This window comes from Melozone crissalis, unplaced genomic scaffold, assembly GCF_028551555.1.
Source record: "Melozone crissalis strain CALT ecotype California unplaced genomic scaffold, PUWL_Pcris_2 ptg000009l_1, whole genome shotgun sequence".
NCBI classification, from domain to species: Eukaryota; Metazoa; Chordata; class Aves; order Passeriformes; family Passerellidae; genus Melozone; species Melozone crissalis.
In genome coordinates, this window is record NW_026535787.1 from 3,116,137 (window position 1) to 3,259,285 (window position 143,149).

The window sequence follows — 143,149 nt, forward strand, 5'->3', positions numbered from 1 at the left end:
TCCAGTTTGTACACCATCATTAGGTATATAAACATCACATCCTTAGCACAGAGAAGAAAAAAGTCTTCAGGAATGAACACCAACATCATTATTAATAAGAAACATCTCATTTTCAAATTATAACTCTACATATGGCATTTTGTAAGGTCTTGTGCAAACCCTCTGCCTCATCATCTCCCTCTGCAAGCTGTAGCTAAGTGCAAGAATTAATTATGTGACCCGTGGGTAGTGAAAAATGGAAGCCAAAACCTTCCATTCATTTCATACCTACATAAAAGCATTGTTCTGATTTGCACCATTTCCAGTGAAAGGAGGATGGATGGTATTTGGAAGAATTGCATCAAGGCAAAATATTGTATTTGGCATTTAAATTCAGAATTGATAGCAGTTTCAGAAATGTCTGATCCTGACAGTCAATGCCAAGGGCTACATTTTTTTCTATTCTGTAATACTTCTCAATAATTGCTCCAAGACTCATACAGAGAGAACAGTGCACAGCAAAGGCTGTTACTAATTCTTTGATCAAAATCAGATGATTTGCCTTTCTGATTTTTCAGAGGTTCCAAGCTGTTCTTGCTTTGGTTTTTGCTGTAAGAATTCTTGATGCAATGTACAACATACATGTTTGCCCCAGCTCCTGAGGCTTGTACATCTGTGAGCAACAAAAATCAAAGTGCAGTAAATTTCCTGAGGATTAATGCCTGGCTGGGAGGGGATGAAGGTCAGCAGCACAGCCAAGGATCATTAACCCAAACTGGTCATTAATCTCAAAAAATATTTCATTCCAAGGTCAGTATTGTTATTTTAAGCTGGAAATGAAAAAACCCATGGCTGTAGGAATTTTTATTTGATAGGTTTCATGGTAATATCTAGCATATTAAAAAAATAATTTGACTTGGGAGATTATTTATATTATAATATAAATAATATATTTATTATATAAATAATATAAATAATATAATATAAATAATACATTAATTAATCAGACCACCAGCCTATCTCCAGTGATTGATTAGTTTTGCTTTCTTTAACATATGTAACGTCAGAAAAGATTTATAACAATTTTTTTTTCCATGTGTAATTGCTGTGAGCCTAATAAAGAGTGACCTGATTTGTGCATCTATTTACAGGTTTCTATTCCCTTCCCAAATTCTAACTCCTACATGTTTCAAAAGGCTGTTGTTTGCACAGTGAGGATACTAGAGATTTACTCCCTTTAGAAGCAGTACTTCACCTTAGCACTCCCTTTCCTGAAATAAGTCCCAAACACCCCCTAGACACTGGCAGCCCTGTGTTTAGGCACCAAAGATGCCAAGGAGCTCAAATATCCCCCAAATATTCTGGCATATTCCAAAGTACCACTGATACAGGTGACAGCTAATGAAAACATTTACAGACTCAGCAAAAGGGGGAAAAAATGCAATTCATCTTACACAATCTGAGAAATCTTTCTAAAACAAAGAGCATTTTTTCCTTGTTTTCTTTGCTTGTTTTGTGTTCCTGCTAGGAAACTTCTCCCCGTGAGGTGCTCCTCAACTTCTCATCTTTTGTAATTTAAATACCTCTTGGTGGGGATTTGCTGCTGAAAGGGACAAAAATCTTGGAGTTCAGCTCTCCAAGTTTACACACAGGAGATGCAGATCCCCAGAGCTTTGTCTCAACTCACCACCACATCACAAAATATTTTCCAACTTTTCTTACAAACTTGAGTCCCACACTGAGAGACCAAAGTGAGGGAGAAGGAGGGACAAGGAACCATCACAGCAATTTTCCTGAGGTCAGCCTTTGGAGCATGGCTCACCAACCAGGCACCTTGAAAGTTTTAATTCTAAATCACCTCATTCATTCCTCCTGACATATGTTATGTCTCTACTTGTAACATATTTTTAGTATTTCCTTTAAAATATATTACCAGGTATGAGTGTGAAGAACAGACAACTTAAGGAGGTTGTTGTTACTGGACAAAGGCTCTGTTTGGGTGTAGTCCAATGAAAATGTTACAAGCCAAAAATAAAAAAAGTTTCACAAATCTCACATTCTGATTGTAGATCAGGCTAACTCAGCCAGGAATATGTTAATCTTCTTAATATATGTTAATCTGAAGATTAACATATATTCTCATTATATATTCAGTTTCTTCTTTTAGTCATGCTTTTTTGTGTATTTTCTTTTACTCTTCCTTTTAAAAAGCTAAGAAAAGTAATTAAACTCTTGATATACAGTTATGGAAAGCCAGAGAAAACATGGCCTCTCATTCATAGTCCCTTGCACTCAGATTGTGTTGGTGGCACTTTGCTCCTGTCTTGTACTGCCATAAAATCCCTCATCCCTCCCAAATTTTGCTATTCTAGTTTTGACTGAACGACGTATGATTTCCAAATGTAATTATGAAGAACATTTCAAGGGTTATTTTGAAGCAAAAACTCTTTTTAAGACCTCTTTATACTAAAATACAGACAGGAAAACCTTTATTGTCTTTAATTTTTTGAGTTCCCAAGAATTCACTCATAGTTTCAATTTCTTCCTTTCATATGATGTAGTTTTTATCATTCACTATTTTAAAAGTTCCAATCACATTTTATTTTTATTCTTCCCTTTTCTCCCATCCTAATCTATTCACCAGAAAGTCCAAGTCTTTTCCTGGCTTCAACAGCTTTTCCTCTCCCATTAATGAGCTTCTTTACAAAACCAGGACACAAAAATATATTAAAAATATATACATCATCAGGTAACATATATTACATTAAATACCATTTAAAAAATTGCCATTATAAATAGCTGTACGCTTATCTATATCTCATCATCAATACATATGATAATACAATAATATCTCAAATTTTATTTCCTCTCCTTCTAACCTAAGGTATGTTTACGGTATCTCAAACACATTTTTGCTGATTTTCCATGATGCTGATTTATTTTTGATTGATGACAATATATTTATCCTGAAATGTATGAGGACAACTATAACTGTGTTTTCTAGATTTTCTATCTTCTGTTTATGGACGCTAGAGTGATTATACCTCTAATGAAGCCAATAAAAATATAAATTAAAATAGGTAAAGACCTGGTGGGGTGCATTTAAATCCACTCAGATGCCTATGATGAGACAAAATTGGTGTTAATTATTGCTTTCTCTAGCACTGAATAATTGAAATAACCAACTGACTGTGGTGTTGCTGCTTCTCTGTACAGGCCTGAATAGGACTTAATTTCTTGTGAGTTCCTGGGGAAATCAGACATCATTCCTACTCACTGAAGGAGGAAATGTTGGTAACCAGGTATAAAAGAAAACTCCACCACAACTTTGCTGCTTTAGGTGCTGTGGCTTAATATGCAAATGAAAACCAAAGGACATTGGTGACTTAAAAACACCAATTCCATTTTTGCCATTAGCAGCAGGTTTTCCCCAGGTTTCTGGCCTAAATCCAGTTAAAACAACTATATAGGACTACTTACTAAACATTCCCTTTCTGCTCAGTTGATTGTGGCATTATTCACTTTCTCTCCTGAAGTGCTGAGATACTTCTATGCACTGTTAAAAATTCCCTGCCTTTCCCCTGAGGCAGCTGCATTTCAGCATTGGAGTGATGTAATAATTCCTTCAAGAGCTTGCAATTGGTTTTTAAAGCCTAATATGCACTCCAGGACCTTTTCAGGAGGGGTTGTAAACAAGCATCCAGCATTCCTGCTCTCTAATATGTCATCCCTGGACCATTCCTTAGCAGGTCTAAAAATCCCACAGCCGTGCCATGATGTACTGCAGAATGAGGTAAGGGCAAGGACTTTCATCAGTCAGGAGGGAGGCAGGGAAGTGATAAGAGATTTGAGCTGTTCACCTTAGAAATACAACAGAACTGTGTGTAAACCTCATTTGACTCATTTGACAGTATCTGTGGAGATTGTGGAGTTTTATTGGAGGATAAACCCCAAGGTTTGTTGTTTGGTAGGTTTGGGAACTCAGGTATGATTAGAAAGGGTCACTGGGAGAAGTGACACTTGGAAAAAGAAGTGAATTATCCAGAGACTAGAAATGAGTGACACCCAAATGGTTTTCACATCAACAGCAGCAGTAGCTCTTCACTTAATAGCCAGGAAGGCAGTAAAAAGATGATATTAGTTTGGCCTTGGTTAAGTGATGACCATGTTATTCAAGGATGCCAAGGTCAGAAAGGGATGAAAGCATTTGACTGAGCTAAGAGATGGAATGAACAAGAGCAGGAATAGTCTTCAATGATATTGGCTAAACAACCACCTCAAGCATGTGATAGTGTCAAAAAGAAATAGGATAAAAGACTGATTACTGAAAAAGCTGTGTCTTAGAAGCCAAAATACATAATGTAAAAAAAGAATGATTAAAATTTGAAGTGTTTGAGGCCAGGTTGGACAGAGCTTGGAGTTACCTGGTCTAATGGAAGATGTCCCTGTCCTTGGCGGGGCATTGGAATGAGATGATCTTTAAATTCCCTTCTAACCAAAAGAGTTTTAAGATTCTATATTTCTATTGAAGATATTAAATACTAGAGCAAAAAAGCTTTGGATGTGTTCCAGAGGACAAGAAGGAAAACAGCAGGACCTCTGTACCACTGAAATGGGATAACAATTAAAAATAACAGCTGAGTGATGATTTTGGCCATGTGGCAGAGGCAGGACACCTTGCTACATTACTGCAGTGTCTGTCTCCATTTTTAAACACCAAAAATTAATCTGCCTAGGCTCCCATACATCTTGAGATGTGATGTTATGTGGAAAATCATGAACTAAGCTGGAATTGGCAGCAGGAGCATGAAGTGAACAAGAAACTGAATATAAGTTAGTAACATACTATAATGAAAAGAAATAGTGACAAATTCAGTCACTACTGGCGACTCCTGAAATTTCAGTCCTGGGGCTGATTGTGCTTAGTGTTTTCATCAGAACCCTTGGCAACACCGTTATGACAACAAGAAATCAGGAGACATCAATTTCAAATGAAATTATCAGAATGTGAGCAACAGGCATGCAGAAAGGGAACTATTAAAATCAATAAAATGCTACAGAATTCTCACCTTATGGTCAGTTATTTGGAAATTATTGAGAAAAACATAGGAAAACCAGATGATCATAAAAGGCAAAAAAACATTTCTGCAAAGCAAGTGCAACCATGAGCCTGGCATGTACCAGGAAAGTTCCACAAGAGATAATGAAGCATGTAAATTATGCAAAGCATCCGTAAGGTATTAACTGTAATATTTGTGCCAGTCACATTCAGGGTGAAGTCAGACTTAAATCCACATGCAGAAAGTCTAGAAGTGTGGTAAGAGAAATGAAAATAATGTCTTGTGACAGGAAAATTTTAAGAGCATGTTTTATTTAGTCAAGCAGAACAAGGGTTGATGAAAACTTCTCTTTGCCTACAAATCCACCAAGAAAAACTGTGAAAAGAATTGCTTAAGTTTACATACTTGCCAGAAGACTGAGTGTAACACCTATCCCCTCTGTATTTATGCCAGGATCTACAAGGTTTCTAATTATTAGAGCACTAAAGTGATATCTTTTGATTAGAAGTACTGATGGCAAGAAAATGATCTACTTTTAGGGAGACACTTGCTCAGTTGAAGAAATAAATTATGAGGTTTCTTCCAGCCTTCCCTTAGCAGTTCTGCTCTTTGTAGTTATCCTGATGGCTCTACTTCCTCAAATGCAGCAAAACAGGAGAATTCCCAGGTCCAGCACAGGCCTAGGTCTCTTCCAGAAGATGCATCTGTGAAATGTTTGAGAACTTTAGAGAGGAAGACTTTGAGGGCAGACAGGAAATCATGGGTTAAGGATTCTGTATGAGAGGCATGGCACTGAATTCCAGATGGGATGGAGCCATACAGCTTAGTGTAAACAAATGGTTATGATTCCTGTCAAGATCAATTTTTCATCTCCATAAAGCCCAGTTTAATAACATGGCACAGGCACCGCTGAAAAACGGGAATATCAGCTTTCCAACAATTTCCCAAAATTGAAAGAGAATCTGTTTTGGCAAAAACAGTACAGTTATCTACCAAGAAAAACATTTTAGCTAGGTAGTTATGTAAGCAGTAAAAATAAATGTTTTATAAAATGCACCCACAAGGACTTAGAAGTATTAAAAAAAGCCCCCAATAATAATTAACTAGATTTCATGAAGTATGAAACAGCCAAAAATAATAAGCAGTACAGCTGAAGGAGGTGAAGTCATTTCTCCTACTGCATTCTAAAGCTTGACCACCTGGAGAGATTAAAAAAAATATATCCAAAGAATTAATTTTCCTAATATGGGCACAGTGCAAAATTCTGTCTCTTAACATGACTTCATTTGGCCAAAGGAATGGAATTTTATGGAAGCTTAATATGTTTTACAAGTGCTTGTTTCTCTGGAACAGCAGCAAATCTTTGGAAAGGCAGACGAAATGAAGGAGCATCTACTACATTTCCTTTGGAGCCAAGAAAAGCTGGTATTGTCTCCTGAAGAGAAAGTAACACTTTAAATTAAAAGGTAATATTTGTACAAGATCAGGTCCATGAATAAATTTACTCTGGAAACTGAAATTTTCTGAACTTCTGAGTTTCTACAATTGCTTTTTTTAGATAGTGGATCAAGAAGCCTATTTGAAGATAAAGCTTGGTGGTTTCATTTCCATGACAGGACAAAAACAAACCTTGAGTCAAAACTTGATCTTTGGATGTGCGAATATTAATCTCTGGATATCTGATTGCACTGACTTTGTTAACATCACTTTTTTCCTTCACTGACCTAGAGAGTCACCTCACTCAGGATTTAAGTGTTCAGGGCATTGATAATCCAACAGAGACATTTAATGGGAATTAGAATCTGTTCAGCTCTTTCTCCTGCTTTTGATCAGAATGAATTTGGTCTCATGGAGAAAAATCATTAATCTGATCTGGGGCCTGAAATTTTTCCTCAATCTTTAATTATTGCCTCCAGCTCTGGGGTCTCAGCACGGGAAAGAGCTGGAGCTGTTTGAAAGAGTCCAGAGAAGGAATCAGGATGATCAGAGGGAAGGAGTAGCTCTGCTGGGAGGAAAGCCTGAAAGAACTGGAATTGTTCAGCCTGGAAAAGAAAAGGCTTCAGGATGATCTAATTGCAGCCTTCTAGTCACTTAAGGGAGCCTGCAAGGAAGATGGAGAGAGAATATTAACAAGGAGCTGCAGTGACAGCGCAGTGAGGAACGTCTTCAGATGGATAGAGAGTAGCTTTAGAGTGAATATTAGGAAGGAATTATTTTTCTGGGTGAGGATGCTGAGGCTGTGGCACAGGGTGCCCAGAGGAGCTGTGGCTGCCTCTGGATCCCTGGCAGTGTCCAAGACCAGGCTGGATGGGGCTTGGAGCCACCTGGGACAGTGGAAGGTGTCTGACCATGGCACGGATGGAATGAGATGAGCTTAAGGGTCCCTCCCAACCCAAATCAATCTGTGTTTCTGCGACTCTGAAGTTCAGATGCTTGGTACACAAGGATGCTGTCTAGTGTTGCTGGCTAAGAATCACAGAAGTATTAGAAAACAGAGCTTTTATTATTAGAAAACAGAGGTATTTTGGATATCAATATCAGGGTTTCCCTAGTGCGTCTCAGAAACTTCCTCAGCAGCTCTTTCCTTCGGGTTTGTGCTGACTCCCTGTGGTCGTTCTGGTGATGGAAACACCACTTGTGAAGCGAACACCGAAATCAGGAGCAGGAGCAGCACCGCCCCTCCCTCTCCACCCGCAGGGGCACCGGCGGCGGGGATCGCACATAAAACACACCGAGGGTGTTCAGTGTTGGACAGACGCCATCAGATGCCACCGCACCGCTGCAACTTCGCGTCGAGCACATCCGAGCGTCACCCAGCGATGCTGCGGAGGTGCGGCCGCGTCCCGCCCCGTTCCTGCCCCCGTCCCGCCCCTTCCCCCGGATGCGGGCCGGGATGGCGCTGCCCACCCCGCGCTACGAGCACCTGGGCCCGCGAGGGCCCTTTCGGGACGTGTACGAGCCGGCCGAGGACACCTTCCTGCTGCTCGATGCGCTGGAGCGGGACGCGAACAGCCTGCGGGAGGCTCGGTGCGGCAGGGCGGGCACGGGAGCCGGGAGGGGAGAGCTGAGGGGGGATTGCTGGCACAGTGGCCATGAGAGAGCTCCAGAGGGGCTGCGGAGATGGGGAAGGGCCGGGAGGGATGATCTGGGGGGGATTGCTGGCACGGGGGTGTTAAAGCCATTGGAGAGCTCCAGAGGGGCTGCGGAGATGGAGAACAGGCTGAGGGTGCTTGGCTTCCTCAGCCCGGAGAAGAGGAAACCTCGTCGCTGTCTGCAGCTTTCTCATGAGAGGAGCCAGCGCTGGTCCTGCTCTGTGCGAGCTGAGGGAATGGCCTGAAGCTGTGTCGGGAAGGGTTAGGGTGGATATCAGGAAAAGGTTCTTCTCCCAGAGGCTGGTGGGGCACTGGACAAAGCTCCCCAGGGAATGGTGACAGCAGCATCCTGACAGAGCTCAGAGAGTCTTTGGACAGGGATGCACAGGGTGGGGTTGTTGGGGTGTCTGTGCAGGGCCAGGGGTTGAATTGGATGATCCTTGGGGGTCCCTTCCAGCTCAGGATATTCTGTGATTCTGTGCTTCAACATGTTTGGGAGGACACTGTGTTCTATAATGCTGTCTTGACCAATCTGGTATCTCTTACAAACTAAAGTCATCCAGAGTGTTCTCTCTTCAGAGTCGAGATCTGCCTTGAAATAGGATCCGGGTCTGGTGTGGTTTCAACATTTGTGGCTTCTTCTATCCTCGGACCCAGTGCACTGTACATGTAAGTATAACAGCACCTAAACTGTTGCATGCAATAATAAAGGATGCCTAGCCCAGAATGCTTAGCCCTCTCATGCATATTTATCATTTTTACATTTTAGAAACTATTCTTTTCTCAATTCTACAGATACATAAATCAAAGCAAAGAGAGCCTGTTGAGCATTTCTGAGCTTACAGTGCAGTGTGAATTATTTACTTCAGGTTCTGTAACAAATGAGTAGTGCTGTGACTAGAAATCCATTTTCCCATTTCTTAGACAAATTGTTAAGCCTACTCTTGTGTTTTCTGGGTTTAATCCTTGTGGGTCCCTTTTAACTTGGAATATTCTGTGATTCTACAAACTAGCTTGTGGTTCATAAGGTTAAACTTCCAGGTACAGTAGCCTATAACTTACGCTTTGTAATATTTCCCTTTTAGATGCACAGATATCAACCCCATGGCAGCTTACTGTACCCAGGAGACAGCTCTGCTGAACAATGTTCACCTGCAGCCTGTCGTCACTGACTTGGTAAGAGAGAGGTTTCAAGAGTTTCTTTCATGGTTTCTGTAATTTTTTTAATACTTATTGGAGATCATGGAGTCACACAATAGTTTGGGTTGGAAGGGACGTCTGGACATCACCCACTGCCAAAAAAACCCCAACCAACTACTCAAGCTATAAAATTCAAAATTAAGCTCTAAGAATTCATTGTATTAATTAAATAAATCTGTAGATTTAGTTTGGAAAGTGCTGCATGAGGAATTCTATAGTGGCCTGACATTATCATAGCCCTTTGTCTAAAGTTATGCAGTTCTTGGTTCTCAACCTTTTCTGATTTAATTAGAACTTGTGTCTGTTGTTACCTTTAGTTTCTTAAAAAATTGATATGGAGCAAAGCTAATTTTTCTCTTTAACCCTTTTATACGTTTATAAAAGAGGATGTCAGTAGGCCACAATAAATGGGATTTAAAATGGCTGAACAACTGAACTATGTAACCGTATTTTTACAAAATATTTGCACTCTTCATGTTCCCAAAAAAATCCACACACAATCATCAACTTCACCTACAGGTCAAAGGATTATCCCCAAGATTAAATGGGAAGGTTGATCTGCTGCTGTTTAACCCACCATATGTGGTAACACCTTCTGAAGAGGTAGGAGAATATTGAAATACACATTAAAAAGAGTATTGCTACAGTCTGTTGTTGTGACAGTTCTGATAATCTGTTTTATGACAATCTTTGCTTTCCTTCTTCCTAGGTGAAAAGCCAAGGAATAGAGGCATCCTGGGCTGGGGGCAAACAGGGCAGAGAAGTCATGGATAGAGTTTTCCCATTAGTACCAGACCTGCTTTCACCAGGAGGATTATTCTACTTGGTCACAATTAAAGAAAATAATCCAGGTGAGCACTGTCCTTGGACATTCTAATGGGCCTAACCGGGGTTAATATGGTATAAATCAAAATGTTGATCACAGCTAGACCAAAAATGCAAGCAAATGTATCAAAACTAAGAACTCCCCAAGCTAGTTTGGAAAGTGAAAGTGTGTGGGACCCCAGCAGCTCTGCAGGATTTCAGTTCCAAGTCTGAAAGGTGGATTAATTAAGTCTGAATTAATTAATGATGCCAGGCTTATTCTTTCTTATGGAAGAGAATAGTGGTGTTAACTGAGAAGGCTTAGTGGGAAATGTGATGTCTTTCATTTTACAGGTATAGAGAAAATATTTGGAATTGTTCCTTCTGATCTAATGCTTGATGGCCACAAGTTATCATGTAATGTCAAGATTATTCTTCACACCTGATTTATTAGGCAGCTTTTGTGAGAAGGCGTTACAAATTTCACTTTGTCCTGCAGTTCATACAGAATTCTAGCAAAACACTAAACTTCAGTTTGTAAGTTGTGAGTTTGGTTGGAGATTATTTTGCATAAAACTTTTTGCCTGAAAGAGTAGGAGGACAGAGTTTATAAACTTTGCTTTACAGCTTGGCAGATATTTTAGAATTATCTTCTATAACCAATTTCAACTCATTTGTAAACACTGCACTTTCCATTGCAGATGAAATTCTGGAAACAATGAAGAGAAGTGGCTTAAAAGGCACACGAGTGCTTTCCAGGCAAGCAGGACAAGAGATGCTGACAATCCTCAGATTTAGGAAATCTTGATGACTTCTCTTCACCTGCCAGGTAGTAGGCATGAAGAAAATTGAGCACAGAGTTGTCAGTTGGTAAACACTGAAGTGAATGCAATCTGCCCTTTGTTAATGGCAGGAACTTACTCATACAAGCAAAAGATCAAGAAAGAAACTAACCCAAAAACTGAGCTAGGGAACAAAATATCAATGGGTGATAATGATCTGATATCCTCTGACATAACCAATGCCACACACCAGAGAGTCTCACTTCTACAAGCCATGCACACATATCAATTTTAATTTGTAGTCTTCAGTTGCCATTGGTCAGAACCAGGATCATTTGACACCATCAGCATTCACCACAAACTGCAAGTTTACAAGCAGCAGTATTAAGGTATCCTTCTGTTGGCTTAAAAAGTTCTTTCCTCTCCCAGGATCAGCGTTCTCAGCACGGATCACTTTGGTCTTGACTAAGGACCAGAGGCCTCCACGTCCTTCTGACCTTCAGAGAAGAAGAAAGAGCCTGGTTAAAATACACAGATGCTCAGAGTTCAGCACAAAAGCATTTGGAGGAAGTTTGCATCAGTGCACAGATGGAAATATAGTGGCACTTTATACAATGCAAAATGTGAGGGCAGAGTTAGGAGTTGTTTCACTTGTTCTTTCATAGCTGTCAAATATTTTTACTACTCAGGGTACTGAACTTCTCATCTCTTCCAACACATGTTCCAGCAGCAGATAAGGAGGATTCTCCAATTCTTCAATCCCTTGTTATGAGCACAACAGTTCTGCAACTCATTAGACACCTTCCCTCAGCTTCAGAGGTGGCTTCTCAAGGAATGATGGAAAATTTTATTTTAGCAATTGTATGTATTTATATTGCCATTGGGAATTTTTTTGAGGAATACAATTTTGCAAATAGAAATTGAATTTTAGTCCTTTTCACTTTTTCCCTCCCATTTTAAAGAAACACTAATGCAGATTTTCTGGAGGATTTTCTGGGGCTCTCATTGTTTTGTCTGTGGATACAAGCTTAAATAAGTTGGCTTCAACTCCCAGCTTACTTTTGAGCAAAATAAAAACCAAACGAGTTTAGAAGGGGTAAGATGGAAGTGCATAAAAGAAAAAATCCCATCATGGTTCTGTAGAGACTGACTTGCAAGAGTTTTATGTAATGCTCCTATAAATATTATTTTGATATTTGTAGTGATCTGGGTCATTTTAGCAGTGCTTTATCACAGGAGGGTACTGGGCACAGTGTAGTCCTCACATCAGTCCAAATTAGCACAGCCTCTTACTCAAAAACTTTTAGAGTTGAAAGTGGGATGATAATGAAATGTGGTTAAGCAAAAGAATTGCAGATACACTGTCAAATTAAGGATAATTTGACTGCAGACTGGACCTAGAGCTTGTAGGATTTCCAGATTGCAAGCTCAGGGTTGAATGCTACCAAAACCTTTGGCCATGGTTCAAAAGTACTTTGTCCTCAGGTGCTGGAGTTGTTATCTGGCCAGTTACTGAATATTTCTCAGTTATTGTCATTATCATCCTCTTCAGTTAAATTAGGAGGCTCTGCTATGGTAGTAAAATAAGACTCATTATCTGCAGGGTGCACTGAGCACTGCTTTGGTTTCTGTTCTCCACCTGTACTGTTTAATAGCTACAGACAGGTTTAATTATGAGGCCACATCTTAGTGTAAATTTAATAATTGCTCTGAGCCAGCGTTACCTGAGGAATCTACAGGATTATCCTTTTTATCAACATGACTGGAGAAACCTTTATTGTCTGGGCATTGGAAAGAGAAGGTGATCCTGAGAGTCTATAAAACATCTCCCCTTCTCTGGCTCCTGTCTCCCCTCACAGAGTAATGAACAAAGCTGCAGGGGTTTTTTTTGTTTTTTGAAAGGTGTTCCTGCACATGAGGTTTTGTTTTTACAAGAAGCAAGATAGCAGAGAAGAAGGATACAAAGCTGGATTTTAAACTTCTTCAGTGCTTCTGCATGACTTAAATTCAATATCAATCCATTAAGAAGTTGAAAAAATTCACTCTTCACACAATAGTCTGCACTGTAAGGGATGATTGTTTCTGCTGTTTGTTCTCAGGATCTTCATAAGGACAAGTAATTTGGATTTTGTGTGTTCCTTTCTCAGCATGTCTTTAAGATTTTTTTTCCCTAAGTATTTTTAAGGCATTGAAGCACTTACCTGAACCTTCCCAAAAACTTTTGCCCATGCAGAGTTTCTTCATAAAGTTAGAACCAAATTGAAAGCAAACAGGAATTTTGTATATAGCAATTGTCACCTCTGCTTATGATGGAAATGCTTACCAAAGTCTAAATTATCAAGTTTTTTTTTCCAGAATAATATTTTGGAAAAAATAATGGAACAACTTTCTGAAATGTTATGTTTGGATTTCTTTTTTCTGTCGAAAATTTTGTGTTCGGATGGAGTGAGTGATCAGGAGAATCCTACTGGTGCAGGATGAGGAGCTGAAAAAGCCTGACAAAAGCTCCAATCCAGCCTAAATGGGAAATATTTATGGAAGGGAACACCTTGAGTGTAACTGCACACACAGCAGGGCTCCTCTTGAGGCAAACCACTTCTACCACAAATTGCATTTTTGTGCACTGAAGACACCTGGTGTCTGCATCCACAGCCAGCTCTGACAGAAAAATTGTTTATTCAGGGAAGTTTTTCTCTTGTGGAGACCTAATTACCCCCTTGAGCCATTCTATTTTTATGATATTATTAAGATACAAACGAGATATTTTCAATCTCCAAATGGTAATTTAGATTTTTAAATTTTGTTTTTTAACTCAGTCCATGGATTTGAGATACTGCAAGAGTATAGTTTTGCTTTAAAAGCATGTTTCAAGGTATAGTAAATGCTAAATAAATATAAAATAAGTATTTGCAAGGTAAGGAATGAGAGTCCTAATCCTAAACTATAATTAGGAAAGGGAAATGGTAGAAAAAGATGTCACCATATGAGCATTGTCTGTAATAACTCTGTAACTTCTTTGTTGAATCCTAAGAGACATCAGGTATTTAAAAACCCTCAGTGCAATTGAATTCAAAGAACCTCTTCCATTTAAACACAACTAGAACAGTTCTCTGTATTAGATATTATTTTGGAGGAAAAGGCTCCAAAAACATGGGGTGAATTTCAGACCTGAGGATTGCTATAAATAGAAACTGTACCTGATTCAGTCTCCTTTGTCAGGGCTGTTGCTACTTGGCTGAAGGCAAGTGAAAAGAACAACCCAACCATAATCTATGCAATGTTCTTTCTGTCCTACCTCAGTTTTTCTTCTGACAAGAAGAAAAAGACCAAAGTTCTATTTTGGGGCTGCATTTTTCCTGTTTGCAGGAAACCACAGAGTGAGACACAGCGTTCTGAAAGTGGGCTGCAGGAAGTCTGCTGAAAATTACCTTTTAAAACTGTGTGAAGGAGGTTTTAGTGCCTTAAAGGAGCAGCCATGTTCCAGTGTCCCATCAGCTCCTTGCCTGTCACTGGTGGTCTCAGAGCTCAGGATTTGCTGCTGCACCAGCCAAGGTAGCCCCTGCAGTTTTACTCCTGTAATTCCCTGTTAGAGCAGGGGTCAGCTCCTTCATTTTGATGCAAGTCCTCCACAACATGAGATTCTTTGCATCTCCCCACTTTTCCCTCAGCAGTTTCAGTTTCAGGAGGTGAGCTGAGCCTTGTTAAACCAAAGCACACATCTTGAGCCAGGTTCTGTATTGTAGGCCCAGCTTGGGTGCTCTCAGGACGGGGCTCCGTTAATTCTGTCCAGAGCTGGTTAAAGCTCCACTTGGGGGATTTTTGTCTGTAAAACAATTCCCTAAGTGCAGCCATGGGTATTGTAGCTGTTGGATTTGTCTTGGAGTAATGACAGGCTTCAGAAATAAGGGGAGGGAGGAAGCAATTTCAAGCTAATTATAGAAGAATTGAGGTGAGAAAATGTCAGTTACTGCAGTGAAATTCAATGCTGAATTGGAGCTATTTTGTACACTGGAGGACAGATTAAAAAAACACTTGAGGCAAACCAATACACAAACCCCTCCCAAAAACCTCTCAAGTCCCTAAATACTTTTCTGTCCACTCTGAACAGAAGTACTGAACAGTACTTTCACCTGAGCTGCAGTAGCTCTCTGTAGTCCAACTCTCATCCTGCACTTTGTGCTTCAACCTGAGATGTGCTTGTGGATATGAAAGAGGTGGCTGCACAAGGCACAAATTCCAAACCCCTTGTAAAAAAAGTGGTGGGATGAGGAAAAGAAAAAAAAAGCAGAACTGTCAGAGATTCTCCTCCAGCCTATGCAAATAACAAATGTCAGACCCAATTATCAATATCACTGTGGCCTGAAAGCTGTGTGCACTTGATCCTGCTGCATCCTGGATATGGATTGATCTGCCTTGATTCAGTTAAAAAGGTAAAATGTCACCATCAGAATTTAGCATGGCCTAATTACTGAACTTTAAATATTTGCTTCACCTGGTTCTGCATCAGCTTCTACAGAAACCCTGACTGATACATTGATTTTGCAAGTGTGCATGTGCTGTTTCATACACAAATTGTCCACACAAGAAAATTTTACAAAGGGTATGTTTATTTCTATTCTGCTTTTCCATTTCACAACAAAAAGCACTTGATCTTAATGTGCTGTGACCTGGAAATGACTGAAAATGAGAAAATTATGGTTCATAAATTCATCAGTCAAGAGGTTGCCTGAATTTATCGTTGATCCATCCTCAGATGTCAAAGACAGGTCAGAATTCAGAAAAAAGAAATGTGTAAACAACCAAACCCACACTTGATGATAATTTTTGATGGGTTGATGTTATTTGCTCAATTTTCATGAAGTCTCCAAGGGAGAGAAATCAAACTGTGACCTTTTTGGATTCTTCCACATTGCAGAAGCCCTTCCTGCAAACATCTGAGGCCTTGGGTAGCTGCAAGATCCTGTACTACAAATGGTTTACTGCAGTGTCAAAATGTACAAAAATCATTCCACCTGGTATTCACTTGGAGCAGAAGGCATCAGTAGGGAATTTCTGTCACCATGAAGAAAATCTGGAGTGACAGGAAGCAGAGGTTCTGTATAACCAGTCCTGAAACAGTGTCATTGCACAGGTAAATCAACCAAATCCTTCAATATCTGATGTTACCTTAGGCTACAGCAGCAGCTCCTTAAATTTTCCTGTCCCCATCCATTTTTGTGTCTTATATTACACCACTCTATGGGAACTACCACAAGTTCTTAATCCAGTTGATTGGTAAAATAAGAGATTATGCATAAATTCTATAAAAAAAGGAATACCTTTATTTTTTTCAAAGAGACTGTTTTTTCATTACCAAGTGAAAACTTTACAATGTAAAGTATTTCTCTTCAGTATTGTTTTAATATAAAAACTTAAATCACTTACTCTGGTCTTACTGTTCCTACAGGAAGTCTTGTGGCACTGCAGGACCCGGGTTTCTTCAGCCTCACTCTAGTATCTAATCATAAGTTCATGACTTATTTTTTTAAATAAAACCATTTCTGTGGCCACTCACCATCAACAAAACATCCCTACCACCAAAACAAAAATAAAGCATCTTCATCAGACCAAAAGAGACTAAACTCTAACAGCACTATTACAGTGAGAAACTTTGTTAAAATAAAAATATTTTGAAAGTTAGACACGACTTTAAAATTGTACAAAGACAACAAGCACTCAAATTACACAGAGTAAGTAGCAGTGAGTACAATGTGAACGCAACAACAGTAAGCCTTGCCTCTTTTTGTATGTAAATATAAATAGAGATTATCCTTGCCAAACTTCCAGCTTTTGTTTTTCTTTTTTCCTGAAAATCAGCTCATTATGCTGCAAAAGCTAAGAGGGAGCATCTCACTCTTCAGTTCAACAGAATTGCTAAAAGGGGCTCTGGCTAAAACCAGCCTGTCTATCATGAGAATATCCCATGCTGTGCAGTACAAGTTTCTCTCTCCACTGAAAAACGATTCCCTTTTATTATGCTGTATGCTTCACCTTCCCGTGGGACCAGCCAAATTACAGGCTTCAAAATGATTAAAACTTCTGAAGCTTGCTCCTGTTTTTTCAGGAACATACAAGCTGAAACTATCATGGTGTGTCCATGTAAGGAGTCACACAACAGAGAATGCTCCTGTTTGTATTTTACTCTTTGCAACTTTGGTTTCAAAAACAGCACTTGGGAGTAATTTCAGCTAACTTGGCTAAATTAGTTTTGAAGTATTGGTCAGAGAAGAAAATATTTATTGTAATTTTTTTTCGCTTACATTTAGAGTTCAAATATATTCCTAAAACCACATGGCAGAAAGTATCCCTTAGAGCTTGTCCCTACATTGGGATGTAAAGTGAAAAGCTGACACTGTTACCATCCTCCCTTTACTTCTGAAAGTTTTCTTTACAGGAAATACATTCTTGCACAAGAAATTAATCCCCCATGGAGACTGTTCAAACAACTCCATCACAGCCTCAAAACTAGGATTTCGTTATTCCTTAGGTTTAGATAGATGAGAAAACTTCTCCTGTAAATCTACCCTAAGATGAACAGCAGTTAAAATAAAGTTATGTTTTATCCATCTGCAGCCATACTGGCAAAATTATGTTCTGAATTAGAGTGTTTGCAGGACTCTGTTTCATGACAGAATGCAATCACCTACTCATATTTTTTCTAAAAATGCCTTGATTATGTGGGTTATGTTCATGATTTTAAACTTATTCATTCTTTCTAGATTACCTGGAAGTGCTTTATTTTTCATAGCTTTACTCTATTATTAATGTTTGTTGCAATGGATCAACATCGTGATTTTCAAAAAAGCTTGAAAGCTTATTGTGGCTTTATTTTTAAATGAAAATATCCTATTATTAGGACAGCAGTGTCCTTCAAATTGAGTCCATTACAATTGCCAATTGCTTCATTTTTATGTAAAACTGTAAATTTGAAAGCAACTTGATTTTTTTTCTTCTTTTTTTTCCAGTTATGCAGGAACCTATTTAATGTTCCCATGAAGCTTTCAAAATGTCTGTCAGTCTGTCAGTCAAGGGAAGAACACACAGCATCTAATCCTATATGAAATTGTTATGGGGTGTAGCCTGGAAAATCCCATGGTAGCAAAACTGAGTGAACTAGCTCAAATTCTTTTTGCCCATCCCAATTCTCTAGCTGCTTTTCTTTTCTCAATATCCCATTATTCTCCATTGGCTTCAATTCTAAGATAGCATTGCTGAGGTTTCAATAAACATTAAAAGTTAAAGCAAGGATGTTGTTTCACTGTAAGGAAACAGTGAGAAAATACTTTCAGTTCTTGTCAGGACAGAAAAGGCTATTGGCAGTTTACCTTTCACTTGGCTTCAGAAGATTTATTAAACAGTTCTAGCCCAAAGCAGTTAAGGATTTTAAGGTAAACCCAAGCTTGTGCAATAAAAAATGATATTTAGGAAGGCATATCCTGATCTCTAGGATTAGATTAAAAAGTTGATACTGTTATTTCTGCCTGAAGTCCTAGACCAGCAGCGGGTTGAGCACCCCTGGATTGATGCACATGGGTAGAAAACCTTCTGCTTTTTAGCTTTGTGCATCTATTCCAGCAGGTTTCATAGCAGGACATGAAACACAAGTGCATTTCTGCAGACTAATAGCACAAAAAAATAGTTGTTACTAAGTACCAAAGTCTCTCAGCCCAGCAAAGGAGACTGCTCTGGATACAGGTGGGAAATAGCTCTAAACCCAAAATAATCTGGTTATTTTGTCTCTTTTCAGCAATTCTTGGTATCACTGTAAATAAACTGCTGTGAAACTCTGCTGGGGAAGGAAGCTGGACAACTGGCTCCGCCCTCAGGAGTTAAAGCATCCTTATGCCATTGTACCCATGGAGAGGGAGGATTCCTGTGCCTCCAGGAGATGCAGGCACCTGTCTGAACCCAGAGCATCTCCAGGAGATCTAGAGCAGGCAGAGGTCAGTTGCATTCCAGCACTTTGCACAGTACTCCCTCATTTTATTCCAAACCTTTATGGAACATTTGTGTTAGTGAACTATTTGGCATCATCATTTGGAATAGCTTAGTAACTATTAACTAGATTTTGGAGAGAGTAACATGATTTAAATTCTTCAATTTCCCATTTTGCTTTCTGCCAGTGCAATAGATGTGGCTGTGGCACAGAGTAAGAAATACAAGTCTGAAATTCCCTTATGAGTTCAAAGTGTATCTGCCTTCCTACTTGTGTTTACAAGTACTGAAGAACCTTTGCAGTAACTGTTTTATTTTAATCACTTCACCTCCCTTGACTGAAAGGCTGATGATAAGGCCAGATGTGTAAAGGACCTTCAGGGAAAGATGGAGCAGCCTCTTCTGTGCACACTGAAAAAACTTCCCAACTCCTCAGTTTAGTGCCTCTGCCATCCCCAATTTAGATTTAGTTTAGTCCTGCTAGTAGGAAAAAGGCAGTAATCTCTGCTAAGAACTTGGTCCAGCATAAGTTTCACTTGACAGCAGCTGCACTGCAAACCACACTCAGTTACTGGTTTGTCTACTCAGCTTTCAAATATTGGCACTGAAGTGGAAGGGGGCATGTGAAACCAAGACAAAGGAACGGTGATGTTAGAAAAGCAGACATGGCAAACCTGCAGAACTCCCAGCCTTATGAGAATAGTGGAGTTCAGAGGTCAGTACAAGACACTGGCTGGTTAAGCTGGATAATGAATACATCCACAGTTGCACCAAACAGCATAAGAGAGAGTTCTAGAAGAAAAATGTTTCCTGTTTCAAAACATAAACCAAGCTTGAATAGAAAGTTGCAATAGTCCTCCCCCAACAGAGCAGTGATACTTTAACTAACCATCCTAGAGCTTCTTGCATTTCAAAGGTGCAGCCCCTCTTCTTGGTCACTCAGGGACAGGATACTGGACACAGCAATCCACTGCCACGAGCAGCAATCCCTACCACACCGTCTTCTTGGATGCGCTGTGAGCTGGGGTCCTCCATTCAAGTGCCTTTTTCTCAGCCTCAGTTACAGCTGGACTGAACAGAGATCAGGTGTATGCCAGGGATGCTCCCTACATTCCTCATGAGCTCTACATCGGCGTAGCTCCCAAGTCCACAGCAGGGTTAGCAACAATCTGTGGCACACCGCTAAGGTCAGGAGTAGATTGTCAATTTCTACAAGAATACAAAATAGCTTGTAAAATCAATATGTAACACTGTATATATGCATGAATATAAAAATAAACCACACCATCAATATGTAAAACTTCACAACAAGGATGAAAACTGTTCTCTTCTCAACGGTCTTCAGTGTTGATGAGCTGGTTCTCATTGTCATAGCCATCAGGCAGATAGGCTTTCCTTAGCTGCTCCGACTTGGGTATGGAGCTGCCGTTCTTAACGTAGCGGGACAGGAAGGCCCGCACGGAGGGGTGGTCGGCCTTCTCCAGGGGGATGTTGGCCTCCAGGCACATTTTCACAAAGTCCTGGATCACGCTGCTTTTCTCTGTCTGGGCAGCGCTGTTGCACTGCAGGGAGGCGGTCAGAGTCCTTTGCTTCTTCCTGACGTTCTGCTCCTCGAACTCCGCCTTCCTCTTGGTGTGCGTTTTGGACTTGAGGTGGTCGTTGATGGCGGACTTGCGGACGTGGTTGAGCACCACGTTGCAGGAGGTGCAGAAGAGCTTCCCCCCGTCCTCGTGCAGCTCGCTGCCGAACTCCGTCACGCGGTCCTGGGGCGTCACGTACAGCGCGGTCTTGGAGCGGTTCCGCGACGGCGCCGACTTCACCCCGAACCGCTCCATGGCAAAGCTGGGGAACAAACCAGAGTTCATTCAGTGTGCAGCCTGCTGACACCTGAAATGTCATTAGCTACCTGTCAGACATGTTTGTGACACTGCTAGTGAAAGGATTTTCATCTGCAAGTCCTGTTAAATGGGAGAATGAAGTTCCTTCACTTCCACTCTTTTTTGGTTTTGTTTTTAGATTTATGATGAGGAGTGGGTTTTGTTATTTGGGTTACTGTAGGGGGATAGAATATAAGAAAATAAAGATAGTGTAGAAAGTAATCTTACCCCTAAGGAGTTGCAGCTGGGCCAATTATCAGAGATTAGGACCAGGCCTGACTTCAGCAGGCCACAGCTGTAAGCAATGAGAAGAAGAGTGCTATAAAAGAATGGGGTGGGGCACTGTGAGGGGGGCTGGAGTGTGTTGGCTGCTGTGTGAAGAAGAGTCAGTGCTCTGAGAGCTGCCCAGGATGAAACACCAAGCAGGTATGATACTTTTGTGATAAGGAGACAACAGTATGGGACCCCTGCAATAAGATGACAACAGATTACTCTCAGAGACTATCTGTACTTTTGGTATAAGATTTTATTAATGTGGTGAGAACTTTTTTCTATTTGTTTTTTTTAATAGTATGTATTGTGAATCTGTTGAGATTGTGGTGGATATATAGATATGTAGTTATAGGGTATTAGAATGTAGTTATGGAAAGTAGTTTTAAATAACTGTTTGAAGTTATCCTTACACCACTAATATTGTGGTGATTCAACAGAACTCTCAAAATCCAATCTGGTATTCAGTTAAAATAAACACTTTTGGGGTTTCATGAAGACCCTTTTTTACCCTTTACACATTAGGACAAAGGGTACTTTCTTCTTAGCATTTTCAACATATTTGATAATCTCTTAATTATGCTGAGTTGATGCTTTCTGTGTATTTTTTCCATATCAAGCAAGAAAATTATTACTGTCGCTTGTAGAAGTAAGTAAACCTCAACAAAAAAATCCCAAACCAAAGCTTTGCCAGCACTTGTTTGGAAGCAGCCCAGGTTTTTAAACCACAGCTCTTAGATTAAACCTGGAGCTTAGAGCAAATAATTTTGTCACTGCTGGAACAGCCTGATGGGAACATAGGTTTGCATCTATTGCAATGCAAAATAAGAAATTGTATTTTCAAAGAGGTTTAGCATCACTCTAAACTAGACCATGTCACCAAAGCCGGCAATAACCCAGTAAAGTGCTTTGAAATTACAAGGACCTGTGTCCTTTTGTTGTTGAGGTATGGAGTTTTCAAAGTCAAGGTGAAGTCAAGTAACAGCTTTGTTCAGCTTTGAGGTTTTCTGAGAAAAATTAACGGTCACCGCATTAGCTACCCATTTCCTTAACATAACCCCTAAAAGGCAACAATGTTTCTTTCAACTCTCCTGGTACCTCCAAATGTACTTCTCTGTACTTGTTTTCTTTTGTTACCCAGTTTGTTGTAGCAATATTAAAAAAAAAGGTTGTATAGAGTTTCTGCTGTCCAGAATGGGTTTTGCCTGTCCTGGAACTAAAGGAATAGAGAATTCTGTCTGCAACACTGCCTTTTTTTCTTAAGCCATTGCTACAAGAAGAGATTACAAGCTTCTGCAAAAAAAGGGAACAAAGATCTTGGTATTAGCTGCTCTCCTCGTGAATTTTGTTTGCTCTCATTGTGGCTTTGCAGATCCGTAAATCTCAGACTGATACAATGGTAAACAATCTTTATCCAGCATCAATGTGATCTTCTTCTTTTTGTTGCTTTATATATGAGCTTCCTAAACCATTTGCTGAAATCAAGCAGAAAACAAATCCTAACCCAACACAAACTTGTTGCTTTGGCTTCTGAAAAGCCAAAAAAACTTCCCCCACCAAACCAGATATTTGTAGTCCCACTGCTGCAAAATCTCTGGGGATTCTGAGAGCAGCAGAACATAGGATTTTTGGTAGGCCTAGTTTGGGGGGGGATATCAAGTTTTGGCGTGTTTCCTTGCAGAGTGCTGCTGCCTCCGCCCTCGGGGTGCCCACGGATCCGCTCTCCGGGACGCTCCGGGGTCCGGGCTGTGGCCGCTGTCACCGCACCGGAGCCGCGGGGAGAGGAGCACAGCGAGCCTTGATCTCCAAGCGCGGGGCGGGTTCCGCCCGGGGACGGGGACCGTCACTCGGTGCGTTCGTCCCCCGGGCTGCCGGCGCCGTGTGAAACGCGCGGAGCCCGGCCCGGCACAGCCCAGGCCCCGCGGCTGCGGCCCTTCCCCGCAGCGCGGGTGTTTCCCGGGCGGCCCCGCAGCCTCCTCCCCACGCGCGGACCCACCGGCCCCGTGCCGGGCGCCATTACCCGCAGCGGCCGCGCCGCCCGCCCGGGGCCGCCCCGGGGCTGCTCCGCCGCCGCCGCTCCGCGCTGGGCCCCGCCGGGCCGGGCCGGACGCGCCGCTCCGCCGCAGCCGCACGGCCCCGCCCACCCCGCCGGAAGTCACTCGCTGATTGGCTCGCCGCGGAGATGGGCAAGGTTTGGGCCCAATTACGAATGGGAAACGGGCATGAGAGCGCTGATAGAGGCGTGCGCCGGCCAATCAGAGCGCGGGCGGCGAAGCTCAGCGGACGGGCATCGGGCGGGCGGCTGCGGAGGGGGGCGTAACAGGCGGGGGGAGCAGCCAGTGGAAAGGCGGCACTGGAGTAACGACGAGACTTTTCCACCAATCGCAGCGCGCTTCTGTGAAGGGGCGGAGCCAGAGGTAAGCTGCGCTTTGATTGGCAGGTAAGGCAGACCAATGGGAGTGCGGCACGGCGGGGGCGTGGCCGGACGCCTGGCGGCGCGGCGGGGGCGGCTCTTCCGGCGGGGCGGGGGCGCTCGGTACGCGCGGGGCGGCGGGGCCGCCATGGCGGAAGACGAGAGCGACCAGGAGTCGGAGCGGCTCAGCGAGGAGCTGGAGGCGCTGGCGGCGCCGGGGCTCCTGGCCGGGCTGCCCGCTCTGCTTCGCAGCCAGTACTACTGCCGCCGCTTCTGCCAGGTGAGCGCTGCGGCGCGGGGGCAGCGCCGGGTCAGCGGGGAGGGAGCCGGGCCGAGGAGCGGGTGCGGGGCGCGGCCCGGGGGAGCGGGCCCGGGCCGGGCGGGCGGGGAGGCTCCCGGGGTCGGGGAGGGAAGGCGAGGCGGGTCCCGGGGCGGGAGCGGGCAGGGAGAGCCAGGGGCGGCTGCGGTACACGCGTGGTGCTGCCGGTGCTGCGGGCAAGACGCTCCCGGTGGCCTCGCCTGCGTGGCCGAGAGGCGAGAAGGGCCTCGGGAACAGTTCTCGTCTCGCTGACCGGATTAGACCAGGGTGTTCTATGATTTTTTGGGTTTTGTCCATAGAAAAGCAGCGTTTTGTCGATGCGGGCCCGGGGTTCTTGTGCTCCTCGCAAGCCCTTTAGGGGTGCCTTGCGAAGTGACAAGCACCAACAGGTTGCTGCTCCTGGTTGCTTTCATCAGCAGGTGTGGATGGAGCATTAGTTGCCTTTGGTGTACTCCAGCCGCGCCACTTGCTGCTGCCCAAGACACAGCCCAGAGGTTATTTTATGCAGAACTGCTTCATTTTATCAACTTTTTGACTTATCTCACCTCTACAGTTGTCTTCTGCCATCTGCGAAAGTGTGATGCCATGTTGTTACTTTGTTCCTGTTTCATCGTTCAGTGAAACACGCTGTTTGAAATATAATTTACTGTTATACGTGCTTACAATAATACCAGGGGGCATTCTACTCAAGTCCATGGGTTGCTTTTTTGGGGCTGTTTATCTTTTCGTGTTTTCTTCTGTATTATAATCTCTCAAGAATTGCGGAGCCAGTAAAAGGAGAAGCAAATGTTTTTGGAAGTCTGGCATTTTCTACGACTGTAAGGAATGACAACCATATTTGATTATGTTGGCTGGTTGGAAAGACCTTTACTTTTGCTTGACCTTGGGGGTTTTATCTTAGTTTCTTCTCTCTGTGCTTACTGTATGTTGAGCTCATTGTGTTGAGGAAGTCCAGACAAGTTGATAGCATCATGTACTAATGCCAGTTCCAGGACAAAGTATGAATTAGTAGGAAACAGAAGAGGACGAGAGCAGAAGAATTTGCCTTTGAAAGATTTGTATCACAAGTGTTTTATGTGTTATATATCTTGTGTTGATTTATGCAGATTTTTGTGTGTAGGGAGATTGCTAAACTCTCTCCCCTACTTTGAGTTGATGAGCTCTCCAGAAAAGCAGCCAATGTTCTGAGTATGTCAAGGGCTCTGCTCCTTTTCTCTTAAACTTCCTTTTCAACAGTGCATAGTTCGAATAATCCTGATGAGAGTAAGTTAATATATTAAGTTTGTCCCCAGGGTTTCTTTTTTTTTTTGCTTGTTTTGTGTAAATTTGGCCTGGTGTGAACAGCAGTTATGTGCTCAAGGTAATCAGTGTTTTGTTTAAACATGTTTTTTAGTAATGGGGTTTTCTGCTGATTTAACTACACAAACACAAGATCCCAAGGGGTGTGATGGTGTGAAAAGCCTGTAGCTGTATGACATTCATGGATTGACAACAAATGAAGTTGTATGTGCTCCACATGAGCTCATTTTTCCTCCTGGGATTGACACTGTGTAACTATACACGTAACATATGTTTGTACTTTCCTATCCAGATCTCCTGGAGGATGTATTTGGCTGCTGTGCAGACTGAGCCTTCCCACCTCACCCCACTTTGCACTGCTAACACAGTTTTTCTTGTCTTTATACTCATTTGGCCCTTCTCAAGGTCCTGGTTTGCCTCCTGTGCCCCTGGTTTTGTGCCCTAAGTGGAACTGCAGTTGTAGAAGTAGTTGCTTAGTGATGGCGCGGTGAGTTTGGACTCCACAAAAGAAACATTGTGATTTTCAGAATAACAACCTATCAAAACACTTGGCTGTGCTTCAGACATGGTGCTGGAGCTTGCTGTCACCTGAAAATAATTCTGTTTAGATTGCTTGTAGTTAAGCTGATGAAGTCTGAGCATCTCTCTGTAAGAACTACAGGATAAATGAGGCAAAGGGTATGTAAAGCTTTTTTTAGTGTGTAGGTATGTTTTCTGTACACAAAATATCCTATTTATCTTTAAGAGAGTGGCTTAGAGCTTGAAATGCATTGGTGTGCACATCTTGCATCCTTAAGTGATGTTAGAAAGGTAAAAAACCTGCTGTGTACAGCCAGATTCAGTTCTCTGGAGTCCTGGAGTATTTTAACTCAACTTGAGTTTTGGATTGATTAAGTGCCAGTTAAAGAAGATGAGGTGTCAGGATTATGAGAGCATTTTCCGTAAGTGTACGGATAATGACAATTTAGTGATCCAAGATGCAGCTGGAATGTGGCATCTTGAAGCCCATTTGTAGTTTTGGGATCTGGGTCTTGTAGGTGTTTGTGGTCATAGAGAGTCATTACAGCCTGAGTCTTTCAAAGCAAAATGGAGTAAAATGTTTTCTTGGAATGCTCTTTGAGATTGATGACATGGGCGAAGCAGAAATCAAGCTTTTTGTGGCTGGAAGGGAAAAAAGGCAGTTGGAAGATGAGTCAAGTGCCCAGCTTATGCATCTCACCAGCTGTTTCTGTGTTACTTTCTCCAATTTGCTGATGTGGCTTTTCTTATTTGTGGAGTTCCAGGCCCACTTGGATGTTGGGAAAAGCAAATCTGCTGTTCCCAGCTTTGGCAGGCAACAGAACAACGCATCTGTAACTACTTTGTAAGTTCAAGACATTTGAAAGGTGGTACCTAGAAGAAACTCCCTCAGCCTAAGTGTTTAGAAGAGTTTGAGCTTGTGTTTGTATGCAGGATTTGAATTTTTTTCAGGAGGTTTCTCAGGAACTGTAGCCATTGAGAGGTTCCTGTGAGACAGAAATACAAGTGATGAAGGGCAGTAAAAACAGACTAGATGGGGACTTTTTTGGTATGAGGTTTAAGGGAATACTTTTATAGTTAGATGGATGACTTTCCAATTTTGTATGGCTTAAAAACAAACTTGAATGGTGAGCTGGGAAATGGATGTAGCTTCCTTCATTGCAATGGAAGTGAGTACAGTTTTATTAACTAGAAAAAGAAATTAACTTCTTTTTTGAGATTTCAAGTTGCTTGCAGCATTTCTCAGGGCTGCATAACTGGACTAGATGTTTTATGTTGTTGGTACTGCCTGGAATAAACACCAGGTGAGTTCATCTCAAGTAACTGTGGGGGGTAAACACTCCTTGATCTCTTCTTCCTGTGGCATCAGCTTACAGCCTTCCAGCATGATCCCCCTCCTGAAAGAAAGATTACCTCCTTTGCTTACATTAATTGGTGGAAAAACAATTCTTGGGCTTATAAGATAAAGTAGTAAAATATAGTAACACACCAGAGAAGATAGTGTTTTCCTGGATTTATTTTAGCAGGTAAAAAAAGGCAGGGAGGGGTCTGTGACTCAGCTGTTGTTCATCGTGCTTTGTGGTGATGGAAGTAAAAAAATATACAACTTTAGATGTTTGTTCTTCTGACTTTGGGGTTAATGTTGTTTCACAATTTTTGTGCCTAAATTTCGAAGTATTTGTTTTTGTCTCTTACTCTGGAGTTGGGATCAATAGTGGTTAAGTTGTTTTTATATTAAAAAACAAAACCAAAACAAGGGCAGAGAAAACCTTCCCAAACCTTTAGGTTCTGTCAGACTTGTGTTTTGGGCCTTTGGGATCCATATTTGATCTACATACGCCATTTTAAGGCTTAGCTACAGAAGTCTTGCTCACATCAATACTAGCAGTGAAAAGTGATTTCTTCAACATCCTTGAAGCTTATGTCTCTGAAGAACACAATCTGTAATTTTGCACCACTTATTTGCTCATGTAGTAATTTGTGATGTTGTTGTTTTGGGGTTTTTGTACCTTCCTGAACAAATACGCTTTTTCCTTGTTAATGGCTCAAATTTTAAGACTGCTGTTGTAAGTAATTTTTTACTTTTTCATGTTTTTGGATGTTGATATTGTTTGTGACATGACAGCTTGCAAAGGGCCTATCATGCATTTCAGTAGCAAAATTTCAAAGTGTACGGTGAGTACTGGAAACTATTTAAATTTAAAATTTACAATGTCGTGGTGTTTTTTACACGTGGGACTGGTGGACACCACTGTGTTCAGTTTAGTTGTTGGTAGTTTAGTATTGTGCTGCTTGAGTTTCAAACGAATTAATGTTTAAAAGGAAATCCACGTGGTTTTTAGTGCTGAGCTGAGTGTCCAGCTGTGGTGAGGATTTACCAGTGTGTGCACAAGGGCGTCCTTGGCCTGGGTTTGGTGGTGTCGCTCCTTCCTCTGACACTTGATGGGAAGGCTGATAAGGGTCTGTCATGCAAAGCTGGGCTTTGGTGGGTGAAGTGCACTTGGCTCCTCAGTCAGTCCATGAGATTTCACAATAGCAGTTGATTTGCAAGCTCTTTATCTGAAGATTGACTCCTCCAGGCTTCTAGTTCTTCAGTGCTCTTGTCATTAACATCATAAAATCTTTTCTTATTCACATACTCGGGGTGATTCTCATCAGCTTTTGTGCCTGCTGTCCTTTCAGCTTTACCCTGGGAAATGATCTCCCTGTTTTACAAGTAGGATTAAGGAGTTACTCTTTTCCAAACGGAACATTTGTACATTTGTGCAATACATTGTAGGCTTTTCCTGATCTTTGTAACATCTTTTTACTTCTCTGAAACTTTCTTCTTTGATTCTTTCGAACTTTTAGGTATTGCTGCTTCTTCAGGTTTTAATGCCTTTTCATGAAGTAAAGCTTTTGCATGGAAAGAAGCTTGTTATTTTTCCTCGGAAAAAATGATCAGGATTATAACCTAAAAAGGAGTTGCACGTTTTTATACCTAAAGGGAAGATCTCCAGTGAGTGATGCTTCAGTTTGACGCCTTTGCTACGTGGGCTTGTTCGAGTTAGAAAAGGCACGCGTGGTGCAGGAGCTAATACAAAACTCCAGATATCTTGTCCTTTTGTTTAGATGGGGAAAAGTAATTGTACTTCTTCACTGATACACCTAATAAACTGAATTTTACTGGTTGCGTGTGGATGGGGATGTGAGCATTTTTGTGTTTACAAGATTGGCAGTTCTCCCTTTCACATGTGAGCAAAACAATTCCTCTCATTAGTTGACTTTTTCATCTGGGGGGGTGAGGTGCTAATCAAAAGGTAAGGAGGAATATTTCTACTTTTGAGTATGTGCATTTATCTCTCAGCCATAAATCACTGCTCCACTCAGTCCAAACTGCTTTTCTAGAGTTAATGTATAGTTTTCACTGTTGTGCAAGTGACAGAATATAAACATGTGACTTTTTGGCTGGGCTAAATGTGATGGACATATGGGTAGCCAATCTTGGGAATTGTCCTTGCCTGAAGCTGGCTGAGGAGAGGGATGAGTTTTTGGTGATTAAGAGTAGGGAGAAAGCATTTAGCTTTAAGGGTAGTAACTTGTCTCATGGATGCATCATGCTGTTGCTGGGTGATGGTGTTTTCTTTTGCCAGAAGTGTGATTATGTTTGGTTACTCATTATATAATATCCACATGTGAATTTCAGTGAAGGCATTGCTTATATATTTTAGTATAAAGCCATTTTCAACTTGTACATGTCAAGTAATATTTCATATTATCCTAAAATCATAAGGCTTTTCCTACTCTCTATTTGTATGGTAAAATCCTTATTTGTAAGGACATGGTTGGCTTGTTTGTATTTGGAAACAAAACGAAATGCTCTTCATCCACTAAGCAGGTTCAAAAGACAGTTAAAAAGCTGTGATGTTTCCAGGAAGAGTAAATGGAGTATTACTCAAGTTCTAGAGCTGAACTTTGGTATCTGAGCTGCTCTGGTATTTCTGCTGATCAGGCAGCTGTGGTGAGTGCTTTTAATTAAGAATTTTAATTTTCAGGCAACTTTAGTTTTTCTAAGCTTGCCCTTTTTGGGTTTGTCCTCTCATGTGACAACCCTTATGTATATTTATTGTAGTGAATGACAACCATTACATTTGCCAAGGAGCTTTCTATGTCTGAAAACTATGAAGAGAGAAACTCACAGAATTGTTGTGGGTTTAATCCTGTGTTGACTTTACTGTTGAATCTCACAAGAAACTATGGGAGTAACTTTGCTTGAAATTCTAGTAATGATCAACTTTTAAAATTGGTGGGATTTTTAGTTTCTTTTTTTTTTCTTGTACGGAGGAATAGGAAAAGCTGTAAAAAACCTTCCAGCCTAGCACTGCATAAAACATTTGGGGTTTGTGTCCTGTGTATTTGCAAATCTAATTATTTGCAATGCTGTTTCTCTTAAGTCTTTGAAATACAGCCAAATAACTTTATATGTGCATATTTAAGCACTTAAAATATATGTATAGAATTAATCAGTCATAACATAATTTTATATGGGCATATTTAATGACTTATAATATATGTGTATGATTAATCAGTTAAAACATAAAATTCCAAGAAAAGCTGTGGTTTCACTGCTACAGTCCAGGTTTTTACTTAGTACCTTGTTATTTTTGGGGTTAGCTCTCTTAGCTGTGTGCTCAGAAGTTTCTGATGAGTCTGGTGTTGATTTTTTTAAGGGGACACATCTGAGTCTTGGATTTTCCTCTAAGTTACTAAAACCTGTTAAAGGAGGGGAAGCAGTGTGTTGGTGTGGGGGAAAGATGGAGCTGAATGGGGGATTTGGTGTCAGGAAGGTGCTTCAGCCTCCTTTTAGTGCCTTTATCTGCTCTGAATGAGAGAGGGAAAGCAAAAAGGCCCAGTCCCTTTATGGTTCTTGGCAATGCCAGGTACAGACAGACTGAGGGGTGATGCTTTAAGGATATTAGAAATTGCACGCTAACAGACTTTGTAAGCACCTGCTGCAGAAAGTCACATTAAAAAGGGTTCCTTTCCTTCTGGTTTTCTGTGTATTGAACAAGGCCACTGTGCTTTGACAATGTTATGTTCTTTTTTTTTTTTTTTGGTTGATTTCACTGTATTGAAATTGGTGTGCTTTTTCAGAATGTACTGATAAACTTTTACTTATGTTCTACTTTGCAGTCCTCGTTCAAAGTATGGTATCTTGAGTATTCAGTACAAAAGAAGAGCTTGGTTTCTATTACAGGAAAAGTTATTCCATGAGAACTTAAAAACAGACCTTGAAGTACACAGTATTCCCTGCCCCTCTTTCTGTATAGAATGTGTGTGAAGTCTGGTTTGGAATTTTTTGTTTTATACCTGGCTTAGCTTTTTGTCCACACATGCACTCCCCACACCCCATCTCTTTCCGATTGTCGCAAGTCTGCTGAGAATTGACCAGTTAGAGTTCTTTTTTCCTGTGGTTGATAAATTCAGGTTTTCAGGTTATCTACATTCAGGAATAGTTTGCTATTTGTGTTTTTCCTGAGCAGTTTGGGATGGGGGGGCTGTTTCTGTGACTCTGTTCTGGTACATTTGAGCTGCAGACCAACTGCCAGGCCAAGGTGGTGTTGCTGCTGTGTTCCTTTCTCTGCTGGCTCTGATGTTTGTGTGGCAGAGGAGCTGGTGCAGACTGGGACTGATGGCTTTTTTTGGGGAGAGGCTGTTCCCTGCCCAGTAATTCCTAATTGAGCTTACAGTGGGCTCAGATGAGTGCTGGTGGTGAAGGATGTACAGTAGGGCACAAAATGTTGCTTTATTGCTTGAACTAATTTATGAGTTCGTCTATACTGTGCCCATCAGCTGCAGGCATTGTGAGACATCCTGGTGGGAAGTGATGCTTTATTTCCACCTTTGTTTGACCTTTTGGAGGCTCACACTTCTAAAGGATGTTTTTTGTTTCTGTCTACTTTGTTTTTCTAAGGCTTTTGTGGTTTTCTATAAAAGGGACTTGGCTAAAAGTATTTCAGGGAACTTTTCATAGATCTGTGAGGCAGGACTATCTAAAAAAAAAAGTTAAGTCTTCTGAAGAGGAAGAGTATTTATGTACAAGTCTGCTAATTTTTCTTCAATTGGCTTAGGTATTTGCTGCATTAAGCTAACAGTTTTTCGAACAGATTACTAAAATAAGTTTGGAAAACTTAAAATCTACATACAAGTATGGGTCCATCTCAGCTGCTATTGCCTTAAGTCCATCCTAGGTCTAAACAAAGCTAAATTTACTCATTTCATCAGATAAGGAAGAGGGGCTGGAATGTTTGTGACTCTGCTGACATAAAGGCTGGAAGAGTGCAGGCTACTCTTTCCCCTCTTGGAAAGTTGTTAGATAGAACGTCTGGATGTTGTTACAGACTCGCTAATTTGCATCCCCTTGCAAAATAAAAGCTTGTGTTTAAATGCAGGGTGCAATATCTACTGTGGCACAGCATAAGAAGAAAGTATTTCCTGTCTTATCCTCTGAAAAGGGTAGCTGAAGGTCCCTTGTGGTATTCCTTTCATGATCTGGGTCATAAACCAGACAACAGCCACGTTTTGTAGGTTCCAAACTGCTCCTGAGGGAGAAGGTGGGAAGCTAAAGCAGGTACAGTGTACATTGCTGCTTCTGTCTGCCCAAGGAGAATGTCTTGGATGATAATGTGCATTTCCATGGTTTTGCCCAGGTTGTTGAAGACTATGCTGGGAGGTGGCAGGTGCCTCTGCCTCAGCTGCAGGTGCTGCAGACGGCACTGTGCTGCTTCACGTCTGCCTGCGTGTCCTTCCCAGCCGAGTGTGAGCACGTGCAGTATGTACTGAGTAGCCTTGCTTTGTGAGTACTTCTTCTTTTTTGTTATTCCTTCCTTTACCATAGCACAGCAAAAGGGTTGCAGATCCTCAGAGCTCCCCAGAGGGGTTTTACAGGTGGTGTAGGTACACAGAACCAAAAATTGCTTATTAGAATTTATTTTCGTCTTTTTTGTATCCTTGTTAAATATTGAAGTTGGCTATGACAGTGTTTTGTCGTAAGGGGTGTCTGGCAAAATGAATAATCTAAAGAAATAAGTGATCATCATAACCTTATTTTGGAGTATTTGAAGACCAGCCTTTGCCAGTAGATAATTTGAAATCATCTCAAATTTTTCCTTCTGTATATATAGTGATGTAATACGCTAAATACTTAAGATAAATGTCTTAAGAAAGAAGTCAATTACTTGGAAATTGTATGGATTTTTATGTTTGAGTCATTGAAATGCTTCTGGAAATTACTTGTCATGCAGTTAACTGACCCAAAGTCACATTCAGCTTCAAGAACTGCATGATGTTGTTTCATAAATTTTGCTCAAATTTTATTGATGCATTGGTCATTTTCCCACATGAAGACTGAAAGTGTCAGGGTAATAAGTACATAATGAAAAATAAATGCTGTCTTTAAATGTTGCTGAAGCTTCACTGTGGACACTTCCTGTTTTGTGTGTGTGCAACTGCTTAAGAGAGGACTATTTATGGCATCATAAGACCACAATTTTCAAAGCTACATGAAAACATAGTGACATCTGTTGCAGTGGGTTTTTTCACTAGTTTTAAGGAAAAAACCTACAGAGCTCAAACTACGTTTATATGCACTTTTAAATAGCAAAGCTTGGGAGGTGAAAAGCTGGAAATTCAGGTATTTTTTAGGATGGATACCTTCTGGATCATCAAGAAGTAAATTGCTCACTGAGTTCCTGTGAACCTTGTCTGTTTTGGTTTTTGAGTCTGGGTTTACTCCATGAGATTTGCTTCCATTCTAGGATGTCAGATTATTTATTCCTCTGCCTGGCTGGCACAGTTTTGTGTGTGATATGATATAAAGGGATCCCAGGGCTTAGTAGCTGCAGTTACCTGGGCAACCTTCTTGAATCTCTTTTGAAAATTCAGTGTGTATTAGGTCTTAGTTCTTGGAGAGCAAAACTCAGCCTGACTGTATTGTCATCCTTGAGTAAGATTTCCTTGGTAACCAGGCAATAAACTGTTAACAGGAACAACTGGTTTATTTCCTATACTTAATAACCCTGCTATTCATATCGAATGAAGCAGCATCTGCATTAATACCAGGGGGTTTTATAGTTGTGCCACCCTGGTGTTTTGAGGCAATCTTCTGATGCCAAAGCAGTGACGTGGTCAATATAGATGGATATAAATGTAGATATGCAGTGCTGCAGACAGTTTTGAAATAAACCAAGTTGGAACTGACTGTAGTAATTTTAACTGGAGACTGGCGATGAGGAAATAAAAATATTTTGATGGCTTCCTATATTGGCCTGTGAGTAAGTGCATTGATGAAGCAGAAAATTGTAGTTTACGCTTGTTCACTATTGATTTCCAGATTATTTTTTTTTTGCAAGATGTTCCTCTTTTTAAGTCAGTCAAAACAAATTTAAATGCAAGCATGCATCGCTTGCTCTAATTAGTTTTGTCTTATTATTTAAGTTCCAGTTTGGTTGCTTGCCAGATCATGATGTGACTCATGGCTGACCTTTGCTGAGAGTCAAGTATGCTGCAAAATTTTGTTTAACATGAAATGAGCTCATGCTTTTTTTCAGAACCACATACTTATTTGGGTAGGGATTGTTTTTTCATTGCATATTTGAATTGAGATTCACAGGCTTAGCCTTGAGAGAAATTCTGTCACTGAACATAATAAGTTTGTGTCTATTTCTCTAAGCCTGTTTTTGGCATAGTTAATCATTGGTTATAAAAAAAAACCTTGTACATAATCTATTGGAAATGTAATTTTATGGTACTTTTCCATTATTCCTATAGAAAACTTAATTTTGTCTGTGAGTATTAAGACTTATTTAAATGCACATGTGTAATGAAAATGTTACTGAGGAGAGAAAAATGCCTTTAATTTGCACAGTATTTTTGAAGTCCTGCCTGTTCCTCTGAGAGTTGCTCAGTTCTTGTCTGCTGCCCTTGACTTTGTCAATCAGCAATTGCAGCTCATTAGTGCAGTGCCTGCCTGGTACTTTTTCCAATAGGAAGAAATTTCTCAGAATCTTCAGGCAGAACAGGAACAGTTGCACTGCAGATCCACGACTGCCAAGTTTTTGATTGAATTCTTTCAACTGCATGATCTGGAAGGGGGCTTTTATAAGCAAAAACCTGAATTGAAAGGAGATCTGGAAAGCTGCTTTTTACCAACTTCTCTGTTTCTGTAACAGGATTTAAAGGAACTAAAATGCTAGACCAGTATTTTACGATGATGCAAACCATGGAGACCACAAATCAGTTTGAATTGAAGCAGCTTTGAAAGTATTAGTCCTTTCTTCACCCATTTCTGCCACCTCTTTTTGGGGTAACACTTCTGAATTCATCTTGCTGGACAAAGACCTGATCTGATTAAAAGCTTGGTGGTGGTAAAATTCAGGTTGTATGAATCTGAATGCCGCACAGAACGTGAACATAGTTTTGTTTGTGTATCTGCACAACAGCTGTCCCCTTCTAAATAGTCTTCAAAAGCTTTGTTTGTTTTAAAGATAAAATAATTAATACCTTTAAACCAACATCTTAATAGAGAGACTTCAGTTATGGCAAGACAGGCTGAAATAAAATAAAGTGTGTTTGTAGAAAGTGCCTGAAAACAGGGATTGTTGGCCACCAGAAATCTTTGAGTGACTCCACATGGCATGAGTCTAGAATTCACAGAATTCCTGGTTTTGGTTTGAGTGCTGCTAGAAGTAAGAGACTTCAGAGTAGTTTCATTTTTTGAATCAATGTTTTTAGTTTGACTTGTCACTACTTCTGTTTTTTAGGAGTTTTTTTGAATTGCTGCTGTTCTTTGGAAAGGATGAGTTCTATGAAGATCCTTTGAAAGATATTCTAGGTTCAATCCAGGTAGTGTTCCCTACTTTCTTATAAGCTTCTAATGTTATTTTAGTAGATGTAAAGATGGTTTTTGTGGCTGTATGACCTGGAGGAAATGTGCCATTATAGTGAAAGAAACTTCACTTGTTTGTTTATTTAGAGCTTAATGTCATTCAGTTCATGACATGAAATCTCACATTTCCCCTCTGGTTTTAATCAGTAAATTTGAAATTAAAGCTTCATCTCAATGAAGTCTTCAAGTCAGCATAAACATGGATTGGTCTGTTCTTTGGTAGATTGGGACAGAGTTTTCTATGTCTGTGTAAAACTGCATAAGATAAGTGACCTAATTAAGAACTTGTTTTGTCAGGTAAGTGTGGGGTTTGGTTTGTGCTGTCTTTTATTTTAATACCTGAATGGGTTTTTAGGGTTGTGCCACCATGAGAGGAAACTCTGTAGGGAAAGAAAGGATGAAAAGCTGGGTTGTGTCTCTATTAATATACTGCTTGGGGAACTGCAGTTTGAGAAAAAGCTTTTCCTTTGTTTTTATGTTGATACCTGTCTATTACTGCTTCTCCAAATTAATGTGCCAGCACTGTTTCTGCATCAGTTGTGTAATCAAACTGGCAGTGAAAAGCAGGTAATTGTATGTGGATGGAAGCCACTGTTCTACTGCTTTTTTGTTTCAATATTAGGTAGCTTATTACTAAAATTTTCTGTTGATTAATGGTGTTGTTGACACTTTTACAGCAAATAATGCATGGGGATGAGAGGGAACTTGACATGTCAAATTAATGGCTGGCTAAAGCATTCCATGATATTACAGGCAAACATAATTCCTGTTATGCAGAGATCTGGAGAAAAATGATTGCTTGAGGGCTGGTGACTCATGGCTTAAATCAGTTTTTCCCTCAGAAATCACAAATCCAGCTCAACATGTCTAAGTCTGTGCAGGATGCCATGAGGTGAAGGCTTGTCTCAGTGTGTGCCAGTAATACCTCCAATCCGAGTTGGTTTTGTGTTGTTATACAAATGGAAGGCTCTTTCTGAGGGCTGTAGAAGCCATGAATTTGACCTTCAACAGTTCTGTATTGCTATTTGTAGATAATATCAGTTGTTGCTTTAGGGCTTTCTCTATGGTCAGTGAAAGACTTTATAGCTCCAATTACTGGCTGAGGAAATACTCAGCCATGCATGGGTTTCTTGGTTTGTATCTTTGGGATAATCTTACTGTTTTAGACAACATATTTTTGTTCAAATTGTTTCTCTTTGTGCCCTTAGGAATGTCAGAACCTTCTAAGTAAGTACAGGAATCTGAACCTGGAACTAGTGACTCGAATCATTCGAGATGGTGGACCATGGGAGGATCCAGTATTACAAGCAATTCTTAAAGCAAAGCCTGTGTCACAGGAATTAGGTACTTCATTTATCACAGTCATTTTCCAGAGTACTGAAAAAATGTGTTCAGTTTGGCTTTTTAAAAATATGTGGGGTCAGGTGTTATTAGCTGGCATTGCAGTGTTTTAACTATTTTTCTGTAGTAAAATGTGCTGGTCTCTTTTTTGTTTGAAAGGAAGCTGAATTTCTTTGCTCATTTAAGTTTGCTTTTATAATGTAGAGATCATATTTGTGATTTTGTATCACTGGCAGTGATGGAGTAGTTCATAAAATCCACAGGGTGCACTTCCCGAATCTAAGTGTTCACTTAAAGCATGGAGACCAACTTGATTCCATTTAGACTCCTGAAATAACATGATTGGAGAGAATCTGATGTGTATTTGTCTCCTGGCACTCTGACTCATTTAATTTGTCTCTTCACTTGTAAATACTTGGTCTTGTGGCTTTTCTTGGTTCTGTTTCCAGTGATGCCCATGGCTACATGTGACAGCTGCTTTCTGTTTATGGACATGTAATTACTGGAGCTGGGAAAGGTGCAGTGCATGGGAACAAAATCACTGGAATGTTCATCAAAGTTCCTAGATGGAAAAATACCCAAGCTACAGTAAAGTCTTTACTAACATGTCAAGCAACAGTGTTCCTCAGGGGACCTCTTAAAAGTTGTGTTTAGTTTGATAGTGATAGGAAATTCCAGCTCTGCTCAGTTATTATGGTGTAGTGCCTGATAGAATCTCATCACTGTGTTTGTGACTGTGGTCATTGAGAGAGAGCAAGAGCACTGAAGACAGGACAGCTCAGTGAGCTGCCTCCTTAACCAGAACAAGGGTTTTGATAGCAAATTAACATCATTATCCCTTTGTTGTTCTGCCTCTTTTGTGAAGCAACTGCTTGAGCAACAGATTTACCCATTATTTTTATTAGGTATCTCATGAAGTTCTGGTCAAATAAGTACAGAAACAAAATGAAAACCAAGATGAACCTTGTTTTGCTCTGCATCCCATGATTTTGGTGATTATGATGGGGAATTAGGTCTTGATCTCCATCTCTCCAGCAAAGAGTTAGTTTAGTCCTTTGCTGTAATGTTTCTCTTGGGCATCATGAATCCTCTCTGTGATGGGTTACAGTTTGAGGATGTTTGTTTTTAACCTGGCAAAGCAGGAATGAAACCTGTTATCACTAGATGGGCGCTTTGTTCCCCTTTGTTCCAGGCTGCATCTCCTTCCCCTCTGCTGAGAGATTTTCTCTCCTTTTACCTTGATATCCTCACACACACCCTTGACACATCTCATCTTTACTGACAAACATTTTATTTTAGATAATTTATATTTGAGAGCTTGTTCTTTCTTCCTCTGACTTCCTCTAAAATTTGATTCTTGTGAAGTCTTATACAAAGCAAACATCCTGTGTTGCTTTATAGGCTCGCAGTGTGTATTTTGAAACTTGGCCATGTAGCTCCCTCAGGGGTAATTTAAATAGGAAAACCTGCCTGTAATTGCTGAATCACCAACCATTCCTTGCAAAAATCAGTTTGTGTGAACTACATAATCCTGTCCTGGATTCATTAACTCCATGGAGAAGCTTAGGCCAAGACAAACCTCTATGTGTCTGTCTCTGCAGGAATTGTAGTGAACTTGGAGATGTCACAATCTCTTTGGAGATGGCTGGAAGCAAAGCAGTCATTGAGTTAAAAGAAAAATAGTAGGCTTGAAACATAGGCACTTGTAATGGACTCTGGAGAGAGTAAGGTGGGCATCTGGAAGAGAACATGGCAGAGGTGCAGTCAGAGGGAGCAGTTAATGAGTTTCTGAGCTGCTGCTTGATGTCTGTTGCTCTAAAGCAAAGCATCACTCCCTGGGTAGGAATAAATGTTGTTTCTTAGTGTATCTCAGGCTTGGCCAAACACTACTGTAGTTGGCAGTTGTCTTTGCTTTGGGGGGTTAGAAGAGCTCTCTGTGCTGCCCTGGGAAAATAGGACAGTCCAGGACAGGGAGGGAGCGCTGCCTTGCCAGCAGCGTCAGTAAAACTTTGGAAACAGAGGAGGCTGTAGGAACCCCCATCCTTGGGAGCTCCTGCTCACAGTGGTGTAGGGTGTGGAGATCTCCTTCCCTGGGAGAGGAGGCTGACAGAGTCTCATTTGTGAAGCAGAAGGGACCTGAGAGTTCCCCACACCAAGTGGGAAATACAGAACAGGGTGAGCTGTGCAGTGCAGTTCTCCCTCCTTTAAGGGGAAAGGGTGTTATAGCCACTTGTTAGATGGGCAGCATTTCCTTACCATTAGCACTTATCAGAGCTGAGTCTTTCCAGCCTGATTTTTCAGTAATGCTTGCATACAAAACAGATGATGTAGTTTATTATCCTAAGGGTGGTAATTCTGTAGAGCAGAGGCCTTTACTTGGCTCTAAGGAGTTTTCATTTAATGAGTTTTTCTTGCAGTTCATCACCCCCATTAGACACGGGCTTGCCTTTTAGTCCTCTTCTTTTCTGAGTTCTCTAAAGTGCTAAAGGATAATGGGAATGAGATGTTTCTTTCTTACAGTGCATCTGTTAACAAATCAAATTGAAACCTGACACCTTGGATTATACTGCTTAAATGTTCATTAGCATGGAACACTGCTAGCTTGCATAACAATAGAGATGCTGGAGAAATCTTGGGTTTAAGTGTAAGAAAGTATTTAAATCCTTAAAAATAGCTTTATCTGAAAGGTTATTGTACAAGTAATCTCTTCATTTTGGGGGAAGAAAACTTCTTTGTTCTGATTGTAGTTTTTAGTAACCATTTCTTAATCATCAATTTAAATTGCTTGTAATTAATACAGATCCTTTGTAAGGGATTAACTTTCTGCCTTCACTGACTTTAGTATTTCATGTTTTAAAGAGAGAAACATTGTCAATTTAAAGTACTAAAGTTATAGCCTTGTAGCTAGTGATGTTTTAACTTGTAATTGACAGAGATACTACGATCTGTATGATCATTTATAAAAAAGATGCAAAGCATGTTTTGTAGGTATTTATCAATTTCCAGTTACTTCAATGTTGTGTGTTTTCAGTATCTCACTTGAAATTTTTTTCATTCAAATATTAGTGTTAATATTACCTTCTAGAGCTAAAAAAGATTTCCAGAAATTAGGAGCCAGAAGTTAAAGGTTTTTAGATAGGAGTTGTGTCCAGTAACCCTTTCAGAGGAAGATATGTTTTCCAAGCAAGCAAAATCAAGGCCTTCAAAGCTTTTTTAAGGCAATAGCCTGTGAATTACAGTTAACTTTATTCACTACTTTGAGGTCTTAAATTTTAATGGATAATGAGTTTCTTGAGGTTTTTAACAATATTGATAATTATAGCTTTGGAGGTGATGTCAATCCTGTGCTTCTGACAGTCACACATACTCCACTGCTTAGAAAGGAGGGAGTTTTCTTTCTTGAAAATGCTCACATCTGCTTCTATATAATATAAATTTCACCAATCCTTTGTAGCACCTTGTGTTAACTTGTTAGAAACAAAATACTGAATTAGATTACTGGTTTAAGAAAAATAACAGTTTCTGTTTTGAAGCAGAACAGATTTCTTATGGTATTTAATATTTATAGACTTTTTTTAGCAGAGCCTTTATTTTTTTCTTAATATTATTTGTTATTAAAGACAGCATTACGTTTAGATATATTTGTTGTTTGGACTTCATATTCTAATTGCCTTTAAATCTCTCTTTTCTGTGCAGTTAACAAATATTTAAGCTCTGAAAATCCACTGTTCTTTGAACTCCGTGCCAGATACCTTATTGCCTGTGAACGCATCCCTGAGGCAATGGCTCTTATCAAATCTTGCATAAATCATCCAGATATCAGTAAAGATCTGTATTTCCATCAAGCTCTTTTCACCTGTCTTTATATGTCACCATTAGAAGATCAGCTATTCCAGGAGGTATTGTTTGTCAGTATACATTTCTTTTTTAAAATGAAGTGGTGCTTTATACTTGCTGTGTATGAGTTGTCAAGAGGAGCATGTGGGACTCTGATTTTGTGGAACCAAATGTCATAAAATCAGGCAGCCACATTGGTGTTGCTCAACTTAATGCTGGCTTAAGCTTGGAAAATTTGAATGTGAAGTGTCTACAAATCTTGTTGACCTAAATGCATTTTTTTGGTCAAGTATTCTTGTAGATCTAGTCCCTAAATATTTTGTGACTTCAGTGTATTGACTATTTTACTATTAACAGTTTTAGTAAAAGCACTTGAGCCTAATTAATGTTAATCATACACGATATAGTTTTGTTAAAGTTTTTTAATGATGCCCCTATATGTAAAATGGCACTTGAGCTGATTTGAGCTATTTTATCACTAATAGCACTTGGTAGATAACAGTGGTTTTCTTGACCTTGTTTTAAGAACAAGCCACCCAAAATGGCAAGAACAAGTGCTGTTGTGTTTTAATTTCTCAGACAATTATTTCTTAGAGTAATGACCATCAGAATATGAAAGAGCTCAATCCTTTTGAAATCTTTACTTACAGATGTACACAAAAGCCATTTCAAAGATGTCCTGTGTTAATAGCAATTCCTGAAGTTTTTAGTAGAGCGAGATCTGATTGGTTTTGATTTCATGTCAGCAAATTGATCTAAATTGATTTTATTTTAATTGTATAGCACTTGTTGAGGACTGATTGCAAGAGTGGAATTGAGATCATCTGCAACACTGAAAAAGAAGGGAAGACTACCTTAGCCTTACAGCTTTGTGAATCCTTCCTAGTCCCACAGCTCCAAAATGGGGACATGTATTGTATATGGTAAATACTTTATTTCTGGGGAAGCAGCTGAGCAGAAAATACATGCTTATTGCCAAAATGAAACTTGCCTAACTTAAAAATACCACATAAAAATGACTTTTAAATGTTCCTGGTGCTTCTGTTGTGCCTGTTTGCCCTTTAACACACAGTCATATATAGGGTAGCCTAATAGTTTATAGCTCTTTATTTACTATTTCCAAGTAACAGAAAAGTGAAACTTTACGTACCCTACCTAGAAATGTAGCATTTATTATTAGCAAAATGCAGTCTGTAGTCTTAACCATGTAGATATTTTGCTCTGTAACTGTAGTGTGTCACCAGTGTGCCTAAAAAGAGAATGTGTGGTGCTGAAAATGTGCTGTTAATTATGGAAACTTGGATGTCATGAACAGAGGTATCACTTAGATGGAGTTCTCTAGAAAACATTGAAGATGTCTTCACACCCATTTAATTATCTTGATACCTGGACTTGGTTTTAGGTCTAAGAAGTGTTTTCTAGATTTCCTCATTCTGAGGACTGGAAGATGGCTAAGGACTATGATTCTGTTGAGTCTGTATAATTTCTGTAACTAAAGGAAGATCTGCATTCCTTGATAAAATATGCTTTCTTTGTTTATGTAGTTAAAGCAAAACATCCTAGCAAGGATTTGATAGAGATCAAATGATCTAAGTTTGAGTTCAGAAGCTACCTTGGGTTTGTGTTCCCAGATTCCAGGAAATCAAGAAACTTTTTTGTCTTGAGAAACTAACACAAGTTAGATGTGATAATGTTTACTTTGATACTAATATTTTTCCTTAACTACTAGGCTATAGTAGGAGTAGTTGCTCAATCAAAACTTGATTTGATTGGGATTATGATAGTGACATCCATTGTAGTACAATGTGTTGGCAATGGCTGCAGACATTTTTCATCAAGTCTGTCCAGGAAAAGATGGACAGGACTGTCCCCATAGCAAAGATGAAGTTCAACCCAAAAGGTAGAGTTTGTGTGACCTCAGTGGGAGTTGAATCCATGTTTGCTGATTCCAGCCCAAAAGCTGCATCTCCCTATTTCTTACTAGGAAATTACAAGTGTAACCTCCATGAATTAATGCTTTCTGACTGGGGGAGTCAGTCTTTGATGAAATGCATTTTCAATACTGTAATTAAAGCTCCTTGTGCTGTAGTACCATGTTGCCTTTGCTCTTACCCAGCTGTTTGAGTTTTGCATCATCCATTCTTGAAATTGCTGCTCAAAGCAAGATGTATCTGTTTTTGTTCTGGCAAATCAGATGTCAAAGATGAGTCCAAGAGGAAATTCTGCTAGAGGCTTGAGTATTGTTTGACATCTAGATTTCAGGGAAATAATCTTGCCATCTCAGTACTTTAATTTATTCAGAATATAGAACTTGAAGATCTTTGGAAGGGAGTTCAGAGCAGTTCTGTCTGTGCCGCTCAAGCAGATGTTTCATTCTTCAGATGCTGAGCCTTAACAATTGTGTTCTCAACAAGAACTCTGTAATACTTCGTAGCTCATGGAAACTGCAGCAAAGGTTGTGAAGGCATGACTATGCTGTAGTCCAATCTTTGAAGAAGTAGGAGCCAGGTTAAATGGTCCTACAGAGTCTAATTTTTTCCCCAGGGAACATGTTAGTGTTTCCAGCACAGTAGAAATCATCTCACCTGATCTGGAACTGAGGGCCTTGCAGATCTAATGGAGATTTAGCTGCTAACACTACTAACAAAGATAAGACAACAAAACAGATTAGAAAGCTGTAAATAGCAAATATTTGCTACAGCCTAAATGAAATCTTCTAGCTAAAACCATTAGCTGTCATCTTAGAGGAAGATGATCTTTAAGCAGCTTGGTCGCAAAACTCAAATTTTCACTGATGTCAAGAATAAACTCTAGATTCAGATGAACAAATTATTTCCCTGAAAATAAATCATCACCAAAGCTGTGCTTGGTCATACTTAATTTTTTGTGTGAAATAATGGCAAGAAATCAATTTATTATACTTTGTATCAAAGTGTTGTTGTCTTGAGGAAGACAATATTTTGATCAAGCAGGCACAGATGGCCTTCCTTCTCTGACAGATGATTTTTAAATGCTCTTTTGGCTGTTCTCAGGTGATTTCTATGCAGTGAATTTAGTAAGTCCAAGAATTTTTACTACAGGTTTGATCAATCTTTTGGCAAAGCATGTTCACTACTTACTAAGAGCAGCAAAGTGTTTAGATCCAGCTAAGTGAGGGAGGGCTTAACCATAATTTGATGTTGCTGCTGGAGGCACACAGTGGTTTTGGTATTTTGAAGGTAGTTAAGAGGCTAGAATGCATGGTTGCCTCTGGTAAGGAGGTGCTGAGTTCTGTGATCTCTCAGTAACAATTTCAATTGTCCCAAAGTCAGAAATGGACTTAAAAAGGAGAAGCTATTGTATTGACATAGAAAAATAAAACTAAAGGACTAAAATGCTGTTTCATGTCAGGGTCTAGGTAAATGGTGCATAACACCTTGTTCTTTAGCCATGCAGCTCTTCCTTCTACTTGCAGTTTTCTGCTCTCCTTTTTCAGCTCTCCTTGTGCCAGCCTAGCACTTGTCTGAACACACTGCAAGCCCCTTTAACCACTAATCTCTCAAGAGTAATTTGATTTTTCTCTCATTCTCTGGGATTAGTATTGAAATGGCTTGCTCTGAAATGATAGGAGGCAAAGCAGAGAATGAGATGAATTATTGAGTTGTAACATAACAGCAACATTACTCAGTTCTTACTTCTGTACTTCAGGTTGAGGCTTATATTGAGTTGTTAAGAGTGGTTTAGTGCATGAAGACACTAATTTCAAACTTGTATATGAAGTTTGCAAGTATGTAGAGTTCAGATTTTCAGCCTGGTGAAGGCAGATCTGAGCAGTTTGTATCTTTAGGAAACCAGAAAGTTTATTTTTTTTGTGTATGAGCTGCTTATAGGCGTGTCTTTTCAGTTTCCCCCGTAAGCGTGATCTTTGTTTTAACTTTTGTTCTCTTGGGTTCTGAATGAAAGAAACCAGTCCAAGTCTCAATGTCAAGCAGAATTCTAGAGCTGTGCTGAACTTAAAAGCGGAGTTGGTTTTGTCATAGGCTGTTCTGTCACTTCCCTTCTTTCAGGCTCTGAGCTCATTAACAGAAGCTTAACCTCAAAAGGTTTGTCTGACTCTGGAAATCAGCCAAATATTTTCTCAGTAGCCAGGTTTGTTTTCTGAGGGAGGAGATTGCTGGAGTAGACAAGTCTTCCTTCAGAAAATGAAAGTCAGTGGGTCCTGCTTTCATTGTAACACTGTGGTGGGATTTCTGCTGAGTCCTAACTAGAGCTGCCCCTGTGTGAGATATTAGTGCTGGCAAATCTTCTTGTGGCTAAAAGTTAGCCCAGTTGCCTTCCTAGGTCTCTGACTTAAAGAGCACAGAACTTTTATGCTGTAAACTTCAAGTAGCTCTATTTTATAGGCTAACATATCATATGTGCAGAGTTTAGCACTACTCTGTTCTTACATTTCCTTTTCTCAGGCAGGAATGTTATTTAACTGCAGATCATGGAGATGTAGGATAGCTGTAGAATTTGAAGTTTTGGTATGACTGCTCTGTAATAACTGGAGAACATCACTATTTCCTGGCACATCAGGAGCTTCTGATGCTGTTTCCACTTTTCACATTCAAAAGCTTCTTTTCCTAAGGACTCTTCATCCTTGTACTGGAAGTGACTTAATCCCAAGAGCACACAGATGTTTGTTGCCTGTAGTGTTGAGGGCTAGGTGCTGTTCTATCTGATTTTATTGTGCACTTCTCTGAAACTGAGCTGAATACATGAATGTTTTGTTGAATATTTAATTGCTTGGTGATAGGAGATACCCTGAATGCTTTAACAAAGTAATTAAATTGCATTTTCCGTTGTGCGCATCTTGGTGTTAATTAGGTCAGTATTACACCCTCAAATATGATTTTAATCACAGAATATGCAAATAATTGTCTTTAGTAATGCATTGTGCTTAGAGTGTTTCAAAACTCCATGTAATTGAAATATTTTATTCTCTACCTAATAGGGAGCTGATCTTCATTTGGAGTAAACTGCAGCTCAAATCTAACCCATCCAAACAAGTTTTTGTGGACCACTGCTACCAGCTTCTAAGAATTGCTACAAATATCAGAGTCATTTTCCCTTTCATGAAAGTCATTAAGGATGAAGTAAGTTCTGTTTGTTTTTGCCTCATCCACCATTTTTTTGGTAACCAGTTAAAGAGAAGTGATGTTTATATTGTGTAATGACCACTTTTGGTGGAAAGTTAAAAAAGAGGAGTTAGGGAAGGACATAATATTATTAAAATTTTGTCAGGTTCCAGAATGGGCTTCAGTATTAAGATGGCTTGTGTGGTTTTAAGAATTTTTTTTTTTACTGAATTCTGTGTTTTTCTGTTTCTGCAGCAAGTTTGAGGGATAAGTCCATGGAATAAATGTGAATGATTGGGTTGGTGATTTTTTTTTTTTCAGGCTGACCTCTTAAGGAAGTAGGATCCGTGTAATTATACATACCCTTCATCCTTGTTAAATTCTGAATCCTTTTACCCATTCTAATCAAAACTGGATAAAATGGCTTAATATAAAATAAAGGGAAAGGCAGAATAAGACAGGAGAACACATGATTTTTGCTTGAGAAAACCATGCTGTATTTTGCGTTTCAGATCTGTCTTGTTCTGCCCCATCTGCAGAAGATGTCACGGGCAATGCTTTGCACATAGGCTGAGAGCTGTTTCACAACAAATGTTACCATTGACCTCACTTAACAGAGCTCCTTCATATTTTTGCCCTAAACTTATTCTAAATTTTGTCAGATCTAAATGCAATAATTTGTTGCTGTTCAAGGGCGTGTATTCTGAAATGCCTGTGGTGATATTAATAATTCTATTTGTGTTTGAATAGTCTTATTTTTTTAATAATCCCCTACTTATGGAGCAATGTCTGTATTTGTTAAAACCCAAATATAGGAGGTATTAATTATTTGTAAATTTCCTGTACCTCTTTTGACTTGAATCTGCTGCCTGTTGGGCAGACTATTTCTGATCATTCCTCTGAGTTCCATGTTCAGCATGGGGCCCCCAGCTTCAAGTGTTGAATAGGAATTCTGCTCATTAGAAAGATGGGTCATCAGTTTTGGAAAATGAAGCCTTTTAGACTTTTTGGCTATGGGTTATGTTTCTCCTGCTGGCTGTTCAAAACTGAGCAATATTATCATGGTTTTCATAAAAAAGTTACAATGGCCAAAACATAGAGGAGCTGTGCAATTATATTGTGAAGCAGCCTAGGTAATGAAAAGGCTGTCTAAGATACTGGTAGATCAGATATGATCTCTTGCAGTTTTGGTTTATATCCCCAAATAATGGTCTTTAACTACAGAGCTGCATGGGGCAGAGCTGAAGCTTTGTAGCTGTACAGCTTTCAGTGCAGACCATTTTTGTATCTGTATTTCTAGCCTCATTTGAGCAATATTTAAACATGTTTATGCCCTTGGGTGAAGTTCAGTGGCAGGATGCTTTCTGAACTCCTGTTCTGCAATAGATGACTATTAATACATGGGATGTTTGGCAATTGTTTATGTACACTGTGATTTCCTTCCTGCAGGTTGGTGAAGATGGCCTTCAGATCTGTGTTGAGATATGTGGGTGTGCCCTACAGCTGGACCTCCGTGAAGATCCCAACATGAAAAGTCTTATTTATAAAGCAATCGCTCATTTTCTGCCAAATGACTTGGAGATCCTCAGAATTTGTGCTCTCTCCATCTTTTTCCTGGAGCGCACCTTGGAATCTTACTACACTGTTGAGCATTTGTACAAGTGTGCAGATGAAGAATACAATGAGTGCACTAGTTCTGTTCAGAACCGCGTGCGGTTCGAGCTGCTGCCCATCTTGAAGAAAGGATTGTTTTTTGATCCAGAGTTCTGGAATTTCTTGATGATTAAGCAGAATTGTTTGGCCTTGTTGGGGGATAAAGCCTTGGATGGCTTGAGTGAAAGTACACTGGAAAACTCTCCTGCAAACACGGAGAAAACAGCGGAGTACAGAGCTCTGGGTGAGGAACGTGGCTGTTTAACAGGTGTCAGCAATGGGGAGCTTGACCCTGGAAATGGCTCTGGAGCCCGCTCCAAAGGGAATGCCAGAAAGAACCACCAGGCTGTTGAGGCATCCAGAACGTTGGATCAGACTGAACCAAGGCACCGCTGTGTGATCTGCAACAAGGAGTTCCTTGGGGATCACATAGTGAAACACGCACAAGCTCACCAAAAAAAGGGCAGCTTCTCCTGCGTGCTTTGCACCAGGAAGTTCAGGCAGAAAGGACTCATGCTGAAGCACTTGAGGAATCATGTCAGGAAGATAGAAAGGCAACATCTTGCTGCAGCTCTTGAGGCTGGTCAGGAGACTCCTGCTCTTCATGAAGTGCAATGTTCTAGTGTTCCTGTGTCTCTTGAAAATGGGAGTTCTGAGGGTTCCAAAGATACTGAACCAGAGGCTACAGTAGCTACAGTACCTCTGAGTTCTGATCAGGTCCAAGAGGAGGCTGAGAATGTGGAACAGGTTTTTGAGGCAGTGGAAAACCATCTAAGTGACCAGGATGATGCTACTGAAAACAGTAGTGACAGCTGTTTTAATAATGTTCCTGATGCTTTGAGTACAGAGAGCTTGCCTGAGGATGATGAGAGCTCCAGTAAAGAGTCACCCATTCTGCATAAAGTGAATGGAGTGTTTTGCCCTCCAAAAGATATTGATGCTTTGGATGAGGAAGGAACCTTTAAGTGCCCTGCTAATGGTTGTGCTAGAGTGTTTAAAAAAATAAGATTCCTCAACAAACATGCTAGAAAAACTCACCCAACTGATCTGAAGGTGCAGCAGCACATAATGAAATGGAATAAAGGAAAATGCCGCTTCTGCCAGAGGAAATTCGCCGATTCCCAACATTTTATAGACCACCTGAAGAGACATGTGTATCCAAATGTTTACTTTTGTTTACACTTTAATTGTAATCAGAGATTTAAGCTGTCAACTGAGCTTGCAGAACATACAAAAAGTCACAGTGTGTTTAAAGCTCAGTGCAATTTCTCAAACTGCTGTGAGCTATTTGAGGAGCTCCCTTTGCTGTATGAACACGAGGCTCAGCATTATTTAAATAAAACCCCAGAATGTTCAGAAGATGCAAGTGAAAAAGATTCTTCAGATGATCCTTCAGAACTTGGTAGTTACCAAGATGATGATGAATCTGTTAATGAAAAAGAAACTGTAGATTTACCAATTCCAACCTGGAAGTCAAGGAAAGATTCTGCAGAACCAAAGACATATATTCAAAGTGTGGAGAAGAAAGCAAATAATGTAATTCACAATGGAAATGAAAGCTCATCTGAGTGTAGTGCTCCAGTTTTAAGTTTGATAGACCAAAAGACGCCTGTGTTACAGCCAAATCCTGAACACTGTAATGTTGTTAGTGACCAACTTGTCAATGGGCACAGTGACTCAGATCAGACATCATCCAAGGCAGCCCAGGTACCTTTGGACAGAGTAGCAGATGAAACAAGGACAGAAAATGGGTCAGTGTTACCAGTTTTACAGATTTGTCATGATGCACCACAAAATAATGCTCCTGCAGTCTCACAAGTACCTTCTAAACCAAATCAGACAACAGAGACTACTTCATATGGTGTCATCTTAACAAAACCCTACGTCAGACCATTGCCTCCCAGTTACCTTGATGAACGTTACATTAGCATGCCAAAACGGAGAAAAATTTTGGCTGATGAGGTAGATGCTTACTCTGAACAAGACAAAATTTGTAGCAAATCAACAGAAAGATTTAGATGTGGCAACTGCTTGACCATCTACTGTAATTCAGAAGCACTTGAGGCTCACCTTGCACAAAAGAAGTGTCAGACGCTCTTTGGATTCGATTCAGATGATGAAAGTAAGTCCTGCAGTCCTTCCGTGCTGGTTTCCTTGACAGTCAATAGCAATCAGAAAATGCTCTTTGCAAACAGAAATAGATAAGACACACACTAACTAAATCACAGTACTCTGCTAAATTGTAAGTTAAAGTTGGACATGCTGTTCAGAATAAGAAAGAGGTGGTGAGAATTTGTAGTCAAACTAATGGAAAAGACTTCTGATAAAACAGAATGGGGTCATTCAATCATTCTGTCTTTCCTTCTGTGTTTGAAACTAAATATGGTGAAAAACATAAGCAGTCTTCTAGGTTAAGAAATTATTTCTGTTCTGATCTTTTGTCTTTTACAGGTGCCTGATTCAATGTTGTGGAGAAAAGTATCAGACGAGGAGTGGTGTAAGGAAACACTACATGAAGCAGCATCAGTTTGTTTCCCAGTTGGCCTTAAACATGAAGCAGTCTCAAATTCCTGTAGAAAAACATGACCTTGATAAAGACAAAGCACATTTTCTAGACAAAACTCACAAAGGAGTAATAGGAGCTCTGCAGGTCTTGAGTCCAGAAAAGTTGCTACATAACCCCCAAAGTACCAGTTATCAAAAAAAGCCATGTTCGTTCCAAATGTATGATTGAAGCTTAATGGCACAGCTTTTCTAGCATGAAGATTGAAGGACAATGAGGCATAGAGGTGAGCAGGCAGAGGAAGCAGAGGTGTTCATTGCCTTGTGGAAATCCAACCAGCCAGTTCTGAAAGCTGCTTTAGTTTGTGTGGTTAATGGCTATCTGTCCACACAGCTGAGAAGGAATCATTCGAGGAGGTATTACTTTCTTACCTTGTGGATAAATGCATAAAGAAACCATGCGTTCTTTTTTTCTTACTTTTATTTTAATTCTGAGTATGTGAGTCCGTTATCTGCTCAAAAGAATGGAGATTGTTTCGTAAACTTCTGCTCAGAATCCAAAGAGGAATGTGGAAGGAAATCTTGAGCTAGCTGGGATGCTGGAATAGCCAAAAACTTGAAGTACAGAACAAGCAGGATAAAGTGAGTTGATTTGCTGTTTTGTAAGACTTGGACGCAGTGGAAATCAGATGCATGCAAGAGAAGCCCTTTGCAAGGCTGAGGTACAAGTGGCCCCTGTAAAACTGGGGTAGGTGTGGGAAGACCAACACAAGTGATAGATTGTGTGGATATTAACAGCAGCTGATGGAAGCAAATCTGGAATGTTGGGAGGGCTAAGCTTGCAGAGTTAAACTAATATTCTGCAAGCACAGGGGTCCCTCAGCTGTTGGTAGGACAGACAAGAACTTGAGAAGGCAAACAGAGGCAGAGCACATCAGGTTGGGGTGAACAGAAAGGTCAGGAAGAACCTGTTTCACATCTTAATGGTGGTGGGCCACAACTCAGTACTGTCACTAATTATTCATTGTCTAGAAAGAAGAAAACAGGAGTCCTCTCAAGTCCCAAGACATTGCAATCCCATTTAGTAGCATCCCTTGAAAGGAGAGGCTTTCCCAGAGGCTGGTGAAGGAGTTATTAAATGTTAAGCACTTTATTCACAATTCACTGTTCGTAGGAACAATCACAATGTGAAGACAGGAAATAGGAGTTCTTCAATTCTATATGGAAAATTGAAATACAGAAGATTTTGAAACCAAAAAGATGCCATTGTAATTTTTGGTCTTCCTACCCTAAGGCAGAGGTGTGGCAAACGTGCACCTTGTCCAATTACTGTACAAATTTGTCCTTTAATTTGTCTCACACTGTCTTGCCACATAATGTTTTTTTTTTATTTGGGATCCTGTTCTATGGAAGTTTTAGTAGGATTTCAGGCAGGGGAGGCACGGGGTGAAAACTGATGTTCAGAGTCCTTCCAGAAATGCAGGACAGCACAGAGCAACTGTTCCTGCTCAGCTGTCACTGAAGAGTTCATCACAGTGTGTGCAGGGCTTAAATCAACAGGTGGGTGAAAATTAATGAGCAAAAAATGAGGGGGTGCATAAAGCCCTCTGTTCATTGTAGCAATGGCTCACTCTTGCAAACCCAAGGGTTTCTCTGTAAGATTGGCTATGGAGTTGTTCTGGAACAAACTCAGTAGTTCAGTAATGCCTCTGCTGATAATCCTCTGTGGAACTAAACAGATACTTGCATTAATTCTGCTTTCTTTCCCCTTCCTGCAAGGTAAAAAGAATGTGAATTCAAAATCATGCTCTTGAGTTCTAGAAGAGTTTTGCCTTAACTTTGAGTTGGATTAACATAAAAGGTTCTAAAATTATGATCACAGATATGTGTGTGTTACATGAATCCCAGTTATGGCCCACTTCCAGAGATTTGTATGATGTTTGAGGCACCAAAGAATTTTTTTTTGCCGTTGCAAAAAACCTTATTTAAATGCATCGTTCATTATATATACGTATATACACACTATATATATATTTAATGTATAAATACATTAAATTTTTTAAACCAAGTTAATGGGGTCCTTATCAGACAAATGCACTTGCACATTTTTTAAGATACCAACTAAGTTTTAAGGACATGGGTACTGTGTTAAATGTTCCCAGGCTCCCCCTTCTTTGCTTGACATTGCTTAAATATATTTGGGAGAAAAAAGGGTTCATGTTAAAGTATTACAGTTCTGAAAATCTAAAAAGTGAGTCAACAAAAAAAAACCAAAAAAGATGTTTGTGTAAAATCTTTTTAATGTAACTTTTAATCTTTGGTGCTTTTTTGCCTTTTCCCTGGAGCTCCATATATTTGAAGATGCTTTAAAAACATGATTGAGACTTGTATTATCTTTGGTTTAAGTGTGTAGATAAATGCATCTGTGTACATGCATAAGCTGTGACCATAATTTTTTGTACCTGCATTAAAGTTATTTTTGTTCCAAGATGCTTTTCTGGGACACCACCATTTGTTTCTCTCATGTATTCAGTGTGTACACTCTGGAAAATAGGAAATATGAGCTCTTACATATAGGTGAAGATGAGCATCATCTGACAATTATCAGGAATCTGTTAAATTGACTTCAAGTAGCAAGTGGGTGGTACTGTTTTAAAATAATTATTTTCACTTCAAAAGACATTGCATTTTCTTTAAGCTACTCTCTGATACTTCTTGGTATTCTCAGATAGTTGCAGTATTAAGCAACTTTAATCAGAGGCAAAAAGATACTTGGATCATGTGTGGAATAATTCTCCATGCTTTTTAAGGAAATTTTTTTTTTTTTTTTTTAGTATTACCCCATACCAAGCCTGCAACTTCTAAGGCTGAAAACAGGTTACAGGTCTTGAAAGTTGTAGGTTTTTTGGCTGAGTTTTTCCGCTGACATTTAACGTTGTGTGATATAATTGGAAATCCTTGAAGATGTAACACTTTGATCCAATAAATCCTCAAGTACATGTGTAATGGAAGCCTCCAGCTACCCTAAAGCTGCCTGAAGTTGTCTATGAGCTTAGGAGCCTTGTTGGATCAAAGTTGGTGCAATTAATGACATTCCTTCTGTTGGTTTTGGACTTTCGTTTTGAGAGTGTCTCCTCTAACCCCATCATGTTTCACTGTCAAGGTGATGGAATTTCTCATTTCAAAAAGCTGCCGCTTGGTGTAGGCACCTTTCACAAAAAGACAAAAGGAGTACTGAAAGTAGGTTGCAAGTGGTCATATCTGTGGGACAAGGTCACTGGTACTTTGGTTATTTAGCCATATTCATAAAAATTATATGAATTGTATAGTTTGGATAATTTATAACATTAAACTTTGTGATTTTAATATCACATGGAAGGTTCAGCTGTACTCATTTCTTTTATTGTTTAACACCAGTGCTATGGACAAAAGACCCAAGGGGGTGGTAGTGTTACTATTTTCTTAATTTATTTGGTACTGTATAACACCTTTCTGATTAAATGCAGTGTATGCATTTTGGGACTTAATTTGTAAAAGCTGTTACAGGTTCAGCAAGAAAGGAAATTTGTGCTTCCTTGTTGAATGTTAAATTATTTTACTTTGCATTTTATATAAGAGTACAAATTAAAACTGAGCCATCAAACTGCAATAAATCTACAGTAGTGTTTCATTTTAAAGACCTTTTTTACTGTACATAGATTTGTTCAATAAAACATTGTCTTTGTTGTTAATAGAAACTGATCTTGTCTTTTGGAGAGTCACTCTGGAAATGCTGCTGTCATGTTTAGAGCTGCTGTGTTATGTTTAGTATGTGATGGTTGAGTGGCACCTGCGTGAAGATGCCAGGTCCTGATGTTCCAGGTGTGTGCATATTTGGGTTTGAACAGACCAAGCTTCAAAATGGGGGCAGCAGTTAATTCCTAGGGCTCAAAATCCAAATTTGGTGCCACAGACAAGTCAGGGTACCACTGTTTTAAGATAGTTCTGCTTCTGGTTGGTTGTCAAGTTCAGACAGCAAGACAGTGTAACTGCTGTTTTGTTTTGCTTCAGAAAGGTCAACACTGCCACCTGAAATTACTGGGTAATTTAGATTTATTTTTCACAGCCCTGTAAATTCCTAGGTTTTTTTGACTGCAGCTTTTTGACTGTCTTCTGGAAAATTTTGGATGGTGACTTTTTTGTGTGTGTGTGACTTCAAACTTACCTTTGTTTTCTACTGTGGATAATTTTGACAAGGTCCTTGCCTGAGGAAGGTAAGTGTGAGTGTAAGGGTAAGGGATCTCAGGTATGTTTTGCCAGCAAAAATATTTATCAAAATGGCAGTGTGTACATAAACTATTTAATAAATATTTTGTTAAATATGTTAACACCAAATATAAACTCCTTTGCCCCTCCTCAGATGGACAGGAGGGAGAAAATGCAATGACAATCTTTGTAGTAACTCCTTGAATTACGACAGCAGTTTATTGTTACAAGAGTACTGTTCACCTTTTGGTTTATATAGGCTAATTATTTTCCTGTTTCTTCCCCTTTGGGAATGCTAGTTCCTGCTCAATGCTCAAGTCAATTAAAAGTTTGAATAAAAACTCTAAAGGGAATTTTGAGTTATGAGAAGGAGAGAAGAAAATGAAACCTACTTCGGAGATTATCACTTTTCCACCCCATTGCCTCCAAAGGGGGAAGATTTAAAAAGTAAGATAAAATGTAAATATATTATAAATAATCCTGCTGACAGGGCTGGTCTTGGTTTAGAACAGGAAAGGAACTGTGGGGAGACATTAGTCCTGAATATTGAAAAGTGTCTCTAATCTCTGATGCCAGTGCACTTTTCCTCTCTAAGGATTAATGGGTATGTGACTATGCTGAGGAAACCTCTCCCTGCCTTCCCCTCTCATCCCCTGATTTCTTACTGAAAGCAGAGCAAAGATCTCAATCTAATTTTTAAAATGGTATCTTGATGGTTATTTTTTTGTTTCCCTGAATTCCAGAAGATTTGGATAGGCATTACTCCTTGAAGGTTCCAAATCTTAATAAAGGTTTACTGAAACATAAGCAAAATGAAGCAAAGGTAATTTGTTTCTCAGATGAGTTGTCTAATTTGTAGTTGGCAGGATTGATACTAATCAAGAATTTTAAATCATTGTGCACATGAGGGGAAGTTTGGCGCAGCAGACAATAAGCATTATTCTGTTAAAGCTTTCCAGATGGTTCCAGATTGAGTTTTTATCTGAATGTTGAATTTAAAATTCATGGGCAAATTTTGTTCGGCTGTTTCTGGCTGACATGGAATTCATTGCTGCAGCTCAAGAGAACAGCTCTTACTCAGCTGAATATGTGTTGCTTTTCCTTCTGATCAACCTGGGACATCTGCATGGACATTTTTTAGATCTCAAAGAGGAAACAATCATCTAAAATACAGGGGTAAGGAATGTGTTCTTTGTTCTCATCAGTGTTCTGTTGTAGGTTTACCAGATCTTGGGGGCAGGCATTCCTTACTACAGCTCTGAATAGAGCCCACCAAAATGATGAGTTCAGTTGTTAGTGTAAAAGCATCATCAGTAATTCAAACGTGGTTATTTTGAGTGTCTTTACAGGATCTGTGTGTTCCTGGGTTTGAAATCATAGACAGCTTTAGCACAAAAAGGTGGTCTCTTTACACATTCCTGTTAAAGCATGGGGTGGAGCAGAGTGTTGGCTTTTTCTGCCACAGAGAGGTCAAGCACTCTTTGCACCTTTATTTTTCTCAGCATGTAGCTTATGATGTTTAGTTCAGTGGAAGCTTCTACTGTCTTCTATCCCCTTTTTTTGTCTATCTTTCCTCTTTTATGAAGTGTCTATCACTGGTTGTCTGCCCCTGACAGAGAAAACAGTGCCAAGTGGAAGAGTAACACGAGGTTGAAAGCTTGCATTTATTTAGTAACAAAAAGCATCTTTAGCTTATAGGACTGTTTTTCCTTAAACAGGTGCTGTGCCATGCTGCCCTGGGGCCATGCATCACTTGGGCACATGCAGTTCTTGCCTCAGGCACAAGTGGATTGGACTCTGGCTTAGTCCAGGTGAGGTGACCAGTGGTAGGAATCATAGGATGACATCAGAGAATATCCTGATCTGGATGGGACCCCCAAGGATCACGGAGTCCAACTCCTGGCCCTGCACGGGATTCTGAGAGCCACGCCCTGTGCTAAGAGCACCATCATGATGCTGTTTGAACTCTGCCAGGCTGGTGCTGGGGAGAAGAACCTTTTTCTAATACCCAGCCTCAACGTTCCCTGACACTTCAGGTCACTGTCACCGCAGAGAGCTCAGTGTCTGTCCTCCTCTTCCCTTCAGGAGGATGTTGTGACTGCAGCGAGTCTTCCTCTTGTCCAGCTGAAGAGATCAAGCCCTCCTCATACAGCTTCTCCTCAAGGCCCTTCCCCATGGACACTCTAATGGCTTTATAACCGTGGTGCCCAGAGGTGCCCCAGGACTGGAGGTAAGGCTGTCCCAGCCCAGAGCAGAGCAGGACAATCCCCTGGCTGTCCCCAGGACAATCGCCTCCCTGTCCAAGCTGTCCCTGATGTCCCCAGCACACGGATGTTGGCCCTGGCTCCAGGGCCGGCTCCCATCCAGTGTACCCAAACATCCCTTTCTATGCTGCTGCTCTCCGGCATCTCCCCAGAGCTCAGCACGACCTCAGTGCGGGCTAGAAGGGAAGGATAGACTCGGATATAAACTCTCCATACGTTTAACACGCACAATCTATACATTTCAGGCCGCCTCCAGCCGCTGTGCGCCCCCCGGGCCGTTTCTCCGAGCGGAACCTCAGTGCCGGCCGCTCTTTCCGGCGGGCGCTCGGCGCTGCACGAGGCGCGGCCATGGCGGGCCCGGGGCTGAGCGAGCGGGAGCGGGCGGGGTGCCGGGACCTGCTGGAGCTCCTGCACACCGAAGAGCTGCTGGCGCTCACCGACACCGTCACCAACCGCCTGGTGCACCCGGAGAGCCGCCAAGGTGCGCGGGCAGCGCCGGCACCGCCGGCCCGGGGCGTTCCGAGCGGGGCCGGGCCCTGCGTTCGCATCCCCGGGCCCGGCGGCTGCGGCTGCCCCGGGGGCCTGGGTATCGCCGGGCTCGGGGTCGCTGCCGGGAGCGTTCTCCTGCACGGCCCGGCAGCTCCGGGGGGTGGCTGCTCGGAGCTTGGGGCTGTTCAGGCCGAGGAGGTTGCGGTGGCGACGGGATCGTAGCCAACCTTCGGCTCGGCGAGCTTCTCTGTCCTGTCAGACCCCTGCAGTGAGCTGCGAGCACGGCTGGGCCCTTAGTGCTGAAAAGTATTGAAAGCTCCAGAGTCTCTCGCTTGTGGCATCAGTCACATTTGCTTTCAGGTTTTGAAAGGGTGCAATACAAATCTCCATTGAACTTACTTACTTTTTTTGCAGGGCAGTTCCAGCTGTGACCATCCTCCATTGCTTTGTTGAGATTTGTTTCCTAAGAATTAATTTTTTATGTGAGTTACCTGAGGCCACTGGGTTTGTTGGGTTTGTTGCCCAGTGGCCTCAGGTGTGTATATATATACACACACACACACCTGATGAGTATGTATATGTAATATATATGTGCTTGTACTCAGCCTTGAGTATATTTCATGTGATGTAACTAAAACCTGTAAGATTTGCCCAATACATTTCTTTGAAAGGTCTTTTGCCTGTAGGTTTTGGGGTTTTTTTTTCCTCTTACCTTTTTTCCCTACTTTTTGCAGTGGTTGTAAGTTAAATGAAAAGATTTTTGTGTTTTGCTTTAGCTATTTCTTTCTGGTTAGATTTAAGGTTTTTATAGGTCCCCTGTTAAATGCTAGCCTCAGTTCAGGTGGGAACGGTCTGCTACAACTGCTTTAAAGAGAGTTTAAGTTTTGTCATGTTTCCTCCTTCTGCCGCAGAGCCTTGTAGCTGAGTTTTGTTTATTGTTGCCATTCAGTGCACTGTTGTGCTAGGCTGCATATTCTTATGAACATGAGAGTTGTAATCACATTAGTGTGGAAGTAAAACAGATTTAGTTTCATTTCCAGCAGGCTTCAAGAAGGAGGAAGGAGGTGGAGCTTCATTTTCTCAAACTACTGTGCATTGCTGAAACATTCACTGGAATTCCTGTCCAAGAAGCATATTTGCAAGCTTTTGGGTGTATTCTGTGTCTGATATGATGAGGCCACATTTCAGTTTACAAACTTTTGTCTTCAGGTCCTGCCCCCTTGTCTTGTGCTGTGTTTCGAGCTCAGGAGTTTAAGAAATAGGTTAGGTTTGGGGTTTTATTGTGAAAGAAGATAACTCTAACTTCAATTTCTTTCTTTGCAGAGGCCATTCATGCCATTCTGGTGTACAGCCAAAACGTGGAGGAACTTCTGAGGCGCAGGAAAGTCTACAGAGAAATCATCTTCAAGTATTTGGCGGCACAGGGAATCTCGGTGCCTCCCTCCTCGGAGAAACACGTCCTGATCGAGCGAGTGAAGCAGCTCTGGAGCGGGCAGCTCACGGCTCGAGCCCCGGAGCCAGGGCACAGGAAACCTGCGCAGGTGAGTGCTGCTGCTGCTGCTGGAAACCCTCCGGCTGCTCAGCGCTGCCTCCACAGGGTGAGCAGTGCAAATGTGGCTCTGCACCTGTAGGAAGGTCCCAAACCTTTTTAACTCTTGTTTGGTTTGGTGTTAGGTGGGTTTGGTTGGTTTTTAAATTACAACATATGAAGATGTCTGTTCTGTTTTCCCCTGTGTTTGAGCTCTAATGTGTGGGGTCTTCTCCATGCTTTGAGTTTTTAGATTGTTTTTTAGGTTAAAATAGAAGTTATTCACAAATAGCTTTGTGGGTTCAGGGGCAACTGAAAACAGTAAGAATGGCACAGAAATCCTGCAAGGGCCTTTGGGGTTTTACTGAGTTTATATGTTGATTAAATGTGCAGTTTGCAGCAGTGACAGGTCAGTGCCATTTCTTTCCCTTTTTTCCAAAAAACTGAACTCATCGTTATGGTGAGCTCTCTTCAGAGCTGTAGCAAGGAATGCCTGCCCCCAAGATCTGGAAAACCTACAGCAGAGCACTGGTGGGAACAGAGGACACATTCCTTATCCCTGTGTTTTAGATGATTGTTTCCTCTTTGAGATCTGAAAAATGTCCATGCAGATGTCCCTTGATCAGAAGGAAAAGGAACAAACATTCAGCTGAGTAAGAGCTGTTCTCTTGAGCTGCAGCAATGAATTCCATGTGAGGCAGAAAAAGCTGAGCAAAATCTGCCCATGAATTTGTAACACTTAATACAGTGTAGGGAAATGTATTTTGGCATTAATAGCTTATTTAGAAGTAAAAATTTTGCCAGTTAGGAAATCCTCATGATGTAATGAACTTGAAGGGGTTTATTTGTGGTTCTAGTTGGCCCCCTTGCTGTAGTTGAGAACCCTCATGGGCAGCAGCCCCATCTCCTGGGCTGTGAGAGCTCTGTCCCTGTTAAGAACCTCTTGCACTGAGCTTTCACTCAGGGATTAACTGATAGTTAACTGATAGTTAGCATTTAGCTGTGAATTGTTTTCAAAACAATTTTCTGTGTGCATAATTAGAGAAAAAATAAAGGTTTCTCTTAACAAAATTCTGTGGTTAACGGTACATAAATGAAGTACTTAAAACACATTTATAAATTTAAAAGAAAGTCTGTTGAGTTATTTATCACATCTTTCTTTGCATTTGTTTTATCTTTATTCTCGTCTCTTCACCACTTTGAAGAAATGGGAAGCCTTAACCCATGTAACAGAATTGGAAATTAATTTCAACTTGGAGTGAAGCAAATACTGCATTTCTATACAGAATTCTCCAGACTTAATTGCTTAGTGCTTATAACACAATTTAATACTTGCCAGACTTTGGTGTTAGCCAACTTGAAATTTGATTTATTTCTAAGAAAAGTCTTGCTATCAAGTCATAAATACTGAGAAGACCTACCAAGTAACTGTACATTTAGTTCCAAAAAATGTCAATTTACATCCTTTCCTTGCTCTTTTTCAGTAGAACCAGGATTTTCCTCTTTGTTTGTAAAGAGCCCAAGATAGTGAAGCACTTTCTAGGTGTAATTCAAAGAACCTGTCTTGGTTCTCTACATTAGATAATCATGTTGGTAAAAATAAACGAGATTTTACTTTGGTATTTCTCTTCAGGCACTCTCTTAAAAGGTTTAATACAAGCATGTGCATGATCTGATGTTTTTCTAAATGATAATCTTGCTGAACAGTTCTAAGGAAAAAATTTGCTTGACTGCAGAGTCATGGAAGTGGACAGAAGTCACCACAAGATGACATTGTTGGTCTAGGAGGAGAATTCTGCCAGTGGTACTTTGAACTCCTGAACTCTCAGCACCCTTTGGGAGTAAAATCTGAAGCAACATGGGGACCACAGCATTTTTGGGAGGATGCCAAACTGAAGTTCTGTTACAACACTTTGGAAAAAAACGTGGAACAATATGTGGGTGCAGACATGGTGAGCCTGCGCCTGCTGTCCTTGGTTAAAGAAGAATGTCTCCTCTTCAACCCAAATTTGCATTCCAATGGCCTGAAATGTGCCATGTCCCCTCATGGATTGGTGCTGGTGGCAGTGGCTGGCACAGTTCACAGAGACAACACTTGTTTGGGTATCTTTGAGCAAATCTTTGGGCTCATCAGCTGCCCCATGAGGAATAACACCTGGAAGATAAAACTGGTGAACCTTAAAATAGTAGGGCAGAACGCTCTGGAGCCTGGGATGCAAATGGAACCACCTTCCATAAAATATGAGTCAAACCAACTGAGAGAGTTCTATGATGGGAATGAACTGACTGTGTTTGAACCTCAGAAATTCTGAGCATTTTGTCACAGCTGGCTGAGGGGCTGGGTTGTTGCTGCCACGCAGTTTCTCTTCTCTGAGTAAGATTTGCTGAGTGGCAGGCTGAGATACAGGGTATTAACACAAGTGATGCTTGTAGGCACTTTGCAAGAGCTAACAAATATTTCATGGGTATTCCTTCAGGTTTTGCACTGTCATTAGAGGGGAGTTTTGTTATTCATGGTTGCATTTAAATATGGATTGGCAGCCATGTGTAATGAGGGGTTCACAAACTGCACATTCTCTTCAGGACACCATTTGACGCTCTCACCTGAGCTGTAGCAGGAAGTCATTGCATCTGGCTGTGGAAATCTGGGAGGGCCAAGTGTTTAAATGGACATCTGAGTCCCAGGAAAACCAATAGAAAACCCAAAACAAAACACTGTGAATGGAGGCAGCTGCTGTGGATGTTCTAAGTGTGTTTTAATGGGACAGTGCAGGGAACTTGGCATTGTTGGAGTCTTTTTAGCTTCTTTGCACTGATTGCTTCCTGTCCTTTCACCTTATGGTTCCAGTTTTGTCTTGAACACACAGAATCTTTTCTGTCTGTGTCCCCAAGCAGACAGGCTTGAGATGGATGCCCATTTCTTGCACTGTCTTGGATCAAGAACTTGATTTCAAAACTTGCAGCAACACTGTATGAACCAAGTGCTCTGATAGTTATTTTGTATGTAATTACAAGAGAGTTTTTAATATAATAGTTTTGATTTTCGTATGTTTTCTTGAAATAAGTATTTTGTTTACTCTGAGCTGTTTTATTACAGGTACTGAAAGTCCATTTCTTACCACTGGGTGGTTACAGTGATAGGTCACACTAAGCAAAGCTATCCAATTACTAATTAATAATAGGTAATTTTTAAATTATTGCCGGTGTAAAACTTGATTTTTTTTTTTACTGCGTTTATTTATAGGGGATTAGAGGTCAAGTGAGGTGAAAACTTCTTTTTCTGCATCTTGTTTGATTGTTTGGGAATTTTAATTTTCTGTCTTCACTGTTTAAAGTTCTGAAAACATAAACATTCCCCATAACTTAGCAGAACCAGAAGAACTGTTCCCAGGTGTGTGTTGGTGAAGTATGGCTGGGTGAGAGGAAACAAGAAGGTTCAGGTATGCACAGAACTGATCTTTGTGAACAGTCTGAATCTTGCTTTCTCCTTAAATTCATTTCTTTTCTAAGCAAAAGTTCATATACTGTGTTGGGATGTTCTTTCTCAATAAACAACTGAGTTGTGGCTTCTGATTTTTCTGTTGTTTAGAATAAATATCCTTACTTAGAGTTCCAAATTCAGTTTTCAAGTCATTGACACAGACAGAATGTTTTAAGAGTAGAAGAACATTGACTGTGTGGCAAAGGTTTTGGCTTAACCTTGACTTTAAGGGAAAAGTTAGGACTTGTTTAAATGGAGCTGGACAAGTTTCAAAAACCTGAAATTTTTACAGGAGTGATTTCATCCCTCTTTTTAGAAGCTGCTGTTCAGAGCTGAAGGAATTAATTGTTGACTTACCATTGGAAGCACTGGACATTTTAGTTGTGTTTAGGAGATTGAAAGAATGAAGTAAAATTTCTTCAAAGTGTTATCATCCATTTTCTTCGGTTTTTTACCACAACAAATATTTTCAATAACAGTTTCTTATGTCTATCACTACCACTGAAGCTGCAATGCTAAATTTGTGCTTTCTAGATCTCTCTCTGGTAAATAATTTGATAAAAAGCAAAATTCTGATTTGCAGAAAAGTACATGGAACTTTCTGGACGTTAAGCAATGGAAATCGTGTCCCTCTGTGCTTCCTTTGGATGCTGCCCATGAAGCAAAGGTTTTAAGTGTATTCAGGAGTTTGTAAAAGGTGTCGAATAATTTTCATCTCTTTAATCTTTTATTCTGCTGGGTTTTTTCCTGTTATAATTGTTTTTATTATGACAGGGAACCTTTTATGTTCCATTGTCACAAGATGCTTCTCGCTTGCTGTTTTCTTGCAATGCATTATCTGTCTCAGTAGCTTGTTCCTTTTCCCGTAAAAGCTAGATAAGGGTGAACTCTGCAGGGTGAAAAAATTCTGTAAAAGGAGAAAAAACAGGCTTCCAGTAAAGATACCAAAAGCCACAGCATTTTGCTTTTAGGTCTTGCAGTGTACTTCAGCTTTCAAAGCACTTTGGAGATGTACTGCAGCTTGAAAGTTTCTTTTCGTTTTTAAGGGCCCAAAGTAGAAATCCAGAGCTAAATGTGGGTGTAAGTGCAGGAGTGGTGAGTGCTGTGACCATCCCTGCTGCCTGCAGGAAATCCAGAGGTTTGCTGGAGTCTCGGCAGGTGACAGGAGCGGCCTCTGGGTGACATCTGGTGGCAGATTCATCACTTGCCCGTAGCTGCAGTCCCGAGGAGACTGTGCAGAACAGGCTGCTTTATCCCACTCCTTGCTGGCAACAAAATGCCCTGAAATTGCCAGGTTCCCCCTTGCGTTGATCTAAAGGAAAGCTTGAAGGGAATCCCTCAGCAGAATGGAAACTAAGAAACCTCTTATAGTTCTGGGATAAACTTGAAGAAATGACAAAAATACAACATTTATTGGCTTGTTGCCAGTAGTAGTTGCCCTTACAGAAACTCTTTAGAGACCTGGGTTAGAACAAAGCAGAGACTTTTGTGGAAGTGGTGTTTGTGCAGAGAGGCATCTGCTGGAAGGAGCAGGGGATGTGTAATTCCTGCACAGCCACCTCTTCTCTGCCCTCTGAGAGCATAAATTGCAAGGGAAATAACATCATGTTGTACGGAAATCACTCGTTTTATAACCAGTAAAAGCCTGAGCTGCTCATCTCAATGAAGTTTGGGTGCCTTGCCAGCATTTTCCCACTTAAGACTATTGAAAGGAAATTGTGATTTTTAATAACTTGACTGTTTATTAATGAAACAGGCTCAGCTCTTATCTGAGCTTTCTTTCTGCTCAGCTGCCGAAGTCTCTTGTCCCAGACAATGAACAGGAGCAGCTTTCAGGTAAGGAATGAAGAATAATCTGGGGATCTTCCACCGGGACAGATGGCAGCACCTCCTTTGCTGTAAGAACTGTGGGATTGAGTAAAACTAGCAGGTGCCACATCCACACCTTGTCGGACACTTTCAGGGCTGGCGATTCCATCACTTCCCTGAGCAGCCTGTTCCAAAGCCTGACCACCCTTGCAGTGAGGAAATTCTTCATAATATCTAGTCTAAGCCTCCCCTGGGACAACTTGAGGCTATTTCCTCTCTTTCTCTCTTGTTCCCTGGGAAAAGAGAACCTCACTGCGCCCTCCTTTAAGGTAGCTGTAGAGTTATAGTGTCCCCTGAGCCTTCTGGCTGAAGGACCCCAGCTCCCTCAGCTGGTCCACATCAGACTTGTGCCCCAGACCCTTCCCCAGCTCTGTTTCCTTCTCTGGACACACCTCTCCCCCTCAATGTCTTCCTTCTTTTTCAGGAATCTGTAGAAAATCTCTGTAAGTGTCCTCTGAAGCAGCCTGGATAACTCCAAGTGTGCTGTTTGAATACCATGTTATAGTTCCAAAACACCAAACCAAATGTTTTGATTTTTCTTCTTAGCAAATTGCAGAACCTCCCAAGCACAAGGAAAAAGATGTTCTTGCGTTCTGTCTTGACAATGTCTCACAGCCCTTACTGAAAAGGCTCTTTTAGGTACCCCTGGTTGTCACTGGGTCATTTGGGTTGTGTGGGTCAGTGTTGCACTCTGCTGTCCTAGTGTGAGCCCTTTTCAGTGTCCTGAGTGCTTCTGCTGCAGGAAACATTTCAGTGCCAGTCAGGAGGCTGCTTTTGAGCAAAATGCTGTGTTTGCTGCCGCACCTACCATCCCTGTCATCTGATTGACATTTCAGAGCGTTCTCCCTGGAGTTCCCTTGGGACAGAATGGACCAGGGAGCTCCTGCAGCTCTGTGATCAGGGTACCCTGCTCTCTGTGAGGCACTCAGGCTGCAGGACCACCCTGGAGCTGGCTGGCAGCAAAGCCCCAACACATGTAGAGATGCTGTGCTGGCAGCATCTCAGCAGCAGCTGTTTCATGCTCCTGTTGCACAGCACTGTTTGCTAATGTAAACACAGCTTAAGGGTGATGAAAATGGTAATATGGCCTCCTTAGGATGAAATTAAATTAGTTTTCATCCTAATGCTTTCTTAAAATGTGTGTATATATATGTACATACATATTTTTAACAAGTCTTTCACTCACTTTCTAGCATTTCCCTTGCAGGATTTATATTTCAAATGGAGTAGTTGTCAGCTCCTCTTTAACAGCAATAAGCATAAGACATCATGTCAGTACTTGTTCATCTATTCCTTTTTCTCAGTTCATTAGTGTTATTTATTGCCTGGCTGGATTTTGAGTATTAATGAATTCTCCTCAAAGTTTGCATTTTTTATTGAAATAAATCGATCCATTTAATATCTGTTCAGTAATTATGTGTTTGGATATATTTGCACAGTGCCCCAGCTCTAACAAGATTAGTGGCAGGAAAATCCCATTCTGCAGATTAGTGTGATTTATTGAGTTGAACTTTAGGATTTTCCTCTGGTGCTTCATTATGAAGGTTTATTACAGAAAAACACTGTCTTCAATTACTTGCTGGCTGATGTGCATCTGAAAGGCTCAAATGAGCAGACATTTTTTTTTCTCTGAAATTAGAAACATCATCTTACGAGACACAAACTCTTGAAGTGCTGCCATTAGAGATACATCTCAGGACACTAAAAGTATCTCAGTATTTTCAGTTTACTATTAAATTTTCCATTCTCTCACATCTGTGGCGTCCTGACAGGGACCAAACCATGAGCTCCCAGCCATGTCTCCTGCATCTTCCAGGGGGTTGCCAGCCCCTTGCAGCTGCCCCTCTCTGGAAACACGGCTGGGCTGGGATGCTGTGGGTCTCCTGGCTGCCTGCAGACTCATTTCTACATTAAAATTTGTGTTGGTGACAGAAACTGCTAAACCATGAGTGCTAACCATGGCACAGATGACTTTGCAGCTACTGTAATAATCATAAAAGTGTCCTTCCAGCTGTCTCCAGCAGCTGCTTTCCCCAGATATAAGGCAAGGACTCTGCTGGAGGCAGGAGGGCATCACACGATTTACTTTGAGCTGAGTGAGGGATTAACAGCAAGGATAAAGCTTTCAGAGCAACAGAAGGGCAAATTCTTCCCCAGGTGAGCTGAATTTCAGTGCTGGTTGGTCTTCCATGTTATTGACCCAGACTGGGATTGTGTTGTGGATCTGCCAGGTATTGAAGGAGCCTGGTTTGTCACTGCCAAGGCAGCTCCTGCTTCAGCCCAGGATGCCACCCTTTTACAGCTGTCTGGGAAGCATGAGCAGCGTCAGTGGTGACAATAAAACCATTAGATCATAAAATGAACATGTTAGAAACATTCTAATTCAAACACTGTTCATTGTTTTTGCATCTGGGAGCAAACCACCCACAAGACGTTTTGCACTGTGGGTGCAAACTCTGTGTTTGCCCTAAAACTTTTACATATGGAACAGAGGGCTTGGATTCCAACCTAAAAAAGTTGGATGCTTCCAGGCTATAGCTGACAAACTTTGGCAGCAGGCTGACACTGCTAAGCATGATGGATAGGATTTTTTTAAAGCCTGCTATGGAAATGATCTGGCTGTGGGCTCCTTGGGGAGAAGCTGGTGTGTGGATGAGCCCTTCCAGTGGTCCTGTGACACCAGGAGACAGCTCTGCAGCCCTTTGGAAAAGACCACCCACCCTGTCCTCCTCAGGACCTGGGAAGAGGTAAAAGTGTCTGCTTATCCTAAAATGTGTTTCTGGGACTTGAGACTGCACATGTGGGAAGCTGCTGAGCACAAGTGTCCTGCCTCTTGCTTGCAGGATGTCAGCTGTGATTTCTCATGTCTTGGGAGAGCCATAAGGATTCTATAAATGTGTAAGTTTAATTAGTAACTATGCCGTGTTTTAGTTGCATGGAGTTACCTGGGACAGTTCCTTTGTCTGATTCACTTGGAGTGCCCTAAATCTGGACTTTTCATCAGAAGGTATGTGTTCTCCCTCGCTGTGTGCTTCCCCTGGCCTCCTGCATGCTGGGCAGGGCTGGAGAGAATCAGAGGTTTTGTAGTTCTATATCTGCTCACAGTAACTAGAGCATTACAAATGAGGGAATGGGCTTAAAATTAGCTTGACTTCTTCTATCTTTTCGTTTGCACCCTTTTCACTTTGAAATTCTGAGCTCCTCACTTCACTTCCAGATTCCTTCTGCTCTCAATGTCCCCACAAGATAGTAACACATGTTGGAAAATCCCTGACATTTTCAGTGTGCCAAAGGAAAACTATGCTGCTGGCAGATTGTTCCCCTTCTCCCAGTCCCAGTGGTTGCTTAAACAAAAGTTTAAACAAAAAAGTTTAATCAAAACACCTTCAATGTCTATTTTTAACCTGGGAAATCCTGGGTCTACTGTCTGTAGATAGGCTTTTTGTAGTATTCCAGTTTTTAAACAGAAGTAAAAATGAGCCAGAAAAGTATGGCTACAGATCCCAGGTTAAAAGTGAAGGGCTGCTGGACTGGATTTTTATTTGTAACTGCTTTCTTTGTGATGTCATTTGATCTCTGCAGGTAAAAGTTGTCTGATGAATTGTGTACTCCTGAATGGTATTCAGGATGTTTTAATTCCAAATCATGTATTCTTTGAATGTATGTGGCCTGTGTGCTTTTCTATGTCTTCTGTCTTGTCTCTCTCTCTCTGTCTTCCTCTTCCCCCTTCTTGGAGCATTTTGAGGAACTTAACATCAAATGGACTTGAAGTTTGCTAAGTTGCATGGGCTAAGTTAATGCTCTGAGAAGTGTTTTATGTAGACTGGATGTTGTGGTAAAGCCTTTGTCAAACTCCCTTGGTTTTTCTAAAGTGCCAGTAAAGCTGTTTTGGCCTCTTGACAGAATATCTTGTCAGTATTTTCTCAACTACCAAGTGCACACTAGGAAATGCCTTCAAGGAATATTGCAAGCTCATTAGGGTCTTTCTTTCCTTATTTTTTTTTTGTCTTTTTTTTTTTCCCATTTTAAATCTTGTGTGTATGCCAACACCTGAGGTGAGTAGAAGGAGAAGGAAGTTGTCTCTTGGAGCAGTGCTGGGGATTGCTGCCTTGCTTGTGGCAAATGTTACACCTGTATGCATTTGTTCTCCTATTTAATGCACAGAGGGAAGTGTTCCTCTTCCTTCTCAGCTGAAATAACATTTCATACTGATTAAGTCACTTTCTTTTTCCAATTTTGTGCTGTCCCCAAAGAGTTACTCACAAAACTTTCTCTGGGGGTTCTGACAGCACCATTAGCTCTTCAAGGTAATACCATTAGTATTTCCTTGAAGGAAGGATTTGGGATGGAACAAGAAGTTCTGTATCCTGTTCCTGAGCAGGAAAGGGGGTGTTTTCTCTTTGCGCCCAGGGCAGGCTGCTTGTTCAGTGTGTTGGTCACTCTGAATGTCCAGAAGGAAACAAAGTGGCAGAATAATTGTGAGGGGACAGTGACCCACCTGAGGATGAGGAGATGTTCCCTCTGCTCTGAGCCCTGGGGAAATGCAGGGGCCAGGGAGTTTGGTCTGCACATGAGGAGAACATGCAATCATATGAAAAACTCCAGCAAGCACTTGGGATCTTGATTTTGAGAAGTTAGGGAAAACGATGTTTTCCAGCTCTTCTCTCCCTGTGGCTTTTTTCATACTTTTGAATTGACATGTGAGCTAAAGTTTGAAATCCATAACATGTGGGGGGAGAATGGTAGGAATTTTTTTTCTTCTTCTTTTCTTCTTTTTTCACTTTTTTAAAGCTTTGTTTTGTGTTAGGACGTTGTACAGTCTGCAGAGACGCAACTCAGACCTGGTAAAGTCATGCTGATGCCTTTGTTGTCTGGTGTTAGCTCCAGGTGAAGGATGGGAAGGGGATGAACTGTTTGCTGAGGAAACAGATTTTTCAGGCAAAGTCCTATAGGAAGAGCTGTGAGTTAGGAACTCTGAGCTAAAATGTTTTATTCTATTTTTATTGGCAAAGTCCAGCCAGGGAGAGGTGATAGCTTCCAGCAGTGTTGATGTGTAGGAGCAGAGGAGTAGTGTTCTTCTCCTCCACCTCCAAGGAAAAATGGGATCAGAGGAAGCACACTGGCCTGTTTTGCTGTGCTCCAGCCTCTGTTCATGTGAAAATAAAAAGGTTTTAATTTGTTGTTGAACTGTAGATACAAACTTGCAACATTGTTCTGTTAAGATGAAAGTGGCTTTTGTTGTGAGGAAAGCTTTTATAAAAACCTCACGTCTGAGAAATGGCACTTGGAAAATCAAATTGCAATCCAATGCTGGCAACTCTATAATGGAGCTATAACTCATTATGAAAAATACAAAATAAATCAATAGGGTCATCAGCTGATACTAAACCATGTCTCAGAAGTGGGCAGGTTTCTGTGTTGTATTTGCAGATGACTGAATTCTGGTGTGATCGAAGGCCTTGCTCAAAATTTTTACACTGCAAGTTGCTGTACAGCACAGAACCTCCTCAAGTCTGCTTCCTTTGTCAGGAGGTGGTGATGGTGACAAAGGATTAAAAAAGTAAAAATAAATTAGTCATTTACTAGGCTTCTTGCTGCTCCTTGACATTATTTTCAATGACATCAGTGGCACTGAATGTGACTCTTGGGGACACAGTAATGGCAATACAGAAGCAAAAGCAGCTGCACAGGGAGTTGGTGCTGAGGAATCAAGGCAATTAGGAAAAGGTGCTAGAGCTGGGTTGAGTCAGATGTGAAAAAATTGCACCCTGAAATGTGATGGTATCAGTGATCATAGGCAGAAGAGGTGGTTTTCTCAAACTGGGCAGCTTCCAAAAGATGGAAAAATATTCAGAGGTAAAAATCAGAATTCCAGCCAGCATTCAGCTCCATATCTATTCAGAGCTGAACTTCACAGCAGCTGCACTTATACTGCTGCTTTGCAGATCTAACACTTGAAAGATGTGGAAAATAAAATTCAGGGTGAATTTTAAGAACGCAACAGGAATAACCAGCGTGGCAGATGTAGATTTAGGGTGTTCTGCACTTTCTGAAGGATTTGTTTTTAATGTGAAGCATGTACCTTCACACTCTGTAACATGTGCTCTGATTCCCTGACAGACTCGTTCTGCACAGTCCCGCTGGAATATTGGCACTCACACCATCTATAAACAGACAGTCAAGGTTTGTGTCTGTCAGGACTGGACTTCATTTTATTTACTGCATGGTCTTTGGGGGTGGGAAGAAAGGGAATTAATCAAAAGAAGCATGCAATTCTCCCTTCCTCCTTCTCTTTATTTATTTATTTTGGGAACTTGAAAGCTCTCAGAACTCCTCATTATTCCCAGGGTTCATTTTTTATTCTTTTTTCCCAGTAGGAAAGCAGCTGATCTCAGCAGGTGAAGGGCAGGGCAGATGAGCTGTTGGAGACAAAAGGCATTTCCAGAGATCATCACAGAGATAAGGGGTCCTCTGGTGATTACTGGGGGTGAAGGGGACAGGGTGCAGAGTCACTGGGGGGCTGGGAAAGGAGGGTGAAGGTAGAGGATGCAGAGCAGGAATAGGCACAGGGAATGGTCTTCCAGGGGTCACAGTGGGGAAATTTGCCTTTCTGCATGCAGTGTGTTATCCCTGAATGCTGTGCAGAATATTTGTGGGATTGCCTCCTGTCTGGCAGATTTAATGCTGGTAGAAACCCCTGTGTGTGTGATGTACTAGCAGTGTTTCTTTGTGGGATACTCTGTGTGCTCCAGCCTGTCAATAGGGAAAAGCCCTAGAAGCAGGAGGCCCTTAGTGTTAAGAGTTAGTTCAAAATATTTTTATATCACTTTGGTCATGGGTTTTGTTCACCCTTGCCCCTGGGGAAGGGAATTGTAACTTTCTTTTCAAAGGACTGTTTTAGCACTTAAGGCCTGGTGTCTCAACAGACTGGAAGTAGCACAGAAGGTACACAAAGGATAACAACCATCGATCAAACAACACCGCTGGCATGGTCAGAGAAACCCGGTCCCAAAAAACTTGGTAAGAGAATCAGGGAATGAGAATGTAGTTATCATCAAAGGTGAAGAGATTGATAACCAGTAGGAAGCCAAATACTGAGAACTCTGTGACTTGGAGCCAATGAACACTGAACCAATGAATTTCAATGGGTGCTGACTCTGTAAGTGTGTGAAAAATCTAGTAAAATTGATGTGTGATGGAATGATTTCCTCTGCACGGCTCGGGCCCTGTGTGGATGAAATGATTTCTGTTGCACATCCTGGCCAAAACAGCATCCTGGCCAGCATAAAGTAATGCCTTGGTTCTCCAACACGAAAAATGCTGTTGGTGTATTTTTATTTTTCCTGCAGTTGTAGAGACAGTAGGAAGACAGCTCAAAATTACACATATTACAGACAACTGAGAAACTCCTACAGGGCCAATGCACTGCCACATATAGTTCATGCCCACCAGCACAGAACAATGACAGACATTCACTTCGAGGACAGGAAGAGTAACAGCCTGCAGAACTCTTGTGGCAATCATTTCTTTTACAGGCAGGAGTCTTCTAGTTCAAATGAAGTAAAACAAGCAGGATTACAAAACTTGGCAGTGTTAAAGCTGGGATAAGAAACTTCAGCTGGAATGAGAAAGCGAGGCGTGGCTCGGAGAGAGCGGGATGGAGAAGGGAGTGGTGCCCCCCAGCTCAGGGTGATGCTCGCCCGGGATTTAGTGACCTGAGCCATAAAACCTGAGCGGTGAAGGCGGCCGGAGGGCTCGGGAGGAGCGGGCAGAGCCCCCGGCCCCGTGCCATCCGCAGTGCTCCCAGCGGCCGCGTTGCGGAGCTCTTGCCCCGCGGTGGCGGCGGGGCCGCCGCGCTCCGGAGGCGAAAAAGGCAGGAAAGAGAGCCCGCCCGTGCCGCGGCAAGACGGGACGAGCTCCGCAAGCAATAGCCACGGGATCAGTCGTGAATACCGTGCTCTGCTCCGTCCGCACGGGAGGGATCCTGGCGCAGCATCCCGTGCGCGCTGTGAGCATCTTCCGTGCGGGTGGCAGCCGCTGGCCCGGCCGGGTGGCACCTGGCGCTGTGGGCCCTGTCCCCGGGGCTGTCTGTGTGGGCCCTGTCCCGGACTCTGCAGCTGTGCCGGGCTGGTTTAGCATCGCGGAGCTGCGGGAGCCGTGAGGGCACTGCCCTCCTCTCCTGCCTCGCCTCACGTAGAGCAGGAAGGCACTGAGGTCCTGCACGGAGGGGGTGGCTGCAGCAGTCAGATTTAGTGACTAAAACCCCACCGTTTTGGCCCAGAGTCTGGGGGAAAACAACTGGATGGGATTTCCCTGGGGTGCAGCCATCGTTCCTTGAGCAGCAGGTGTCAGGTATGCTGAGGAGGAGGCAGGAAAGGTGATGGTGGCATGCAGTGATGAAAGGTGGGAGAGGAGTTTGGATGCTGAGGTGACTGGGAAGGGCTTGTCCCTCCTGAGGGATACTGTGAGCAAGCCCAAGTCCAGTTTGCGGCTGGAGTTGGAAGAGCAGCAGTACCAATATGGGTCATTTCATTCTCGCTGAAACCCTGGCTCTACAAAGCTTCATTCTTTGGCAGTGCTTGCTCCATGCAAGGGTGTTTGCAGCTCAACAGGACTTGCTCAGGTTTGCAACAACTTGTGATGCAGGGAGGGCACCCTAATCTTGACCTGAAAAATTTAAACAAAACCTAAGCCGTCCAACTTCACCCCCTTGCAGTTCATTTCAGGGGATAGCTGTTAAAAATGTGTACTGTGCTTCTCATTTTCCATGACCTGGATTTAGCTGTCAGCCCCTGCCTGGGGTTATTCCTCTGCCTGCCAGGTCCAGTCACCCTTCCTAGAGCAATAGAACCAAGGGCTGTTTGCATTAGGGATGTGTTGCCGGCCAAAACCTCGGGCTCAAGTTTGTTTCCTTTGTGAAGAAACAATGTCTGTGCTGTTGGCTATCCCCATCCCACTGAAAAACTCTCTTCCTACTCCTGCTGTGATGATGACAGGCTCCAACCTGGGGCAAATCCATGGGAACAGTGGTTTGGAGGGCAGGGGCCCAATGCTTTCACACTGGAAAAGCAGCATTTGCTGGAGAGAGTGAGGAGCTTTTACCTTGGCTCCAGCCCACAGGCTTTCTTCAAAATATCCCTTTCACATGGAAATTGCTGCCAAGTGAAGATTGCTGGCTCTGGCTGGCATGTCAGCCAGGCAAGAGACACAAAGGTTCTGTATCAGTGGAAATACGTGACACAAAGGAAGGGGAAGGGGTTGTTTTGTGCTGGATAGTGTCATCGGCCAGCAGTGTCTTTGTGGCAGGGCTGGGAGAAGGGGAGTGGGTATAGGAAAAGAGAGCTAGATTTATTAACATTAATTCCAAATAATCAGTTTTCTGCTGAAGGCAGCACCGCTGCTCTCAAATTTCCCTGCCTCAGAGTCACTTCTTGAGTCCCTTGCCTGCTCCATGGCCAAGAAAGCACACCTGCATTAACTCTGCTGCACGTAATTTATTGAGCCATTTTACCACAATCCTTTTTTTGTTCCCCATCTCCAGCAAAACAAGAGAAACTCCTAGCATAGCCATCCTACATGTTGGTTTTTAATCAGGATTCCACTGTGCAAACAAGGCAGGTGTGCTCTGAGGTACAGTCCCTGTCTGCATTTTGACTATCTTTGGAGATTGGCCTATGGCCAATCCCCAGATTTTTCTAGGAAATCAAATCATACTTTTGTGAAATAAAGTTAAAGACAGAAAGGCACCCCTTGGTCTCACCTTACTTACCCCAAACCAGACAATCAGGCACTGAGTACCAAAAGCATATTGCAAATTCCCACCTGAGGTGTCTGATGTCTGCAGCATCTCACAGGAACCTTGACATTTCCTTAGAAAAGGCAAGTTGTGTCTCAAGGGAAGAAATCCAGTCCGTGGTGGACTCTCACAGTGCACCTGACAGTGCAGAGCTATTGCAGCATGAGCAAAGGTGAAGGTAAGAGTGATTCACCCCTTCTGAACCTGCTCAGAGATTCTGGGGGTCTGGCATCACCAGCTGAACTTCTTTTTCTCTATGGATCTCTGTATTTTGTTGTACAGCCATTTCCATCAGGTTATCAGGCTGGAGCTCTGGCAGCACAGTTTCCTCATCATCTTGCTTTCTTTGAGAAGTTCTGTTTTCTTAGAAACTTTCAAATGATTGCTTTAAAATTTATTCATGAATTAGTGAAGGTGATAAAGTGCAGGGTGCTGTACCTGATCTTTGGAAATGGCAGACATGAGGACCTCAGAGCCCCTTGCAGTGCCTGAAGAGGGCTTATATATAAGTGATTGACTTTTGTATGGGCAGACAGTGACAGGACAAGGGAAAATGGTTTTAAACTAAAATAAGAGAGATTTGGGGATATTAGGAAGAAATTCTTGACTGTGAGGGTGGGCAGGCGCTGGCACAGGGTGCCCAGAGAAGCTGTGGCTGCCCCTGGATCCCTGGCAGTGCCCAAGGCCAGGCTGGATGGGCCTTGGAGCAGCCAAACCATACCACGATTCCATGAAGTTATTACGATGGGATTTTGTACTTACATTGACTTCAAATGAAATAATTTATTCTCTCCTTGAAATTTCTATTGTAATTTTATTTTTTTTCTAAGTCATCCTGAACAGGAAGAAGAAGACTTATATTGAAACTTTGGTATTTATTGTGTAATTTTCCTTTCTTTTTTTCTGGAATACAAAGTGACTTTTATTCACATCTCACTTCAGTTCTGTGGATATCTGGAAATTTATGGGGAATGAAACCAGAGCTATTGAATTTCAGTGCATTTTAAATACCTGTCAGCATCAGCTTCTGCTCTTTCCTACAGGCTTACATGGTGCTGTGTCTCCATGGGCAGCTTGCAACAAGAAACTCACCACACCTGAAACCCTCTTGATAAGGAAAGACAAATGCTAATGGGCTTGGTTCTTTTCCTCTTTTCTGCTTATTCTTTGCTTTTTGGAGCTCTCTGCTATCCTCATTTTTAGGCAAATGTGCCTTACCCCATTTCTGTCACTCACATTTCCTTCCCTCTGTGCTGTTCACCTCCTTGTGAAGCCTTAAACATCTCTTTTGCTGCATCTCACTGTTCATTAGGATATTTAGGCACCTTCCAGCTGCTCCATCTGGGGTTTTTAATTGGAACAAGGATGCCTGAGGGTGAAAAGAGGCAAAGAGAAGATGAGGGAGCAAGTGAGGTGTGGGTAGGGCAGAATACAGATTTTTCACAGCTGGGAGAGGAAGGAGCTTCCCTGCAAGCAAGGAAGAGGAGGGGAAAGATAGGAGGGAGCCAGGTGAGGGCCAGGTGAAGGGAGTTTAAGGAACTCTGATTAGTTAATGTTTGTAAAGTGCTGCTGAGGTGGCAGAGTCAGCTGTGTATGCTAATCTGCTAATCTGTGTTTTGTGGAGTGTCCTGGTTCATGAATCTTGGCTGATTAATCACAGCTGACTTGTCAATAGCAAGGGCTGATGGGAATGTAAGATAAAAATTAGGCAGTAAGGGCAGTTGGCTTTTCCTCTTTTCAGGAGCAGAAGGGGATTTTCCTTTGAGGAACTTTTAGAAGATTCCCTGTTTGAGTGGAGAGAGCTCTTCCCCCAGCAGATGGACCCTCTGGCTGACCGTGGTGTGCCCCTGCCTTGGTGCAGAGAAGGTTGGTGAAAGTTCTCATTTCTGTAATGTTTTCTAGTGATATCAGGTAGAATAACAAATTAATAGCATTGCAAGAACCCTTAAAGAACTCTGTCTTGCTTCAGGTGGTACAAAAATCTCATCCCATGTGGTTTGTGGGAATTGAATACAGAGATTGGGGGAAAGCAACGGGTGATGAGAAGATTTTTCTGTGGCCCAGTAGCCACCCCAACAGTCTGTGTGAGCTGGGCCTGGTATCCAAAACTGATATGATAACAGCAATGATGGCCAGGGAGGTTATTGCTGGAAGGAGCCTGTTTGGTCATTTTTAGAGCAAGAGTTTGTTTGTGGTGGGGTATTGGAGCAGAAAATAAAAGCCAGTGGTAGTGTTGGATGGAGGGCTGGAGTTACTCCTTGCTGGCTTGGTCTTCATGATTGTGGTGAAAGTTCTCTCAGAAGAGACCTGACAATCAACAGCTGTAGCAACTTTTGTTCTCCCTATGTTGGGCTCATGGGCCTGAGCTAAGGTATTCTGAAATTATTTAGTGTTTGTGAGTGTGAGGCATGGTTTTTTTTTTGGTTATCTGTCTTTTTTTGGTAGTGAATATAGCCTCTGTTTGTGTTAGTGGCACAGGTAGTGACCCTTCTGCAAAACCTCAGTGCCTCATAACTGGTCTGTGATAAGTGTCTTCAAAAAGTCCTGGTGCTCTCTTCTCTCTGCTGCTCCCATACCTTGGTTTATCTACTCTCTGTGTAACTGTAATTAGAATTGGTGTTGCTCAAGAGCAAGTCTTTTTTAAACGCAGGCAGGACAGAGAATCACTTCTTGTTTCAAAAGAGAAATCAGAGTTGAAACTTGCATGCTAATGGGGCAGTTAGGAACCATGCTGACCTTTACCTGCTACTTTAATGTTTAAAGCACAGGAATGATGGGCAACTTCATCAGCATTTCAGTGGCAACGAGGGGAGAAAAAACCCCAACCTTTGCTCCTGTCGGTGACTTTCTGTTCAGGATTATTTCATGCCTGTGATGCCAACAGTGCTGTTTCCTTGTCTGATTCCAAGGAGCTGTGTAGGGAAAGATGTGTTGTGCTTGGGATATCCTGGCGATTGAGGATACCCTGCCCCCAAAGAAAACTTGGCTGTCTGAGGGAAAACCCTAAATATGTCAAAGCAATGAACTGTGGATAACATTGTTTTCAGGAGGGATGTGGTAGAGCTGTTTTTCTTTTGGGGTGTGTAAAGGTGAAGGATTGAAGTAATTTTCAGGGAGCGGAGAGAGAGAAAATAAATATTCCTCTTTGGAAATAAAAGATGCAAGACTCTTGAATGATGATGACCAGAGCAAGGATTTTGGGAGCCTCCTTGCTAGGAAGCAGCCCCCAGGTATGTGTGCACTGGCAAAGAAGGGCATGTGAGGAGTCCCAAAAGCCTGAGATCTCCTGTCATGGCAGAAAGGCCTTCCCTGCTGCAGCTCCTGTTTGCTAAATAAAGAACATCTGCAGAGGAACCCTCACTGGTGTCCTGCTAATCTGCTCAGCTGGGCACCACAGAGGGGAGCCCTCAGCTGAGAGTCTGGCAAATAAACATCAGCTGAATGATCTTCATTTTATTTGGCTGTGAGATAAATCTGGGAAGTATCCAGTGGGTTTCTCTGTCTCTGGTGCAGTGGAAATGCTCATGGATGGTTTTGTGCCCTTGAAGTGCTGATGCTGTAAAATGCAACATGAAATACTCTTGTGTTTTACAGTGACATGAGGCTCTGTGGGTTTAGCAGCAGTGTTTTGAGCTTAGTTTTTTCAAGGACAAAATAATAATACAAGACCTGTGTTCTAGCTACTGTTGATGGGAAGGTCACTGGATCAGCTCTTGTTGCTATGTCTGATATCCAGGCCTGAGAGTGTAATTTTCAATGACTGTGCCTTCTCCTGTTATCATCTTTGGAAGCCACTGTTTCCTTTTCCCTCCATACCAAAGACAATGTAGGGCAAGGACAAAAGCAAGGATGCTGGGCTGGTGGGAAATAGGGAGCATTTGGACCCTGATGCCCAAACATGAACATTAAGATGAGTTGGGGTGCTGGAGCTTAACCTAAGCAATCTATCAGAGAAACCTTTGGGATGGGCTGGCTGCTGGAAAAATGAGTTGCTGCGGGTAGGCTGTGTAGTGGCACCTCTGGTGTCCCACAAGTTGCCTGCCCTACATACTCTGACCTATATAGTAAAAGCTGAACCAGGTTTTGCACTAAACACACTTTTCCCTACCATTTGGGAAAACAGATTCTTCACTGAGTTCTGTTTGTCTGGAAAACCTGAATTTTTTGTTTTCTGTTTGTGGCTTCCTGGAGCTGGAATCTGCCTGGCTCCTGACCTTCAGCAGATCCTTTAGGATTTTCCCAGTAAGGACTTAACTGAGATATTTTAATATCATATATTTACAAATGTGTGCTGAAAAATGTGCAGCGTATTCTCACTGACCATCCCCCTGTCCTTTCTCCCACTCTTTTATGTGGAAGCAAAATATTGCTAAAATAGCAAAATCTGTAGGATTTGACTTGGAAGGTGGTTTGGATGCTGTGCTTGGGAAAAACACCTTTAGGCTTGTGTTTTTCCTGCCATCTTCTAGAAGATTACTCTTACCTCAAAATGTGTATTTATTAATAGAAATGCTCATCTTGATTAATTTCTAAAATGGAAATAAATGTCATCAGAGTTTCTCCACATCAAGTTATTCACACAGGCATTTTTAAATGTTGCTTTACATACTCATGCTCTTTTGGGGGAAATACTATTTTAATTGAGCATGAGGTTTTTTTATGAGTTTGAGGTTTTTTTCTTTTGGGGAGGGCTGTTTTACAGGAATGCTTCAGGATTTTTTTTCTTTTAACCTTTTTAGTGTTTAGTTACATAAAAATGGAGGGAGGAATATATTAAAACAGAAGAGGCAAATTTATAGATTTCTTGAAGGTTTCCCCACTGTCTTAATAGGGACCAGGATTTAATCTCAACTAAATGATGTGGTTTTTGTCTATCCTCACAGCTTCTTCCTTATATTTAAAAACAGTTATTGAATCTCCTCTTGCATCTGTATATTCTTCCTTTCTCCTTGTCATATATCACTGAGGGAGGAAGGGAGCAGAATTATTTTGGAGCAGAATTTTAGGACTTAAAAAAAATTGCAAAATTGCATGGACATCAGTAATCTGTTGGTTTGTTGTTTTGTTTTTTTCCTCTCCTGTAGGTTACAGGGAAATATCCCTGGAATGGTTTTTTTTTCTCTGAAAAAAATAATTTAAACCTAAGTCAAACTTTTTTTTGTAGCATCTGTAAGGGATCCAAGGAGCTGATAATTGTGTTAATTCAGCTTCATTTTTTTTTTTCAGTGAATTTCATGTACTTATTCTGGATTTGGCATTAGCAGTGTCTGAAGTTTGCCTCTACTTGGGTTTTATGGGATAATGGGCTTCAGACCTCTTTCAAAGACTTGTTGCAGGATTAGGGCTGTTTGATTTTATAGTAGAAACACTTTGGTTTTTTAATTTGATATATATAGATGGATTTCTGGGACCAACAAACCAAGCTAAGAGAAAAATGTCTAGGCACACTTCAGGAACTTGGAATGTATTTTAACAGCTCCTGGATATGAATGTTCAGCTGCTCATCAGTAATTTTGCAGGACTTAGGACCCATAATTGCTTTAGCTCTTTGCTTCTCTATTTAATTCTTTCCTAATCCACTCCTGGTGTGCAATCTTGTATGTTTGGCTACTTTTTAATTCTGACTGTGTGGCACGGACGGCTCCTGTGTGCTGTCTGTCCTAATCCTCAGGCACAATCAGTGTAGTAGGGCACAAAAGGAAATGCTGCCTCATTTTCATTTTCTTACATAGTGATAAAGCTTTTTGTCCTTCCTAGTATTTAATTTCTGTCTTTTCCCTCAGATTTCTTCAGTGTGAAAGCTATTTTTTTCTGGGAGTGAATAAGGAGGGAGGGGAATCTTGGAATTAAAACCAACCCCCCATCTAAACCCGTGTACCAAATCCTAAAACAAAAATGGATTAATTGCTTTAAGATAAAATTGGTCTTTGACTGAAAACATGTTTATCATACAGTGCTTAAGTCACAGAGCATCATTTATTGATGGGAAGTGATGAAAGACAAGGTTAGTCAGTGCAGACTTGATCATGAAATTGCAATTTTATTAATGGATGCAGAACCTTATTATTGTTTTCCAGAACAGGAAAAAGAGGCAGGATATCTATGGCTGTGAGTGATTGGTAGCTCACTAAACTTTGCTATAATTTGCTTAATTTCAGTAGGATTTGTACAGGGAAATTCAGTGTTTTACAGGTATGTCACCCTCTTAGCTTTGTACTTGGAGAAAAATAATTTATTGGCAATTCCTCTTTGGGAAGGGCAAAAAAGAAGTGTATCAAGAATTCCACACAAATGCCAGTTACTTGAAAAAGCATAGGCATTTTGTGGCTTTTGAGCTATGAAATAACATCATCTCTAAAGCTTTAAGTCCCAAAGCATATATGAAAAAAGGGGATTTGCCTAATGGCAATTAAAAAAAAAATGTTGCTCTGCCAGAAGCATTGGACCAGAAGCAAATGCTGAAGAGGGAGCTCATCATTATTCTCTCTTCTAAAAGAGGAGAAAATTGAGGGACAGCAGCCTTGATCTTATTGAGAAGAAGATTGAAGCGAAAGACAAGGTTGGTTGTTCTCGCTTCAGAAGGGTCTGAAAGCTAAATTGCAAAATCAATTTACTGTGGTTACTGTAACAATTAAACTGACGTGATGAAAAGATGGAGGAGGAGGATGGATCAGAGAATCCACCCCCACAAAATATCTGTGTGTGCAGGTGGCAAGTGTTGGAGCTGCCAAGGGTAGAGCTGCCACGACTGCCTTTCCTCTAATGTGACAGGCGGCCATCTCCTCCCCTTTTCCATCTCCTCCCAAGGTCTGTGCTGCTTTCCCTGCTCAGATTTCCCTCATCTGGTGATTTTTGGGGATTTCAACCCCCTAGTTCTGGTTTTTGGGTCTCACTCACATAGCGTGAGTGACACATTTGGCTATCTCCTTTCTCCATCTCCTCTGATGTCTGTGCTGGTTTATCTACTCAGCTTTACCTCCTCTGACAATTTTTGGGGTTTTAACTCCTAGTCCTGGTTTTTTGGGTGTCCCTCAAACAGGTGTCTGTCTCCTCCAATTTTACATGTCCTCCTGAGGTCTGTGCTGCATTCCCTGCTCAGATATCCTCCTTGTGATAATTCTTGGGGGATTTCAACCCTAATTCTGTTTTTTGGGTGTTGCCCAAACAGGCAGCTATCTCCTCCCCAGGTCTGTGCTCCTTTCCCTGCTCAGGAAAACCTTGTGGGTGTTTTCACCCCCAAATCCTGTTGATTTGGGTATCTCAGACATGAGCATCCTCCCTGTCTCATCCTGCTGGTGTTTGCACAGCACAAGGAGACATCTGCTGCCCACCAGCTCCCGCGTGTGCCCCGGCAGAGCGCCGCAGTTGACTGCTCTCCCATTTGTATTAATTGAACATGCTGTATTCTGCATACACCACTGATTACCCTCATTTATTTTGGCTCCTAAAGACCCAAGGATTTCTGTTGCTTCGCCCTCCCTGCATTGTTTTACTCATTTGGCTCCAATTAGCCTCGGCTAATGAAAATACATTATACCAAGCCTCTCGTTACTCCGTTGCACTTTCTAATGACATAATTTGTGAGTTTTGAGCCTTCTCAAGTAGAGACATTAGGAATTGCATTACAGTTTCTTCGGTGGAGTGGAGAAATATTAATTGCAGGCATCTGGGCTCCTTCCTTTAAAGAAGGCTGGTGATTTTTACTTAACTAATAAATGTTGACATAATCAGGGAGCTATCAGCACCATATGTTGGCCTTTTGTGAGATGCAGATCTTATCCCTGCCCGGCTGCGTAAGGAAATGCTTCAGTGTTAGCACCATGTCTTGGTATATTTTTAAAGCATCACTCAGCACAGGCAGATTGCTGTGAGAGAAGAGATGATACCTATCTTTAAAGAGCAGGTGGGCCATTTCCCCAGCCATCCAGGTGAGGTTATCTTTAATGATAAACAGATGCCAAAAGCTGTGTGTGTGCTACCGTGCTTATCTTGCGTGGTATTTGCAGAGCCCCTTTTTGTTAGCAGAGCTTTGCCCTGGGGACTGTGAGGGAGAGGGTGGAAGGGAGCCAGATGGAGCAGTCAGCCTTCTGTTCGTGTGGGGTGCGCTCATCTCCTCTCCCTCCCTTCTCCTTTCGGGAGCGGTGTGTGCAAACATCGGGCCCTGAGGATGCTGCGGCAATTAATGAGATTTGAGGGTCGAACCTGAAGGAGAGGTGTGCTCCTGCCCTTCACAGAGGGGTTGGTGCCACTCTCCTGCCTCACCATGCCATGGAATTAATTCAGGGAAAAAATGTATCAAGATTGACAAAAAAATTAAAAATTCACTCATGTGATGCGTGCTGCTAAAAGGCAACAATAATTCTTCATTGTGTCTAGTCCAAGCTGGGTTTTGACAGAGCACACTTCAGCCCTGAGAGCTCTGCACATGCTCCTGTTCCTTCCTTACCTGTTGGCCCTCTCGACAAGGAAGCTTCACAAAATGTCCCTCCATCTCTCTCTATTCTTTGGAAGAGTTTATTTTCTGGATTTTTCTGAAAACTCCTCGTGGTCTTGTTTCTGAGAGAAAGGGAGATGTGATCTGGGGGCAGCCGGCTGGATAAGGCTGCGGTACCATAGGGATATTTTCCTGCTGTCAGTCTTCAAAACGTGTAGAAAAAGAGGTTGTTTAGCCCATAAGTAGCTGTTAAAAAGGAAGGGGGGAGCTGTGGGGAGGCATTATAAGCTGTGGCATGATTTGAGTGGCTGCCTGGTAGCATTCCACATAGCCCTCTTTGTCTGAGGCAGCAGTTGGCTGCGTGGCAAGGGCTGGGAGGATCAGTTCTTCTCCATTAATCACTCCCTGCCCAGCATCGCCTCCTGCCAGCGAGCAGGATCGGATTCCCCAGCACGAGGTGTTCCATTTCCCCATGAATGGGATCAATCAGGCCTGCCCAGCCCCGCGGGGTGGCTGTGGCTGGCTGGGTCTCCTCCAGCTGAGCATGGGCTCAGTGGCTGCAGGGCCTCGTCCTTACCCCGAGGAGCTGCAGCTGGCACAGCTTCCAGGGGGATGAGCGCTTTTGGGCAGGACAAGTGCTCCTTCACTTCAGGAGGTGTCACTTTGTTGTCACACCCCTTGGTTTCAGGTGTTTGTGTTGTCTTGCTGATTTTTCTCCATGGGTTTTATGGAGCAGAGCAGTCCAATGCTTTGCTCCTGACTCCCTTTCCATCCCTTTGCATGCTCTGAAGAGGTGAGATGGGCTGCTGCTGTATTTATCCTTCTTTTGGTTTGGCACTGGCAAAAGTGAGAATTATTTAGGAAACCCATTATCAGGTTGAGCTCTGAAAGCAGCACACAAAATGTGTTTACTTGATTTGTTGGTTAATATCCTTTATTTCTCACCTGAAGGCAACATGGGAGTTGATATGTCAAGAAGACAAGCTGAGAAGAACTTATTTATTTATTAAGGAAATAAAATAGTGCTCCCCCCAGTAGCTTGTCCCATTTTAGCATTAACTACAGGTACTTCCTCCACACACATCAGCAATCCAGGCAAATGCAAGCCTATAGTGTCCCTGGAGGTAACAAAATAATGTTTTCCAGCAAATGAGAAGTAAGAGTTAGGACTGTTCCCTAACCAGCCATGTGCCATCTTCTCAAAAAGAACTGCCAGAGAGAGTTGTGTGACATAAAAAGTACATTTTTTACTTCTAGAAGTTTGTAGGATGAAGAACTTTGCTCTAATGGGCAAACCTGTGTTTTCCTGAGAATGAAGATGGAGGGGCATTGCTCACCCCTGCTGGGCTGGTGGTTTGAAGAGTGAAAAACAATGAATTTTATTGTCTTTTGTGACTGAGGCTGTCCCTGGATGAGGTGGATCAGTGTCTCAGAGCAGGGGTCTTGGTGGCCTGTGTGAAGGTGGGGATGTGCTGGGGTGGGTCTCAATGCTCTGGCTTGGAGCTGGGGGTGCTTTTTGTTTTGCTGGCTCTTCTGGTGGATTTGCAGAGCAGGGAAAGGCTGGAGCTGTGTGAGGGAGAAAAGGAGAAGGTGGCTGAGGTGCCACTGGAGGAGATTTGGCATGTGGAGGGGGCAGGGAGCCAGAAGGACTTGTTCTCCTCTGCTGGCAGGGTGACTCTGAGCATGCAGAGCGAGGGAAATCTACTTGAAAAATGAATTTTTAGATGAGAAGTGTCATTTAAGTCAGAAAGCAGAATGTGACTGCTTTTCTCTGTTAAGATGTGACACAAAGACATACAAACCCACTTTGGGCTGTCCAGAGCACCATGACCCAGATTCTTCTTGATTCCCTTCCCTGCACCTTTTTTTTTTAGTTTTGGAGACACAGTGCTAGAATACAAGATGAGAACAGAAATCATTGGGCAGTCTTCAGCTAAGAAGACTTTTATCCTTTAAATAAATCCACCTTGCCACAGAGTGGAAAGCTAAGTGGGGCAAGAGGACAAGAGCCCCTGAGAGGACAGGCTTATTGATCCCTGTAATGAATAGTCTTGTGTTAATCTTGCTGAGGCAGCGTCTCAAGACTTATGGCATTTGGCTGGAGGTAAAAACACCTGTGTGTGTGTGTAAATTCATGTCTCCGTGAAGTGTTCCAGCCATGTTTTGATGTGCTGGCTGAAATATTATGGCCAGGCTAAATCAAAGCTGGCTGCTTTGGTTTGCCTGCTCAAATCCTGCCTCCACCTGTTTTGGAGGACAACAGGAGATTGTTGTGAGGGATGTGTCATTCTCCCTAACAACAGGAGAGTGTGGACCATGATTATGGTAACTCTGTTTGGATAAGGCAGCTGAAGAGACATTTGTAAGTGTTTAACCTGAATAGAAGGCTTAGAAGCCATCACTGGTGTACCCTGGTACATTTTGGTGAGAGCCAGTGTGTGCCTTTGTCCAACACTTCATCTCTGTGCAGTGTCCCCCATTACAGCTGCTGATCCCAACTGCAAAGCTAAAACTGTGTCCTTTCTGCTCTTTATTAAGGGTGTTGACAAAATCTTGCCTTTATTAATTAATCAAACCCATGCCCACTGTAGCTGGAGGTAAATCCAGTAATTTTATGGAGTTGATTTGTTTATTCAAGGTTAAAATCTGGCCTAGGGGCCTTTATTTGAATGGGAATTGAGTGATGTCACCAGCAAGTTTAAGTGCAAATGTCTTGGGGTCATCTCCTTGTTTAGATGTTGCATTACCCTTCCCTATTTTTAATTGAGGTTTGCTCTGTCTGGGCCCACTTTACTTTGTTCAGCATAGGAATAAAAAGTTTTGGAGAGTTTATTTTTTAGAAGTTCAGTGTCACTGTTCTTGCTGGATTGATAATCTTAATGGGTTATGTTTGGAATGGTTCCAAATTCTAATTTTGGAAATTGAATTGTTTTAGTGATTAAACAAAGTAACTGAGGGCATCACCCTATTAAATAAGATATTTCATGCATATGATTAATTATAATCTCAATGTAAATCGTTTTGATTTAGAGATTAATGTTGATTCTTTGCTTCAAATTTACTGTCCATTTGTTTTCTTAATTAAAATTAAAGGTAGAAGACAGATAGCAGAAGAGCCTCTTCAGGATGTTGATGTTCACTTTGTTAAATAGAACATTTTTCATTAGGAGGCTCAGAAGTAATAGGCTTAGTATAACTATATTAACCCTCAGACAATAGTGGATAGATTGTATGGGTTTTCTATTGCTGGCTAAGCTTTTCATGCTTTAGATCACTTTAAAAATATTGGTAGCTGATTTTCTGGCTTGAATGCAGTCTCTTTCAAAATTAAAAGGTAGCCTTTGAAAAATAGCTTCCTGCTTTTTAGAGAGGAAATTTCTCCACCATGCTACTTGAAGAGAGTGTATTTAAAAGTATATCATGTTCCCAAGTCAAAATAAGAGAGTGTGGGGGTAGAGGGAAAGTCTCCTGTTCCCCATCACACAAAGCATCTATACCTGGTCCTGGTCCAAATGGCTCCAGCATCATATCAGCTTCTATAAATGGTTATCTTCTCATTGCTCAGCTGTTAAACTAAATCCTGTGGGGTGTGTTAATGCACTGTGTTATCTCTGGGTATGAAAGCCAGGAGCAGTACAAGGGCAGTATTGACACAACTCTTGTGTTTCCAATATATGCTGAGCAAAATGTACATGAAATACTTCATAATACAGAGGGAAGCCACAGAAAGGATTTGTTGTGTTCATGCAGTGGAATGGTAACAACATTAAAAGCTTTTTAGTGCAAGGATGTTGGGCTTTTGGGGAAAATGAATATCACTGATAAAGCTGCAAATCTGCTTTAAATTAATGGGGTACGTTGTGATAAAACATGATGATCTTAATTCATCTTAATAAGAATGCAAATTATTGCCACAGCAAAGAAGTATTGAAAATCATTGGAGATCAAATAATGACAGCAAATTCCCCCACGTCACCACTCTGGTGCCTGATTGTGATTTACAGCAGCAGCATCTCATGCTTGATTTCTAGGAGATCTTGAGATAAGATTGATCAAACTACAGAGGCAGAGGAAACTTGGAAAAAAAAGTAGTGCACCAGAGGGCCATCAAGTACACTGAAGTCATTTGTGATGGATGCCTGACTGATCTGATCCTTGGCTGCTGCTTGGTTTTCTGTGCTGTTCCTTCCTGTGTTCTTATGGCATTTGATGCAAATGAAAACTTCTCTGCCCTTTAATGTGTGGACCACCTGCCCTCTAGCAAGGTAGAAATCATCTGGCTCATGTCTACAGCCTCTTTCATTGAACCAAAGTCCTCTCCTTCCATTACTACTTCTGATCAGATGATATTAATCCATTTTCAGTTGTGAGCTTTTGGAGTTGGGGTTTGTGAGATACAGCTCTGATAGAGTTGCTTTTTGCCCTCCACAAAATGGAAAATTCTTTCAATGTGAAGGCTATAGCTACCATTTCAATAACAACCATTCAAAATGTAGCTTTTATTAAACTGTGAATGGTTGAAAACTTGGTTCTGGTGCATTCCTGGCATTGCTCATGCAGTGAGCACTGTTAAGCATTCTGAAAACATAAACTTAATCTATTATTTCCTGGTGTACTTCTCCTATGAAAACTGATTTAAGCCAATGCTAATATAGGGAAATCCTCTATTGGTTTAATTTTCCAGAGTATGTTTGTTTAAAATTTAAGGAAAATTTTCAGAAATCCTCCTATAATGTTTGTAGTATCAACACAACAGTGTACCAACACAAGACATCAGTGAGATACAACATTAAAAGCAGCTTCTGCTGCCTCAAAATGTGCTTTCTCACATGTCCTGCAGGACCAGCTTGTTTTCAAGATCTGTTACTTGTTGCACTGTAGCTCCCAACACTGTTTAGAATTTCCTTCTTTTCCAGATGTGTGTTTGCTTCTTTTCTGTGTGTTTATGAGGCAAGCAGGGTTTGGTCTCTGTGTCCTTGTCAGTTGTGCAAACACAGCTGGATTGGAGAGGACAGCTCAGTGTTCCCTCTCTGCTATTTGGTTTCCCAGAGAAATCAAAGATAATGATAGGGGAATGCTGCCCTAATTTAGGCTTTGTTGGAGCCAAGCTACCACTTTGTGACCACTACAGACAGAGCTGTGTGCTCCCACTGATCCTAGCAGTGTGCAATTCCCTAATTATCCCCTATCAATGGAGAACTTCCCATGGAGATCAAGGAGGCACTGAGAACTGCGGAGATGTACCTGTCTATTTATCCTTTCAGAGACCTTCTGAGGGAGGAAAAGGAAGCCCTTGGGCTGCTCTCCCATTAGTTACCCCAGGAGGAGGGGGACACCTCCCCTTTTGGTGAACTCCTTGGCACAAGGGAGCAAATGCATCATCTTCTATGTAGGGACAATGTCTTGCTTACCTTTGTTTCCTCTTGTTACATGTGAGCCAATTTGTTCCTGATGCATTTTGTCCCTTTCTAGTTAGCTTTGTGTCTTGTCTTTAATGCACTGTGATTAATGTTGGTTCTTTTGTATTCCTCAGCCATGTAAACTTGTTTTTGACATATGATTTATGTTTCTTTCTGTTTTCAAGTGCCTCTTTCTGGCACAGCAGTGATGGTCTTGCTATGCATTCTGTTCCTCTCTATCAAAAGAAAAGCTGTTCTGCTTAAAATAATTATGTATGTATATACTCATGCTTTTTTTTTTGGGCTGCTTTAATCCACAGTGTTATTTATTACTCCCATATGTCAGATTCTCAATTGCTTCTCTTCTATTCTCCTGTTAGTCAGGACTGGAGCAGAAATAACTCCCCTCTAGTACTTGCTCTAAATTTATTTTTTTGGTAGCTGGAGGTGGTTAGGGGAACTTATCCAGAGATTATCCCAGTGAATTCCAAGTGGTCAGTGTGGCTCTGTGCTGCTTTATCAATATCCCTGGATGAAGTTCTCTGCCCTGTGCATCAATGACTTGTTTTCTGGGCTGCTTTAGATCTGGTGATAGTAAATAGTGACATCACACTTGGGGCTTTATTTTTCCTTTTTTTTTTTGGTCATTTTTCCTCATTTCACATTGAATTACACTTGGAATTTAATGTAATCAATTCCTGTGTTCTTCCTACAGAGTGAATGGTGCTCAGCTGTAGAGATTGCTCAGAAAAGCCTCTTCTAGTGCTGGTTCAAGTATTGGAGCTCCCATTTGCTCCTCTCTCCCCTGCTCCCAGGGTTGCTGAACAGACATCCAAGTGAGTTTCCCTGAGTGTCAGGCTGCTGCTCTTTCTGATAGACTCTATTACAGCTCCTTATCACCTCCCCAGATTTCAGCCCCCTGGGCCCGATCGTTGCTTTTGGAGCACTCCAATTTTGTTATCCTCTGCTGTTCAATCTGCCTGCAGATCTCTCCCACTTGATAGGCAAGCTGATACTTTCCCCCCTGCTCCTCTTATCTCTGCTCAGAGACACTTCTTGGTGGGATAACATTCCCTAGTTGGAGGAGCCAGAGATGCCTTGCTGGTGCCATCTGCACAGCTACAGAGAGGCATCTGTCTCTGTCACTGCCAGCCCACAGGATCTGTGCCTGGGCTCCAGCCTGGCCCCCACCCAGCCCCATCACTCACAGGTGAGCCTGGTGCCCTCCAGCTCCTCTGCAAAACCAGGGACCTGCTCTCAAAGAGATGGGCAAGGGGAGAGGAAAAACACCCACAAAATCTTGCGTTAAATGTGGCTTCTGTTCTGTATCAGCATTTGGAAATGGAGGTGGTTTTATATTAACACAATGGAATTACAAAAGGCTTATCAATCAGAATGGTAAATTGTGAAGGAAATGAAACTCTTTTAAACTGCCTTGCTGTGGAGCGCCTAATCACTGCAGGGGATAGTGCTTAATCTGAAACCCTTCCTGATGCTGCTTTCCTTGCAGGGGTGGGAGATCACCTAGAATAGGAAAGCAGGTTTTTTCCTTTTCAATCAATTAAGCACAGTATATTTACTTTATGTATATGCATATATATTTTATTCCTTATTTCACTGCTTATTAAACTGAAATCCATCATCATAATTTTTCAATGACTTATAATTTAACCTTTTGCTCTACATAAATATTCAGTTCTCCTTATAGCAATCAGAAGAAAGCCTGGTGAACCTAATAATGCAGGATTTAATACAAAATATGTGCAGGAGATAATTGGTGAAATGACCTTTCATTTGTGGCAATAACTTCATACTCCTGATTCAGAATTATTCCCCTGCCTTCCACCTCTTTAGGCTTGTTGTTTTGAATAATGACACCTCTCAATTGGCAGACAGCAGATCTGAAGGAAGGAATTTTCAGGAGGTGAGTTATGCCCCATGGACCCACTTCTGCCTAGGGTGGAAATGTCTGAGAGCCTGTCAGTAAATGAACCTGGGCTGCTGTGAGCACTCTTGGAATTGCCCAGGTTGGCATTTCACACTGAGCATGCCCCAGGATCCTGTCTAAACATTTTTTAGCTTTTAAACATTTGTAATAAGAGGACCCAAAGGTGCTTATGGTGTTTCAAGGGTTGCCAAGTGCTGCTCAAAATTGAGGTTTTTTAGGGCTGTCAGTGAGGGAACCGTGACAAGGAGTTTAATCCCAAGTGAGAAGCCTCTCACATGGGCGCAATCTGTGGATCAGGGGATAGGCAGCAACTGTGTGAGCTGGGAGATGTGGAGCACATCTGGGCTTCCAGGAACGAAAGCTTGAGGCTTTAGCCTGTCATGGGAGTCCTTCCCATGAGCTTTGTCCCATGATTGTGCTTGTGTGGCAGGAAGCGAACATTTCCCTCCTTTTCTGTCAGTGTGGAGGGGGCACAGCTGTCTAGGAGCCAGCATCAGAGGGCAAGGGTTTGTTTCTTGTTTGTACAGAGGAAAAGGAACCCCCTCACCTCCTTGGTGTGCTTGGCACCATCAGTTGGAGTCACTGTGGTGAGAAATGGCACCTCAAGAGGCAATTTAATGTTTCAGTGCTGGATGAGAAGTCTGCATGCCTAAGGAAAGGCTGTTCTCCACATCCCCGGTTTTCTAGGGAGAGAATTCCTGTCTTCATTTCCCAAGAGCCAGCTGTGACCATGGACAGCACCCCCTGCAGCCCATCCTGCATCCCCATGGATGCTGTTTAAAATCAGAATATTTTCAGTTAGAAGGGATCTACAGGGTTTGTCTCGTCCAACTGCAGCACATTCCAGTTCCCCAGCACTTAGACACTGCAGCTCGAGGATTTTGAGCTTAATTGTTCATTGTTCAATATCTCTGATTGAAAAGCATATTTATGAATTGCTGTAGGAAGCTAGACTTTATAAATATTCCAGAAAAAATAGTCTGAGAATCAAATGCTATCAGATCTCAGATAACAATTACTAATAAGGCAAGAAATGTGATTGAGTTAATACAAAATACTCCAGATTCTCCAATTGGTTTTTATGCTAACACTATTATTTTTTTTTTATTAAGATGAAAGGTAAAAATGTGTGTGTTTTCAGTACATCAGTTTTAGTGCCACTGTTTCAGCCTTAGCCTATTTTTTTCCTTACATTTCTATTCCCATATATGTAAAAGTAACTTATTTGCTAAAGGGGCAATTTAAAATTCATTTCACAGTGGACAGAGTAGACCAGAAAGCTTCCTTAAAAGACTTCTCTTTATTTTACATCTTGATTGCTCCTGGACACGATGAATGCCCATTTTCCTATCAGAAGCAGCCAAGAATTGAGGCCAAGTGCCAGCAACAGTGGATGGTGCTGCAGAAACTTCCATTCTCTGCCTGCTCAGGCCCAGAGGAGTTTTATGTGAGGAAAGGCATTTTAACTCACACTATTTAAAGTGCTCTGGAGATGAGAACTGTTTGCCTTTCCTTGTAAGGCATTGCTCATTGAAGGAAACCATCCATTTCCATGCAAATTGAAGGAAACCATCTATTTCCATGCTAACATTTGGTGAAAGTCTCCTTGATTTGGTCTAACTTGTATGAAATTGTGGGAACTGAACAGACACAATATCTCAATTTTCTGTTCCTTGGCAGCTTTGTTGTAGGAGCAGTCACTGGCCATGCTGCAAAGGCCATGTACCCTAGAAATAGTTTTGAACCCATGCATCACTTGGGTAAAAACTGACCTTCAATGCATAGTTTTTAAGCCATGTAGGTGTCCTATGTAGAAAAAATGGTGTGTGCCTTCTGTCTCCATGGAAAGGAAAAGAGGGAGGTCCTATGGCATAACAGTTGAATTATTTCTATATCACTTACTTTATTTTAATAAATTCTATCTGTCTAGCCTGAGATCTATTTTACTTTCCAGAGTGTCTGAGATCTTTAAAGCTGCATTCCACACAATTTTTCCAGTGAGAAAATTTTGTCATTAGGAGCCCAAACAGGTTTGGAAGGGTGTGATGAACATGAAACTGGCCATGTGGTCTTGGAATATGAATTTTGTGTGCCATTTACCCTTCTGAACAGAGAAGGTAGAGGTATTTGCTTGTGGCCAATTAATTTTCCAGGAGAGTGTTAGCAGATTATTGCTATGCTTCAAAATAAATGAAGTTTCCATAATAGGTATAATTCCCATAAAAAATGTGTATTAACTACCCACAGATGGACAGCAGGGGAGAAATAAATGGGAAAAAACCTCACCACAAAGATTTTTATGGGAAGTTGCCCAGAGGAAAAGGAGCTGGGGGTGCTGATGGCCAAGAAGGCCAAGGATCAGGAATAGTGTGGCCAGCAAGATCAGGGCAGTGATTGTCACCTGTGTTGAGCACTGATGAGGCCACATCTTGAGTTCTGTGTCCAGTTCTGGGCCCCCCACAGCAAAACAGGCATTGAGGGGCTGGAGTGTGTCCAGGGAAGGGTCTTGGAGGTCTTTTCTAACCTAAATTATTCTGTGATACATTTTTTTGAGGCCAACTCCTTGAAAAGAGACAAATGTTTGTGGAGGCAGGGAAGGGTGAAAGCCCACTGGAGGGAATGCTTTAGGAGGAACTTTATTAAAACAACATTTATTGTGCATTTCAGAGAGTTGTTGGTACCATAATGAATGTGTGGGGGAAGCATTCTTTGAAATTAAAAATGGAGAACTAAATGGCTCAGGTGAGCAAGCAGGATTCTTACCTCATGACTGGTGGCTGTCTCATAACCCAAATTTTCAAGTTGTGTGTCCTGTCTTGTGTTGTTCCCTATGCTGTGTCCCCTCAGGAAAGGATTTTGCAGGAATGTGGTAACTTTGACTACTTTTGTCCAGGGTTAAATGAGGTTGGTGAATGTGGAGTGATGCCAAATAGAAATTGGTCTTGCAACAGGGAGTTCAGCAGCACCTCCCTCTGCTAACAGAACAGGGACCTGATCTGGCTGACTGGGGGCAGGAGGAAAGTTATTTTAAAGTAGCTTCCATACACATTTGTTCTGTTGAAATGATATTGTACCCACTGTTTTCTCCCCACCACATCCCCAAAGTGTATGAATGCCACTTCAGGTACCACAGGAACGAGTGTTTTGCTGTAATATTTGTAGTTGTTCTTGGCATTTCTTTGCTAGCAAGATGTGTGGCTGCAAAGTTTAAGGTTACTGCTATAAAAATGTCATCTATTATTTGGAAAAAAAAAAGAAAAAGTGATACATGGCTATATGATAATGAAGCACTTTGATTAAAAGCATCCAACAGCCTGTGATGTATGGGAGCTCGCTGGAAGACCATTGGAGTGTAATTAATTATTAGCTGTTCTTTATGAGCTCTGGTTGCTCTTGCAGGATTGATTGTGAGCAGTGGCAGAGAAGCAGGCTCTTGTTTGGAGTGCTGCACAGTGAATATCTGGGTGCTGGCAGGAGCAGGTGCTGTGGGATGGGTGATGGAGAGCAGAGATTTCCCCTGCAGCCACTGAAGCCAGACAAGTTGTTGAGGCCATGGAGCTGCAGGTGATGGTCTGGTTGGGAGCCAGCACAGCTCCTGCCTGGAGGGTGTGGAGCTGTGTCCTAAAAATGGTGGTGGAGCACAGCAGGACTCTGCTTGGGCTCTCAGCTTTGCCTCAAGGGCTGGACACAGACTCTGCCACGAGGTTTTTGTGCTGGTCTTCATGGCCCCCCCTCTGCTCTGGGGTTAAATTGAGAAGTTAACATATTTTCCCCCCTTTTATGACATCTCTATATGCTTTAAATTGTGCTTTTCAGAAAGGAGTAGTGCTAATTCATTTCAAGAGACGTCATCTGAGAAGCTCTTAGTACTGCAAAGGATTTTTGTAATCATTCAATAATTTGAGTCAATGAAACTAAAGTGAAATAATAAAAAATGCTTCCTCTTATTCTCCCCTCTGCAATGCAAAAATCTTTGTTTCCTGTTAATGTTGCTCTTTGTAACAAAGTAAAACATTTTAGGCTATCACTACATCTGGAAGCATCAGAACCAATTTAATACAATTTTTACATAGGTAAAACCCTCACAAGAAGTTAAAGGTTTGCCTTACTGTGGTTGTTGGGCTAATTTGGCCACCTGAACTCTTGGGAGAAAGAGCCTGAGATATTTCCAAGATCTTGTTTCAAGTACAGATGAGAAACTTAAATTACTCTTTTTATTATTGCAATATGAATTCATTGAAAGCTGTCAAAGGATTTTTCAGGTGTACTTTTCTGGATGAAATTTGAGGAAAAAAAATCTGATGCTGGAAATGTACATTGCCTGCTGCTGAATTTCATGAAAAGCAAAACATCAGAAACCCCCAAAGCAACAAAACAACCTCAACCCTAAAAGCATTTAGTAATAATTTGAAAAGCAAACAGAAAACTTTGAATTGGGATGGATCCTGGGAAACATGAGACAATCAGTCCATGTTGTGTGTAGGGTTATCCCAAGAAAGAGGTTAAATTTGGAAATGTTGGAACTCTGTCCCAGCACTTTGTACCCTTACTCTAGGGTAAAACTTTAATAAAAATTTTACTTTTTACTGAAAACAGCGCTTATATTATGCTCTGGTCTGCATCAAAATAATAGAATGGAGCAATTAGGCTTAAAGATGGTCCTTTTACTTTTGGATTAGAAACTTTGTGTTAGAACAGCTTTCTTTTAAGGGTCATGTTTGCTGGGGTAATTAAGAAAATCATGGGTGGCAATTTCCCGACCAGCCTTTTGCACAACAAATAATGGAGAGCAGTGGATGGCAGTCAGGATTGGGATTATTTTTACTTTTTCTGGAAACATCTATTTGGGGCAGCTGCAAGGAAAAGAGTCCGGGGAGGAGCAAGGCAAGCGTGGCTGGGAATATTTTTTATTAAATACGTGAAGGAATGAGAGGCCAAGCACCAACTGCCTGCAAGGCTCCAGCCTGCCCTGACGATGTGAGAGGGAGGGAAGGATTTCAGGGCTCTGTGAAACAGCCCAGGGCTGCAGCTCTGCGTGTGGCTTTCCTGGATGTGGTCAGGAGCTCCATTCCTGGAGCTGAAACCTGGAAGCACTTGGGCTGCAGATCCCCAGCAGTGGTTCCTGCAGCTCCAGCCTTGGGGAGGGATGATGCTGGGAGGTGAGGGTTTCTTTCCCTCCCTCTGGATGGGAAGGGGATCTGTGCTTGGAGGGAGGTCTCTTCCTTACTATTCAGTGGGGAGATAAACAGGATCCAGCTATGGTCATACTCAATGTCTTTTCTTCCTGAAATGTCTTTTTTTTTTTTTTTTTTGTGCAGTCCCACTGCCACTTACTCTGTAGCTTATTTCATATGTGAAAATAATAGTTTATAAATTTCATTTGTGGTTAACTTTTGCTTATACATCATAAAGAGAAATATCCTATAATGATAATGCTCCCCTAGTAAATGCACTGTTATTACCTAGTTATTTTGGCCATATGGATTACACCATATTCAAGGTCCCAGTTCAATAAAAGTACATCTGGTTCCTGTGCTAGAAAAACCTATTAAAGATTGAGGAAACCATGCAAATAGATTTATATGGTCTTTTGTTGCATTTTACAGTGTTTAATTGGCCTTTCTATTGAGAGTAACCATGACATACTTGAAATTCTGGGAGTAGCTACTTTGAGCAATATTCCTGTAGTTCCTACAGAGTTAGTATCTGCCATTCTCCTGTTAGGACATGTTTTAAGGGTCTCACTTGTTAGAGTCTCCTCCACTTCCTTTGGGAGAATATCCCACAGCCTCATAGATCTCCATGTCAGGAAGTCTTTGACCACAATTTATATAACTGCATATGTTTCATATGGATTTCTCCTTGGCCTGTGCAAAATATGACGCAGGGCTTCAGCAGGGATTAAAAAAAGAAAAAAGACTTGAACACGAATGGCATTAGGAACGCTTTCTATGTAGTCTATAAAGCTGGTTCATTAAACAAAGCTGAAAATGGGCTGAAGGGAAGTTTTTGAGGGAGGGATTCCACAGCAGCAATTAGCAGCATTTCAGTTCATGGAAACAAGTTTACCAGGAAAAAAGTAGTAGCAGAAATATTTTTGCTTCCTCTCCATTGACATGCTCCTAGCCAAGCAGACTGTGACGTTTTCTGATGTTCTTGTGCTTCAAACAACCCATCTCTTGCAAATTTCAGACTCCCCCCCTATTTTAATTTACATGTTCCCCCACTTTCAGAACTTCTGAAGTACTTAGTGTGTCTGAATTTGTCGTGTGTATTTACAGCAAATTTAAGACTTGCGCCTGGTTTAGCTCAGGATATTGAGTGCTTGTGCCCCACTAGAATTTTTTAGGCTCAGGTGAACTCTTGATAATGCCACTGGAATTATGTGTGGTCTTTTGTCATCGCTGAAATCCAAGCCCAGAACCAGCACTTCTGTGTTACAGATGGGAGAGAAGGCTGATGTTCCCTAGGCTTTAATCTACTGCTGGAAGTTTCTTTGACAAACTGCTTCAACTTTTTGCCTTGGTTCTTTTCCTCCCCTCCTTCCTCCCAGATAAATCTGTAATGAGGATCTGAGTAATTTAGTGTATCTCTGTTTCTGAAGTGAGAGGGCAAAAGTTTGGCTTTTCTTATTAAGATATTTGTCTAAGATGGTTCTGGATCATTTTCTTGTTGGCATAATGACGACTTTTTTAGCTTTAGGCTTGTGTTCTCAGCTGTTATTAAAGTGTGAAGTGATAAACTCCTTTTATCTGGAAAGATGTTGGAGACTTAATCACAAAACATACCCAGATAACATTAATTTCTGCTAACCTATTTTAAGGGAGTGAAAGTTGAAACTTGTTATGACATTTTTCATCTTTCTGTAAGGGAAAAAACTTTGGAGGAAACTTTATCTGGTAGTCCATGCAGAAATTGAAATTACAGTGCAGAAAGGACACCTGGCATACTAGAACTGAGTTCCTGTGCAGGAACTTAACACCAGCTTTCTTAAAAGGGGGGAAAAATAGGATGAATGTCCATAGGATTCACTGGATTTCTCTTTGGGACCACGCATTTCCTTGGGGCTGCCTCCCAGGGACATGGGCTATGCTGCACACTCAGAGGGATAAAATCCTTCTCTTTTCTCCAAAACCAAGACTTCAGAGCACATGTATCCAACCTTTGCTTGTTCTAGAACCCAAAGTGCAGCTTCTGTGATACATTTTAGCCTGAAAGCACCTTTATTTGATTATTATTGATCTAGACTTTTTTTGAGGGGGAGGGAGTGAACAGAGACTGCTTCTGCTGTGTGAGGGCACATTCCACTTAGAGCTGCTGTGAGTGGGAAAGGAGCAAGAGAGGAGCTGCAGTCAGAGACTTAATGAAAATGGCAGGGAAAGTTTTGTAGGAGATCCATCTTCCTAGGAAATGAGACAGAGGAGAGGTCTCCAGCAGCAGGCTGCTCAAAATCCAGGTCTGAGTGAAGGGCTGTGAGGAAGGGAAAGGAGCAGAGGAGCAGGAGCTCCCACCTGGAATGATGCCACCAGGAGCAGCTGCTCACCCCATTCCCGCTCCAGAATTTTTAAGGGCAGATTCCCTGCCAGGGGAGGGGAAGGGGGAGCATCCAACATCTGCCACATTCCTGGTTTCAGCGTCTGCCACAGGCTGCCTTTCATGGGAACACACCAAGGCTCCCTCCCCTCTGTGTGGTGTCTGGCAGGGATGATGGGAAATGACAAAGCTGAACCAAAAAAATCCCATCCAAACATGTTATTTGGCTGAAATGCAAATAAAGGTCTTGCAAAACCAGTGACCTATTTCCTGCCCTCTGGCTCCCCAGATATGTCTGGAACTAAATGTTCAAGTTTGAAAGGTTTTGCAGATCAAACCCTTTATTTGGGTGAAAGAAGTAGGTAATACAGATAAGTAGAATAAAATTCCCCCTTTGAATGAGCATGTAAAATTTGTCTTTGTGGCAGTGTTGTCATTGTCTTTACATTCAAAACAACAACTTTGAAGAATCCAACTTCAGCTGAAGTCCGATTTCCTTAGAGTTATCTGCTGTTTCACAAGAAATAAAATGTAATACCAGATTTTTTAAATTTTTTTTTTACTTTGTGTGAAATGTATGGGTATGCTTGACAGACTGACACAAAAAATAAGATCCTTAGGAAGACAATATCACAGGGTCACAACATCTGTCTTTAATGTAAATTGGACCCTCTTCAGGCATTTTCTCATGTGCTGTGTTTGCACGTTTTTGTTTATTATTGTCAGATGAGTTGCCTTTATGAAAGGGACATGATCTATTAACTATTTACATACACACATCTGTCTTGTAGGGAAATCTACTGGCACAGGAGAATGTGTCATGGCTCGTAAGGGTGCAGGTTCAGCAGATTGCTGCTCCTGTGATCTGCATGAGCTCTCACAAGCAATGTTTGCTCAGCTTTGCAGCTGTCTAAGCCTCACACATGCGTCCTCCTGGGCTCTAGCTGTAGTTTTCACTCTTTCCAGGAGAATGTTTACATTAAGATGCTAAAAAAAATGAAGTAGACTAAAAATGAAAAGTGAAATAAATCCTGAGCAGATGTAAGCAAGCAGAAGTCTGGTTCAGCAGTTCTGGGTTTGGAGTCCAGGAAGCTTGGGGAACATCTCATTCCAACCAAAATCCCAAACCCTGTGCTGGATGTAGGATGCTTCCATAGGTTTGGAGCAGCCTGCACAGCCCTACCTACCCCCATTCCTGGAACTGCCAGCCCTAATTTCTTGTCCTTGCCTCTACCAGTAAATAAAACACTGCCACCAAGAAATTCTGCCTTCTGAATCTCCAGTCTTCCCTTGTTTGTTGGTAGCCTGAAAGCAAAATTCAGATAACAATATATTGATTTCTGTGTCACGCTATCAATTCACTGTTTCCTATTAAAAACCCAAATATACAATATCTAATTATGTGATGCATTTTGGAAGGAAGATTAAAAATACTTTAAAAAAATCAATTGAATTTAAGTCTGTATCTTTTTGAAATGTGGATTGAATGCTGCTGTCTCTGGCTGTGCTTTTTGGCTTACTGTCACCCTTTAGAATGTCACTGTTATAAAGCTGAATAAATATCTAACAACCAAAAGATAATAAAAATGTTATTTAGTGCCCTGTTCCCAGTGACTTAGGAAAGGTTTCAAACCCTGATATCTGATTAGTGGTCCAAAGGGTTTTCCAGCAAGTTATTTAACTATTCATTTATTAATTTAATTTATAGTAGTTAATGAGAGCTAAAATGCAGGCACAGGATTCAGGATCCCAGAAAAACAGACATAAATTATGAGTAAGTTTAAAGAGCATGATGCATCAAGTAATCATCCTGGTAAACCACCAGGAGCTGGGTGTCTGTACCACAGACATTTGTGGTTATCCAGCTCTGCCTTCCAGGACAGAGCTTCCTTTTAGTCCTCATTGCTGCTCTGCCAGTTCCCACTCATCTCCGAGACAGGGAAAGATTTCAAAGCTGGCATTGGGTGGAACATATGAAGTGCGCTTAAAAATGCAGTGGATGCTTGCAAATGGGTGGGGTAATTCTGTATGGCATTCTTACTGTCTGCTATAGAACTGCAGGCACCTCCATGTGGTGTCTGGAAAATTAAAAAAAACAACAAAACAAAAAACTTTGTTATATTCTATTTGCCTAGATCAAAGCCAATTCACAAATTCTTAGTGTTGTGGAACATCTTTCTTAAATCTAAATAAAACTCTGTCCACTCTTTGCCAGGTTTTAAGGTCTAGATGGCTCAAGCTTGTATTTATGCTGAAGGAAAGGACTCTAATCTGTCTTAATATTCTTGTAATAATCACCAAAAATGTTGTAGGGTCTTGGGGCTGGTTCCTTTGAAAACTTAGATGTGCTAATAGGTGTTTGTCAAAGTGAGGTCCTTGTGGACTCAGCCCCTCAAAAAGGTGGTTGAGTCAATGTTTATTTTTCAAGGCATGCAGGGATGCAGAGGTTTATATAAGATTATGTATATACAAGTTAGTGGTGTAGAATTATGAGCTATTTGATTAAATGGGTGCTGAAGTGTTCAACTCCTTGAAGACCAGTTTAGCCTGGGTATTTGAAAACAAGAACCCTTAATCTAAGTCATTACAGCTTTGGTATTGTAACCAAATATAACTGTGCTCATAGCAGTCATGGAATAAAATGGAAAGTGAAAATTAAACAGGGGAAGATTTACTGCTGTTTCAATCATGCTGAGTTATTGTAGCCATGTAAGAACACTTAGAAAAGCATGAAGCACTTAGAATGCCAAGTTTCTACAATATTATCTGGCAAGTAAAATGGTGCAGTATTATATAAGTTAATATTTCTTGACACATGCTGACATTTTAGTTAAAGCTTCTAAATTATATTAGACTTGAAGGAGAATGTGCATATTTTTTATGCATTCCTGGCAAAGTTTTTAAGTTGTTTGGTGTGGAGCTTGCTTGATTCTGATCTGCCCTGTACACTCGTAACTTAGAAGTTTTAAATTTAACTTGGGCAGTTGTTGGTTCTGTGCAGAGCTCGAGCGGGAAGTTCTCTGCTCCTAGAGCATGTGCCCCCCAGTTTTAATATTTTATTTTGTGAAGGTGTTTGGAGGTAACACCATCTTGTGACATGATCGCAGCTCCTTTAAACTGTGGGAATATCACTGTAGGGAGTGATCATGCTGAGCTCTGGAGGAAATCCAGAAGCTGTTTCAGGAAGTACAATTAGGTTTCAGTTAGATGCCAGATGTCAGTGATGTGCTTGGACCTGAGAGGAACTTCAAGGTGGTTATCTTGGTGCTGTCTTTCTTAAACTTGACTTTAGCAGGGTGTTGGAGAGGTACCTGCAGTATCCCAATGGAATACCAATAATCTGTGCACTAAATTCAGGGTGTATGGAACAGAAGCTCTGCAGGGACTACAGAGAAATAAAGTCTGTGTGGCTGCAGCCAGGCTGAGTCCTCCTTGATGCACCTCAGACATTTCTGTGCACACATTCCTGGTGTCCACAATGCAGCCAGACAGGAGACAACCCTGGTGTCACCTCTCCTGTGTCTTCAGAGGGTAAGAAAGGAAAGAGAGACTCTCCAGATAGCTCTGGGTGGGCTATTTCACACAAAGTGGGACATGATTATCCAGTTCTTTCCCTTGTTTCTTAAAGAGAAAAGTAACCAAGCTAGCCAGATTTGATCCAAAGCAGAGGAAGTGGGCAAACACCCAGAGAGCATCCAAGGAGTGCTTTTCCCCCTCTTAGCTTTCTGAGGAGCTTCCAGCTCGAGGCAGTGAGAGTGAGAAATAAAGCCTGGACAGATGAAGGGGGTGCTGCTTTGTGATGTGCAGGGTGTGAGCACTGATCATGCAAAATGCACTTCTTTGTGACAGAAATGTGCCCATGGCACCTTCCTGGAACCTGGGTCCTGCTACCCAAAGAGGGAATCTGTGGAGATTAATTTTAGAGGATGTGCTACTTTCTAAAATTTGAGGTAGGAAGGGAGGGTTGAATTAAGTGTGAAGGAAATAAGCTGAGTTAAGTTCCATAATTGTTTGATTATGGTCACCACTCACTGTCTGGTGGATAAACTCAACCACCTCAATAAGTTTTGGGGCTGCTGTACACTGGACTTGCTGTAGGAAAAATTGGAGAGATAATAACTACACCTCACAGAAACATTCAAATCATGTACAAGAGGCTACATTTCACAATTCCAGCTGCTGCCCTATGGGTCACTGTAGCTTTATTGTGCTTGTTCTGAATTTTAAATATTGTCCTGTAAGCTCTTGCCTTTGGTCTTCGTGAGAAGTTCTACTAAAATACTTCGTGAGAAGTTGGTGCTTCGTGAGAAGTTGGTGCTTCATGAGAAGTTCTACTAAAATATTTTCATATATGTGACAGAATAAACCTTGGAAGATGATAATAGAACTTCAAATCTTTGTAGTGTCATGCACATGATTTAGCTGCTTTGGTTATGTGAGATAATAGGTAGTAAAATGAATCATTTACATCTATATGAGCTCCTCCAGTAGCAGTGCAGGAAGAGAGCAAAGAGAGAGGGTTTTTTGGAAGAATTTCTGTGTCAGGCTGCATTGTTTCCTAAGCCATAAAATGAGCTGAGCCACACACAGTGGCTGCTGTGAGGTCTCTGCTCTTGTGCTGTTGCTGTGCTGAACACCCGCATCTGACCACCTGCTCTCACTCAGCCCAAAACATCCAAAAAAGCAATTCAAACCTCAAAAAATGCCTCAGAAACAACTGCCCTGTCCCATCCAACCACACAGTCACCCTCAAGCTGTTCTAGAAAATAGGCCTTGCAGTGAATAATATGGAAGGGCAGGTGAGTAGAAAGCCAAACAGCCTTACTTCTTCCTTATAAATCAGTGCTGGAAAAATTATCTATTTAGAGTGGGGATTCAAAAGCCAGTCTGCATTCTCACCTACTTCTAGTTATATTGCAGATGTTTTCTGCTGGAAAACTTCATGGTTTCAGATGTGATCGCACCTGGAGTTATCCTCTACTTACTTGACCTCACTTCACTAGGAAAAACATTGTCTTTATTCTCTCATTAGGAGACCTGGTTCCAATACTGTGAAGCTTTGCTTTATTTGTGCTTACTTTTTTAGTAAAGTTAATTAACTATTTTCTGAAACACATGTAAAATACAATTAGTAATATATTTTACTGTGTTATTTTTGACAACAGGCAGATAATTACCTTCAAAAAAATAACAGATTTTAATCTAAATAAGTATCTAAATTATAGTCGTTGAGCTGTGAAGAAAAACAAATCCAGCTAATCCTTATTTGCATGTGCCAATTAGCTAAGTGTTAATCAATCTCCTATATAAATGAAAATGAGAAGACTCAGCTCTCTGGTAAGATAATGTTTCCCATTAACAACAAGTAAAACCTTCTATTGCTATTACAGGAGAAAAAAAGTTCCACTTCTCTTTCTGTTTAAAATGCCAATAAAACACTGCAATAAACCGCATCTTCTTTTAAAAAAAACAGTTTTTGCATACCTGTTTGTTGAGAAATTTTTGGTCCAAATGTTATGATGGATTTTATGACTTATGAACACCAAAAAGAATGCAGGAATGGTTAAATAGACAAGCAGTTTTTTCTCTGCCTTCTTGTCCCAGTGCTACCTCATAGTTCTGAAGAATATACCTTAGTCCAGACTACTTGGAAGTATGAGCCTAGTAAAAAAATTCCCATATGGGGAATTGTGATGTTGAAAGTACAGTGTTTTTTTTCATGGGGAAGCAAGGAACAAGCATTTTGATTTTCTCTTAGAGATCATGCATAGGAATGTGAAAATAATTATGTGTGTGCACTGCAAAGTTTTGTGTGCCTGTGTTTGTCCAAGATTTATCTTTCACCAGCTATGGGATGACAATTCCCTTGAAAGTTAAAAAAAACCCCCAAAACTCTTGATCCCATTCTGTGCAAGGGCAAGAGATGCAAACCAGAACTTGATAACAGCTCTGTGAGGATAAATGCCAGCTTTCTCTGGTAATCTCTGGGTATTTCAGAGACACCCCTGCAAGGAAAGCAGGACTCTGTACAGCAGCCTGAGGAATTTCTGTACATGCCAGAAATTGTCTCTGTAAGGAGAGCCATGTCAGACTTCCCATGCTGGAAGCACTGCCTGGTTTGTCAAACCACTTCAAGGAACAGGATTGTAAGCATGTGAATATCCCCAGGGCAGCTTAAATAAATAACATTTCCATGCTAATATCTATATTTCTATCTTCTTCCCACTGACTTTGATGTAAGGGTGTGGGTTGTTTTTTTTTGTTTGTTTGTTTGTTTGGTTGGTTTTTTTAAATTTGTTTGTTTTTTGGGGGTTTTGTTTGTTTGGTTTTGATTTTTTGCTTTTTTTGTTGGGGAGACCTTTTTCGTGGTTTGGTTGTTGGTTTACCAGAGCAAATTGAACTTTTAGATGTGTAGGTCCTTTCAAAGCTGAAAAATGAAACAGCAGGCTCATGCTGTGAAAAATGAGCTTTTTTAGAAAGGTGCGCAGTGATCATGGAGTGATCACCACAGATCACCTTTGGAAGGGTTTTTCTGTGTGGTCGCTTGATGATTTCAGGCAGAATGTGATTTCATCTGTGTTTTCAAATGTTGTGAAAGACAAAACTGAAACATTTTAATTTGATTTTTATTGTCTACATCAGTATCTAATTTTGCAAGAGATTATACATGCACTTAGCATAAATGTTAGTGTTTTAAATATAATTGTAATTTCTACATTAAGTTATAGTTCAATGCAGAGAAGGTGGACAGTGGAAGCGATAAAGTTCATGGGCAAAGGGTAAATTTTGTGTGATACCTCTGTGATGAGTGCAAATGTGTTTGCTAAAAATGAATTTTATTTAAAAAGCAAACAAGAACTTTCTAGCTTATTTGAAATTTCAGATTCTTCAACAGCCAGCTTCATTATGCACAAGTATTCTCTGAAAATGTCAGCCTGAAAATTTGTTAGCAGGTCTCAGGATTTTGAAGAGTAAACGTATGCTCATGTAGGGTTTTGAAATTCAGGTGTCCGTTGTAGCAAGCTATTCACTTTAAAAAAACCCCAAACTAAAACAACAAAAAGAAAAAGACAAACACATTCTATCCCTCCCTTCTGCAACTGGACAAGGGAAAGAAAATATAAGAAAGTATAACTCTGTGGGTTAAGGACAAAGAGAGATCACTCACCAAACACCATCACACACAGACTCAGCCTGGGGATGTTAATTGAATTTATCACTAAAAAAATCAGAGTGGGATAATGAGAAGTGAAATAAATCTTAAAGACAATGCTATGCAATAAAAGCTTTGTCAATAACTGTATTTAAATCCTCAGGCTAGACAACATTTTCTTAAAAGGTCTTTTTTTAAAATCTAAGATGTGAAATTCTGGAGTTTCTACTAAAAATAACTGCACAGCCATTTCCCCCCAACAAAAAAATAAGAAAATCTCAGCAAGAACTGCTGGCAAACTGGTGGTAGTTTGAGACTTCAATTTTTCTGCTGGTATTTTACGGGGAAAGAAGGGCTGAACCTGAGACAAGGGTTAAATGCTGACAATAAACCACTCTCTCTTCCCCATGCCCTTCTTCCTTGGAAACAAAAGGACTGTACCAAAACCTTCTCCTAGGTTTCATCAGTTCTTGAACTTGATATAGATCTTACACTGATTTTGACTCATTCCATTTGACTAACTTGAACAGAATTGCTCTTGACTGAAGGCAGTGGAGAGCTGGAGGCCAGAATTATCACCAATGAGTTAAGGATAATTACTCATTCTCTTCTCAATGGGCTGCAGTTAATGCCCAAGTTAATCTGCTACATGGCATGCCTATTATTTTTACTTTATTTTTTTCTTTCTGTGTTTTGAGATGAGTTAAAGCAGTAAATTAATTTCCTCATGCATCTCATAGTAAGGATAGATGTGGCTATTTTAGCCAATTTGTTATGAAGGGTTCTGAGGACACTGAAATAAGACATTCTTCAAGTACATGTGTATTTTCTGGTGTAGGGATGGAGTCCCAGTTAATGCTGAATGAAGCCATTTCTTGAGTTGACTGTTGTGCTCACAGGAGTCTTTGTTTACCAACCCTAATTTGTTTTATTGCTGTACAATGTTATATGTGAGTAGGTGATAATTCAGCACTCGTGATTTCCTTCTGACTAGTCAAATATTCTTTGTTTGCTGTTGTTAGAGAGGTGAAAATGTGGAGCAGCCTTGGGAAGATTTTCCAGTGTTGAACTCTGTGAACATCTTTCCACGCTTCCTGGAGACTTGGGTTTCCATTAATTATTTTTCCAGACAGCAAGTTGCTTTCAGAAGTATTCATGAGGGAAGACTTTCTTTTTTAGAATAATATAGAAGAAAATGCGTGGAATTTCAGCAAGTGCTCACATGTAAAATGCTTGGATATGGAAAATTGTGATCTATTTTTTCAAGCTCATGTGGAGTGTCAATGACTAAACTGCAAATATAATCCCCCTAATAAAGAAACCCCACATATTTTGCATAGGTCACTTCAAGCATTGCCTTGGTACCTGAAGTAAACACAAAGAAAAGCAGTGAGATACCTCTTTACCCATCCCACTTAAATGAAAAGTGAATAACCAACTTCTTCAGCCCCCAAACACCCTCTTGTTTCCCTCTAAACCTCACAAGGCCATTGATTTTGACCTTTCTTCTTGCAGTTGCCATCAGCCTTGTTGATGTTTGATCAAATCAGAAATTATTTGATATTTGGAGGTGATGTGTTCTGGAGTCCATGACACACAGTGCCTTCTTTTTCAAGGGATAGAGATTTACAAAACCTAATTTTCCCAAATACCATTCTATACTATCTGGATTTCTTGGTGTAAGTGCAAAACCTCTGTTTCCCACCATGTCCTGCAGTTTGATATTTGCAGTGATTGGGAGTTAATGAGAAGGGAGCTGAAATTCAAGGTCCACTCTTGTTCTGTGATTGGCTGACTTGGAGCTGCTGGTTAATAGAGAGGTCCTGATTTGTATTAAATGTCACAGCTAGGAAGGGGGAGCACAATAATTATCATAACTTCATCTAATAGTGGGAATAGAAAGTGATCTAACTGTATTTAAAATGTCTTGCACACTCATATTGAAAACAGCATGAACAAATTGTTGTCAGATCCACGTGCTGTGGGGAAGTGAGATGAGCTTTTAATTGTTGTATCACAGAAATAAATTAGAAAAGAATGGTTTATTCTTCATGGATAGGGAACTGCCACAGTGGGCATGTATTTGAATTCTTTTCAGTGCTGAATCTCTGTTATATTTGCATTTTGTGGTGCAGGATTCCCTTCAGCTAACCTGTAAGCATGCAGATATAAACTTTAATAGTAACCAGAGTCTCAAAAGTCCTTTTGTGCCCTGGCAACACATTGCTCTGATTTTTAAATAACCTTAATTCTTTAGATAATTTTAGAAAGCTCAGGTATTATTTATGTGAGGCATGAATTTTTCCTCCTTGAAATTCTCTCACCCTTCTTTTTTTGAAATTTCCTGGTGATCCTGTTTCACTGGCAACAGCAGAACTGCCAATAAAGACAGGGAATTTCTTCTCCCTGCATGTTCTGTGAGCAGAAGGCAGAGGATGACACAGCTGCTAAAGCTTTGCTCCTTTATTTTGACCATTATTACAATTAGAAATGGAATTTTAAGGTGCAAATCTTGTCTGGATGTGTGGATAAAGTTATGACAGACAACACTGCTTGCACCAGGTCATGGGAATGACTAACGCTGAGGGAAATAATGCATTACCAGGAGTGTTCAGCCTCACAGAGAGGAAATGCAGAAAGTACAAGAGTTACCATTGCAGAGAATGCAGATTTTCCATCAGTTCCTCACACACAGTGCAAGGTTTTTTAAAGTTTTCATATAGCCAGTGATGCTAAAATATTGTTGTCACCATCATGCATCCACATGGATACATGGGCTCCATAGCTTTATTTCATGTCTCATTTAAACAAACAAACAAAAAAATTGACTTATGTATTTAATACATCTCACAATGCCAAAACAAGCTGCTGCTTTTTTGTTGCTCTTTGAGGCAAAGTTGGCTCAGAGCAATCTTATGACTACCTGAAAAAATTTGTGGTGAGGTGTATGTTGGTCTCCTCTCCAAATTAGCAAACAACAGGACAAGTGGAAATGGCCTCAAGGGTGCTGTAGGGGATGTTTAGATTGGTGATGAGAAAAAGCTTCTTCACTGAAAAGCTTGTGAAGCTGCCCAGGGCAGAGTCCCCATGCTGGAGGGATTGAAGGGAATTGTGGATGTGTGTGATGCTCAGGGAATGGCTCAGGGCTGGCCTGGGCAGTGTGAGGTTAATGGTTGCACTCAATGATCTCAGGAGTCTTTTCAAACCCAAATGATTCTATGACTCTGTGAAATTAAGTCAATTAAAATTTCATACCAAAAATTTATAGAGGACTGGAAAAATGAAAGCTCAGCAAGACCCAGGCTTTCAACCAAGATCAAGCCTTGTGCTTCCACTAGAAGGATGGCTGCTAAAAAATGGTGATATAAAAGAGAATCTATGATGTCATTTTATTAACCTTTAGTATCTTAATATTGAGGGTGTACCTGAGCTAGATTTTACATATTTTCTTTTAAAGAAGAAACGTCTTTTAAAGAAGAACATTTACCATTACTTTCTACTTTTGCAGCCAAATATTGAATTTAAGTTCATTGGGCTACCCTGAAAGCATATTAAAAGGTCCAACAAATAAGAGAAAGAAATGCACAATTTTGTCAAAGGAATTAAATCCAGCAGCATTTCTGTATTATGCCATTCTTGTACTTGAATTCAGCGATTTTTTTTAAAGGCTGAACAGCATGAGACAGCTTTTACTCCAGAGAAACACTAATTGGTGATTTGAGAGAAATGTTAAGTATTTCCTCCATTCCTTAGTTCTATTTTTCTGCTTCTGCAGTAAAAGCACAAGGAGGGGATACCTGACAAAGGAGGACCCCACAGTTAGTAAACTCTTCACTGCTGGTATGTCTGTCAGGAAATTAGATCAATGAAAATTAATTCACTCCTATAAGAGTAATTTCCTCACTTAATGTCTTCATCTAACACGAGGGTGCCTTCTCCCCTGCCTGCTTTGAGAGCAGTAAATCAGTTGAGCTCTGTATTCCAGCCAGTGCTACAGAGGTCCTTAAATTTTCAGAATGATATTGTAGCATTTTCCTTTCCTTTTTGGTATTTTTCCTGAGGCTGAAACTATCCCATGAGCTCAGGAAGGAGTTGTGATTCTGTGGCCATCTTGGTGCAGAGAGCATGGTGAAGATTTTTCAAATTACCTGCTGCTGTTTGAGCTAAAAGAGCTAAATGTTTCTTCATTTTTTTTCTGCCATAAACTGTGCTTTAAGTCACCCCACTCTTCTCCCTCTTTTCCCCATGTAGGACAGCAGGATTATCTAGCAATGATTGTCCCCTTTTGTTAACATAAAAGTATTGAGAGGGGAGATGGAATATTTCACGCTGTGATTCTCTCACTGAGCAAGGTTAGGACAAATGTTGTTTTAGTTGCTGTGACTGCCTTTCTCCTCCAGCCATTGCTTTCTCTTGGATGGGATGGCAACAACATCCTGGGGCTGGAATTGTGGTTTTTATCACCTCCTCAGGGGCACAGCTCTTCTTTCTGAGATCTTATGTGGGTGCAAGGCCCTTTCCTTTGGTGCAGAACTAGGGGACAATGATATGACAATATCTAAGGCTGGATCTAAAGTAGTGAACAGTATTCATATGGCCTCCAGCCATATTTTTCTTAAGCTCTCCACGATTTTCTTAAGAACTTTCAAGAACTGCTTTTAGCTGTTATTCAAACCTGAAGAAATTGAGAGGATTCAGGGAAATAACTCTTTGCTGCACAAGTTTTCCATGCTCGATAATCTGTGCTGTATGTGCTGCAGTAGGAAGACTGGGAAAAGCAGATTCCCCAAGAAAATGGAACATCCAGATCCCTTCCAAACACACTGGGTGCTGTTTTGCAAGAACTGTTTGGGAGCTGGGCATCAGATGCTTTCTTCCAACCCAGTAAAAATGGTGGGGACTATGATTAAGTGTTGACATTTCTGCTCCTCAATTACTGTTTTCTCCTAAGCTATCTCAGTGTTATTTGGCTGTGCTGACCTATAGGGCTTTCTTAACCTTTCTGTAAACTCAACTGCCAGTCACAGGCTGGATATAATTACTCTTTGGTGCTGAAACAGACCTTTTCTCCAACTTTGAAGGCTGAAAGATTGCCTCAGGTATTTAGTTAACTGGCTGAACTTTTTTAATTGGTACAAACTGTCTGTAAAAACTTCTGTTTGCCCGCCACGCACTAGCTTTGCTGTTGTAAGTTTATACACTCATTCTGATTATATTCCCTGATACAGGATATCAGCATATGATCAATGAAGCATGGCAAGATTCTGGAACATCCCTGGGGGCCATCAAGCCAGAATTAAACACTAATACGTAAATTGGTATCAGTTAATCTAAAATTTATAAGATAGACTGGCCGAGTTAATGCTTAAAATTGGATTATCTTTTAAATGCTGTTGTAAAGTTTATTTCCCCTTACTAGTTCACATGAAAGCCACATTAAGGAATTCTCTATTAATTTTGGAGTTATGTGATAACACTGAAAAAAGGAAATGTAACTAAGGTTAGGGTGAGGAGCAAAATAATAGCAATGTTTTCCTTAAGTAATGTGTGTGCTGATATAACAAACTCATTTCAATTCTATGGCTTTCTGTGCCCCCCAAAAAATTGTAGTCAACATTAATAGATCAGCTCAAATGTTCAGAATTCAGTAATTTTAGAGGATAGGAACTTTGACCAGCTTGGTCAAGACTCCACAAACTCTTATGAACAATAAAAGGAAGGCAAAGCCTCACCAATGCCCATCACAAGGGAGCTTTAGATATCTAAAACATTCTTTAGTTGGATCTGCTTTGAATTGAATACCACCATACTTTCTCAGAAAACTTATTTTGCTTTTCTAAGCAGTTAAATTCTCATTAGGAAGGATCTAATTATATGGATCTGATATTCAGAACTAACCTAATCCATAGAAATGTCTGAGTTATGCTTCTGTTCAGGAAATCCATCATTCTCCTTAAGAGGAATTCTGGCTGTCTCAATAAGGGAATGGCTTGTGGCTTACAGGATTGAACGTGTGATTTAATTCACAGGTCATTCATAGACAAGTTCTGCTGATGGGGCAGGTCCCTTAAGTGCTCCTTACTCTCATTTAATTTTCTTTCTGTAAGGTGGATTTGTGCACTCTGCTCTCTTCCCATCTTTATTTTGTCCATTTAGGTCCGAACTGATCTTGTGTTTGCTGGCTATCTTTCCTGTCCCAAAGGCAGACTGGTAAAGGATTATCCTGGAATGGGCTGAAATCTGGGTGGAAGGAGTCAAGGGGCTGCACATCACTCTGTCAGTCTGTCATTGCAGCCCTCATGCAGGAGCTTGAACAGCTCTGGGTTTCTTCTCCATGAGGGCACTCATCCCATGGCTGAGGTGATGCTTCCAAACACCCCAAATCTCCAGGGTTTTTTTGTGTAGTTAGAACTATTAGTGATGGGCTGGTAAGGCAGTGTATTCCTGGTTTCACATCTCAGTGTTCCTGCATATCAACTCCTCTCTGCATGTCCTTACAGTGAGTGGCAGCTCTGGAGCACTTTTTCCTCAGTTATTTTTTCATTCAAAATGTCTGAAAGCTCAGCTTTTTGCAACCAAAAACACAGACCCTTTAGGACTATGTGATGTACTCAGGATCTGAGAGCAGACTATTTTAAATTTGAGTTACCAAGACTCTTAGTGCAATATTTAGTTTTGGCTTTCAAGTCATTAATTAAATATTTTCATTATTTGTATATGTACACATATATTTATATCCATAGTGTGTGTACACACATGAACACACAGATGTTTACTTTGCAATCTTTTTGCTGCAAGTAAATATTACTATTTTTGTGAAAGGTGTCATGGACTGACTGACTCCTGTTTTCCCCTGAGAAGCAGTGGAGCAGTTTCAGGTGCTGAATTACCTTCAGAAGTAGTCCATGAATTTCAAGAGGATTAAAACCTCAATCAGAAGAGACAGTTAGGCAGGCACCTCTTGACAAGACTTGTAGGAAAAAGCAGCCCAACCTATAATCCCAACTGAAACTGCTGTAAGATTTCTATCAAACTAATATTTATCACAAAAAGCTTTCTTTCACTGGGTATTTTGGCTAGCCTTACATATCCAGGTTCATGTAAGTGTTTTAATACTTTGATCCATTTACAGCTCTAAAGCAGCTTGACATGACTGGGCTATTTTTTTATTCCTCACATTATAAAGTGCATTTGTATAGAAAATTTATGAGTTGCTGGTTATACACCTGCATACATTTTTTCCTTCAGTGGATGTAGCAAGAAGGAAAAAAAAGTTGGGAAAAGATATGGCTGAGAGAATGAAAGCAAGACTTAAATAAAGCTTGCATACAGACAGTAGAAGAAACAAATATGATTACAAAAATGGTTTATGTGTTGATGATAGCCTAGAGAAATTAAACTACTGCAGGACAGAATGGTTACAGGAACTGAGAGTGCTTTTAATCTGCTAAACTCTAGATCACTGGCTCTGGCTCACCTTGGGCTGTAATAGTAGAAAGTATTTAAAGGATGACTAATGAAGTGTTGTCTGTACCAGCCCATTCCTCACAGGGAGTGCAGGGAAGGGGTTTATGCCTGCAGCCACTACATTTGGCTTTCCAGACAATGCAGAAAATAGTGGTTTGTGGCTTGACTTTTCAATTTTTATTATTATTTGATTTGGTTGTACAGTGAGTATTCCTGGGGCACTAGCATGAATTTGCTCCTCATTCAATGGGACCAAAACTCTGTGGATGTTGCTGTGCTGTCAGAGGTGACACACAGGTGAAAACGTGTCAGGGAGCAGCAGGGGCAGTGCTGTCACTGGGCACACACCTGCAGGACACCACTGAGGTGATGGCATGGCTGCAGTGGCACTGAGCTGCTTTGGGCAATGGGTATGTTCCTTCCAGATCATCCCAAAAAATGCAGTGGATGCAGCAAGTCAGGATCAGGAAGGCACAAGGCCTGCCTAGGCACAGACTTGCCTGTGGTGCAGCTCAGACAAAGACCAGGGCTCACTGGGAATGCAAGGAAAGGGGTATGAGGAAGGCTGGGAATATCTCCAAAGGCTGCTTGAGGAAGGCCTTGAAATGTGGGAAAACAAAACCTCTTGTCTTTTTGTAAAGGCAATTTTAGCAGCCCACAAATATGAGGCACCCGTGCAGGCTGAACTCCTCCCTTCAACCCTGAGCTCATCCTTTGATATTAAGTGCTAACAGACGTGTTAAAATCCAGTGGTTTTCACTGGGAGCACCACATGGGCCCTCCCAGTGACCTAAACAAGTCCCACAGCCCAAGAGCTCTGTGGTTACTGCGTGCCCCATGGTTCCTCTGCTGTCAGCAGCCCCTCACTTCAGCTACTTGCTATCTCCTTGAAAATCCAGGACGAGATCTCCATGGTAGGAGGAAGGGATTTATTTTCATCACCTGCTTTTTATATTTTGGTCTCCATGCTTCATTCCCTGCCAAGTCCCTCATGCCTGAGTGGAGCTCATCCTAGCAATTCGCAGAGCCACTTCATTACCGTCCTTTGAAAACATCTTCATAACTCCTGCGCTGCCTGACAGTTGTCGGGCAGCACTTGGAGAGCAGCTCAGACGAGGTGCTGAGAGCGTGCTCTGTCACTCTGACCAGCCCTGCCTGTCACCCAGCCGTGCCCCCAAGGCCCTGGCAGATGGACAGGGCCGTTCCTGCACGGCTCTGCACGCTCGCGCTCCCTCGTGTCACCGCTGACGCCCGCAACCGCTTTTGCCACCTCGTAATTGAGCTTTCACTGGGTTTTGTTGCTGTGCTGAGGCTTTTCTGGCCAAGTGCCACATCTTTCTTGGCAGTACTGCTGACCAGACAAAGCACGTGTTGGGCCATGAGTGCCCATACATATTTTTTTTTCCTTTTGTGGCCGCTCTGAGGTTGTTTTTTCTCCCAGATGAACAATGAGGATGTTGTGTGACTGCCTGTTGGGTGTTGTCAGTGCAGCAGAAGGATGAATGCCCCTGATCCAAGCTGTGCCTGGGAAGTCCATGTGCTGGATCTGGCCTCTCCAGGAGGCTCTGGCCCTCCCAGCTCGTCTCCTGTGAGCTCTGCCAGGTGGCTGTGCTGGTGCTGAGCGGCGCCTGCAGCAATGAGGGAATGAGAAAAATGTGGCTGGTCTGAGAGATGCACCAGGAGAAGCACTCTGGTGGTCTGAAGCTCTGTCCCAGCCAGCCCCCACTGTCTGTGTTCTCACCTGATCTTTGCAAAAGAAATGCTGCCTCTTCTTTTCAAGGGATGCATGGCTGAAATAAATCATAAATTATGAGACTAAATCTTCCCCAGCTGTTGGGAAGCTGAGCAAGGGCATTTTCCATTGCTGTGCACAAAAAACACACTAAACCCAACCTCCTGCAAAGCTCTGGGCAGCATGAACTACCTGGGGCATTGCTTACAAAGGCCCTTGGCAAATTTCTTCCCCTCTGGTTAGCAGGAGGCAGCTTAGGGGGACTTCTGTTCCCCTGATAAAATAGGGGTTATCAGGGATCTGCAACTGCACCAGATGGACCCAGTGAAAGCAGCAATGCTTGTCTGGGAGTTGCAAAGGGGAGTTGAAAGTGATGCACAGGACAAAGATATTTCCATTCAGAAGTGTCAGACAACAGGGAGTGTTCCCAGCAATTTCTCCAGAGTACTCCAGATGAGTTCCAAAAATTTTCCCCGTTTTCTGTAAATGAATGGCTGGTGCAAAATCTCCCTCCACCTAAAAACTTAGGCGTTAAAGCTCGGTAAGCACTTGCTTTTGCTCTCTGAGGCTGTCCTGTGCTACAGGGGGTGGCAATTCTGTTCCCAGCCCCTTTTGGAAGGAGGGACATCCTCGTGAGCTGGCAGGGAGGCACCTGGAAGAGGGATCCAGCTGCTGGGAGCAGAGACATTCAGAATCCCTGCTGAGCACTCCTGCATTTCAGATCACAGGGGAAAAGGGCAGATTTCACCCCAGAGCCCAAACCTATAAGGTTTTGTAGTAGAACTGTGTGATTCAGACTGAGATATTTCAGCTCTGTGAGCAAAAGTACACCTGATGCCTTAGAGCTGGGGGAACAGGCTGTTCCTGCAGCAAACCAGAGTGGGGAGAGAGGCTGGGAAAGGTTGGAGAGGTTAAACAGTACCTGTGACTTGGCTGGCTTGGGAAAACCAGCCCCAGCTCAGGGTTTCTCGGGCTGTCCTAGGTGGCAGGCGGTTAATTAACACCACAGCCCCAGGCACTCTGGGTAGGCTCTGCTCAAAGGAAGGCATGGTCCTGCCTCAGAAATTTCCATTTCCAGAGCCCGGCCAGTTTCTGCACAGGCCACCAGAGGCCAGTGTTAGTTGTCCCAACTCTGAGTATCCCTGTGTGTCTCCTTTATTTTCTCTTTCTGTAATGCTGGGATGAAGAGGTCCTGCCTTGCAAGGGCACGTCAATATAAAATAAGATGTAGAGTAATCCAGTTATAGTCCTTTGTGCTCTGAGAGACCTCAAGGTAGTAAGGAGACTAGCAGGGCACCAATTCCCCAAAAAATCCCTTTTGACAGTGTATAAATTCAGAGCTCAGCCATATGAGGTGGCAGTAGCAGTGGGTTTCTCTGAGGTGCATTGTGTATCTGCCTAATGAATGCTTTTCTTTGTGAGCAGTGATCTTTTTCTCCCTTTATCCTCACTATTCCCTGTTGGATGTGATAAGAGGTATTAAAAATAAGTGAGCGTGATGTAGCCTTTTTCCATTTTAAGAAGGCTAATTGCTTCCTGATAATTTGATTCCAAGTGAACTAAATAAAAGCTTCTAGATTGTGGAGACATAGATATGAAAGCAGGAAAGGATCACTGTCAGCTGTTTTACTTCATCTTGACCTAAAATGCAGTTGGATTTAATAACTTTTTTTACCATCCCAGTGAACAATGACTGCAGCATAGCCCCTCTTTTAGGGAGAAAGTTAAATCTTGCAGTCTTGATTGAGAATCTTCTGTTGAAAGATAATTTTTATCTCTCTTAAGCAATGTCTGTATAATTACTGTTTTTGAAATACAGGAAAGCTTGAGCCTTTTCCAAAGATATTTAGAAGCATGTTATTTGTCTATTTCTTTTTCAACCACCAAAAAACTCTTTCTGATCTTTCTTTGATCTTTCTGATTCTCTTTGTTTAGGTTGGGGCTGGTTAAAGCAATGTATGATCATCTCCAGATATAAAAGATGAATCAAGCTCTATTTAGGACATGTAATGAAGCAGCACTCAAGATCCTATAAAATGGAATGATTCAGCAAAGGGACTTCTGTCACAGCTGTGGTTTTGAGGCTGTTTTTGGGTGGCGGTGTCTGCAGCTTGATTCTTGCTCCTCCCTGTGTGCTCCAGTCCCTTCTCAGAGGTAAATTCTGGGTCTTTGGATGCTGGGAGCAGGGAGACATCTCTCCAGACTGAATGGAGCTGTGGGATTTCCTCTCAGGTTTCTGTGTGTGCTTGGTCCTTCCTAGTTCAGGTCCTGTGTGCCAGCCCTGTAACCCTGTCCCTGTCCCAGCTGAGCCTTGCATGAATCAGAAAAGAAAGAAATAAAGGGTGGCTCCCAAACCTTGTGCATACAAAAAGACAGGAGACAGTTTGATTAAAAAAAGCAGAAATTCCCAGAAAACTGACATTAATTTTAGAGTAGTTCATTACTCATATTCATTACATTAAAATATTGATGCATCACTGAGATCACCTCCAGTCCGTGCATCATATTTTCTTAGAGTATTGACAGGGAAACCTAATTGAGCAAGCATTAGAGGTAGGAATTGAGAGTGGGAGAAAGAGGAGCTCAGCTGAACGTGGCATGATTCACAAGGACTCCTCCCCAGCCATTAATCTGTGGTGTGTCTGCAATAGTGTATCCATAATTAAATATGGAAGGGATGAGTTAGTGCCAGAGTGATGTTGCTCACAGGCAGGGAAGGAGCCCCAAAATAATCATTGTTGTTGTAGTGCTTGCTTTCTTTTAATATTTAGATGCCACCTTAAGAGAAGTAAATCTTGAAGTCATCTTGATAAAGCTCATCTTAAATGGTGTTATTGCACTCACCTGGTATGGAACTACTTGAATTCTCAGCTTCAGGCATAAACCCACAGTTTTTCTCACACTTGATCTGTAACAAGTTAAAAGGTTTTGTGCCAAGTGTTTCTGCAAAACTTGCTCAAACTGGTGGGTTGAAAATGAGCGTACCGGGACTCATAATGAATTTTAATCAGTGTTTTTTATCTTTGTTCCAAAGCATGTGAAAGTTTTCTCATACTGTTTCCTCAAGGTTCAGTTGCACAGATTTTTTTTTTTTTGGTGAAATTTGAGCAGATGGTGATGGATTGTCAAAGGTTTCCTGTCCTACACCTTCCACTTCTCTTGTCATTGTCATCTCTGATTTTGATTGCAAACAGGACATCTTTACTTAGCCAAATGAATGCCTATGTTTGGGCAGACAAATGTTTCAATGTTAGATTGGGGTGTGGATTTCTTTTCTTTCTCTCCTAAATTTCTTGGAAAAAAATTAACAGGACATAATGTCTAGTTTAATTAAAGAAAAAAACCCCAGAAAACAAATCCAAACTATGGTTCTTAGAAGAATGCCAACAAAGATGACCCCTCAAAATCCCTAATACAGAAAACCCCCAGAATTCAAAATCAAAGCCTTCAAAGCAACTTGTGCTTGTTAACTTCACCCAGTGCTCTATCTGAAGGTAGCTATAAATGAAGTAGAACTAAAACCTGTTTCAACATGCTTGTCAAGGAACAGTCACCTCAGTTGTGAAAATGCAATTTCTCACTTGTTAATTTCTTCAAAAATAGGATACTCTTTTTATTAACCATTCTTCTAGTCTTTTTTCTTCCTCTAGGTAAATTCTTTTATTATGCTGTGCATTTTAATGAGTGTCTGCTGTGAGGTTTTCTGTGTGGTCACCACTTAGAAATACTGCTTTCCTTTACAGCGCAGCAAAGCTTCAGGTGGCAATGCCCAAATTCTCTGGGGTCAGGGGCAGAAAAAACCTAAACAGAAATTTTTTTGTTGCTCTGGTGCTTTTTTGGAGGGAAGTGGGGCCGTGATTCCAAGATTGCAATGCTGGGCCCTCCCTGTGCAGCAAGCAGAAAGCTCCCACTGAAGCCCTTTCCCAGCCTGGGGGCTCCCCTGGCTGACAGCTCCCTCCCTTCCAGCTGCCATCCAAAGTCTGAGGCACTCAAGATGCCTCAGCTCATTTTCTGAGCTTGAGTGAGCCTCCTTGCATTAGTGTGAGCTGTCCAGGAGCCTGACAAGCCTCTTTCCCTGCAGCTTAGTGAAGGGAAGGGGGGACATTAGCATACAGTTGTCCTTTGTGAGTGGAAAAACATAATAATCCTTTTTTCAGAGCCGGCGTTGCGCGGACGCTCGGAGCGAGGGGTTTATTCTGTCATTTCTGTGCCTGAATAATTGCTATTGCTAATAATGGAAATAACATACAAGGTGACTGGGTTACCACGCTGATCATGTGGGATTTGGGCAAACTGCTCCTATGGCTCATTTAGTTTGCAAGATTTCACACTCTGTGAATCTTCTCACACTCAGTAGGAACTGGCACGGCTCTGCAGAACCATATTAGAGGGAAAACAGGAGTGATGCAGACACATGAATTGGGGATATCTGCCTGAGACAGGGCCCCAGTCTCTCAGGGAACAGAGCTGGTGTCAGTGTGGACCCTTGACATGATGCCAGTACAATTTCACCTGATTTTTCTGATTTTTGGGTTCAATATAGTTATTTTTAAGGCCATGCTATATACGTATTATCAATGCAGGCTATATTGTCTCTTTAGACAAACTGACCTTCAAGTCTACACTGACAAAAACATGCTTTGAAGCTTCTTTCCACAAAGATATTTTCACTAATAATTTCTATTTTGGCAACAAACTCAGACTGCTGAAGGATTTTGGAGCTGTCCAGCTGATGAAAGCATTCTCTTTGTCTCATTATTTTTTGAGGCTGGGACAGAAATGTTTTCTTTTAAAAGCAAGTGTACACACATCCTCTGGATTACTTGATTGTGCATCTGCTCTTTTCAGTTTCTGCAAATATTTATACAAATCTTCATGGTTTCCTGTTCACTGTAAAATTTTACTGGGTTGCTAATGCTGATTGTATCTCAATCACCCCCTTAAATCTTCCAATTGAGGAAGAAATGGGGAAGGCAAACACTGCACATTTCAGATAGAATTTTTATTTTGTTTGATCTTCAGTGAAAGAAAACAGTTGCCTAATATTTATTACTTTTAACTAGAAACTGATTAGAGGCATTTGGATCAAAAGGTCTAGTTAAATCTTTTTATTTCTGTGTTATATTAACCTTGGCCTATGACAGAAGTGTGCTGGTGGCAGATCAGCCAGGCTTTTCTAGCTAAGAATTGTTCATTATAGTGTTCAAGCTCCTCCACAATGAACAGTGTTCAGAGCATTTTGATGGCAGGGTGCAAGTCAAGTTGCAGAAATGCTCACTCCCCTCTGACCCTTGCAGTTAAGGGCCCTTGTTCTCATAATTTTAAAATGTGTGAAGTAACCAAGTGCTTTGAGCAGGCATTTACAGTTGTGATTAAAGCAAATACACTGCTTCTTAATAATCTCTTCCCCAAAGAAACCCCTCAGAGTGCCTTCATATCTGTTCCAGCTCCCTGAACTCATTAAGTCACATGGATACTGCTCTTGAAATCTGAGATCTTATCTCTTTCCCAGGATGGAGAGGTCCAAACAGCACAATCGTATGAAATTCTCTTTAAGAGTAAGCTTATATTTTTTTTAACAACAGGAAAGCTTCAGGATTTAAATGCAAGTGAGTTTTATGAAATACTGTTCAAAAGAGTTTGGAATGAGTCAGTCCTGTATTATGATGCCACTATTCACATGTGAATTAAATCCTGTCAGTGCCTCAGAACTGAATACAGAGGTTTTGCTCTGTTCCTGCTCAGGCACTGGATAGCTGGGCAAAGCCTGTGTCAGGAATGAGTATTAACTTCAGCAAAATTGGGTGAGTGAGTGGGTGAGAAACTCCAGCTCAAGACAAGCTGTTTGGTGGCCTGCCAGATAAGGGCTGCAGCTCACACAGGGACACAGGAGCAGTGACTGAAGTGTCCTGTGTCCCTCTTGCTGCCTTAAAAAGAGTGGAGCTTAAAAACCAGCACCAGTGGAGCTGTTACACAAAGATCTGTGAGATGGTGAGCAGTGAGTGGAGCTGAGTGTGTGCCCTGATTTAGTAATGGAAACTTATTTCCTAAGAATCTGCTTAAGTGCAAGTGTAGATCCAGGAAAAGAGGGGTAAAAAGGGCAAAGAAAAACAGAGCAGCAGGAATCAGAGAGGATCAAGACCTTGCTGGTTCAAAGTACTATTTTATTCTGGCTGGATGTGAGATCTTGAGCTGTTTTTAATGAATTCTCAGAACCTGCAGCAGTGGCTCAAGCTCTTGCTCCTGGTGCAGAATGGGTTGACCAGATGCAGCTGCCTGCTCAGATCTGCAGGGGAACCTCTGTGCTGTGTGGCCCAGCCCTGCTCCTGCACCATCATGTGCAAAGCCGCACGAGACCTTGTAGTGTTGAAGACTTTGGTTTATGCACACAGACCTGGTGGGATTGTATTTCTGTATTTTTCATTCTTCTCCCATGGCACAAATCTGTCTTGTATCTCTACCAGCTGTGTCCTGTCTGTGCCTGCTAAACACTTCAATGGCTTTACTTCTAGAAACACCCAAAGGCCTCCTGAAGCTTCTCTTGTTCTTGAAGGACAAGCCCCCTGTCCTGATAAACACGGAGATGCTGTGAGCCAGAAATTGTGGTGCATTGGGTGAGCCAGGTGAACTCAGTGCACATTCTGACCTCACCAGAGATACATTTAAAGGAAGGTTAGTCTGCAATCCAGAGCAGGATTGATAAAATTTGAACTATCTCACTTTGCTGCTGAGGCTCAGTGGGTGCTCTGGACCTTTGCTGTGTGCTTAGATCTAATTCAGAATGTGTTATTAAAGCTTCATTGCCTAGCACTTCTCTTTCTTGGAATTCAAAGAGATTTCCAGGTTCTTGGGCTGGTTTTGTTGGTTTTTATTTTGTTTTATTCTTGGCACAGCTGATGCAGTGTGTGGGAAATGGGAAAGTGAATCTCTGCTGTTATTGGTTTTAACCAAGTGCTCTAGAGTGTTTGCACCTTAGAAAATAGGAGAGAATGTTGAATTGAATAATGCAAGAGTAAACGCATTTTTATACATGCTTGATTGTCTTATACTTTATTCATATAATTATGGAGTATACCAAGAGTTTTCTATCGAAATCCCTTTGGCTGAGTTTAAAAAAGAGTAATGAGAAAATTTCTCAGTTCTCAAAGTCTGTTTATTGCCTAAAATCCTCTATTTTACAATTAATATTTGCACAAGGGTTGTTTGCTGTGTCATACTTTCTAGAAATAATTCAAGTTGCAGAATCTATATTTTCAGTAATATTTTTGTTGCTCTTATTTTTGAATAATTTTATATTAGCAGACCTACATATGCTGTCATTGTGGCCAGCAGGACTGTGTGGCTTATCTGCTGCTTATATGAACAGAATTCTTGGAAGAGAGGAACATGCTTGACATGATTCTGACTTGGCCAAGTTTTATTTTGGAGTAATATTGATAAAAAAAGTGGAGCAGGCACCTGCTTGAGGAGTCCTGATTTTATTATTACACTTTTAGGATCTGTTATTAGCATGACTCTTATGGAAAGAGGGAGTCAGTTGTGACATGAGATGACAAAGTGCCGCTGAATTCAGAAGCATGTGACAACATAAACAAGCAGAGGACTGATCTGTTGTTTTTCAGTTGTGCTACAGCTGACAAGCAATCCCAGAGCTTTCCCTAGGGAAGCCTGTCCTTTTTGTGAGATGCAATTGATTTAATCCTTGAGTGCACCTCTATCTTCTGACAAACACCGTAGGTCACGTACGTTCCCAGTGTGCACATCCAGCTTTTGTGGGCATCGTTTGCTCCTGGAAAAGGGGTGCTGCTGGCAAAGGACATCATACACTGCCCTGAGACTCATCTCCTCCTGATAAGTATGGTATGATTTAGCACTGGAGGATGGAGGATGAAAAATCCTAGATCATTACTGCTTTTCCATCTCAATTCTTACAGTCATCCCTTTCTTTCCTTAAAATTAATACTTTGCACAAGAAGCTTTACTGTAAAAATAATTCAAACTCTCTTGTTTTAGGCACACCTGAATGCACACACAGATACATAGGCACACAAAAATCCTGAAAATAAAGAAATCTGGGTGATTTTAAGGCAGTCTCGTGATCCCAAATTGCTCTCTCTTTCTAAATGCACTGCTTTAAATAGGCAGCTTTCCTCTTCTGCATGGCTTCTCACTGAAGCAATGTTCGGTTGCACCAATTACGTGGCAGAATTCTTTCAAGCTGCTGCTAATATGAAAGTTTTATTAGTAGGTCAGTCATTTTGCTTTCAAAGCTCAGTTATGAAAGATGTGTAAATATCATTTTTCTGCAATGTCTTTTATCGGTCTTCTGCAAAATTCAGGGGTAGCAGAAGAAATGTTGTGTGTGACTCAAGCTAATGAGAGATGGATCCATCCTAATACCCTGAGGAGATCACATGGGTGTAACAGGGAAAGGCACAAAAAGGTTTCATTTCCATTTAAAGGAAAAAAATATCAAAGAGCAAATAAACTATCACAACAAATATGTTTTCCAATATTCTGTAAAATAACCTTAAGTGTTCCTGAAGTTCAGGTCCTTTCATTTCACCAGATCTTTTGCATTTTGCATGGTGCTGTAGCTGAAAAGCATTCCTTTGTTAATGCAACCTCAGTGCTGAAGTAAACCATGCCACAAAGCCCTCAGTTTTCCTGTAGCTCAGGCAACAAACCCAGAACACACTAGCACTGATTTACCATGGTTCTAATCAGCATTTCGCACATGGAAAACTCACCATGTGTTTCAGAACCCTTTGACACTCATCTCTTTCTAATACAAGTGCCTGTTTCTCCCTCTGCTGGTTTCAGAATAAACGCCTTGTCAAAAAAAGAATTAGATTTTGACAGCTTTTTTCCTATGGTTAATTGAGGTGATAGATACACTTGACATTTATCTCGGCGCAGAAAAGAAGATTAAGACATATTTTTCTCCGTGCATTCTCTGTATTAGAGGAGGTCACTTTCCAGGGTCTTTTTAATATGCCTGTGCAATTAATAGTGGTGATAATTCCGCTCCATATCACAACCTCTTTAAAGTTCTCTTTCAAACTGACAGATAAAACTCTCTCTTCTGTACACAGGACTTGAATTAGACTAATCTTTTTTAAGTTTGCCCTGCAGGCCTTCCCCCTTCACAGTCCTGAAAATTAATACTGTCTGAAAAACACAAAGGATATCGTGCTAACTCACTTAGTTCAAAGCAAATGAAAAAGAGTCATATTTCAGTTTCCTTTAATTATTCCCACTGAATTTTTGAGGGCGTCCCCCTGAATTGTTACTTCTGCAGTAATGCGATTTGAACGTTCCACTTGTTAAGTGTCCAAGCCTATTGTGCAGGGCTTTCTGCTCCTTGTCATGCAGAGCAGCTCTCAAGATTTCCACAGAAGCCACCAGATGAATGCAAAGTTTGGATGCCCTGGCTTATGTAATGCGGTTATATAATAATAATAATTTCCAGAGTGGAATTAATTAATGCTGCTCAGAAGCCCTGACAATTAATTCATACAGTTAAACCCTCTTAAGCAGAGTTATTAAAAGATCAAAGCCCACATATCACCCTTTCATATCCACAAAAAGAGTGCAAGTGTTCAAAGTCTGCAGTTCACACATGCAGAGCTTTGGATTAAAGGCTGCTTCTCATGTAACACTATTATTGTTTTAAAGGCTGGCATATAGCAGAAACAGTCTATAAGGTGATAAAAGAATTATTTTCAAATATTTTCCCATGTCTGTTGACATTTCTTATCTCTATTAATTACTTGGATTTGACAGCAATAATTTTCTAACATCCCTTTTCCTTTTTAAAACATGATGTTCTGTGTGCTAATAGAGCCCACCTGACATGTTCCCTGAACCTTTCTTCCAAACATGTTGCCTTTGGATGAGGCTTGAAGCTACTAAAATTTTGCATATTCTGTTACAGAGTGTATAAGTATGTAAATATTAATAAGGAATGTGTGGACTTTGGGAGAGTTTTATAAATGCCAATGCTGCTTTCCCCACAAAACTCTTGCTAGCACTTGAGACTGTTGGTGATATTAACAGTTGCATGAGTGGTGTGTGAAGGATGAAACATCCAGCATGGACATGTTTCATTCCATTATTTTAGGCTTAATTTTTGGAAAACATCTTCATTTCTCTCCTACGAATTGTTGACTTGGGCCAGCAATCTGGCAAAGTATTGAGGTGTGTTTATTGGTCCCTACTGAGAAAAACAGATGTGGTAAAGGTCCTTTTGATATGGAACGTGTTTCAGTGTTTATCAAAGAATTTTTGTTTGACACTTTTGGTTGAGACCTGTTTAGCTCCCAGTTCTGATCCTGTCAGCAATCCCACAGGTACCCAGAATGTATCCAAATGCAATAGTCCACACTTGGAAACTGGAGTTTTTAGATTGCTGTCAAACATTGCTGTTCTGCATTGTAGATCTGTGCAAAATAATTTTGGGTAAGCACTTCTTAACTAACCTTTTGTCTCCAGATTCTCATTCCCCAAAAATGAGTGCTTGGGTGGGTTTTAGTTTAATCCAGAAATTAGTTTGGACTTTTCCACAGATATTTCTCGAAATAAAGGGTATCAAAATGTGAAGTTAGGACAAGTATTTGCATTCCCATTGTCACTCCTTTTTAATCTGTGTTTCCATCAGATGCTCATCCATTTCATGCTCATGAAGAAATTATCAGGACTTTGACACAGAGTTGCTTGCTGCTGTTTCCATGGAAACAAAAACTTTGGGCTGAAGTTAATACAGAAACATTATGTGTGTGTATAATAAGTTTATCCACATGAATGATGTGAGAAAAGGTTTCTTCTGTGGATGTAAAGGGCAAAACTGGCACAGCTCTTTTGACCTTTGACTGATAAATGAGGGGCTGTCAGCAGAAAACCCCAAATCTCTCCTTTCAAGAATGTATTTGCTACCTGCCTGTTGTAACCTGAAATTGGGAGTTAAATTATAAAACTACGGATTTACTTATGTTTGTTAGACAGGTCAATGCAAAATGCATTTTTTTATCCACAGAAAATGTGTTTGTTATAGTTCTTTTTGTATTTTGGAGTCATGTTGTGGATCTGAGCTTCTGTAGGGCTAAAAATAGCTGGGATTTTCTTTCTTGCCCTGTATGGGTAGATTTTTTTGGGAGCTGAGTTATTGTTTGTTTAGTTCTTTATGCTATGAAGCAGGACCTTTTTTTTTGTGCGTGGAATTTGGAATTTTTGGAATTTTTTAATGCAAGGATGGTTGGTATTCTGGTTTAGTTCTGCATGGGGTTTTCTTTTTGTCTTGATTAGGTTTATTTCATTGATTATTTGATGTTAATTCATGTCCTTCCCATTTTAGCAACCAAACTGCTTGGGAATGACACAATCTCTTGTGCCATCCTTAGAACTAAGGAAAAGAACCTTGAAATACTTTTGGGCAAAGCTCAATGCAATGCTGATACATATCTTAAAAACGGACATATTTTAGAATTTACACCTTAACTCCATTTAACCAATATGATTCATAGGGTGCATTTTATTAAATGACTACAGAAAAATTTGTCAAATATCTTGGTGTCACAAAACTGGTCAATGCAGGTAGAATTTTCCTGCAGTTTTCCAGGAATGTGATTTTTTTGTTGTTGTTGCTATGCCTTATTTTAATAGACAGTTATCTTCCAAACCTGCCATTTATTTTTGCCCTAGTGATCTCCAAGTTTTAAAAATGCAGCACTCTGTTAGATTTTGAATGCAAGTGCCAAATCACTATTAAGTTACATCAGCCTGTGGGTAGCTGATGCACAGGGCCCTGTGTGTATTTTTATTGCAGTTCTCAATTCTCAAGAGTGAGAATTTGAAAAAAAAGAGATGCTTTTCAATGGTGTTTTTTGAGGATGATGCCTATTCTGGAAAGAGAACATGTTCGGCTCCTTTTTACCTCATTAGTAGATCTTTCCTTCAATTTTTGTCTCCAGCTGGCAGGCAAAAAGATACACTCCTAATTTCCTGTCTTTGCACTCTCTAAGGAATGCTGAAATGGATGGTCCTTGCACTTGTTTTCACTGTGGAATTGGTTTATTGAATCAAAGAAAGGCACTTGGCACTTAGTGACTTAGCATCAGCTTTCAAGTTTTTTGATGATGCCTCATGTTCTGCCTCCAAGAAATTCAGTTGCTTCTTCTGATGGATTTGAAGGCTACAAAGGGATATGACTCATTTTGAAAAGGGAAGACAAGCTTCAATTATCTCTGGAGAGGTCAATATCTGTCTCTTAAAACTCTGGAGAGGCTAAAAGTCTGAATGTTTATCAAGTGCAAGTTCCTTTGGTCACAGCTGCAAGGAAACAATTTTTAACCTTAGGCCATGGCAGAGGAAAGTGTGCCAAACCATAATGAAGAGATATCTGTGTCCTTTCTCTTCACTTAAAAAAATTAAATGTGCCAGGGGAGGTTTGGGTTGGGTATCAGGGGAAGGTTCTTCCCCCAGAGGGAGTTCGGGCACTGAGCAGGCTCCCCAGGGAATGGGCACAGCACCAGCCTGACAGAGCTCAAAAAGTGTTTGGATAATGCTCTCATGAACCTCCTGGTGTGATTTTTGGGTTGAAAGTAAATTTTTCTGTCCCACCGAAAAAAATGAGATAAATTTGTGTTTGGTAATTTTTGCTATGCTGGCAAAGTTGTGTGGTTCAGGGTGCCCAGCCCAGAGAACTTTTCAGGGCAGACAAAAGTGACCCTGTGGCTTCCTGGCCTTTGCCTCTGTGTCACCCCCAGACATGGAGCAGGAGCCCTTCTTAATTTTATGTGAAACTACCACGTCCAAATGATGGCATGGGGCTGAGTTCTAAGCCAAAATAGGAATCAAATAATGTAGAAAATTGTTTTTCTGGCTGCTGCTTTTCTGGAACAGGGCATCTGAGAAAAGAGGTAGGAAAAAGAAAGTAAAATGAAATGGAAAAAACTAAAAATAGATGAAAGAAGAAACTTCTCCAAATGCCTCTTCTCCCAGTCTTACTAGAAATCAGGTTGGTGTGTGTTTCTTTGAGATGAATAATCCTGTTTTGGAAAATATTGGCCAAAGTCTCCCTGTTGTTAGTCTGGCTTTATGAAAAAAAAGATGTCAGGATCTCAAGCTCTCAGATGTTCCTCTGTCCATTAAAATTCCTGCTGTTGGAATAATAACAAGGAAAGAACGCATAGGGTGATGTTGTAACCATCCAGGGCTGGTTAATGTGCTAAGTTGGAGATGAACATAAAATGTTCCAGCTTTCATACAGACACTCCCAAGGACCTGGTTTGTTTATTTTCTACCATGTAGTTTATTGCTGAGAGGGAAAAATAGGCAACCCCTTTTTTCCCTACCTAATTTAAGAAATAAGTTTTTGAAAGAACTCTTATCTTTACAAACAAATGTTTATTTCTTTAAAAACTGTTGTTTGCTTTTCAGAATGGGCTGAAACTGAAGGCTTAAGCATTGAAAAAGCATTGTTTCAGATGAAGCAAAGTATTTAATTCTGAGTAAATTTGTTGCAGTTCAGGTTAGCTCATCGCTGGAAAAATATTTACATTGGTCTACTTGGGACTATTTCAGAACAGCACAAAATTTGAATTATCTTTACATGAAGTTTAGATCCCTTAAATGTAAGATGCCAAAACTATAGTCCCTACCTCCTTAAGGACTTTTTTGGGATTCTAGCCAAGAATCTGTCCATCATAGTTAAAGTTGTCACAATTTTGGACGCCCTATTCACACCATCAAATTCTGCTTGAAAAGTTCAATGCTAGAGGTTGTGCTTCCAAAATCAACTACTTAAATTCCTCCCTGTCATCTTGAGGAAATTTGTCAATGTGCTCTGAGATGAAATCCCAAGATAATTTTGCCAATAGGGGCAATGCTGACAATTCTCACTTCGAGGCTCGTTCTTTTCAGCCAAACGTTGAGTTTATTCAGCTCCTTGCTTGTAAGTGATTTCACATCTCAGCTTTTGTCCCTTGGCTGATTTCAGTCTGCTTCCCTCATTTGTCAGAGCTGTATATAATTTTTAGAGAGCCTCGAGTGTACCAGGAATGATATCATCATCTTGTAGTAGAGCAACATCAAAGGGTTTTTAAAATATTCTGCAGTCATTGCTTATCTTACAAGGAGATCATTATCATTGCTCCTGTTCTACACATGCTTAAGTGGATGCAGCAATTTGGTTAAAAGACTGAGGCATATTTATATCTTATTTTAAAGTAGGTTTGATCTGCAGCTCAGTGTTCAGGCCTTTATTTAGCTGCAGGCTTTTGATGAATTTATGGGTGTTGGTTTAATCTGATGTACTGCCTGCAAGCAGTGCTGGGTGTTGGGGTGTCTGTTCCTTCTCAGGCCATGTCTGTCCTTAAATTCTGTGCCCAACATCTGTTCCAGGCTGCCCAAAAGTGCTGCTGCCACGTGTGGGAGCATGGCATGTTCAGTATTTATTCTCAGCCTCAGGGATTAACCCTGGGAGGAGCCTGTGCCATATTGCACCCCCAGGGACATCAGGCACAGAGGATGGTGAATAATGCCTCAAATCAACTTTTTCATGGTCTACTTATAACCCAGTAACCTTAATTTAGTCCTGTGTTTGGGAAAGCATCAGCACCAGCAGTGCCCTCTCCTTTCAGGGGTGGTGGCTGATAAATTTTGCACTTGGCACTGCAGGCACCATTTTTCTTGTTGATAAAGGCACCATGGCATTTAATGTAATGGAAGTCATAAAATCATTATTGAAAAGCTCTGGAATTTGATCAGAGAGAGAATCACCTCTGAATACCCACTGGTGAGCCTGGGCTCATACCACACAATTATTTCAGGGCACTTAGTTTGCTAAATGACAATATATTTCCTTCAATCACAGGCAGGTTTACCTTGTGTTTTATTGGAAGGCTGGTGTACTGTGTCATGGGATTATTGGTCTCAGGCTGTGCCACATCTCTCAGGAAAGACAAGTGTTGCAGTCACTGCTACCAGAATTAATGCTATTGATCAGTAATAGCTGAACATAGCTGCATTTTTGTAGGGCATGAAGGCAATGCTGGGGCACAATCTGATTTCCTGATGTAATTTAGGTGATGAAACTTCACCTAGGAATTCCTGCATTGATGCTCTTAATGTGCAGCTTAACAAGGTCATCTGTTTCAGGAGTTTCCACAGCTGTCTTGCTGGTGGCTGTGTGGTCAGGTTTAGCCATTAACATGAGGTCATGGTTTGGAGAATAATTTCTCTCTTGCACAGCTTTAATTCTTCTCAGTACTGACAGTGAGTACAGATTGTTACCAGACAGAATTATATGGACTTCCCCAGCCTTTTCTTCTCCAGTTTTGTGATGATTTCTGGTTCATCTTTGCAGCATAGGCTTCTCCCCAAATATTTACTTCTGTCAGAGCTTCAGGGATGTTACTGAAAATAAAGAGCATCTAGGCTCCCAAGGGACTACAGCCTGCATATGCTCCAAATTATTGGTGCTGTGAGCAGAGGGAGGAATTTATTTTTTTTGGCTGCTCCTAACCAGCAGGATCATTTTTTTGGTGGTCTCAATATTGCCTAGAGCTTTCCTGCTCTTCTGTGACTTGGAGAACATCTGAAGTCAGTGTTTTCTTGTATGCTCTGTGCAGTGCCCTGGCAGAAATCAACAGCCTGAAATCTCATGGCCTGACTGTGTGTTAGTGGAAGCAATAAACCAAATAATTCTCCCAGCTAGAGGAGAATATTGTTTGAGAGGTTTGAGCAAGTGTCAGCTAGAGATGGAGGAAGCAAATAAAGAGCTGCCAGTCTCATGCTGGAACAGACTCAGAAAGTTATATTGTGGCTTAAAAGTGATTTTTTCTGCTTTTGTTAATAATGTCTTCTGGCATGAATAGTTCATTCTCCCTATCCTTTGTCCCTACAAGCTTTGTAAATATTTAAGAATTACTCTTTGTGCATGCTGTCTTCACACCCTGGGAGTGTGGGCATATCACTGGCCCTTCACCAGCTAAAGAGCTGGGTTCAGACATTGCTCTAAGGATAAAATGATTGAGATTTTTAAAACACTAAGTATGAATTTTGAGAAGATTATATAATTTGTTTATTTCCATGTATTCCTATTTAGGAAGCAGGAATTAATCTAAATCCTGTGCAGTTAAGGCTATATGTAAAATACAGTTCCAGTGCTTTGAAACCCGGCTCTTCATGGTGGTACACACTGGAAGGATGAGGTCCAACAGGCAAAAATGGAAATAAACCCCTTGGGATTGGATAGAAGGAGAATTGTTTTCCCCTTTGGCACACTGAGACAGTGGAGCTGTTTCTCAGAGCAGTCTCCAGCCCTGGAGGGTTTCAGGACCCAGTGGATGGAGTTAAAGACCTCATGAGCTCCCTTCCAGCCCCAGGTGTGTCACAGTCCTAATCAAGACACCACAATGACAGATTCTGCCCCACACACCCAACTCTGTAGCAAGCTATGATGGAAATTTATGGTTACAACATTAGTAAGTTTCTTTTCTCTGGTGGTTTCCTACCTCAAATTTACCATTGCATTGCTTTTTCCTGTGGTAATTAAACACGAGTGTGCTATGGATGAATTACTGTAAGACGCCTGGTGTTAATTGAATTTCAGCTTTTCAAATATATTCTTGCCTAGGAAAAAATACTCAAGTGGTTTCCTTAGAATGAGAGTGGTGGAGCAATTGAAAATTTACCTTTCTCTACCAAACTGAGATACTCAGAGAAACTTTCAGGCAATGATAAACCACTTTTTCTCTTGTTCTTACAAATTTGTGTGGGTTGAAATGGTGTTCCAGATGATTGAAAAATTATCTGAGATGGAAAAGAGAGCATCTCCAGACAAAATTTCACTCTTATTTACACTCTTCATAGAGATTCCCCAAAGGCAAAGAAGTTTTGACTTAATCACTTCCCTGGGCAGTCTGTTCCATGGCTGGACAACCTGTTTCACGAAATGGCTTTTTTTTCCCCCCCTGATATGCAATCTAAACCTTCCCTGTCACAACATGAGGACATTTCCTTTCATCCTGTTTGTTACTTGGGAGAAGATGCCAAACTCCTTCCAGGGATGAACCCAGCTCCCTCAGTCACTCCTCAGGGTTCTGATCTTTCTCTCCCTCTCCTGCTCTCACTCTCTGGAAAGGAGAATGTAAAATTTTTAATTCTTTACGCAGCACCTGTAGAGTAAAGACAGTTTTCAGTGATACTGTAAGTTTTGAGGGGCTCCTGGGAATAACTATTTACAGTGATGTCAGTCTCTGTAATAAAGATGAACTGAGAACTTTTGGAAAGACTTTCTGAGACCTCAGTCTGAGTTTTAATGCTTATTGAGTTTCTGTTTGGAGTACCTTGGAGATCTTGCACTTGTCAAAAAAATTCAGATTTTTAAATTCTTTAGGATGGCAATGATTTTGTTTGTTTGGGGTTTATATAATATCCTTGAAAAAGATGTCAAAGAAAACTGTAGATTTCACTGCTTCTGGACCTTCTGCCCTCTTGAAATCAACATATGAAATTCACCAAGAAGCTTGCTGATTTACTCAGTGACAGGACATGACTTTTCAGGGTTTCCTTTGCAATTAACTAATCCTGTCCTTCAAAAGCTCTTCTACAAGAACACTTCAGTATTTTGTGCTGAATTGATGTCCAACAGGTTCATCCTCTTCATTTCATGGAGAAGATCTTGGGTTGTTTATCTGACCTTTTAGGAATTTTCTATCCTCCCAATAGACCTGGCATGATAGTCACAGGTAACAATGTTGAAACTCAAATCAGTTCTCTTACCAGAAAGCAAAACAACCCTTGCAAAATATTTTGCTTTTCATGAGGTCTGGGAGGAGATTGAATTGAGTGATGGCCTCCCTGTGATGTTTTTCTTCTTAGAAATGAATCCATGTTTACTTATACTTTCTCTTAATTGGATGGCTGAATTTAACTTCTGGTGTGCATTAAGTTATGTAATTAAGGGTTGATTAAAGCTGTGGTTTCAGTTTAGAACTCAGCCTGAAGAAATCCAGTATTTTATTAAAACTCATCGCATTGCTCTATTTGTTTCCAATTTTTTTTTTTTATTTTCCAAAGACTGCCTTAAATTATTTCACTTTTTTGTTTTGGTAGGGCTGCATTGAATTAAAAATCCTGGGTGTAACTTTGCTAATGTTTGGGACTGAAAAGTTAGAGACTTCCTGCTCAAGCATATTATATTCCTGACCCCTGGTTTTGCAGTTGGAGAAACAGATGAGCAAATGGGTCATATGGAAAATGGATCAAGTGTCTTGGAAGGGTCATTAATGACTGTGCAAACAGAATAAGAAAAAAAAAAAGCCATAAAGGGAGCAGAATATTTTATTGCAAAGATTGAAGAAGGAATGTGTGCTGCAAAAGCTTTTCAAACGTGGAGGTAGGTCAGGTTCTGGCAGACTCTGAAGTTCTTCAGCAGAAACTTTAACAGATCATATTAGAAATTTTCATTGAAGACCAACAGCCCATAAAAGCAGAAAATTCCATTCTCTGTGGGCTTATTCTGTTCCCTGCTTAGGTAAGTCCTGAGCTGGGTGAGAGTCTGTAAAAGAACAGTAACACTGGAGAAAAAAATAGAGGAGGATTGCTTGGAAATTCTGAAATGAATTCTGAAAGCTGAAGACTCAAATAACAACAAAAAAGCAATGAAAGCTGAGAGAGATGGATACTTTTTAGATCTTATACTAAAACTGCCCAAAGTTTGAGGAGAGCAGGGCAGAACAGAGTGAAAACCAGGAACAATAGAAAAATATTGTGAGTACCCATTTTCTCAGGGGATTTCTGAGGGACTGGGCTTGGACATTTCTTTGCTGCAGGCTGTTTTATATCCCTGAGCCAGAGCAGCAATCTGCATGCATGCAGCACTCCTAAAAAGCATATTTTCTTTAGAAGCAACTTCCACAGCCAATGGAACACAAGATAATATCAGCTTGTGTGCACACAATAGTTTGGTGTATCTGAAAGAACTACTTCCCAAAAAAAAAAAGCCTGAATAACCAAACAAATTTTTTTTAAAATTGCTCTTTTCATCAAGTTTTGGTTTTCAAAGGTGATAGTTTTTGCTTCTATTTAAGGTTAAATACTATGTCTATGTCTTTGGCTTCTGTTAAATAGGGAATACATGCAGATTACATATACTCAGGGTTTTCCAGTGCATTCTGTTTAAAGCCATTCCTGAATATCCCTTGCCCATGACAAGAAAATAAATAGATAACTTCTAGCCAGGTTCACCTGAAAGATCCCTTCAAAATGAAATTTCTTGTTTTAACCATCTGGATACTGGAACTCAGCTGGGGGGAAGGGTGTTTGTTTTGTTTTGTGGTTTTTTGTTTGTTTTGTTTTGTTTCTTTGGGTTTTTTGTGTGGTGTTTCTTTTTGTGTGTTTTATTTTGGTTTTGTTTTGGGTTTTTTTGTTGTTTTTTTTGTTTGTTTGGGGGGTTTTGTTTGTTTTTGTTTGTTTTGTTTTGTTTTATGGAAAGGGCATCTACTTTCAGCCAGTTGCCTGATTCGTAGGTTGTGCATGTACAAAAGTGTACTATGTGTAAGTCAGCACTTGATTTCAAGGCTGTGTAATGAAACTTTTCAATCTTTTTTTCTTTTTCTCACCCACAAAAACAGTTTCTATAGAACAGAAAATGTTATTTTGGCAACTTTCAATAGGTGGAAATGCTGAGGGATGCCCTCCCAAGGCAGTTATTTCATGTGCCTGCATGCCAGGAGATCTTGAAATGTTTTCCGGCTCTTAGAAATTCTACCCTGTTACATTTTTACATTCTTTAGGATGGCAGTGATTAAAATGTTATAGATGTATTTTCGTTGGCAAAGTACTTTTTGTTTTTTAAAAAATTCTTTGACATCTAAAAAATGTGGTTTTGTGATGCTCTTCAAATTTGGGCAGCATGATGTATTTCTTCCTGAGTGCCTGTATCTTCTTGGAGGGTTAAGATACAGGAAATATTTATTAGAAATACCTTTTGATCAAATGCTTAATTTGCAGTCAAAAGCAGAACAAAAAATTACAAAGCACTTACACTGCTTTATAAATAAACAGGAACTCTGAAGCATGAATCTGGACTTTTGGTAGGAAGACCCTTGCTCCTGTGCTGCTGTGGAACCATACAACTCCTTTAGATCCTTAGAAAATGAAATTATTTAATGTTCTAGGCTCAAGCATTGTCCTTTCATTTTCTTAAAACTCTTGGGAAATATTCCTTCTCAGAACAAAATTTATTATTAAATCATACTTTAAAAACTGCTAAACAGAAATGTTGCACATAATCATTGTGAAAATCCATATTTCTTTCTCATGAAGCTGATGGATTAAGGGTTTGACTGGAAATGAACAAATAACGAATTATTTTCTCTAAAATTGCATCAGACTGTGTCTTCCATTGGCAAAATTTGCTGGAATAAAATTGAGTATGGTTGTAGAGTTAGCACTTCTGCCACAGTTCTAATCATGGGGTGCTGGAAGTTTAAGTAACTTCAGATCAAGTTTATTACTGATAATTTATTGCTAATATTACTTCAGATTAGGTTGAAGAATGATTTAAAAAATATTTATTAAACCTGGTAAAATTAAGGATATGTTTATTGAAAATTGAATATATGCTGTCACTTTGGGTTTTTTTACTTAAAAGAAATATTTTGGCACTATAGGTATAATTTTTTTCTCCACATATCTAGTATTTTTATTCCAATGTTACTATAAATAGGCAGAGAGAGGGATAAGAATTGCTTTTCTGTAAAGTCCAACATGACTCATTTCTGAAACATGTTTTATTTTCAGTGGAACACTGATTTTTTTTGCTTTCTAATTTGGAAGTGAAACATTTGTTTTCATACTCTTCCTATTAAAAAATTCTATTTTTTAATCCTCAACAAAGGATTAAAAAATATAAAGAAATAAAGATATTTTTATTCTTTCAGTGAAAAATCTCTTCAGAATATCACGTTCCTGACAACTTCTTCTTCATTTGTATGAAGAAATCATATTTTTAACATAGAAAACTGTTTAGTTTTTTTTTTCAGAAGATGTTCAGCCAACTCTTCTACCAGACACAAATTCACTACTTTTAGGAAAAAAAATACTCTTCTGAAAGGTAAACTATAACAGTGAGCTGTTGAAGTAATTTGAGGCATGTGGGTCCTTTGTTGTCCCCAGTATTTAAAAACCAAACCATGCTTTTTCCTGTGCTCTTCGTGGATGTAGCAAAATTTCCACATAGCTCTAATTTCCTTGTACTGCTATGAAAATTATCCTCCTGTAGCTTAATTTATGGCAATATTTATGCTGCGTGCACTTGCATATCCTACACAAAATCAATATAATCATGCCATGAGACTGCATCATAATACATTTCATAGATTACTACCATTTAATATCACAGCATTTTTCTTTAGTGCTGTCAGATTTTTTTTCCCCTTCCCTATAGAAAGGGAAAACTAAGAAAGGAAAGAATTACTAACCAGAAGAGTTATGGATTTCAGTCAACTTAGGGAAAGAAGTGAGGTATTTTGATCTGTAAAAGATAGGTGAATTTCAATCACTTGGATTTACCTGACAGGCTGTTGAAATTAATGACTCCATGAAAACATTTCAGGCTGTCAAAATTAATGCTTACATTAAGGAGTGTGAATCTGATGGTTTTTTTTTTTTACAATAAAGGTGTTATTTAAAAAGACAAGGAGTCAAATTCAGCTCCTTTGATTTCAGAAAGAAATCTGCTTACATTTGAATTTGACATTGCACTTGAATCTGTGAGTAGAGTGAAAAGTGATTTTTTTTTTCTTTTGCTGACATAAATGGAGTATGTTGGTTGTGTTTCCTCCATTTTTAGACGTAATTTCTAATTTAATTACTTTAGCTGTAAGCCATATAAACTGTGCACAGTTTACACAACTGCTTTTTATGTGCAGTATAGACAGAGACAAAAAGGCAACAAATAAGATAAATATTCTGCATCCAAAGAGCTGTTCTTTGCCGGAGCACTAGAACACAACCTTCTTTTCCTAGTGCCATCTAGAGGAGGCACATTTTTATTTTCCCCAGCCTTTGAAAGGGCAGGAAACACCCATGAGAAGCTGCAGTGGTGCTCTCCCAGGCCTGGGATTTGAGCCACCTCCCTGCTCACTGGGGCACTCCCCAATGTTTTGATGTTGTGGTGGTTTCGTGATTGCCACCAATTTCCTGCAGCCAAAACATGAATTTGTCATAACTCCGAGCCCGTGAACAACTAATTGAAATAAATCGGCCGTGACCACTTAGGGCCAATTGCGACGCTGGGGAAAGGGGTAATGGAACATCATAATTAGGGGCTGTTTCACGGTGCTCACCTGAAATTTTTGCACAGATTGGGGCCTGCTGGGCTGCTTAAGTAAGTATTTGCACGCTAACTAGAGGGATATTTGATCCACCTCGGTGTCAAGAGCTTCCAGGAGTTTAAAAATTCAAGAGGCGGGGAGTCTCTGCTGGGCTGCGGTCGGCGGCTCGATTCGGGGTTTATTATCAGCCACGGCTCCGTAATAAGCAGGGCCTGTCCTCTCGGATTAGCTCTGCCTCAGCAGCTGCCTACTCTGCCTCTCCCTCCTCCCCTGCCTCTTGCTGGAAGAGGAAGAGGCCATCTGCAGGTTTTAACTTGCTTTTCAGGCTTGGATTGTGGGGTGGGAAAAGGGCAATAAGCGTGCTTGTCCTCCCGCAAAATGATCCTTCTCTGCCCTCCTGCCCTTTGTTTTTTACTCTGCGTGCCCTCAGTGGATGGATTGCAGAACGGCAAATGTGGAACTAGATAGGCAAAAATGAAATTTGGACTTTTCTCAGTGGAGAACCAGTGGGATTTATCTCCTCTGTAAATAGCAGAGTGCATTGTAATGATGAAGCTTTTCTAGATACAAACACGATTGTTAAACACCTGCAAATCCTTGTTTATTTTGCAGGAATTGAGCTTGATGCGCTCTTTCATCTCCCTTGCAGTTAGGGACTACATTGATGAACATGACGTGTATGAAATATTTAAATACAATAATGAAAAGGCCTTGCCTTTGTTTTGGTGCTTTCAACAATGCTTATATATTAATTACCACAATGATTAATCTTTGGTGGTCTCTCCTTGGTAGAGTTTGGAGCTTATTTTTAATTATTATTGTTGGCCTCTTGTTATGAGTGGTGTGAGCTTATTCCATTGTTCATAGAGTCCAAAAAAATTCTGGAAGAACTAAAGTAGAGACTGACAAAAGCCCCTGCTTCAACAGAAGGGAGATTTTTAAGTTCCCTGAGGTGACCATGCCATGGAATGAGAGGACATTTAAGTCGTAGAAGCAATGAACTCTTTCCAGGCTGATTAAAACAGTAAGTCTGTTAGGGAAAATAAAATTCAGAAACAAATTTATCCATGGGAAAAGTCTAGTTTGAAGTGATATTTGGGCATTCAATGCATTTTATGGTTTGCAGTGAAACATAACTCACATTAGGGATTCTCATGGCAAACAAGGATGGTGATAGAACAACTTGCTTTAGCTCAGACGAGAGATCATAAGGATTGATTTTAATTTTTATATTTTCACGAGTGCAGTCCAAGTGAAAACCATCTCCTTTAGATCCTGAGGCTGGTGATGAATGCAAAATTGTAATCTTGCGATATATTTTTTTTTCATCTTTAAAGACAGTTTTTATAAAAAGAAAGATGGAATATAAATATGCTGGCATGATTTTTTGGTAGGAAATAAGTAATATTTTTCTTTTTATTCAGTACAAAATAATACAATTTAAAGACTCTAGCCCATTTTTTTGGTGAATAGTTGGGTCTTTTTAAGGAAAAAAAAAACCCCTCAAACTCTTAATAATAAATTTAGGACAACTGCAAGGTCACATTAGTTTCAGTAAATCACATTTTATTCTTGGACAGCAAAATGGACAGTCTGAAAAGAAAATCTATAACCAATGGAGTAAATTCAACAAACTAAGTATTGGGACATAATTTGGAGGACACAAAAGCACTCAAAACCTAGACTTAGATAATTTATTTTCTAACATCAAATATTTTAAGCCCTAATTATCTTTCTACTGATTAAAAATCAGGCCTTGTTGTAGGGTTCATAAAAATATTTAAGAAATGTGAAAATAGAAGGAAGAAATTGACATCTTCTTTATGAAGTTACATAATATTCTAAAATTTTTCTATAGATGGAGTTCTTCCTGCTGTTCTTACTCAGAAAGGTAACATCTCTTGAAAGCTGGGTTGGAGATGCCAAAACAGGAAAACAACTTGGATTTGAGGAAGCAGTAAAAGGTATATTAAATGCTTTTTAAAAAGCCACAAAACAAAGTAAATTGCCCTGGAAGTTGATCTATTGCTCATGTATATTATGGTTGTTTCAAGAATGAAAAGGCAGGAGCCCCTTAATACATTGTGAAAGCTTTGGACTTGGCTTGATGCAATTATTGGTGTTCAGAAATGTATTTCCTTTCAGTTTACCCCATGCAGCAGGCTGGAGAACCATCAGTCATTTATTACCACACTCATGCTCTGCTGTGACTTTGTTCCTGTGGCTTCTGGACCCACCTGGAATGATCTGGAAGCTGATTTAAATCCTGTTCCATTCATTTTGAGTTTGTTCTTGTGGCCCCTTTTCTATTTCATTTTTTTAAATCAAAAATACATGACATGAAAAGTGGATTCTCTAGTCTTTGAACTAATCCAAATGCTTTGTTTAATTTCTTAATTAGTGTTTCTATTTTTTTTTTTTGTTCTATTGCATGTGCTAATGGTGTTTAAGGGTGGGGGTTTATTTGGAAAAGCAAGGCAAATAATGTAGAGTGCCATGCCTGCCTTGCTGAACTCTCCCTGGTTTACTGCATTATTAAATATTGCATAAATTATTCAATGTCCTTTATATCAAACAAATATTTTTTTGCAAGCGGGATTGTGTGAACAAACGGGTGTTAAGCAAAACCCCCAGACAGAAATGAAATTATGCTTCCTTTTCATTCCTTCTAAAAAAACCAATGCTGTCCTCCTCCTTTTATTTTTTGTTTTCTTTGGTTTTTTTAATATCACTCAGACAGTGGGAAGAAAAAAACAGTGACAATTATGTGAACTGCTCACTTTTTGTGTAATATTAAAATATTCCCTTTCTGAGGCAGCCAGAACGTGACATTCAGTGCAAAGGGAAAGGCAAATGCAGCACATGGGCTGGACTGCCCTCAGTGGCAGCTGAGTTTCTCTCACACTGCTGCTTTTGGTGTTTTGGAAGCCACTTAGGAGTGAAGCCTGATGGAATGGCAGCAAAATCTGCTGCAGAGGAGAGAAGCCTTGCTGGGGGAAGCACACAACACAACACACAAAGTGGATGGATTCAATGGATCCAACCACAAGCATCTAAGAGTCAAAGACCACTTCATTTTTAAAAAAATTTTTGCTTTTTAATCTCTTTGTGAAGGGCACCTCAGGCACCTTCCATGTGTGAAAAGTCCTGTTATATGCAGGAAGATTACAGTTTTGGGGTGTTATTTGCATGTGCAAAAATACCAGCTGGTTCAGGGCCCCCCAAAAGAGGCTCTTGGGGAGGCAAATGGAGATGGGGGTGGAGGGGAGGAAAAAGCCACGGGATGGAAAAAAATTGCTTTTAATGCACAGTGGAGGTGGCTGGGAGGGGGAAGGGTTTTCTGGTTTGTTTTGCTTTTTTTGAACAAAGGGGAAGGTTCCCTGTACGTGCACTTGTTCTGAACGTTGCGTGGTCAGATTAGCCATGCTGCTCTGAGCAGTTTAAGGAGGTCTGGGAACTCAGAATTCCCTTCCTCTGCCTCCCCACCCACGGCCACAGCCAGGAGCTGAACTAAATAGCAGAGAAGTGAGGACCCAGGCGGGAATAAAGGCCCCTAATTGTAGGATGAGGAGTTGGGAATGCATTGCTGAGGTTTGTGCGTCTTTCCCTTTGGAATAATGGAAATGTGTAGGAAGGGGGAACTGGGCTGGAGAGTGAGAGGTCAGGGAGAAGGGAAGCTCCAGGCTTCATTCCTCAATTTTGTTCTTCAGCTCCTCACAAATAAAGGGGTCAGTGGAGGGAATTCCCATGCCTGCTCTCTGGAGAGCTGGGAAGGAAGCAAGGATTTATTGAGTGTCTCTTTCTGTCGCTTACCTTTTCTTTGCAGAGATGTTTGTGTTACAAAGGGCAAACCCCTGACTTGTGGAAAGCAGTTTACAGATTCACTGCTTGCTACAGAGACAATCTGATTTTTATTTTGGTTTATTTTTTTGGGCAGGGGAGGGATTTACCTAGAGCAAATGATGGTTGTGTGTTATAAAAAAGAAGGAAAAGAGGACTCTTAAAATTGTGAACTACTGATACAGAATCTGGTTCTCCAAATATTGTTTGGTTTGGATAGTGACAGAAAAACAGAAAAATACATTAGAAATGAATTTGCCCCGTTTCCTTGTGCCTGTGTCCATTTTGCTCTGCTTTTTCCTTGAGGATGCCTGGATTCAGTTTGTTTTTAGGCTGTGAAAACACGTGGGGAGGGTTCTGTCACTTGGCCTCAGCCTGCCCTGCCCTGCACGTGATATTATGGAAACCTTGGAGAGCAGCATCTCTTTTAGTGGTGCCCAGAGGTGAAAATGAAGTGGGGCTGACACATCAGAGGCTGCTCCCTCCTCTGCAGTTTTTCCAATTGCATCTTGGAAAAATAAATACTTGAGTGCCATGCACTATTTGATTTCTGAGCAAGGGGCTGGCTGGAATTGCTGTTATCAACAAAGTCAGGCTGTACAAAGGGAAGTGTTTATAATTATTTACTCTGCTGCAGCAGCATCCACAGGGTGTGAGCAGGAAGGGGCACCCTCTGTGATTCGAGTTGTGTAAACAGAGGAAATCATACTTCTGGCTACTGGGAGGTTTATAGCCTTAAACCCTGGTTTTTTCTTTAATGCTAAATCTAAGCAATAATCAGCCTTTTCTCTAGCAGAGGATTTTTCTTTTCATGAAAACTTAAATGCTTGCATTGCATCAGCCAGAAGTTTTAAAATATTGGATTCCTCTTTGTGGGATGTGAGATAATGTGGGGCAATATGGAAGGGTGCAAAATGAAGGGATTGGGGGCAGGATTTTAAAACATCATGAAAAGTTGCTGCTTAGGAACTTAACAATGTTTCACTTTCATGGACATTGTTTAACACATAAAAAATGAAATAATTTTTGTTAGATTGCTAACTGGACAATGTTGGACCTCCACTGTGTGAAATGTACTCAGAGAATTATTTTGTGTGTTTGCTCTCAAATCACTTTTGCTCTGGTCTTGAAATTCCCTCTGTTTCTAATGATCTCCAGTAGAGCCTTATTTGATATCTAAGAGGAAGAGAATCATATTAAAGGCTACATAAAGGAGCAGCAATTTTTTCAAAATTTTAATTTTTTTAAAATTATGTAGTGTACTTTTTCTGGAAAATTTGCACTGCGAGTTGTATTTAATTTTTTTGAGCTATACAAAATCTTAGGTTTTGTCCTTTATGGATTAACTACCACAGTTACTTTATATTTTTCTTATAGATGATATTTTTTTCAAAGAATACACTGGTTTAGGACTATATTTTAAAATATATAGTTAAGATGCATTATAAAAATTCTGGTATCTAGTATTGTTATTGAGATATACTGCAGATTTTTTTTTTATTGTAAATCTCACTGGGTACACTTTTTATATTGAAGTATTTCTACAGGTTTCCTTTCTAAATACACAATGTTAAATTTCCATAAAAACAATTAATAATTCTTCCTTTTTTTTTGCATTTTTTTTTAAATTTATATTTTAAATTTGGACATTTGCTAGGCTTTGTTATTTGAGAATGTGAAAGTTCAGTGTCTGATTGTTTTCGCCGTGTTTTAAAAGGATTATATCCTAAATGAGATCATATCTCACGTGGGGGTTTTGTGTTATACAAAAAGAAGGAAAGGAGGACTCTTAAAACTGTAAACTGCTGATACAGAATCTGGTTGTCCAAATATCGTTTGGTTTGGATAGTGACATGAAAATGGGAAAATACATTAGCAATGAATTCGTCTTTATCATACAGCACATTTCTTTTAATAATTTTTACTGGTCCATGTTGCTGCTTGTAGCATCTCTTTTATAATTTTCTGGCATGCTTTCCTTTATAGAAATTCAGTGTATTTTAGATTTGTCCTGAAGACCAAGGGGGAATAAGAAATAATCTTCAGGAATTTCTTATAATTACATTATATCCACATGAGCACCAAAAGAATTTAGCATGATTAATGCTATTATAAGGTATAGAAGGGTCAGGAACAATAGTTTGCTCCTGTTCTAAAAAGAATTAAGCACTTGCACCAGAAGAAATCCAAGAATTCAAACTAGTTTTTTAATAAATATATAGCTGAGAAAATAGAAGTAGTAACTGTTTTATTAAATACTTGTGAGAAACTTAATAGAAAATACTGACAAGTTTGATTTAGTTTTGTTGTGGATGTAAGCTGATAAGTGAAATAAACTTGCAGAGAATTAAAGGAAGCATTTTCTTCTCTGTTTTTAATGTTAAATAAAGTGACTCAGCATTTACTCCACTTTTAAATCAGAACTTATCAGCCCACAATCAAATAATGCTATATGTATCTCAAATAATATATTTTTTGGTAATCTCCTGGATTTATCCTGGCTCTGGAAAGGTGGAATGGAGTCTATTGCTACCCCTTTTTATACCTTTTGTATGCAAATAGAGGGATGATCAGTATTAAAAAACCTTGTCTTAGAAAACCCTCAAACAGCAGCAATCTCACAAAAATTATGTGTGGCAATGCAATCCTCAGCAGGATTTAGGAAAAAGTGAACAAAATTGCAATTTTCCTTGTGAAATTCTGGTTCTAGCCCTGATTTTTACCCCTCTAAGAGAGGTTGCCAAGGTCAGAGCTACATTAAGCACTAGTCTGAGCATTCTCTTGATGTGTTGGTCCTGATTAGGAGCAGCACATCAGGATAATTTGTTTCAGTAGGGTTTGGAGTTTGTCCCCCAGTGTGTTTCTTCTGCAGCTTTGTGTGCAAAGGAAAATAAATGTTATTTTATAAATAAATGTTGTATGAAAGAAAATAAATGCTATTCTGTGATGCTGTGGAGGGAAATACCTTGTGTTGCTTTGGTTGCCCTTGATCCATGGGCTCTGTAATTATCATTAAGAGATTGTTTGTTCGTGGGTTTATATTTTTAATAGAGAACATGTTTAAATAGATATTTCTTTTTCACAGTTAACACACTGAAGTAGGTTCATTCTTTGTTTCCCGTGTGGGGGGAAGAATCGTGAATGTCATTATATTTAACTATTCACTTCAGTGTGATTTCATCTAATTGCTGGGGTGATTAGTATACCTGGCTTTTATAACACCATAAAATGAAATATTGTGACTGAGACTGTATTTTTAAATCTGGTTTATTCGCTTCACTAACAATTAGAAGCTGAGTTCTTTGTAACTCATTTAGCTTTACTGCTAGTTAAGGAACTGAGGGGAATTTTCTTTGTAGTAGCTGTGAAACATAGCTAGGATTATTTCCTTGTGTGATGGGAAATCTCTTTATGAGCCATTTTTAATTAATGGTAGCCAAACAACTGTGAAAATAACACCTGGATTTTTCATTGTGATTAAGCAAAACTTTTTGTGTTTTATGCTGATATTTCTTTTTTGTACAATCTTGATGCTGTTTGTTGACGATATTTGCTTCCCCCTATTGTCTAATAGCTCTTATATTTACACTTGCAGTTTTCTCCATTATGATATGATGTTGAAAACTCATTTCTTTTAAAAAGTATGTTTAAATATCTGGCACGGACATGGCAGCTCTGTGGGG

The 143,149-nt window shown here is 40.8% G+C and overlaps 4 protein-coding genes across 5 annotated transcripts; 3 read left to right on the top strand and 1 right to left on the bottom strand.

Annotated features, from left to right (window-relative positions):
* The first annotated feature begins 7,905 nt into the window (after positions 1 to 7,905).
* N6AMT1 (N-6 adenine-specific DNA methyltransferase 1) lies at positions 7,906 to 11,896 on the top strand. The gene is made up of 7 exons (XM_054270196.1): positions 7,906 to 8,066; positions 8,711 to 8,800; positions 9,217 to 9,307; positions 9,851 to 9,934; positions 10,041 to 10,182; positions 10,837 to 10,964; positions 11,347 to 11,896. The coding sequence occupies exons 1-6, from the start codon at positions 7,921 to 7,923 to the stop codon at positions 10,941 to 10,943; spliced, it is 660 nt and encodes a 219-aa protein (XP_054126171.1). The 5' UTR covers positions 7,906 to 7,920; the 3' UTR covers positions 10,944 to 10,964; positions 11,347 to 11,896.
* Positions 11,340 to 23,082, bottom strand: CGGBP1 (CGG triplet repeat binding protein 1). 2 transcript variants are annotated; one of them, XR_008482773.1, is made up of 2 exons: positions 19,781 to 20,765; positions 11,340 to 11,414 (listed from the first exon to the last, which is right to left on the bottom strand). XR_008482773.1 is itself a non-coding variant. In XM_054270195.1 (2 exons), exon 2 carries the CDS (start codon positions 20,724 to 20,726, stop codon positions 20,223 to 20,225), a length of 504 nt encoding a protein of 167 aa, XP_054126170.1. In that variant the 5' UTR covers positions 20,727 to 20,733; positions 23,059 to 23,082; the 3' UTR covers positions 18,047 to 20,222. The 2 variants fall into 2 exon arrangements, 1 of the variants encoding a protein (XP_054126170.1); XM_054270195.1 differs by lacking the exon at positions 11,340 to 11,414 and adding an exon at positions 23,059 to 23,082 and having other exon boundaries at positions 18,047 to 20,733.
* A 514-nt stretch (positions 23,083 to 23,596) lies between these two features.
* On the top strand, positions 23,597 to 50,920 carry ZNF654 (zinc finger protein 654). Its single transcript, XM_054270193.1, has 9 exons — positions 23,597 to 23,731; positions 32,278 to 32,423; positions 35,389 to 35,470; positions 36,722 to 36,857; positions 40,551 to 40,753; positions 41,475 to 41,614; positions 45,667 to 45,808; positions 47,240 to 49,565; positions 49,895 to 50,920. The coding sequence occupies exons 1-9, from the start codon at positions 23,600 to 23,602 to the stop codon at positions 49,900 to 49,902; spliced, it is 3,315 nt and encodes a 1,104-aa protein (XP_054126168.1). The 5' UTR covers positions 23,597 to 23,599; the 3' UTR covers positions 49,903 to 50,920.
* A 5,882-nt stretch (positions 50,921 to 56,802) lies between these two features.
* CUNH3orf38 (chromosome unknown C3orf38 homolog) lies at positions 56,803 to 61,687 on the top strand. The gene is made up of 3 exons (XM_054270360.1): positions 56,803 to 56,935; positions 58,267 to 58,484; positions 60,208 to 61,687. The coding sequence occupies exons 1-3, from the start codon at positions 56,803 to 56,805 to the stop codon at positions 60,781 to 60,783; spliced, it is 927 nt and encodes a 308-aa protein (XP_054126335.1). The 3' UTR covers positions 60,784 to 61,687.
* Positions 61,688 to 143,149: the final 81,462 nt, after the last annotated feature.

Excerpts from the sequence above, each read along its gene's own strand:
- ZNF654 (XM_054270193.1), top strand. The coding sequence starts at position 23,600 with ATGGCGGAAGACGAGAGCGACCAGGAGTCGGAGCGGCTCAGCGAGGAG. Across the intron at positions 23,732-32,277 it reads ACTGCCGCCGCTTCTGCCAG|GTTGTTGAAGACTATGCTGG; the intron begins GTGAGCGCTGCG and ends GGTTTTGCCCAG. Across the intron at positions 41,615-45,666 it reads GGGGACATGTATTGTATATG|GGAGCTGATCTTCATTTGGA; the intron begins GTAAATACTTTA and ends TCTACCTAATAG.
- N6AMT1 (XM_054270196.1), top strand. The coding sequence starts at position 7,921 with ATGCGGGCCGGGATGGCGCTGCCCACCCCGCGCTACGAGCACCTGGGC. Across the intron at positions 8,067-8,710 it reads AACAGCCTGCGGGAGGCTCG|AGTCGAGATCTGCCTTGAAA; the intron begins GTGCGGCAGGGC and ends TTCTCTCTTCAG. Across the intron at positions 9,935-10,040 it reads TGGTAACACCTTCTGAAGAG|GTGAAAAGCCAAGGAATAGA; the intron begins GTAGGAGAATAT and ends CCTTCTTCCTAG.
- CGGBP1 (XM_054270195.1), bottom strand. The coding sequence starts at position 20,726 with ATGGAGCGGTTCGGGGTGAAGTCGGCGCCGTCGCGGAACCGCTCCAAG.
- CUNH3orf38 (XM_054270360.1), top strand. The coding sequence starts at position 56,803 with ATGGCGGGCCCGGGGCTGAGCGAGCGGGAGCGGGCGGGGTGCCGGGAC. Across the intron at positions 56,936-58,266 it reads GCACCCGGAGAGCCGCCAAG|AGGCCATTCATGCCATTCTG; the intron begins GTGCGCGGGCAG and ends CTTTCTTTGCAG. Across the intron at positions 58,485-60,207 it reads GGCACAGGAAACCTGCGCAG|AGTCATGGAAGTGGACAGAA; the intron begins GTGAGTGCTGCT and ends GCTTGACTGCAG.